This window comes from Pinus tabuliformis, chromosome 3_2 (genome assembly GCF_031772625.1).
Source record: "Pinus tabuliformis cultivar Carrire ecotype Pingquan chromosome 3_2, CPIR1, whole genome shotgun sequence".
Lineage (NCBI taxonomy): Eukaryota > Viridiplantae > Streptophyta > Pinopsida > Pinales > Pinaceae > Pinus > Pinus tabuliformis.
In genome coordinates this window covers 1,034,656,099-1,034,800,277 of record NC_142302.1, presented here as the reverse complement: position 1 = coordinate 1,034,800,277, position 144,179 = coordinate 1,034,656,099, and the positions used below count along the sequence as shown (strand labels likewise).

The following is a 144,179-nucleotide window of genomic DNA, read 5'->3' as shown; positions in this document are numbered from 1 at the left end:
TTGAGCCCTAGCGGACTTGTGCCAGCTGACCAAGTGACAGCTGTGACAAGAGCTAGTACTTGTGCATATAGCACCGTCGCTTCCAAGTTTGTACGAACTACCGGGTTGATAAAATGAGAGACAAGAAGCCCCAGGAGTTGTAGCATTATTGCTACAATACTGGAGCTCACCATCTTTTTGGCACCGTTGCCGGGGAAGCGTCAGAGTATTAATAATTGTTGCTTTTCTTCTACTTTCGTACTCTTACTTCTTCTCAGTAGTTTATTTCATTTCCATTTTGCAAAAGTAGCTTAGCATTTCCTGCTTTCCTAGATTAGCATTTCCTGCTTTCCTAGATTAGCATTTCCTGCTTTCATAGATTAATATCTCTTGCTTTCCTAGAGTAATTTTTCTTGCTTTCCTAGATTAGCTTTCCAATTTTGCAATTTCATTTGAGCAATATAGTTAGTTGTAGATCACTTTGTTTCAGTTTTGCAGGTACCAAAGAAAAAGCAAAAGCACTAAAAAAAAAAAAAAAAAGTCCTTTCCATTTCATGCCTCATAGGAACCGAGATAGATCAGGCAAATTCCTACCAAACACCCCCACCACATCACTGAGTGAAGGGTGACAGTGACCCAGAGGAACCTATAGGTGAACATCCGGAGATATACCAAGACCCTATAGAAGAAGAAGAGTTAGAGACCACTCCATCTGGAGCCATGGCTGATAATAGGAGAGAAGATGAGAGAATAGAAGGAGCTTTCCCCATCCGAGAGACAAATGGAGATATGAAAATGAAAAACATTAGCCCCTCTGCCTTGCCTCACTTCCATGGACTGACCACTGAGGATCCTGATACCTTCTTGTTCGAGTTTGATGTCCTTTGTAGAACCTATGACTATACCGAAGATGAGAAAAAGCTGAAGCTTTTCCCTTCCACTCTTAAGGATGCAGCCCTACGCTGGTTCATGGGATTACCTGGGAATAGCATAGCTACTTGGGCTCAGATGCAGCAAGCCTTCAATACCAAGTATAGGGATTATTGTAGGTCCAAGGAAACCAAGGGGGAGATCTTTTGAATGACCATGGGTAATGATGAGTCTTTAGAGGATTACGAGGAGAGGTTCCAACTTAGCTACAAACGGGCCAGGTGCACACTTGACCCTGAATCCCTCAAGTTGGTTCTACTCCGAGGAGTCCCATAAGATCTCTTAGACACCCTTCACATGTTAGTTGGGGGGGACATTTACCAACTGCCTTATGAGGACATCAAGACTGTGTTTCGAAATCATTCCAGGGCAGCTAGAAAATGAGGTAGAGGAAATCTCCTCTCCACTGGTGTCCCTTTCTCCAAACATGAGTTTACAAACCAATTAGAAGATCTTAAGAGTGAGGTGAGACAGACCATTTCCATGCAGCTGGACACATTCAGGATCCAACAGAAGAAAGAAGAAGCTGAGAGAGCCTTGGCTGTCTTCTATCCTAGGTGCACCAGAAGACACCCTAAGAACGAATGTCCATTGCATTCAGTTGAAGTGTGTTTCGTTTGTGAGGAGGACCACCCAACAAATCAGTGTCCAACCTTAACTGGGTTTAAAGCCATGTACCAAGGAACCGAAGCCCCCACTTAACCTCTCTACTTCATCAACCAAAGGAGGCCTCAAGGATCTAGACCTTATCAGCAGGGGATGCAAGGGGCATCTCAAGCTTATTACAACCCCACCCAGTCAACTCCTATGCCTTCATGGGGTCCCCTTGCTCATCCTTCATGGTCCATGCCTCCTCCATGGTCTTATCCACCTCAGTACCCTACTCAACCTCCTTCTCATCCATATCACTCACATACCCAGTCGCAGCCTCAATGGAGTGCTCCTCAGTCGGGGTGGAGGCCCCAATACAACACTCCTCCTGCCATTTTGCCTCCACCACCAGTTCAACCTCAGCCTTTACCTCCTGCTCCTCCAAGGCAACCTCAGATGCCTGCTCAACCGAACCCGAACCCCAATAATAGACAGGCTCAACAGGTATATACTGGGGAGACCTCATGCCCTACCTATGCTGTGGAGATCTAGGAGATTAATCTTAGATCTGGAAAGACTCTTCCAGATCGCTAACCTCCTCCCCCAGAGGATGAGGAAAACCATCAGGAGAGTGAACCAAAGCCTATTCCACCCTTTCCTGAGAGACTAACAGCCACCACACAACCTAACCCGAAGAAGATGAGCTTTTGGGTGAGCTCAAGCAGTTGTGTGTAAAAATCCCACTTCTCCAAGCCATCAAGGATGTGCCAATATATAACAAGCTGGTTAAGGAGAAGTGTTTCAAACACCCAGGCAGACGGAAGAAAGATGCCTCAACTATCAATGTCATAGGACAGTTGTCTGACCTTATGCTAGGACAAGTCATCTGCCCAAAGTACCTAGATCCTGGAAGTCCTGTAGTAGATGTTCACATCAATGGCACCATTATCCCCCACACCTTGATTGATCTGGGGGCAGCCATCAATGTGATGACCAGGGATACCATGCTTAAACTCAATCTTCAGGGTTCCTTGAGGAAGACCTCGACAGTACTGCAATTAGCAGATCGCTCCACTGTGACACCCGAAGGGATTGTGGAGGATGTCTTGGTCTCTATTGATTCTTGGGAATACCCTGCAGACTTCCTGGTTCTGCAACCAAAGGCCAATCTTACTGGATATCCTCTCATCTTGGGAAGGCCTTGGTTAGCTACTGCAGATGCTTACATAAGTTGTCGGGCAGGAAACATGACCATCAAAAATGGTCCCATGTCCAAGCAGCTAGTCCTATACCCTCCTGCCCAACCTTCTTTAGAGCATGATTTACCACTCTGGTTGGAGGAAGGAGAGGAAGAAGAGGTGTACTCTGCACCTCTGTGCACCTTAGATACCACTAGAAGAGACCCTCCTACCGAGGATGATTTGATTGAGACCCTGATCCAGAATCCACCTTCCAGTGCACTATGTCTAGAGAAGTTGGTGGAGGATGCCCAAGCTAGCACCTTAGTGGACCTTTGTACAACCGGCCCTGTCACTCCCAGAGTCAAAAGTGTGGAGTTTGGCCCTGAGAGAGCATTAAAGATCAGCTCCTCCCTATCTCCTTCCCAGGAGAAGGAGTTGTGTAGCCTATTGGCCAGCCACTTAGATGCTTTTGCTTGGAGCTATAAGGAGATGAAAGGAGTCCATCCCTCATTCTGTACCCATCATATATACATCAAAGAGGATTGTAAACCAGTTAGGCAACCCCAGAGGATAATGAATCCAGCCCTTAAGGACATTGTCAAGGAAGAGTTACAAAAACTGTTGGATGCCGGATTCATCTACCCCATCTCAGATAGTGAATGGGTGTCCCCTCTAGTGTTGGTTCCCAAGAAGAATGGGAAGTGGAGGATCTGTGTAGATTAGCGTGAGCTGAAAAAAGCTACCAAGAAAGACCATTTCCTCCTACCTTTCATAGATCAAGTGTTGGATGGACTGGCAGGAAAGAAGTTCTTCTCTTTCCTGGATGGGTTTAGCGGGTACAATCAAATCCAAATCAGCCTGGAACACCAAGATAAGACCACCTTCACTTGTCCTTGGGGTACCTTTGCCTACCGAGTCCTTCACTTTGGGCTATGCAATGCTCCTGCTACTTTTCAGAGAGCTGTCTTGAGCATCTTCTCGGAGTTGGTCCATGATGCAGTGGAAATATACATGGATGACTTTACTCCTTATGGGGCCAACTTCCAGGAAGCATTGACCAACTTGGGAAAGGTCCTAACCAAGTGCACCGAGATGAACTTGTCCCTTAGTCCTGAAAAATGTGAATTCCTAATGACTGAGGGGACCGTGCTAGGCCATACTATTTCTTCTCAAGGATTGCAGGTGGATCCTAACAAAATTGCTCTCATCAAGAGGGTTCCACCTCCTCAAAAAGTAAGGGATGTCCGGAGTTTCTTGGGATTAGCAGGATACTACCGGAAATTCATTAAGGACTTCAGCAAGTTAGCCTAACCATTGTTTGGTCTGTTGGCAAAAGATGTGGAGTTTAAGTGGACTGACGATTGTCAGAGGAGTTTGAATGAGTTAAAGGACAAGTTGGTGTCAGCACCAATCTTGAGAGGTCCAAACTGGACCCTACCTTTCCACATCCACACTGATGCCTCGAACAAAGCCATAGGTGCAGCCTTAGGACAAGTTGAGCAAAAACTTCCATATGCCATTTACTTCGTTAGCAAAAACTTGTCCAAAGCAGAGCTGAATTACACTGTAACCGAGAAGGAATTCTTAGCTGTGGTCCATGCACTGAACAAGTTCCGACATTATATTACTGGTTACCAGACTTTTGTACATACTGACCATGCTGCTATTAGATACTTGATGAATAAACCAGATGTGAATGCTCGTATTATTAGATGGTTACTTTTATTGCAGCAGTTTGATCTAACAATTGTTGATAAACCAGGGAGAGAAAATGTTGTTGCTGACTTCTTGTCTAGATTGGATTTGTCTGCAGATGAAGATGGGACGGTGGATGACCAGATGCCTGATGAGCATCTGTTTGCTATCTCAGTACTCTCTCCATGGTTTGCTGATATAGCAAACTACCTTGTTTCAGCTCAGTTCCCTCCGCACCTCTCTTCAAAAGAGAAGAGCAAAATCATCAGAAAGAGTGCCTCATTTACATGGATTGGGGGCAATCTGTTCAAGCTTGGCCCCGATCAGATCTTAAGGCATTGTGTAAGGGAAGAGGAAGTCTTTGACATCCTCCTCACCTGTCATGATGGGCCTTGTGGAGGACATTTTGCAGCAAAGAGAACTGCCTTCAAGATCCTGCAGGCAGGCTACTATTGGCCCACACTGCATCAAGATGTCAGAAGATATGTCAGCCAGTGTGACCAATGCCAAAGAATAGGGAAACCGACCGAAAGAGATGAGATGCCTTTCCAACCTCAAGTGACTCTTGAGCCATTTGAGAAGTGGGGCATGGACTTTGTGGGTCCAATCAATCCCTCTTCGAGGTAAAGATCCTACATCATTGTGTGCACTGACTACCTGACGAAGTGGGTAGAGACCAAAGCCATCAAAGCAGCAACAGAAGAAAAAGTGGCCGAGTTCTTGAGAGAGAACATCTTCTATAAGTTTGGCTATCCAAGAGAGCTGGTCACCGATCAAGGGAGCCAGTTCACCTCCCACTTGGTTGAAGATCTCCTAGCTCATCACAAGATCAAGCATAGAACCTCCACTCCCTATCATCCTCAAGCAAATGGGCAGGTGGAGGTCACCAATAGAGCATTAGAAGGGATCTTGACTAAAGTGGTGAGCAGCAGCAGAAAGGACTGGGTAAATCACCTGGTTGAAGCCACATGGGCTTACAACACCACTTGGAAGACCACCACCGGCTTCACACCTTATGAGCTGGTCTATGGGAAGAAAGCTTTGCTGTCCATTGAGTTTGAGTATAACACTTTGAGGATGGCAGCTCAGCTGGACCTAGATCTCAGCCATGCACAACAAGAAAGGTTGTTGCAACTGAATGGACTGGATGAGCACCGCATGCAGGCCCTCCTTCACTCAGAAGTGGTTCAACTTCAGAGGAAGGTGTGGCATGACCAACATCTCCATGACAAGCAATTTCAGCCGGGAGATTGGGCTTTGTTGTATGATTCCAGATACAAAGATTTCAAGGGGAAGTTGAGAACCAGATGGCTAGGACCATATTCCGTGGAGAAGTGTCATGAAAATGGATCTGTCCTCATTCGAACCATTGATGAGGAAGCCATTCCCATGCTTGTTAATGGGCATCGATTGAAGATCTACAGGAAGCCTCCCTCAAGACAAGAGTTCATCAAAACAATGGAGAAGGCAGTATTGGTCATAGAGAAGGGTCCTGCCCCTGCTTTGGGCACACCCTGAAGCATCTAAAAAAAAAAAGGAGAAAAAAGAAAAAATAAATAATAAAGATCCTTGGGTGAAAACCTCTCTGAGGCGCCCAAGGCAGGTGGTAGGGGTGAAAACCTCATTGAGGCGCCCCTGCTATCTTTCAAAAAAAAAAAAAAAAAGAGACAAAAAAAGAGGAAAAAGAAATGAAGATCCTTGAGTGAAAACCTCTCTGAGGCGCTTGAGGCAGGTGGTAGGGGTGAAAACCTCATTGAGGCGCCCCTGCTATCTTTCAAAAAAAAAAAAAAAAAAAAAAACAAAAAGAAAAAAGAAAAAAATCAATAAGTCATTATGTGAAATTTGCATGCAGATTGCAGGTGTTCTAAGGCGGAGAGGAAGCCTCTCAACTCAAAGCCAGAAGTCCTTATCATGCAGCCAGGACACCTCACCAGCACCTCCAGCAAGAATGCCTATGTTCTTCAAGGTATGAGCACTTTTATTATAAACTGAGTCTTCTACAGGAAGACACAAATTTTCTACAGGAAGGTGCGATTTTCTACAGGAAGGTGCGATTTTCTATAGGAAGAGCTGCCTGTCTACAGGAAGCTCTGCACTTCTACAGGAAACTTCCTGTAGAAGCTCAGAACGAGCCAGAATGCATTGCATGAGCAGATCTGATGACTACGGGTTGGTGTGGACGCATGCAAGCCTCTTTTGGGCCCATGCACGACGCTGATACCTTGCTCCACCATCCTCGTCACCATGCAACTAAGATCCCTGCACCAGCAAACCAGATCAATGAGTTCTCGTGGAAAAATCAGTTGTCAGAGAAAAATGAACACCGAGAGCTCATACCATGTCCATGACGAGCATCAGAAGCGTCGGGAGCGCGATCAGCAGGCCATCTCCATTATCAAGTAGCATGCACCCGAGGAGGTGAGACTGTTGCAAGGCCCCCGCGGGAATCCTGTAGCAGTCAAACCTGCAGGAGTGGATGCCATTCATCGCCCAGCCATCTGCAAGCAACACGCGGGCGCATGAAACCAGAGCATCCACCACAACGCCAGCATCCTGTAACCACGAGCGTCTGGGACTGTGTAAGCCACATGCAGCAGGTAGATCCGTCGTCCAAAAATCTGAAAATCATGTGCAGACGCGCGCAGGTAAGTGTTCTAATCCTTCCTTCCATCAAATCGCATGAGTATTACTTTGATTTGTTTGCATGGCGTAGAAATGAATGGTTAAGCGGCCGTAAGGCCAGTTGACTAGCCATGTTGGCTAGTGAAGGGGTAGTCAGATGATGGGGTGGCAGCCACGACAAAGGACACACGCAGCACGCACGTGAAGATCAGTCCCGTCAACCAAAAAACGAGTTTAACTGAAAAGGGCGGCGACAGATCTGTGGGAATGAATGCGGCAGCAAGTGAATGTACAGGCGGATGATGGGCGACGTCACCCAACGGTCCGGCGGGGACAGCTCACCCTCCGCGCCACGAGCTGTGCCGATTCAAAATCTAATCGGCTCGATCGTGCGCGTATATCCATCCACCTCCACTTCAGAACTTGAGTAACTCTTCTGAATACCTCTGCATGTTGATACGCCAAGCTTTCGGCCGACTGAACACCAGCGAAGCGCACCTCAACCGCAGTCCAATTGCAGTCCTCCCCGAAGTTTGCATACTGCTCCTATAGGAACAGTTCCTACAGGAACAGTTTCTACAGGAACGCAGTCCTACAGGACGCAGTCTTCTACAGGAACGCGGCTGTTCACGAAAAAAGGTGGCCGAGTAATGAGGTAACACTGGACCTCTCATGCAAATTGCTCATTTTAGGTGGTAGGATTGTCAGTTACTGTCAGGGTAAAGGAGAAAGTAGATCAATTGCTGTCTGTGTGCCCATACTGCAATTCTACAGGATTGTTGCGTGGTTATACTGTGCTGTAAAATTTTTGTGGGTTATACGCATTGTTCTGCACGCTGTCACCGAAACTAAACTCTCTTCCACCATCACCACCTCCGGTTAAGAAGATTGTGCATCATGCCGGGTGGATTTATCAGGCGAGAACCCATAGTTTCCGCCAAATTAAGGAGAAATCCAGCAGTGGTAGATCTCTTTACCAGGGCACAATGGATGCCTTTTTGTGATAAGCTACAGGGCTACGATGATGAAGTAGCCAAGGAATTCTTGCAGATCTTGAAGCCTAAATCCCTGACATTGGCCACGGTAAGCTTCAGAGGTCTCAGCCTCCAACTCACCCCAGAGCATATAAGTCGAATCACAGAACTGCCCATGGGTCTGCCGTGGGATAAAGAAGAGCGGAAGTGGAGCCAGCAAGCAAAGAAGGAGTTTTTCACACCTGAGGAAGAATTCTCTGAGGATAAAAATGGGGTGAGGAGGACCAGCCTGTCACCACCATGGAACGAAGTCAGTTTGCAAATTATGAAATATATTACTTGTGAAGGCCGGTTCAGTATCGTGTATGCATATCACTTCCGGCTCCTCACTGAGTTAAGGCACGGAATTGACCTTCCTGTAGAGCAAAAACTCAGCATACCTTATTATCTCCTGCAATCCCTAATGGAGTGTGCTACAAAGCTAAAACAGGGCATCCCTGATCAGATAGCCCATCATGGGTTAATAAAATTGCTTGTGGAGGATGCACTGCACTCGTATAAAGTTCCCCTCTCCTGGGAGTCATTTAGGAATCTAACATGAGATGGGGACATTAAAATGTTGATCGAAGATAGTGGCTCCTCCAGCACTGAAGATAAGGAAGCGGTGGCTGAGGAAAAGGAGGCTGAAGAAAAAGCTGACTCCCCCATCCTGTCAGCAAGAGAAATAAGGTCAAAAAGCAGAAGAGACAAAGTTGGGGCAGGCCACGTCAGCCCAATTACCTCTTCAGCACCCACAAGCAAACAAAAGGATCAAACCCCTGCAGCAAAGCAAGTAGATGTAAAGACACCTGCCACTACAGGAAAGAAGACCAAGGCTTCTACAGGAAGCCCAAAAGCAAAGACCAAGGCTTCTACAGGAAGCCCGATAACAGCTTCTACAGGAAGCACAAAAGTGCAAAAACAGGCTTCTACAGGAAGCCATGCAAAACCAAAATCTGAGACGCAGAAGGTGGATGTTTTAGCCCGAGAGGCAGTGGCTGTATTAGCTGGCCTCAGTACGCCACCTAAGCCAAAAGGAAAGAGGAAAAGGGACCCCCCTCTCTACTTCAAAGCACGGAGAAGTGTTCGGATAAAAAGAGGGAAGCCACAGAAGCAGTCCAGCAGCCCAATTGTCATTAAGGACACCCCTGCTTCTCCCAAAGAAAAATCCCCCTCAAAGGTCACAGTTACCTACGAAAAGGGAAGTCCGAAGAAGAGCACATGGCAAGACCGAGTGGACCTGTTGGACGAGAAAACCAGGCTACAGGAAGCTGAAAACGTCCTACAGGATACCTTGGCTCGACTACAGGAAACCGAACAAAGAGAAGAAGGAGGACCCTCATCACCAGGGGCGGATGAGGCAGAACTACCTGAAGAAACAGCAAGAGAACATATACCCGAACCTAGCCCTTCGCCCAATCTGAATTCATATTATACCTTCTTGGAGGCGGGCAAGATCATCCCACAAAAATTTACTGTACCCTTATTCTTTGAATTAGAGAAAGAAAGAGTTCGCTCCCATACATGGATGCAAATTACCAAATCAAAGGGGGTGGGGGACATAGGCCCTCTACAAGATCAGCCCAGGGAAGTCAGGGGCGAGTTCACCATGGCCAAACATGTGGCTAGTTGCCAGCAGACACTTCTACAGGAAGAAAACCAGAAGTTAAGGTTGCAGCTACAAGAACTCAAGGCAGGGGCAGAAACATCCTCCAAGGGCATCACAAATGAACAAGAAGGCAAGAAGGAGCTGACCACCAATCTTGAAGAGCCAAAGACACTTCTACAGGAAGAAGAACAACAGATAAGAATTGAAGTGCAAGCCTTAAAGGAACATCTGCAACAAAAGGAAACACAATTGGCTTGCATGGCCAGTTGGGCCATGGAGGCCCTGCAATGCAGACATCCTGAAAAGTCTTATGGGTTGTACTTAAAGGATCAGTGGCTACAGTTCCAGATAAACACACTAGCACAAAGAGGTATTGAGAAAATCCATAACCCACAGCAATTTGCTGAAATATGCAGTACTAGCTCAGCAGAGGACAAAGCCAAGCTAGCAGAATTCTACATCCACAATCTGGTTTTGCCCAATGAAGTCCCTTGGGATCCCAATATCGCCTTGGGCGATCTACAGTTGATGGCGTTTTCTTCGTGGCTAAATCATGAGGATCAGAGAGCCACTGAAGAAAAATCGGTCATGAGCCGAGAAGTGAGGGAGCCATTGTACATTCGGGCAGAACCAGAGGATCCGGTTGCCCTCATCTCAGCCCGCCAGCAGTTATCCAATGATCCACAGCTTCCATGAAATTCATGGACCAGCAAGCCCAAGCAATAGCCCACTTTGAGGACATGGACAGATTATTGGGGGAAACTGCTGCCCAGGCTTGTGCACGTAGGTGGCATGCCTTGGCACATAGTTTGAAGATCCGGGAGTACCATACCCCGACCAGAATGAGGGAAGCATTGGCAAGAGTGGACCTTTACAAGAGATCCGTGCAAAGACTTCAGGCCAGCTGGATTGGCCTTAAACTCAGCCCTCCATTGCTGCTAGGATTGGTCGAAGGAAGTACAGAAAAGGATGACCAGGCACAATGGGAAAAAGTAGAAAACACAGCAGGGTTTCATATCGACCAAGAAGACATCACCACAGAAGCTTGGGATGTAAGGGGAGCAGTGGAAGCCATGAAGGATGAGGATCTTGACTAAGTTGCTCAAGGATGAGCAAATGGTTCAGCTGGGGGGTGATGATGAGCCCCAATTTTGGTACAATTTGGGCTCATTTTGGCCTATTCTACTTGCTCAAACCATTCATTTTTTATTGCTTATGCATGCATTTCTTAGTTTATTCATGTTGTTTGTAGGAAGAAGGGTAGGCACTCTCTCTACGTGACTAATGCATTATGATTCCAGGTTTTGGCATTAAAAGGGAGCAAAAGACAACGAAAAAGGAGATAAGGAGACAACGAGGTGGCACTGCTGGTTTTTAGGAGAGGATGTCCACGGTTCTAGGGACATCCCTCGTGATTCCCACCAAGAACTCCGAGCTCTAATCCATCTCCCCTCCGAGCTTAAAAGCAGCCAGCTGTTCTACAGGAACAACAGTTATAAACTGCTCTACAGGAACAGCAGTTATGACCGTCCTACAGGATCAGCAGTTAAACTCTAGTTGGACAGCCGAGCTCCTAAAATCAAGGACACTTGTTGGATCATCGTTTTTGTATAAGTATAGAGGCCTTAGCCTTAGATAGGTTGTTGAAACTCTCGTATTTCTATTGTAATTTTGGAGCACAGCTCAGTTTTCGTTCCTTTTTGTAAGCCAATTTGGCATGACATCAGATTATGAATAAAGAAGGCAGATTCTGATCTAGTTCTGAGTTTTTCTTAAGGAGACTATAGCTCTCAGGTTAGGGCCCAACCTGAGAGCCATAGATCCCCTCTGTTGTAGTGTTGTTTCCATTTCATTTCAGCACTTTAAGCTTTTCATTTGCACATGCAATTCGAATTACAGGTTGTTGAGTTGGTCTTTTTCATGAGTTAGATAGGAGTTGCTTATGGTGAATTTGTTTCCACTTTCTTAGTGTAGCAGAGGATAGATATAATCGATTGGAGCTCCAACAAAAAGGTTGTTAAGGCTCACTGCCGTCTCATCTGGGATTGGAGTGAAGTCCATGACTAACCACCAAAAATACGCATTTCTTTATTCCATGATTGCTGAAAACACAGTCACGTTATGTTAGATGCTTCCACATGATTCACACCTGCACCACACTCCCTTACCACAGCTTCATGCACATTCTCCTTCGCGTTTAGATTGTTGCTCATTGAATTTACAAGCATAGGTAGTTTAGGTTGATGCATTTTTGGTTGAGTGACAGTCATAAGCATTTGTTTCACTTACACTGCTCTCTCTCGTTCCATCACTTCGTCCTCCATCTTGATCACGCATGCAGACATATCTTTGACCCCTGCTCCACTCTGTTATCTCCCAAAGTCTTTCACTCCTCACGTACTTCCATTCTCTAGCCCTTTCGTTGACATAACCCTTTACCTTCCAACCTACTCCCTACACTCACTTCCCATCCCATTCTTTCACTTCTAAAGCCATCACCAGCCTCATTCCTACCTTACACACCTCCCTCTACCATTTCATCATCCCTCCATCACTCCCAACACTCACGGTAGGTCATCCTGTAGCCATTTGTAGACATCCTGTAGAAAACAGAGTATCCTGTAGGATCCTCCACAGCCATCCTGTAGGAGGCCACTCTCTCAGTTGCTGGGCATCTGAATGCGAGGAACCTCTGTGGATGGATGCTAAGGATCCCTAGGGACCTCTCCTAGCCTCCCCAACCTATCCCACGCTTTCCTTCCTTCTCCATCCCATCTACACAACCAAACCCTAGTTAGCACAAGATCACCATCATTCCACACTCTTAAAGGAAAAATACAAAAACATAACTTTCATGATGCAAGTAGTTTAGATCCATGCATTTTCGTTTATTAGAGTTAGTAACAGCATTGGTAGAAGTTGCATTTACATTCCTTGCATTGTAGAGGTCAGACTAGTTAAATTAGGGTTTCCTAGGTTTACATGCTTTGATTTGCTTTCAGTTCATTTTTGTCAAGTAAAGTAGCTTTCCTTTGAGATTAGCTTTCGTCCATCAATTAGCAAGCTTCTTCTGAGAGCCTATAGAAGTTGGCTTGAGCCCTAGCGGACTTGTGCCAACTTACCAAGTGACAGCTGCGACAAGAGCTAGTACTTGTGCATATAGCACCGTCGCTTCCAAGTTTGTACGAACTACCGGGTTGATAAAATGAGAGACAAGAAGCCCCAGGAGTTGTAGCATTATTGCTACAATACTGGAGCTCACCAATACTCCACCTTATTTTTGTTCAATTTTTTCTTTACTTATTAATGATGATGATCCTATAAATGTTAAGGAGGCAATAGATTCAAAGGATGGGAAACTGTGGAAAAATGTCATGGTTGAAATGCCACCACTGGACAAGAATGAAGCTTCGGATCTCGTGGATTTGTTGGCTAAAATAAATCCTATTGGAAGAAAATGTAGGTTTGAAATGAAGTTGAATGTGGAAGGAAAAGTGGAGAAATGCAAAGCTTTATTAATAGCAAAAGGTTATTTCCAAGTAGAGGGAGTTGACTTGGTGATATATTTTTTCTTGTTTCCAATTTAACTTCTATTAGATTTCTTTTATATATTGTTATTGCTCTTGATTTTAAAATATAAACAGATGAATGTGAAGAAAATATCCCTAAAAGGGATTTGGAAGAGGAAATATACATGAAGCATTCATAAGGCTTTGTTGTCAAGGGGAAGGAGGAGTTAGTGTGCAAGATAAAAAAGTCTTTGTATGGGTTAATGCAATCACCAATGATGTGGTATTACAATATATATATATATATATATATATATATATATATATATATATATATATATATATATATATATATATATATATATATATATATATATATATATACTTGGCTTCACAATGAGTAAGGAATATCACAGTGTGTTTTTCAAATTAGCTAGAAATCATGTTATTTATTCGTTCATATATGTGGATGATATGATGTTGATTGGAAATGACAAGGAAATCATCCAGGATTTGAAAACTCAATTTTCCTCTAAATTTGAGATGAAGGATATTTGTATTGCAAATTTCATTTTGGGCATGAAAACTAAAAGAAATCTAATAAGAATGAACTCTAGTTAAATTGGAGGAATCATGTCAAGACAATATTACAAAGGTTTAATATGCAAGAATATATACCAACAAAGGTTCCTATTCCTATAGTTGTAAAACTATCTTCAAATTAGTGTCCCAAGTCATAGGAAGAGGAAGACTACATGTTTCGTATGCCAATGCAGTTGGCAGTTTGATGTATGCAATGGTCTATACTAGAGTGGAGAATGAAATTTACTATGAGTATTAAGTATATGTCAAAATCAAGGACGAACCAATGGAAAAACAAAGAGGGTTTTCAGGTATTTGTGTGACACTACTAGTTATGGATCATAATACCAAGGAAGATTATGATTGGAAAACGTGTTAGACATGCATGAATTTTTCAATGTAGATAATATAGAACATAGGATATATACACGTGGATATGTGTTTAAACTATTATGGAGAAGTAATTAATTGGATGAGAAATAGATAACCTATAATGGCACTCTCAACTACAAAATATGACTACATTGCAATGACTCATGCAAGTAAGAATAATATAGCTATAAAAAATGATTTAAGGTGTTATCACAAAATCAAGCACTGAAGGCTGCTAATCAGTAAGACTCTGTGTAACTATTTCAAACCAGACTTTTGACTAAGGCTTAGCCTCCTTAGCCTGAGAGGGCTCTCTCAAAGGGTTATTGATTTTAATTATTGATGAGATGGCTAACTCTTGCAAAGTAAATTTAACACATATGTTGGCTGGACAGACATTACAAAGACTTCCATTGGGCTCATGGAGTTAATCATTACTTCAGCAAACTATAAAACTACTCATTCATAGAAGTCAGGGCATGTAATGCTTAAACACTCAAAATACCTCTCATAGAAACCTCAACTTACAAATACACACAGGAAGTCAGAGCAGCAAAGTGAATTCTGAGTGATTGTGTATCTATACAGCTGTAAAACATAAAGGATAAAACAAAACCACATATATCTTGAGCATTTGAAACACTGTATGAATCCTGAGAAGAAAAAGCAGTCATTTGTATTACTGAAAATAAGTTTTTACACAAGCCAAAATAAACTCTGTTTTCTCAAGTCTCCAACCCCCATTACATCAAAGTTTCCTCTATATATAGAAACATATCCTTAACTACTTTGAGCTTCCTCCTCCAGCATGAGGGGAGCTCGATGACTGCTACTAATTACCCCTATCTGCTATTTAACTGACTCATTAAATACAATAAGTGCTAAACTGGAATTTTAAAGAGTCCTAATTAAACTAAAACTCTAATTCTATCCTCGTCGTAGAATGATTCTTTCTTGCTCCTTGACACCTGTCTCCTTTCAGTTTGGCCGAGATAGATGAGAAGAGGATTCAATGTTCTAGGCTAGCTTTGGATGCTGGATGTGTTGATGGTTCAATAATATTAGGATAAAACCCCTGTTTTTACGGTTCCAGTCTTCCACTACCTCTTCGAAAATGTAGCAGCATGTCTCCAGCTCTTTAATATCCCAAAAATAATGAGCATCACCATATTTCCAAATGTGCTGGAGGCTTCGTTGATGAACAGGTGTGCAAGCCAAAACTCCTCGTATGCAACTCTTTCCAAACCCTAATGACCGATAATAAAGTGCCTTTACAATAAAACTTTAATTTGAGACAAAAACACTTCACTTTACAAAAAAGGTACACCTGTCATCATTTGAATGGTTATGCTAGCTTCATGTGATCTCCTAAATGTCCCTTAGATGTTTCCTTTGAAAATTTTCTGATCCTCCCAACAAACTGTTTGTCTTCATTAAAAAACAACACCTACAGCAGTTTTGTAGCGCGCTACGAAACTGCTGTTTTTGTTTAAACATCTTGTATTTGCTCTGAGGTATTTACTGCTTATACCTCCAATTGCTAAAACTCCTTTATATATGACAGGGGTCTAGATGCCTTCAAAATAAAGAAACTAAGCCAAAATTTGACAAAACTTAGAACAATACCTCTCTTTGAGCAGCAACTTTATTTATCAGCTAATTGATCTAGTTGAGCCTTTAAGTCTTCATCCTTCTTCCACTGACCTAGCTGTGATTCCAAGTCTTCAATCCTCCTCTTCATGGCTTTGTTCTCGGCCTTTAAACACATGTTTATTTTTATGATGAATTGGGCCTGTTTGAGAGCTGGAACTGTCCATGTGTAGACATCAGCTACTGAATCCACCTGGCTTACTAGGTTTTTACTTCCTTTCAACACAACTTTCCGATAATTTGCATATCTGACTGCAAACTCCCTAGTGGCTTTCTTCACCTTATCAATTTCAATCTTTTCTGCCTCCAGCTGGTCCTTTATGGCTATAACATTACCTCCTTGGGAAATAATGACTGTTCTACTGGTGTGCTTTTGCTTGGTTTTCTTTGCCTCCTATGTTCTAGGCAATTTTTCAACTTCCTCTGTTCTAGGCAGTTTAGAGGCTTCCCTTACTTGTTTTCTTGTAACAGGTCTTCTTGGTTTGAGGACAAATTCATCACCTGGTTCATCAAACCTCAGTCTTTTTGAAGCTTTAGATTTCTTAGTGCTTTCTGGTGATGATTGAGTCAAATCAATGTGCATTGGTTCAATATGCACTGGTTCAACCTGCTCAAACTCAATGGCCTCAAGCAAATCACTCAAGCTGGCTTTAGATGTCGGGCTTTCCTCAACAGCCAATGCTTTGCCTTTTTCTTTGCTTACTTGACTCCTTGTCCTAGCTCTAGACACTGTTTCAGATTCACTTGGTCCAGGTACAGCTTTCTTATGCTTAGCCTCTTCTTTTGATGATGGCTGAGGCTACTCTTTAATGGTCAATGGCTTCATTGATTTCTTCAACTGTGACTTGGCCTTCTTTTTATCTTTTGCCTCCTTTCGAAGCTGGGCTATTGTGGGCTCTTCATCAACTGATTTTTCTTTTTCCCTAACTGGCTGTGGAGTAAGACCTGTTTTACTTTGGAAACCAGCCATGAAGATGAAAGAGTTCCAGTCTCTACCAATTTTCTGAAGACCATCCAGCACTAGCAATTTAACCAAACCATGGTGAAATAATGATGTTTCACAGTCATCCTTTCTTAATTGCACTTTGTCACACATTTTGCTGAGACTGCGAAACAAGTAAAATGGAATATCTATGGATGCCTTACCAGTAAAATGCAACAGCAACTTGAAGTGATAGGAGTAGACCTTATTATATCTTCCCTCACAGGTTAAGTACTTTTGAATACAGGTGAGAAGAAGGGCATAGTGCTCCTTAACATAGTTTCTAGGCACTGCCTTTGTTAGATCTTCATTCACATATGCCTCTTTTAGAAATTCTTTGCAGGGGTTCATATCAAATTTAAAGTTCTTAAACCACTCTTGCCCCCCCCTTGGAATCTCAGTTACAGCAGCAATTGCCTCCGGGGACACTTGAACCTCTAACATAACAACTTTAGAATTCAAACCGGTGAAATTTAAAGCAAAATCCTTTGTTACCTGAGCATGGCCACCCTGCAGCTTCTCACAGAAATTCCAACAGCCGGCATCCTTGAAGGCTTTCTTCACGCCTTCATCTCTTAGTGCGAGGTCCAAACCTTCAGGCTCTGTTCTCTGACATTTCCCAGACCTATGCCCTTTCCTCTCCATTTTGCCTTTGAAATTTCCGCACAATCAATTACCAGCAGCTTCAACTAAACTGATGATTCAATTCTTTTTCACTTGGGCTCGCTTGTATCAGGCTCTCTTGAAAAAACTCGGGCTCGCTTGCAATTCAAATATCTCCTCACACAGGCTGGTCACTTATGCATCATTTACGATCATCATAAAGAATCAATGCACGGTAAAACCCATTTGAATTATATTTATGTACATGCTTGCAAATCTATTGGTGGAGTGATGGTTAATGAGTGTTTGGGAGGTACGCCCACTGACATGAACGGACGGAAACGATGACTCAACAACAGACTTGACCCTTTGAGAAATATTCGCTGCAAAACGCAGGAATCCGCGATTTCGCAGCGTGGCTAGTTTTGAATTGTCATAATGTGCTGTGAAACGACTTGATGGTGACACGCTGCGGAATGGCTAAACAATGATTATGCTGCGAAATTGACCAATAAGAAACTGCGCTGCAAAATTACGGAAATACGCTGCGAATCTGACCAATAGAGACTGCGCTGCGAAACTATGGAAAGGATTGGTGATATGAATGAGACAAGACATGACTTATGAAACCATGATGGTGGAGGATGACCAATAAGATTAGAGCACGTTTTTACATCAAACCCCTTTATAACTCCAACCCTAAATAAGAAACATAGAACAAAAACAATTTGACACCAACTTTTGACATTTAACTTGGACAAAAGACTATATATACAAATGTTTATAGTTCTAAGTGATAACAGTGGCTCCACTTGGGATAGTGTGCTCCTGTAGTACACTAAGAACCTGCAGACTCAGTGCTTTTATCCATTCCTTAAAAACACACACACAGAATTGACAAGCATTCCTTTCTAGCTTTATGGGCCTTCTCCTCGGGCTAAAGCTTTTCTGTTCAGCTTGTCACTTATTTTCAACAGGAAACATTCATAAAACGGTTATATACAATGCTCATGAGATACTTGGCAGACTTTCATTGATTATAATGCTTTAGGAACCTGCCATTAACAGGTCCTCCAGCATATGGTGTTCCATCAACCTCCTGCAGAATGTAGGTGTTATTTCCATGGAAAGCAGAAATCTGATATGGCCCTTTCCACAGATTTTCAAATTTACCATGTTTACCTTTCTCTTCAATTCTGGCTTCCCATTTCAGGACCTTATCACGAATCTGGAATGTAACCTCTTTGATCTTCTTGTCAAATGCTCCCTTGACCCTATTCTGGTTTTGTTGATGACTTTCGAACACTTCACTTCTTTTCTCTTGCAAAGCTATTAACTGATTGATCCTTCGCTGTATAGCATTTGGTTCCTCTTCTAATCCTTGAATCAGCTTCATTACTGGTACCCCAAGAGATGTTGGGAATATAGCCTCTACTCCATACACAAGTTCATATGGTGATGTTCCAATGGACCTCTTTGTGCAAATTCGATCAGCCCACAAGGCATACTTCAGCTTCAAATGCCAAGCCTTTTTATTTTCTTGCAGCAGCTTTTTAATAATTCTCACAAGACTCTTGTTTGAACTTTCAGCTAAGCCATTTCCCTGTGGATAATAAGCAGTGGAATGACCAAGGGAAATATGATATTGATGACAAAAACTTATCATTCTTTTGGACTTAAAAGCCTGGGCATTGTCTGTGATAATCTTGATTGGGCAACCAAACCTTGATAAGATGTTATTTTCTAAGAAGGAAATTATTACTGAATCATTTGCTTGCCTGGTAGGTATTGCCTCTATCCACTTTGTGAAATAATCGGTGGCTGTGAGAATCCAGCGATGCTGTCCTGATGAAGGAGGATGAATTTCCCCTATAAAATCTAATCCCCACTGCTGGAAGGGTGCTTCAACATAAATAGGAACCAATGGCATTGGCACGAGCCTTTTCTTTCCTTCAAATACTTGACATTCATGGCATGATGCTATCTTTTTATAAATGTCTCTGAACATAGTTGGCCAAAAATATCCAGCTCTCAAAACTTTGTTTGCAGTGGCTTTCCAATAGTGATGGCCTCCACAATCTCCCTTATGAAATTCATCAATTACCTTATCAGCTTCTTCTTCAATGAGACAATTCAATAATATTCCTCCTGCATCCTTCCAAAATAAATTTTGGTCATATACAAAATACCTGAGAGATTTCAGCTTAGTAAACCGAGCTTTAGATTTTGAAAGGTTATCAGGGGCTCTATTGTGCTGCAAGACAAATGCTACATCCTTATACCATTCTGAGATCAAAATTTTTTCATTGATTTGGACCAATTCTTCTTCATTCTCAGAAATTTCTGAGATTTCTGTGCTAAAATTGATACCAATGCAATCCAGATTTGACTGAGTCAACAACTTTGCTAAGCCTTGACCCTTCACCAACTTGGTGGGCTTGATCTCAATGTCATATTCCAACAGCTTTGCTATCCATTTCCCTCTTTTTCCATCTGGGTCAGCTTGTGTAAGAATATCTTTTATAACAACACTTGGCACATATGCAACAATATGAGAGTGCAACACATAAATTCTGAAATCCTTAATTGCTTTCACCAGTGCATATGCTTGCTTTTCTAAGATATTATATTTCAATTCAGCATTAGCCAATGTCTTGCTAAAGAAAGAAATGGGCTGTTCAATACCTTGGCTTCCTTTTTGCAATAAAACTCCAGCAATTGTATCCTCAGAAGCAAATGTGAAGACCAGAAACTCCTTGGTAAAATCCGGGCTGATAAGGACTGGTGCTTGAGAAAGTGCCCCTTTGATCTCTTCAAATGATTTCTTGGCTTCAGCTGTCCATTTAAAATCTGCTCCTTTCCTTAACATTTTGGTTATATTCTTGACCACTTCAGCAAAGTTAGGGATAAATCTTCTAACAAAATTAACCTTTCCAAGAAAGGATTGAACCTCTTTCTTACTCCTTGGTAAATCTAACCTTTGAATTGCACTAACTCTATTAGGATCAATCCTAATTCCTTCTTCAGAGATAATATGTCCAAGCAATTTACCAGAAGTTAAAGCAAAGATACTTTTGGTTGGGTTTAAAGAAATACCAAACCTCCTACACTTTAGAAGGATCCTTTCAAGGTGCTTTAGGTGGTCTTCTTCCTTCTTTGAAAAAACTGTGATATCATCAAGATATACCACCACTGATCTATCCTTTTCTTCAGCAAAAGCAATGTCCATAGCCCTCTGGAAAGTTGCACCTGCATTCATGAGGCCAAAGGGCATCTTTGCATACATAAATGTGCCCCATGGTGTAGTGAAAGCTGTCTTCTTCTGATCATCTGGATGAACAAGGATCTGATTATACCCTGAGAAACCATCCAGCATAGACATTCTTTGGGAACCAACAATATTTTGCAAAATGAAATCCATTTTGGGAAGAGGATAATTATCCTTCAGTGAAGCTTTGTTTAAGTTCCTAAAGTCTATACAAATTCTAATCTCCCCATTCTTTTTCCTGACTGGTACCAAGTTAGAAAGCCAATTTGAGAATCTGATTGGAACAATAATCTTGGCATCAAAAAGCTTTTTCACTTCTTTTTCAATTAGTGGCATCAAAAGAGGATTAATTCTCCTTAATTTCTGCTTAAAAGGCTTCTCATTTTGCTTAATTGGGATGGTATGTTGTATGATTGAGGAATCATACTGCTTCAAATCAGCATAACTCCATGCAAAAACATCAATAAATTTCTTCATCATTTCAACATATTTGACCTTCATATCAGCTGATAAGAACTTTGAAATTTTAACTAATTTGGGCACAACTGAGTCACCTAAATTACAACTTTCTATTTCCTCTTCATTAGCTTGCAATCTTGGTGCTTTAAACACATCATTTTGATCAAATAATTTTTCAAGTGGAATAAGGCCTTTTGGAATTAGGTTGTTTTGTAGCTGCAACACTTCAGACTTTTCCCTTGTCTCTGTTAACATATTCTGCTGATCTATTTGATTATGCTCAAACTCCTCTTTCAACTCAAGAAAGTTTCTTACCTGCTGATCATCTTCAAAGACTTGCCAGTTTATGATATTATCTGGGATGACTGGCCTATGGCGAACTTTCACTTCATAGCTATCAGAAGAATGTTTGGGAATAATAAAAAGACTGGCTGCAACAGCAAGAGAATCTGCAATAGAATTCTGATCTCTGGTTTTTATAGTGAAGGAGTAAGATTGAAACTTTTCCAACAACTCCAAAACTAAATTTCTGTAAGCTCTCATCCTAGCATCCTTTGTTTGATATGCACCTTCTACTTGCTTAATAATCAATTCAGAATCTCCACAAACAGCAATGTTTTTTGCCTTCAATTCTATCAAGGTTTCCAGGCCTAACACCAGAGATTCGTACTCAGCCATGTTATTGGTACAATCAAAATTTAGTTTGTATGACAAAAACCTGCTTTCTTCAGTTGGACTAGTGATCCAAACACCAGCTCCAGCCCCTTCTTTTCCTGCTGATCCATCAAAGTACAATGACCAACAGCTCATGATATCTTCTCCTTCTCCTTGCTGCTCTTCATGACTCTGATTTTCTGCAGGTTTATCTTCTAATTCTCTTCCAACTGATTCATTGAAGAGAATAGCTGAACCAAGACCAGTATCACATGAGTAAATAGGAAAATTCTGAGGCTTTTCTTTGCTACTCACCATGTATGCCATCCTTGTTTCACGGTACAACCTCCTTTGCTCGCCAAACACTGGAATAGTAGCGTATGTAAGATCCATCTGCATTGTGCCCTTGATTTTGGCTGCCCATGACCTTGAAAGAAGCATTCCAAACTTAGGTGGAATGTCTGCAACAACAATGTCCATGACAGTGGTTTTTGCTGGAATTTGTGTAAGACCCACAACAACATCTTTTATCAACCCAATGCAATGAACTCTCTTGGAATCAAAGGAGAATAAATCCTTATAAGGCCTAGTAATCTCCAACCCCAATCTTTCCATAATTACCTTAGGCATAAGATTATGTGATGCCCCTGAATCTAACATAGCATTATGTAGAGTCATGTCATGGATAGTAATACTTATGTAGAAAGGAGGAAATTCTTCATTTTGTTCATCCTCCAGCCTTGGACCCAAGCATATAATAGGATTATCCTCTTGTACATTTAGGATATCAGCCACTCCTGGTTGTGAATTTAGAATTTCAACAATTTTGCTTCTGTACCTATCCACCTTGAGAATCTCATTAAAAGGGACTGATATTTTAATTTTTGCAATCTCATTCTCAATACTAAAAACAGAGGCAGACTTATCACTTTCTTTTTGTTCTTTGGGAGGAGAAGAAATCTGAATGTCTTTTTTGTCAAGAGGAGGGTCATCTTTACTTTCTCCTACCTTTGCTTTTCCCTTTTTATCATCAGCTATCCTTGAGGTATTTTTCTTAAACTGTGCTTTGTTAGCTGTAATAGGAACCTCTCTATTCCTGAGATTATACTGCTTTTGCATCTCAAAAATAGCATGATGATATCCCTTTAAGAAATCTGAAGGTTCTTCCTCTGACTTCATCATGCTAGATTCATCATGTTCCTCCTTGGTCAAGAAGATTCCTGACCCCTCTTCATCAAAACAATGAATTGATTCTTCAGGAACTTCAAGTTCATCCTCCTCATCTACCAAATTTTTCTGAAAGGGAGGTCTTACTGGAGGATCTGCCTGTTGATCTCGGTTATCTCTTGGCCTTTGCTGATTTTGAGGTCTCCTGAACTGCGGGTTTCTAAACCGAGGCTCTTGCTGTGCCTGAGGAGCAGAAGCATTCCCAAGGGCTAATCTATCCATCAATTTCTCCATGGTTTTCATCATTGTTTCAAACTTGTCTTCTTGAGCAGATGTAGAAGGCTTCTCTTCCTCCTTTAATTTAGATTTTTCCATTTTTGATTTCTTAGCAGCAAGCATATTCACCTCTACTTTAATTGCATCATTTTGCATATCAGCAAGAGAGGCTGATTCCCTTTCTCTGAGTAAAAGAGAAAAATCCGAATCAAATGACTCAGCATATCTCAACTGTGCCAGAGCTCCAGGAGGCTTCAAATGAGCTGGAATAGAATTATAAACTTTGTTGAATCTCTTAGAAAAGCTTTGAACAGTTTCCTCTGGAGCTCTCCTAAGACCGTTATACTCAGTAAGGGCTTGGACAGGGTTAGTTCTGCTTCCCCATTTTCTTAGAAAGTTGTCTTCAAATTCTACCCAACTATGAATGCTTCCAGCTCCAAGGGCTTTATACCATTTTCTGACTTCCCCAATGAAAGTCTGAGCAAACAATCTTAGTTTTACATCTTCATCATCCACTTCTTCCCTATCAACAAAATCATTGAACCTATCCACATGTTCTTCTGCTGTAATATCTTCATCACCTCCCCATGTTGGAATCCTAGCAGCATATTTACTAGGAAGATCATGCAAAACAACAGGGAGAGCTAGAGGAGCATACCTAGCAGGTACAGCCATAATGAAAGGGGGAGCAGGGATAACAGGTACTGTATGACTAGTGGAACCAGAACTAGTATAAGATATTGTCTGAGGACTATTTGGACTAGCGGAGGCAGAAGATAAAGTATGAGTACGAAAAGGGCTATTGGGACTTTGTAAACCACTGACAAAAGAACTCCAATTTGGGAGAGGTAGACCAGTTTTAGATTTAAGCAAAACTTCAAAAGGGTCAAGCTCCTTGAGCTGTTTCAAGTCCTCCTCCTCTAATAACAATTCAGAAGTAACAATTTTCCAAAACTCTTCTTTATCTTTTTGTGACACTAAAGATGAAGTATCAATGCCTTTCTTTTGTAAATCTAAAATGATTCCAATGAGTTCTTCTTCGTTTTCAGACCTCAACAATACTTCTTGAATTTTATCATCAACAATTTTATCTTCAGGGCTTCTAGAAAACTCAGGAAACAAAGATTTTGAAATGTTTGAAGTACCTGGTATATCAGAAAATCTTTGTCTACTCCTTGAGATGATGTTGGGATTATCCACAGGACTAGGTGGGTTTGGGTCAGGATTACTCCTTGTATATCTTCCTCTCGAAGCCACCCTTTAAACTTTAAGATTTAATGGAGTCACCAAGGTAGAATGCAGCCTCGAAAACCTTTTTGAGCCTCTGCTACCTTCAAAGTTCAGTCTTATACTTTCGGGAGTGAGTAATCTTCAGGTCTCCCGACAGACGCACCAAAATGTTATCACAAAATCAAGCACTGAAGGCTGCTAATCAGTAAGACTCTGTGTAACTATTTCAAACCAGACTTTTGACTAAGGCTTAGCCTCCTTAGCCTGAGAGGGCTCTCTCAAAGGGTTATTGATTTTAATTATTGATGAGATGGCTAACTCTTGCAAAGTAAATTTAACACATATGTTGGCTGGACAGACATTACAAAGACTTCCATTGGGCTCATGGAGTTAATCATTACTTCAGCAAACTATAAAACTACGCATTCATAGAAGTCAGGGCATGTAATTCTTAAACACTCAAAATACCTCTCATAGAAACCTCAACTTACAAATACACACAGGAAGTTAGAGCAACAAAGTGAATTCTGAGTGATTGTGTATCTATACAGCTGTAAAACATAAAGGATAAAACAAAACCACATATATCTTGAGCATTTGAAACACAGTATGAATCCTGAGAAGAAAAAGCAGTCATTTGTATTACTGAAAATAAGTTTTTACACAAGCCAAAATAAACTCTGTTTTCTCAAGTCTCCAACCCCCATTACATCAAAGTTTCCTCTATATATAGAAACATATCCTTAACTACTTTGAGCTTCCTCCTCCAGCATGAGGGGAGCTCGATGACTGCTACCAATTACCCCTATCTGCTATTTAACTGACTCATTAAATACAATAAGTGCTAAACTGGAATTTTAAAGAGTCCTAATTAAACTAAAACTCTAATTCTATCCTCGTCGTAGAATGATTATTTCTTGCTCCTTGACACCTGTCTCCTTTCAGTTTGGCCGAGATAGCTGAGAAGAGGATTCAATGTTCCAGGCTAGCTTTGGATGCTGGATGCGTTGATGGTTCAATAATATTAGGATAAAACCCCTGTTTTTCCGGTTCCAGTCTTCCACTACCTCTTCGAAAATGTAGCAGCATGTCTCCAGCTCTTTAATATCCCAAAAATAATGAGCATCACCATATTTCCAAATATGCTGGAGGCTTCGTTGATGAACAGGTGTGGAAGCCAAAACTCCTCGTATGAAACTCTTTCAAAACCCTAATGACCGATAATAAAGTGCCTTTACAATAAAACTTTAATTTGAGACAAAAACACTTCACTTTACAAAAAAGGTACACCTGTCATCATTTGAATGGTTATGCTAGCTTCATGTCATCTCCTAAATGTCCCTTAGATGTTTCCTTTGAAAATTTTCTGATCCTCCCAACAAACTGTTTGTCTTCATTAAAAAACAACACCTACAGCAGTTTCGTAACGTGCTACGAAACTGCTGTTTTTGTTTAAACAGCTTGTATTTGCTCTGAGGTATTTACTGCTTATACCTCCAATTGCTAAAACTCCTTTATATATGACAGGGGTCTGGATGCCTTCAAAATAATGAAACTAAGCCAAAATTTGACAAAACTTAGAACAATACCTCTCTTTGAGCAGCAACTTTATTTATCAGCTAATTGATCTAACTGAGCCTTTAAGTCTTCAACCTTCTTCCACTGCCCTAGCTATGATTCCAAGTCTTCAATCCTCCTCTTCATGGCTTTGTTCTCGGCCTTTAAACACATGTTTATTTTTCTGATGAATTGGGCCTGTTTGAGAGCTGGAACTGTCCATGTGTAGACATCAGCTACTGAATCCACCTGGCTTACTAGGTTTTTACTTCCTTTCAACACAGCTTTCCGATAATTTGCATATCTGACTGCAAACTCCCTAGTGGCTTTCTTCACCTTATCAATTTCAATCTTTTCTGCCTCCAGCTGGTCCTTTATGGCTATAACATTACCTCCTTGGGAAATAATGACTGTTCTACTGGTGTGCTTTTGCTTGGTTTTCTCTGCCTCCTCTGTTCTAGGCAATTTTTCAACTTCCTCTGTTCTAGGCAGTTTAGAGGCTTCCCTTACTTGTTTTCTTGTAACAGGTCTTCTTGGTTTGAGGACAAATTCATCACCTGGTTCATCAAACCTCAGTCTTTTTGAAGCTTTAGATTTCTTAGTGCTTTCTGGTGATGATTGAGTCAAATCAATGTGCATTGGTTCAATATGCACTGGTTCAACCTGCTCAAACTCAATGGCCTCAAGCAAATCACTCAAGCTGGCTTTAGATGTCGGGCTTTCCTCAACAGCCAATGCTTTGCCTTTTTCTTTGCTTACTTGACTCCTTGTCCTAGCTCTAGACACTGTTTCAGATTCACTTGGTCCAGGTACAACTTTCTTATGCTTAGCCTCTTCTTTTGATGATGGCTGAGGCTGCTCTTTAATGGTCAATGGCTTCACTGATTTTTTCAACTGTGACTTGGCCTTCTTTTTATCTTTTGCCTCCTTTCGAAGCTGGGCTATTGTGGGCTCTTCATCAACTGATTTTTCTTTTTCCCTAACTGGCTGTGGAGTAAGACCTGTTTTACTTTGGAAACCAGCCATGAAGATGAAAGAGTTCCAGTCTCTACCAATTTTCTGAAGACCATTCAACACTAGAAATTTAACCAAACCATGGTGAAATAATGATGTTTCACAGTCATCCTTTCTTAATTGCACTTTGTCACACATTTTGCTGAGACTGCGAAACAAGTAAAATGGAATATCTATGGATGCCTTACCAGTAAAATGCAACAGCAACTTGAAGTGATAGGAGTAGACCTTATTATATCTTCCCTCACAGGTTAAGCACTTTTGAATACAGGTGAGAAGAAGGGCATAGTGCTCCTTAACATAGTTTCTGGGCACTGCCTTTGTTAGATCTTCATTCACATACGCCTCTTTTAGAAATTCTTTGCAGGGGTTCATATCAAATTTAAAGTTCTTAAACCACTCTTGCCCCCCCCTTGGAATCTCAGTTACAGCAGCAATTGCCTCCGGGGACACTTGAACCTCTAACATAGCAACTTTAGAATTCAAACCGGTGAAATTTAAAGCAAAATCCTTTGTTACCTGAGCATGGCCACCCTGCAGCTTCTCACAGAAATTCCAACAGCCGGCATCCTTGAAGGCTTTCTTCACGCCTTCATCTCTTAGTGCGAGGTCCAAACCTTCAGGCTCTGTTCTCTGACATTTCCCAGACCTATGCCCTTTCCTCTCCATTTTGCCTTTGAAATTTCCGCACAGTCAATTACCAGCAGCTTCAACTAAACTGATGATTCAATTCTTTTTCACTCGGGCTCGCTTGTAATCAGGCTCTCTTGAAAAAACTCGGGCTCGCTTGCAATTCAAATATCTCCTCACACAGGCTGGTCACTTATGCATCATTTACGATCATCATAAAGAATCTATGCACGGTAAAACCCATTTGAATTATATTTATGTACATGCCTGCAAATCTATTGGTGGAGTGATGGTTAATGAGTGTTTGGGAGGTACGCCCACTGACATGAACGGACGAAAACGATGACTCAACAACAGACTTGACCCTTTGAGAAATATTCGCTGCAAAACGCAGGAATCCGCGATTTCGCAGCGCGGCTAGTTTTGAATTGTCATAATGTGCTGCGAAACAGCTTGATGGTGACACGCTGCGGAATGGCTAAACAATGATTATGCTGCGAAATTGACCAATAAGAAACTGTGCTGCAAAATTACGGAAATATGCTGCGAAACTGACCAATAGGAGACTGCGCTGCGAAACTATGGAAAGGATTGGTGATATGAATGAGACAAGACATGACTTATGAAACCATGATGGTGGAGGATGACCAATAAGATTAGAGCACGTTTTTACATCAAACCCCTTTAAAACTCCAACCCTAAATAAGAAACATAGAACAAAAACAATTTGACACCAACTTTTGACATTTAACTTGGACAAAAGACTATATATACAAATGTTTATAGTTCTAAGTGATAACATAAGGTATTGGGTTGGTACAACATGTGGTAAGGATAGAATGCAATAGTTAGAGTGCAATATTCCTTGGGGAGAATCCAACTTATCATTCTAAGACAAAGCATATTGATGTTGAGTATCACATTGTGAGAGATATAATTGAAGATAAGAAGGTGATATAGGTAAATCCATATAATTTGAAGAACATTGTAGATTCATTAATAAAATATATAAGCATTGAGAAGTTATCTTGGTGAAAAAATAGGCATTACTACCTTGGATTGTTGATCTTGTACTATTATGACCCTCTATATGCAAAGAAAATAAGTGTGAGAATGTTGGATATATGTTATATTCTTTGCATTACTATCCTTACATGTGATTTATTGCACCAGATGCAACAAGAGGTCACATAGGGGTGGGAGCCCCCCAAAATAGGGTTTAAGGGAAGTGCCGTTTGAAATAATTGGGCATTTTTCCCATATATTTGGCAATTTTGTGGCACATGGTGGTTTATCCCATGATTTTGTAATTATGGTTAAGGAACTATGGTTATATTCTAATTCAAGGCTAATTGATGTTGCAAAGTATGCATATTGTATTGTAACATTGTAAAGATATATTATACTAAAAAATATTTTGGTTTTCCTAGTTTTGAGTTTCTTGCGTAAAATCTCTATGTTAATGTGTGCCTTTGTGTGTCATTCCATATTTTATATTTTTGTTAAGAACATATTCGCAACAAATAAATGTATAAGGGTAAAAATAACATTTGCTATCTAAGAAATTTTACTTCAAGGGGGTGTCTTTGTGGCTAAGAGGTTTGTATCAAGCCTGTGAGAAACCTTGTTACAGTGGGAGATCTATGGTATTAATTCATGTGGTGAAAGGAAATGGAAAGTAGGTAAAATATAGATAAAATATAGAGATTGAGACATTCAATGGGTAGATATTTGAGTTGTGAAAACTCAAAATGGGAGATTTTGGTGGAATATCAAGTGGATCTTTTTGGATCCAAGTATTGCAACAGTAGGGATGCCGATAGAAGATTGAACCAAGTTGGATTGTATGGAAAAGAGAAAAATATGGTTGTGTCTCTTAGATTTAGTATTACTAAATGTTTCAGGAGAAGCTGCAATGAAGGCATTGTGAAACAAGTTAGGGGTTGTGTATTAGTCTAGGTTCCCAGTGAACAAATTATAAATTGTTCCTATAGAAGAAGCTGTATAACCTAAGGATGAAGGATGTGTTGATTTTTAGTTATAAAATAAACTAATTTTTCCAATATGATAATTAATTCCAATGGTTTACGCTTAAGTTATTTTTTTATCACTTATATCATCAAGTGATTACACATAGAAATTCTCAAATATAATAGAATAATAACCAAATGATCATAAAGAGACAACCAAATACAATAAGAGGCACAATATTACCTTGATAAAACCAAACCTTAGGAAAAACGTAACCAAATTTTCTTCCAAGGATAGTTCAATATTCAACAAAGTTTACAAAACAATTTGTCTAGAAATGTGTGCCAAATTCCAAGCACAAAATACTAGACAAACCTCATCAAGCAGAGAGAAATTTGACTTTAGTAAAATATAGTCAAAAGGATAATTTTTGGCCCTATTTTCATCCTAGTCAGCTGTAGTCAAGGGGGCTGGCATTTTGGCCCTGCAATTTCTCTGAAATTTCGGTCAAGCAATAACAATTGACTTATGGTCAACTCTAGTCAAACGATACGATCAACATCCAATTTTTGCCTAAAGATTCGGTCAATAGATAGTCGAATATATACAAAATATTTGGCCTTCTATCTAGTCAAAGATTCAATCAACAACAACTCCAAAAGGTCAACGTCAACGCTGGTCAAATATAGAAAAAACTTGGTCAAACTTTGTTGATCAAATTCTTGTTGGAAAATCAGGAGGCTAGTAGTTTAATTAAGATTTCTATTTCATAGTAATTGCTTTTGAAATATGTTAGCTTCTTTAATTAATTTTTATCATGATTATTTCAACAAACAACTAACATAATGTGAAAATGAATATCATGGAAACAAAAGAACACAATATATAGGCTCCAAGCTAGGGAAAAACCCCTCCAAGGGGAAAACCCAAAAAATTCTCTTCTTATAGAATAAGATCAAATGAGATATCCAAGACCCATAATCACAAAAAATTCCACCTCTAGACTCACAAGTCAAACCCTTCCTTCTTTCTGGCAGATTCATCAACAAGATATCAACAACAAGAGATGTACCAAGCCAGATATTCCACAAATTCTAGCTCAAGAAAACATCCTCTTTGTTATACAAAATCTACAACCACGAACAAAAGTATTTTCCCTAGACCTAGTGGCCTAGTATAGAACAACAAAAATTAAAGACAACAAAGTTTTCCTTAGAAGAATTGGAGAATGGAAATATGACTTACTTGTGATCCGTCACAAGCTCTTCTCTACCCTCATCTTGTTAGCTCCAACTGTAGCTCCAAATGCTATAATTAAAACTTGCAAAATAAAACAACACAAGCCATAGATATGAAGCATCTATGTAGCATAATCCAATCATTCTATTCAATGGATCAACATAGCAATGAAACACATGTACATAAACATAACATAACACATGTAGGAAAACAATATACTCTTTGTATTAAAATGGAAGGGAGAGAGTTTACAACCAAAAGTGGAAGTTGATATTGTAAAGAACCTCCCAAGTTGACTTGTCCTTCCTTGCCACAATGTACACCTCAAAGCCACCCTAATGCATGGGAATGTTGTCTCTCTTATGATCAAAGCAACAACATAAGGATATGATTAATCTCCAAAAGCCAACCTCTAGCTTGTGCATGGAAGTAAATATATAGGAGAGGATGGTAGTTTAGGAATTATCACTACAACAAATCCAACAATTTGCACCAGATTTAGCGCCACATTTTAGTGCATTTTTTTTTACAACTGGAATGAGCAACTCTATTGTACAATTTTTAAACCATACTTTTTGGTGCTTGATTTTTCATCATTATTCATGCCATATTTTGCATCCTTTTTTACACCAGATTATGCATCATTGTTTGTGTCAAATTTTGAACCAAGATTTGCATATGATTTTATGACAAGTTTTGCTTATACTTTTGTGCCATTTTTTGCATCTATTTTTCATTGTTTTTTTCTTCCCATTTTGTGTCATTCTTTGATTCAATTTTTGCACCATCTTTTGCATTCAATTTAGCTTCATTTTTGGCATCCATTGTGTGCCAAGTTTTTCATCTAGTCTTACGCCAGGTTTTGCATCTAGTCTTACACTAGTTTTTGCTTCTAATTTTGTACCTAGTTTTGCACTAGCTTTGGTGCCTATCTTTGCACCATGTGTTGAATTTGATTTAGCACCAAAATTTGCATCCATTTTTTTGCATATTTTTCTAGACCAATTTTTACATCCACTTTTACAGTTGATTTGTCTCCCTTTTTCGCATCCCATTTTGCACCATATTTTGCATCATTTTTAACACCATTTCTTGCATCCAATTTCATATCATTTTGAGCATCCAAATTTGCATCTATATTTTCATAATATGTTAAGCCATGTGTTGTGTCCAACTTTGCATCCCATTTTGTGTCTACTATTACATTCAATTTTGAGCCATTTTTTACGTCCACTTTTGTATTTGTTTTTGCACCAAGTTTTGCATCACTTTTTTCATCCAACATTGCATCTCAATTTGTGTCCAATTTTGAGTTAGTTTTATGCCCATTTTTGCACCGTTTTTTGTGTCTACTTATGTGTCCAGTGTTGCACCATGATTTACATCCAATTTTTCATCCAAGTTTGCATCCTTTTTGGTGTCTAATTTTACAACATTTTTGCATCCAAATTTGCATCATTTCTCTGCCTCTTTTTGTGTATAAGTTTGAATCTGAATTTTCTTTTGATTATGCATCATTTTTGACATCCTTATTTTCACCATTTTTTATCCCCATTGTTCATCTTGTTTTATGTCTTTTCTTACATATTTTTTTATTTTTCTTTTTTTTTGTGCCCAAGTTTGCATCTCAAATTTACAACAATGATTTATGATGATGGACCTTTCATGACCCTCACTATTGATGCATATATATGTCGACACTCATTAATCATCACCATTTCATATATAAAAAAATGAATTTTGATGATGGCCCTTTAATGACCCTCAATAGATATAGATATATATATATATATATATATATATATATATATATATATATATATATATATATATATATATGGATGGATAGTGATCATTATCATTCCCCATGAGTATTAGCACATGATGTTATCAAACCACCAACCACATACTTGTAAAGCAGGTGCTCTTCCAATGAGCTAGCACCCTTCAAATAATTAGACCTTGAAACTTTATAAATTCTAAATTCTAAAAATTTAATTAAATTATAAAATAATCAAATCACAAGGGAAACTATAGATACTAAACAACAATTATAAATTTATACGTGATGCAAATTCCAATAGAATCTAATTAAAGTATTTCTGCTAGCACACCATACTCCACGAATATAGCACTAGGATCTCATAAATTGTCAATACAAAACTTATTATCTATGTAAAGCAGTTGATATACCAACTGAACACAATATATCAGAGTTGCAACCAACATCCTGACTGCCCCTCCCAACCCCACACAACCCCCCTCCCCCCGCCCCCGCCCGCAAACTATTGTAGTCATAATTAAGCTTATAATATAAGTTCACATTATTATTCTTCTTTAGCTTCCTCCAACAATTTCATAAAAGGCTCCAGTGACTTCTGAAAGGTTTGCCTGAAATGCCCAAAATCAAATTAGTTCTTATTTTCACCCTAACAAAAAAAACTATAAGAAAAATATTAGCTTTATGAAATCCAAAAAGTTTCTTAATAAAGCATTTCAATTCTCATTTTAATAGAGTTCAAAAATATCTAAATCATACAATTAGATTTGTCTAAACCTAAATTAATTGCATTTCCTCATAAAAAAGGTCAAAACTCCAAAGAATAAAAGAATGTTAGGTTGTTAATACTTGTTCTTTGGGTTGCTTCCTTTGCAAAACCACATTAAAATAGTATCTTCAACAAGAACTTCATCGTCATAGAGAGACCTCATAATTTCAGGAAACAATTTCATGAGTATAGCATCCTCATAACATTGAATTTGAATCTTGTACATTATCTCCAACTGTAGTTTTGTAATTGTACAGAAATTGTCAAGGCGTTTTGCCCATCTCTTAACCTGATAATTCAACAAAGTAGAGAATCATTTTAGTAAAATATGTAAGCTTCATACAGTTTCCAAAAAAACCATGTACAAAACTTCTAATAACTAAACTGTTAAGACTCGAAATAAAATAACTAGAAAACTAATGAATTCCAAATTCCAACCAAAAAACAAAAGATGTTGTCATTTTACATGCAAAAGGAAAATATCCATGTTAGATGGATAACCATCATTAGAAATATTGCACGCAAAATTTGACAAGTACATTATGGTAACCTAGTGGGTTAGCTCAATCGGTTTGAATCGACCAGCTTTAAGGCAGAGAGGTCATGGGTTCAAGTCCCACAAAGTCCCTCTAGGTTAGGAGTACAAAATATACACCAACAACATTTACCATGGTTTCCATTCACAGGAATGTGAGGAATCCCCTCAAGGATTTCCCCAAGGAAATTTTCCATGGGAAAAAAAGTACATGCTCAATGGAAAGCCATGGATACAAACATTGCATGCATAACTAATCCCTACATACTACGTACATACAATGCAATTGCAAGATAATAATTCTCTCAAACCAAAGTAAATAACTCTTGACATTAAATTCATGCTTTCAGTGTTAAGATTGATCCTTGTAGCACTTTTATGGAAAATGAAATTAACATCCAATCTAGCACAAGCATGAACACATTATTGACTTAAGTGAGATAAAATGAAAACGCATTAATGAAACACTTTAAAAAATGTATCATATGTAAGAAAAGCCAGTGTAACCATATTTATGGACAAGAAAAGATACGCACACTCTTTACATTGAATGAAACCTTCATGGAAACATAGGTTGAAAAAATTCAATATTGCATTTGTATACATTATGTAATTTCCAGAAAACATATCTACTAAATTGATAGTTTCATAAATATATTTATATGTACATTAATAAAAAAAACAAACATGTGCAAGAAGCAAAAACATGATATCCAACGCAAGAAACAAAGTATCCACAATTGTATTAGATTTTAACAAATGCTGTCTATGAAATTGAAACATTCTATTTTCTCATGCACATCAATGAAAGGATCAAAGTGTAACAAAACATGATTCTTAAAAGTAGCAAAATTCAAGTTGTGGGGATGACCATTAAAACAATTACCCATGGACACATTTTCCCATTAGATTCTAATATTGACTAAAATTTGTAAACATATTAAACACTTAACAAGAAGAAAATACTTTTCAAAATTCAGTAAAAATCCATAAAATTGTTAATGATATGATGAGGCATAACACATATGGTAAAAAAAAAGATAGTACACGATCAAAAAAGATTAAATACTAACTTCATGCAATGCCAAATTTGAATTTTGTTGTTGGTTTTTTCCAGACCACTACAACATCCATAATAACATCCCATAAGATATACACTACTTCAATATCAGGTAACTTTGACTCTTTATGGCATTGCTTTATAGTTTCAATGACTTCTGAAATATCAACATTCTCTGCAATCAAAGTTGTTAATGCACTCTTCATGTCCTTCAATTTCACATCAAACATTTTATTTTCATTATATTTGACAAGAGAATCCAAAACCTCCTTACTTCCACACAAAAAGTCAAAAAGACATATGTTAGTAACAATCGACAACAAAAACATGTGACTTTAAGTAGACAGTTTGGTTCCAACAAAAAAGTCTTCCCACCTGAAGTGTTTTGCAAAAGCTTTAGTGGTGTGTTTCTGTATTGGGAACAAATCAAGAAGATTATATCTTATCTTCCCTCACTTAAACAATGTTATGAGATCATCAAGAATGTTTTTGACTAGATACTCCTTGAAAAAATCTGTGCTGAATGAAAGCACAATCCCCTTGGAGACAAGGTTGTCTTTGAGAAATAGTTGAAAAACAGTTTCTAGTGAAAGCTTAGATAATTTTTGAGAGAGTGAGTGTAGTAAAAATTTCAAGTTTTTTCCTTTCATTGTCCTCAAAAATCTCAAGGGACTGCAAAAACCTTCGCATAACATTTTCAAGATTCTTGATGAGGAAAGGCCTCCTGTGAAGTATCTTTTGTATATTTAGAACATATGGAAAGATATTCTACCTTGCAGGTTCACAATTCAAAACAACATAAGGATGTTGATCCCCTTCTTCAGGTTTTATGGTACCCAATTGTGTGTAACCTCCAATGAAGACCACCTATCAATGAACATCAACATTAATAGCTTATTATAATTCTACAAAAAAATAACTTGTCGAACAATTAATAGCTAAATTGATGATCAATTATAGTCCAAGACCAAAACTTTCATATTTAGTGCAGGACATCTATATTTCAAATGTAAGCATATAATTCAAGATTGAGGTAAAAATGTCTCAACCTGCCTCTTTTGAGAAAGGAGGGCCAAGGAAGAGGGAAAGCATGACATGCTACAAATCAAAGCCCAAGGAAGAGGGAAAGCATGACATGCCAAAAATCAAAGCCCAAGGAAGAGGGAAAGCATGATATGCCAAAAATCAAAGTCTCTACCTGTCATCAACCAATAGAAAACCCTCCCCATTAAACCTATGTTGTAAATGATCTAGACCCTAGTTTAAGGGCCAAATTTTTAACACCCTATTTTTTTTTATGGAAACAACCGACACAAATTTAACTCTAAATATGAACATGCATAGGAAACTCATACTCTTCTTGGAACAACAAAATAAACACTTTAGGGCACAAAACCTATTCCTTCCATCATTAGAAACAATAGAACCCTTGGTTTCCCTTGCTACAATCATTGGTTTGGGTAAAGTTGATACCTTCAAGTTTCATGCACATAAGAGCAGAAGCACAATGTAGCATTAAAATGTTGAACAAGAACATAAACAAAATATTATGTTTAGCATTCTAGAAAGCAATAACACACCTACAACTTCTTAAAAGCATAGGGAAGAAGAAATATGCTTAACAATGATTCCATCCTTAAAAGAAAAAGTAAGAGTTAATCATTATTCACTCTACCTTACAAGACCATAGGAAAATATCAACACACCATTTATCATTATAACTGGAGTAGAGAAAAACGAGAGTGAATGCAAATATGAGGATGTACCTTGCCCTTTCAAGGTTTTTGAATTCTATCAAAGTAGCGTTGTGTTTTTTCTTTTCTACCTGGAGTTTAGTTTCTAGGTCCTTACATTCTATCACAAGAACACGTTCTTGGCTTTGATTTCTTAATACCAACCTCTTATATCCAACAACTTTGACCACTTTAACTCTTTCAAAATTGCTGCATATTCCCAAAACGTAAGTGTATTTTGTCCAAATTACATCACAAAAAATTGATAAGCTTTCCAACACACACATGCAAGAAGCTGACAATTACAATTATAGTAAAATCTACTATTCATATTCTCTTGAAATTTGACTAGTTAGAACCATTTAAATCACCTCCATGTTTCATAAGTACTAAAGCTAAGTTGCATAGAAACATATACACATGTAGATACTGATACACCAGATTTCTTAAAACTCAAGATCTGGATAAAGGGAAATTGTACACACAATAAACAAATACAACATAATTTTTTTAAAGTTAAGATCTAGATACAAAAAAACGGTATTAGAAACATGTGTCCACACTTATTAAAAACATAGAAAATTCACATTTTCAAATGTGTTTCACTACAAATCTCTATTACAAAATTTAGAAATGAAAATTATATGAAAGGCTCAGATTTTTTTGTTTTAGGATGAGGGAAGGGTTGTTTTATAAGGAAAAATTAGGACTTTAGGTCCCCATACTTGGCCTTTTTTAAATTTTATTTTATATTTTATGTTACATTTTGAAAGTTTTTAAGGATCTGACCATTGGACGTTTTTGGCTAGAAACAGATCCCGAGTGGATCTCCAACACTTCCAAACCTGAAACATATCTTGAGTGGATTCGAACATGCAGAAACACAAATCCCATAACTATGGTCAAAAGATTATCAGATTCTAAGGATTAAATAAGCAAATATATATCCCTACCAGAATAAAATTGAGTTCACTCTAATGCTTGGCAGGTTACAATTAGAGAAAGTAGAAGAATTGGAATGTTCAATTTATCCATCAAAATATCAGATCCTTGCCAATTTTTGTGGAAAATATAATCTGAGATCAAGAATTTCAATCTTATTTAAGAGCTTTTGAATCTTGTATGAATCTTGTATACTTTCAAGCATAAAATTTTGATTCATAGAAGAAATATGGATAAATGTAACCTGTGAAGATAAATAATCTTTTTGATTTTTTTTCGAAAAAATAATTGATGCGAAAAATTGACTAAAACCATTGTAAAAGGTCATGCTAACAGGTAAACGTGAATGTCAAATTTTCAAAACTAACTGAGTAGCTGCAAGTTTAATTCCCCACGATTATTTGTGTGCAAAAAAATAGAGCCCTTAGAATAACCTAGGGGTATTCAAATACCTCTGCTTATGGGATTTCCATGGTTCCTTCCCATGGATAATGCAAACGTATAACTAAACCACAATAAATCATTTGAAGATAACGCTATAATTATTTATGGAAAATAATATTTCATTACTGAACAATAAAGAATCATACATAATTGTGCCAATATATCCTCATTGACCCTGAAGTAAAAAAATTCCAAATATTTGCTTAAAATGATCATTAAAAACATATGTTGCACTAGTTTTAGAGTTGTGGAAATAGTGGGAGAATGTAGGTTTTAACCCCGTACAGAAATTACCTGCATACTAATTCTAAAACACAGAAAATAAACAATGTGAGAGCATAACACATAAAACACATACATACAAAGATTTTCCCCTGGATCCCAAAACCGGGACTACCAGCTTGATTTTTCATTATGTTGCTTTCAATGTTACAATACATATTTATACATGTCGAAGCATCCAAAACCATGCATGAAAGCCATCGCATTCAAAACCATGGACCGAAAACCATCGTGTCCAAAACCATGGACCGAAAACCATCGCATCCAAAACCATGTGCGAAAATCATGCACAAAACCATAGGTAGGTCCGCCCAACCTAATATAGGGTCCAATTTTATTTTTTTTCGGGGCAACGGGCTACCCGCCGCCCTCAAACCCCCCGAACAAGGGTGGCTACTGCCCCCCCTATGACCCCCTCTCGCCCCCACTGCGCAATCGACACAATGAAGGGGGGGCTCTAGCGCCCCCCACCCCCCCCCCTCAAACCCCCTAGTTCACTATGTGGGCTAGTCGTGGAAAGAATAACACAACCCAATAGGGAAGGGCATGCTTCCTTGGGCAGCTAAAACACACTTTAACATTTTTAGAGGACAACATAACAGGCTATATTGTATAGTATTATGCACAACCCTTACATTTGCGAATTCTTAAAAAACTTTGACCCTTTAAAAAAGAGCTGAGTGAAATTCGATTATTGACCCCTAGACATGAGAAAAAGGAAGTTTAGCTTTAGGAAACTTAAGTGTAACTATTTTTAATTTGCAATAAGGTCCATAAAAGGGTTTATGAGACAAAGAACTGCCTCTATAGAATTTTCCCTTCCTCATATTTTTTTGTTTATGGTCATTTTGTTAAAAATTCAAAGGCATTTCTTCCTCAATAGTTGCTGCAGAATTCCCTCCAAATTTGTCATCCAGGGAGAAGAGCAGAATTGTAATGAAGAGTGCCTATTTCACTTGGATTGGGGGAAACCTCTTCAAGATGGGACCAAATCAAATTGCATTATTAAATTGGATACCCATTTATTATTTCTATGTTTTATTGACATTTGGGTATTGGGGAGTTTTGGAATGGCTAGAGAGATCCCCCAATTTTTTTTTTTCCTAATGTTTTAATTGATCTTCAAAATGTGAGGCTTAGACCTTGATTTTGTTGGGGTTCAATATACTTGTTCCATCTCGGTCTGCATATTTCTCACAGAATTGGTGTCCAATAACTGAAATTATTCAATTGAATGCCCATATTGTTAATATATGTGGTTTGTCAAGGTTTGGGTATAGTTTATAGAAAATGCGAGGGAACTTATATACTTAAGTTTTAATTGTGTGCAAAATGTACTAATTTGGAAGCCTCTTCTGTTGTATTTATACAACACAATGTTTGAAGTTTATAACAGGCTCTCAGAAATTGATTTCTATGGAATTGTTGAAGTTTTGGACTTTTTCGTGGACAATTTTTGCAAATTGAAAACATATTCATGGTACTTAAGTCAGTATCTTTCGTCCTGCCATATTTTGGAAATTTTTGAAGTTACATGGCAATTGGTATTTTCTAGGACACAAATGAAAGGAATATGGGATAAAAAGTGGTGTTATACAAAACCCTTAAACTGTTAAAACATGCAGTGGCACTCCCCATTTCCATTGAGGATAGCATGACATCGCCTAAGCACTTGGAAATGTATTGGTACCTCCTCTGAAGACAGTGGTGTTAAGGTCCTATAATTATAGGAAATCTGATGATTCAGATATTATTTTTTGCTCTCATGATGAAGCTTTTGGCTTGCTAACTCGCCTTGCTTCCTCTCCATTTTGCATCATCCTTTACTCAAATTCTTGCTTTATCACCCACTTTCCTTGTTAATTCATCTGAATATTACCCCAGCATAAGCCGAATACCTACTTTCAAATCACTAGAAATAGGTTTGTGTGATAAAAAAGTTATATATTGAAGAGCTTATGATTTTAAAGCCTTGGATTTTATTGAAATTTGCATAAAAAATAAGCCTGAAAGCTTAGCTCCCGCTCCATCTCCATGCGACCTGCACTCGCAATACCTAAGCCTAGCACACCTAACACCAATCATGTGTGGGTAGCCTTGGGCTTATTTTTTCAAAACACAATGTGACTATGGGCTTATATAAACCATCATGAAGAATATTTCCTTGTGAAATCCCATAAAGTAAAAATAAAATAAAATAAATATAAATATATGTATATGTATATGTATATATATATATATATATATATATATATATATATATATATATAAAATCTCTCTTTTTACCCCTTACTTCACAAAACCCTATTAATATAAGGTTTTGGAATTTATATTAATTTCTCCCCGCAAGCCTATACTACCTCTTCCCCGTGCAAAGTCAACCAATGGCCCACCCTGCACTAAGAATTAAACCCCCTTAGTTTTTATTTACCTTGAAATTCGTGTAAATAATTGAACGGTTAGGGCTCAGCTCATCCAACACTTAACATCCCAAAAGCACGAGAGATTAGGTGTTTTCCCCACCCACCTTTTTTCTAGCCCAACATTATATCGCTTCCTCTAAAATAATACCACCTACCACTTTAACGATAAACCATTGATTGTTTTGGTTTTGAATCTTATAAATGTTATGGGAATATAGGGTGGATTAATTTCAAGTGAAATAAATAGATATGAGAATGCGGTAATATTTCAGAGCTACGGGCGAAACCATACTTGAGGTAAAATTATATAGCTATACGCAATATGAGACTAAGGTTGTGGAATGAGATTCAAAGGTAAAATGGTTTTACAGTGACACATGAAATAAAATTCACGGATGCCATGAATGCCATGAATTTATCAGAGAAAATAAAAGGGAAAATTTCACATGAAATTAATGTACAAGAGAGCAAAGAAAGCATTCATGTAAATGCATTTGAGGATAGAAGATTAAGGTGAAATCCATTTATAGGCATGGTGAAATTAATTTACAAGTGTAAAATCATGTTGCAGGTGAAAGTAAAAGAGTAAAGTGAGAATACTCTTCCAACCATACAATTCAGCACATGGTTTTGCAAAAGGAAAATACATACAGATAAAATGAATTTACAGAGGAAGGAGTAATAGGAACAAAACTACACATGGTTTTGTGAATTCATGGAAAGAGAAAACAAAACCACGGATTGGAAAAAACACATAGTTTTGTAGAAATTTAATTATAAATTTCATTTAAAATATTTTGGAAATATTATTCAAATATATATATTATTATATATTTTCCAAAATATTTTGTGACACTAATGAATGATAAAACAATAGGGCAGTCACAGGATCAGCCATCAATGAGGGAAGTCTCACAATATCAAGTGAGAGGATCAGTAAGCAGTTGAGTGAATTACTAAGAAAAAGAGAGATACATCTACATCTTCTAGTTCATATGCCAGTACAGCCACAAATTTGGGTCCACATCCTACCTTCTCCCACTTCCACAGCAACAACATTTGCACAACACATTCCACCAGAGCTTTTAGTTCATCTATAGTCTAAAAATGTCCTGTCTGTTAGAGACAACATTTATTGTAAACAGTTTGTAAATTTTGTATAAATACTTCTGCTTTTGAAGTATTAGAGGTCGATTGTTTGAGATCAGAAATATTAGTGATCTGTTGGAGCATTGTAAGTTTTTTTTAAAGCACTGGAGCATCAATACTAAGCAGACCATTCATAGGATTCTTGTGGCTTAAATACTGGTGATGTTTTTCTTATGTTAAAGTGTTTCACTGTCATCTCTTCATTGTAATCATCTAAGTTCTAATTGCAAAACAGAAATGAATGAATGTGATTTACTTTTGAGTACCTTATTCTGGTTGCTTTTGCAATCTGTATGTTTTCTACTGAAGGCCACACTAAAGAATTCTTGATTGCTTTCTACTGAAGGCCACACTAAAGAATTCTTGATTGCTCTTTAGTTCTGCCTGATTGCTGAGTGCCACACTAAAGAATTCTTAATTTCTCTTTAGTTTTGCTGAAGGTTTTCATTGTTCTTCTATCATCCACTTATTATTCTGAAAGATCCAGTAAATATTCCTAACTTGACCTGAGTTTACTCAATGGGAAATTGATGCAACCATCCAGTTTACCTTTTGACTCCATTACCCAATAGATGCTAATTAAATTAAATACAATCAATCTTCTAAAACCCAAATCAAAACCCCAAACCCAAGTACAATCATAACTAGTCTAATATTTTCAAGCAACAAAGATAAATTTTACAGAGAGAGCCCTCTCTAGGATTGGAAGGGCTAGATTCCCATCCCGAAGTTGGTTTGATGTTACATTCTTGTGATTTGTCCTACAACCTTCAAATTATAGGGTGATAACAAGTGGAACATCTCAAGGATGGAAAATTGTTTATCTCCTACATCCCAGTGATGCCTTGATACATCTTCAGACGTTTCCCCTCCCTGGGGTGGAGGAATGAAGGAAATGTAGAGGACATGTACTTACAAAATATTGATTAATGTAGGTACATGTGGTGGTTATGATACTGCTAATAGTGCATAAATTAAAACAATGGAATGCCTTAAGGTAAATTCTCGTATATAAGTCTTTCACAAAAAGGATAATTTGGAAAGCATTTCTCCCCAAATACGAGAAGCATAGATTGTGCTCGACCTAAATATTTAATAGTCATTGGAAAAAGGACCTGACACTAAATTGATAAGGATGATAGAAAAATAGCATGGCCTTTGCAAGATTTTCAATCATGAATCTCAAAAAGGTCCAGATTTTCCAATCATGAATCTCATAAAGGTCCAAATTATTTTCCAATCATGAATCCCGAAAAGGTCCAATTTTTTTTAGCTAAGGGTGTATTATCAATTTCCATTCTGAATTGGGCATGAGTGGGCGTATTAGAAATTTCCTTTCTAGATTGGGGCATGGGAAGGCTTCCTAGCTGTTATAAAGAAGTTTCACAAAATAATGAGAAACCATGAAGGGTGGTAGCCACACATGTTAGGCCCCTCGCTTTAAAATAAAGGAGGAAATTGGCATGGTTGTTTCGACTTCAATTTTGAATATTGTCTCCATGTTTAAAAATCTCACCCTGAGCTAATATTTGCATAGCTAAGTCCAATTCAAAAGTTGAAATTTCTCCTATCAAGGATATGCCTATCAATATGAGATGGTCTCCAAAAATAACACTTTCCCAAACAGTAAGGGGAAACAATGAGAATATGGTACTCAACAAGTGTTTATACCCTAGAAGCTCTGACAACTTTGAAGTTTTACATAACATGCTAAAGAAGAATTGGGACTTGGGAAAATATCTTTCATGTAATTCTAGTCTTAAGCCCACTTATAAGGAAAACGAAAACACTGCCATTTTTTAAATGTGGAACTCTTACTTGAAGTCATCCTTTGGTGTGGCTTGGATTAAACATTCTTCCAGTTTTTTCTTTGGATGAAACATTTAATACATACAAAATTTTGAATCGGTGAATTTTCTAAAATCATTAGATCATAAGGCTTATGTCCTCTACACAACGTTGAATATTATATGAAGGTAGTGTGATAAAGGTTATTTATCCTATTATGGAAATGTGGAATGTTTAATTCTAAGAATGTGTTATCTTGAAGCTCACCTGTGAGATCTGGGATCATCCCATGGTAGGTTGGTCAAGGCTCTCATATTTTAAGTTGGAGTTGCAAAGTTTAAACTTCTAGAGTGGATTCAATGTTTTAATTTGGAGTTGAAGTTCATAGCTCCTTATAATGAGAAAAATGAGACTTTTTGGCTTCAAAAGAATCTTCCAAACCAATTCGATAAAAGCATGAAAATTTAGTTTGGAGTTTACGTTTAGGCATGTAAAATTTCTTTGAAATTGCAGTGACTAGAATTTAATCTTCTAACTGGTTAGCAGTTTATTACTTTTCCGATTAATAATAAATAAATCACATTGCAATTATTCACAAATAAATCTTGCAGAAGCTTGATAAAATTCTAGAATTGAGAAAATAGATGCACAAACAAAATAAAAGTGTGTTATTTTTCGACAATAGTCCTCGTAAAATCCAAAGGGAAAATCAGTGTAGTAAATGAGGGTTTATTTTATTATTATGCAATAGTAAAAATTTGAGTGCAGAAATTTGGATGCCAAATTGGCTATTGTTCAAAGATAATATAACCAAAGTAATTTTTTGAGAAAATTTGTCTCACTCCACAACTAATCTAGCTCTAGAACTGGCTCAATCTAGGCTACTTGAATTTCCCCTGTATCAGTCTCTATGCAATGCTTTCACAGGCTGTACTCACATTGCCTATGGAGCTGCCTGGAATTTTTCGTTCTACCAGAATCTGCCTTCTAGAAATGATTTTCTTAGCCTCCTGGAATTTTTTTGGGCCTTTAGAACCCTAATCAACTTCCTCTCAATTTGAATCGAACATTCTCTGAGGCTTCTGCACAACCTCACTAAGAAATAATGCATCTTAGCTTTCCTACATTGGAAACTAACTGGCATTCTCCAAAACTCTATTGCTTCTCTTCGCTCAATCACTAATGTTCCCTTTCTATAGCTCTAAATTTTCTTCCTATGTAATATCCACAACTAGATAGCTTGATCTTCCCAAGGAACTCACTCTCCCTATTGCTCGATGTGTTTATCTCCATCCCCATCGATTTTTGTTATAATCTCCTGTTGGAGAACCAACGACCATGATTAAATTGTTATCAATGGCTAAGATCATCTTGGACTCAATCCATGTGAGTCTTTAGAGCTTTCTCGATTTTTCTCAATTAATTGTTGTTAATTAATCAATTTTCCTAAGTTAGACAAAGGCATTTTTAATTATTGATCAATTAACTTAATTGAGTTGTCTCTAGGTGTTTTCTCTTGAAACCTTTTCTGGGTTTTAGAGATCTCATGTTTCTTAGCCTTTCTGACATAAATAAAGACTAGAAAACCTATATGATGCTACCAAAAACTAATAAGGAATTGTCTAATGAGGCCACAATTTCGCCTAGATGATGAATTTTTCGTCGTAATACGACAATTGTTTTAAAGAAATTTAATTGTGGGAGTGTTTAAATTGATATTTTTATAGAGGAAATGGATTCAACACCATCAAGAACCCTTGGGGCACCCAAAATATTGAACCTTAACAACTGTAACACGGGTTTTCAAAAATTTCAGCCAATTTCTCAAATCATGCTAAATTTTTTATTATTTTCCAAGAAAAATTGTGGCCTGTTTAGACTACACTTTGAGGGTAATGACTCCCCATAGTTTGAAAAGGTTTTTACCTATTTAAATAAAAAAACCATACCTGTAGAATTTAGTATTCTAAATTGATGACATTGTTTAGACTTGTTTAATGTATTAGAAAGCTATCATGGTTGTGGAAAAGTAGAGTTTATGTTGGCCCGAGAAGAATCTTCCATACTAATTCCATAAAAGCATGAAAAGTTTCGTTTGGATCTAGCTGGACTCCCATTTTAGCTTTTGACTCTACAATGAGAAAGGAATATATAACATGAAAAGTAAAAGGTTATTTATTATGTGAGACGCGAAACTTTTTTTTAGATCAAACATGGCTTCCTTTTTAGATTTTGAACCTATAAGGTGAAGGAGATATGGTGTGCAAAGTCAAAAAATTAATTGTTGTGTAGCATGAGGAATGCTAAAATCTTGTTCGCATCATGTTTGACTACCATAAATCTGAATTAGTGTTGACTAGACTAGTGGAATTTTGCAGGAGGGTCCACTGTGTGGTTGAGGGAATGAGTTATTGGGCTCTAGGACCTTGATGAAGATCGATCTTGTTCCATGATATAAATTTAGGTTTGGTGTCACTATGTGTATGAGAAAAATAAAATAGTTAGATGTGATACATTTGGGGAAAGTTTTGTCAATACTTTGTGCTCATGTCTAGGTTGTGAGCAATGGGCTCGCCTCATGGCGCTTGCAGTGGAGAGTGTGGTCTCCTTATGTGCATGGATTTAACAATTAGTTGGCTCTATTTGTCACGAGATGATCTTCCCAAATATTCTATTCCTTGAGTGCACCTTTGCACCTTTAGGGGAAATTGCTAGTGTTTATTAACTTAGCTTCATCCTAATTTTATTTACTAACTTAGTTGATTTTTCTTTTTAAGTTTATAACAATATTTAACATTTTTAGGACTTAAACTTTCAATAGAAAATTATGCTCAAAAGTTGCATTATGTTCTACTATTTATACTCAAAATTATGAAACATCACAGTGAGAATAATTTTTTGAAATTTATTATTGCAGCATAGTTCATGAAGCATCAATCTATCTCTCTCCCCTGTCGATGACAATGGTTAAGCCCTATCGATAGTGCTACCATAATATAAGATTTCATAATTTCATTCTCACCGGGTAACACCAATACAAATCAAAGATATCCTACCATTCGCTATCACTCAATTAAACCAATAGCTCGTAATTTCTTATTGCGGATAATAGCTTTTCATGGTCAAATGCCACTAAATTAAATTATTGTGAATAGCTTTTAATATATCTCACGTGGTCGGGACGGACAACTTTCCGCCTCCCGACCCGTGTTTGAACCCTTGATGCACGCTTCCGCTGCTCTGCAGCTATATGTTGATCAATCTTGCTTCTGGTTGCCTGCGCATAATAGATTTGTCTCATGCTGGGTTGTTGTCAAGTGTGATGCAACAGATGTACGGATTCACATGTACAGATGATTGTATATAATGTAATATGTTGCTTCTTCAGCGGGGATGCCCTTCCCCCCCTGAAAATGTTTTGAAGGAATGGTGGTCTATGTAATTCCTACCTACTCATACTTAACATTTGGAGAATTCCCCATATTTCCCTATAGAGTTTGTTTGATCTTAAGTAGGTCCCTCCTAAATTTGATGGAAATAGAGATCTTGGTGGGAAGGAGAGAGAGGGTTGTTGAAGCAAAAAAAATCATCATGATCCTATATTTTGCTAGAGCCTAAGCATAGTGAGTTATGTTTGTGTTGTTGAAGCAACAAAAATCATCCTGATCCTAGATTTTGCTAGAGCATAAGGATAACAAGGTATGTTTTTTATGTTTATGAATAGGTATCATTGTTATTTTACAAGCTACATCTTTGAATTTGTAGGGACATGTTTCGATTATTTTTTGGATTTTTTTTTTAATTATCTTTTATTAATTTTGAAGATGCTAAAGCAGTGAATTAAGGAAAATTGTAGGGTTGAAATTCAGTCATAGTTTAATTTTCTCTTTTTTTTGCTAACTAATATTTATCCATCAATATTTTTTCAAAAAATAAATTGTCCAAATTCTATAAGACAATTATTTTCTTAAAATTGTTTATAAATTACATAAAATGTTTCAAAATTTAAATAATTTTGCAAAAATATCATCAAATATTTTATAGTTAGAATATCAAAATATACTAAAATTCCCCAATTTTTTTACAATTTTGAATAAGTATATATAGTTAAAAATTTCCTTTCAATGAATTATGTCTCATTCTCTCAATTTTCCCATAAACATTAGTAGTATCACAATTTCATGTAGAAATCTATCAGAGACTTTTTAGGATTGACAGTTAGCCCATATTTCCTACACTTCTCAAAAGTTTGCAGCAAGTGTTTCAAATGTTATTCATCATATTTAGAAAAAAATGTAATATCATCCAGATATATAACTACAAACTCACCTCTTGAAGGTTTTTGTCCGTAATGGTTACAATAGGGATCAATGTCATAGAGCCTTCCTTAAAGCTGAAAAATTTCTGAAGGTTAAGAAAGATCCCAAGGACAGGTCCTTTGGGGTACTTTCTTCTGTTTATCCAAGGGATGACGGATAAGATTGCTAAGATTTTGAGGAAGCATAATGTCTCTTCGGCCTTTAGACCCCTAAATACTATTAAGAGCTCCCTGAGGTCAGTGAAGGACCAAGTGGACCCCAAAGATTTGAAAGGTGTTTATCTCATCCCTTGTTCATGTGGTACTCCCTACATTGGTGAGACTGGTAGATCCATAAATCAAAGGATTCATGAACATGCGGCAGACATAAAACATGGGAGGACATGTTCTTCGACTTTCGCTGAACATGCCGTAAAGAATAAACATCATATCTGCATTGAGGATTCCCAAGTCCTTGTAAAAATTGATCATTTCCATCACCTAAGTTCAAGGAAGCTATTGAAATTGAAAAGTTGCATGGGAATTTGAACCGTGATAATTATTGGAAGGTTAGCAGGTGTTGGGTCCCGACCTTTTCCACTTAGTTTTAGTTTCTTTTTAGTTTTTTTAGTTTTTTTTAGTTTTTTTCTCCTTTCTTATTTTTATTCCTATTTTAGTTATTAATTGTTAATATTGTTATATATATGTATGTATATATGTATGTATATATATATATATACACATATATATATACATATATATATATATATATATGTATATATACATATGTATGTATATATATAAATATATATGTATATATATAAATATGTATGTATATATACATATACATATATACATATATATATATATATGTATATATATATACATACATATATACATACATACATATATATATATATATGTATATATATATACATATATATGTATAGATATATATATATATACATACATATATATATATATATATACACATATACATATACATATACATATACATATACATATATATGTTTCTCTCCAAATGAGTGGTTGCAATTTTACACCCTCATTGCTTTTTGAATGGTACCCTCTCCCCATCGATTGGGAGCCTCTCCCTTTTGCACATTAAGATCTTTCCTGGAATGCTTTGAGTGGGAGAATTCCAGCAGAGTTTGGGTAGCTGAAAGTGCTAGGAATACTTGACCTCTCTTCTAATGATGCACTCCACGACTATATTCCAAAGGAATTGTTTAATTGTACACGTCTTCAATGGGTCGACCTTTCCTCTAACCGTTTGACAGGTAGTATACCAACTTCTATTGGCAACTGCGCTTTGCTACAAACGTTGAATATTGGAGACAACTATTTGAGGGGTCCAATCCCACCAGAACTCGTTCGTCTAGTCCACTTGGAATCTCTCTGTTTGTCCCACAATGCTCTAAGTGGAATCATCCCAACTTCTCTGGGCAACTGCACTTCATTCAAGAAATTGTTTATTTACGAAAACAATTTGAGTTGTCCAATACCATCAGAAATCGGTCACCTGGTCAGGTTGGAAGCACTCTGGTTTTCTACAAATAGTATAAATGGAAGCATTCCAGCTTCGATTAGCAACTGCACTTCACTTACAGATTTGGATACTAGCAACAACAATTTGAGTGCTCCAATACTATCAAAATTGGGTCACCTAGTCAGGTTGGAAACACTCTTGTTCGAGAACAATAGTATAAGTGGAAGCATCCCAACTTCTTTTGATCCAAAATGGATCTTGTGTCAAACCTTTAAGTCTAAGTCTTCATATATGTTAACTATCGGAAAACACTATCGCAAAGGAAAACACTAAGAATGGCGGAAAATAGAGCTAAGTGGAACGTAAAGTCTCGTTGCATAGGAGCCGTTGGATCGGACAGATCAACGACCCACATTAAATCGGGATATTGCATCGAGAGAGGCTAGCAGAGTATATCGGAGGCAGCCCTAAGGGAAATGCGACTGCGATCAGTGATACAACGTGAGTCGTTGATCAAGCGCGTAGATCAATGGTGGACATGAACGAAAACATATTGCATCACAATTCTCTAAGAGGAGGACTTAACACAGGTTGCAGGCTTAAGTGATATGTGATGGCCGCATTATCACATCACAAAGAACCAAGGGACAAGGACAGAACCCATAGACTTAAGACTATGCGATGAGTGCTTCATTGATAGCCGTTGGATTCAGAAAGGAATGGACAATTGCGATTGAAATCGGCGATCGAAAATCGAGGATCGAGAACACAATAGAGCAAAGGACCGTTGAAGCAGTGATACTGCTGATGCGCTGATAGCCTTTGAGGCCGATCAGAGCAATCGAGGATCAGAGATTGAGAATCGCAATGCAGAGGGACTAAGCAATATGCGACTTGTGACAACAATAAAAGACAGACCCGAGAGGATTATAGGGCGGACCTTATATCTTTTGAAGTCCAACTTGGTCGGATTTTCCACTGTTTTTAGAGTATTCATTGTGTATTTATCTGTGTAAACAGAGAAGCTATTCTTTGGGATTTTCACCCATGGTGGTCCTTTCCGTTTGGAAACAGGTGGCCACCATACCTTAGAGCATTTTGCATTGATTGTTTAACGCTCAACAGGGATTTGAACAGACAGCGGCCAGAAGCTAGAAAGCCCGAGAACGGAACTGAAAAAACAACGCCGATAGGTTTAAAAATAGACATCCCATGAAAATTGAGGGGGAGGGAGAGACGGTCGGAGAAGTAAATTGAAGACAGACAGTCAGTCAAATTGAGGCAAATTGAATAGAGGAACAGGACAGAGGGAGAGTCTGCACAGTCTTTTAGACTCGAGGTTTTCGAGCAAATCCCTCTTTGATGTCACTGTTGTGTTAAGACTCTGTTTTTGAGCTCACTCTTGTAATAATCTATTCTTGAAGACTTAATATAGATGTCGACACTAAAAGGTGGACCAGGAGACGTAGCCAGGAACTTTGGCGAACTCCTTTATTATTTTGGCTATGTTAATGTGTGATTGTTGTGTTTTCTGACTATTAATTGTCCATATTATTCGCAATATTTTCGATCCATTGCACTAAATAATATAAGCATTCTAGCACATGAGTCTGTAATACCTTTTCTTCTTGATTTAGTATCCATTTTGGGATCAAGTGGTATCAGAGCATTTGGTTTTACTTTTGTTAAGGTTAGACAAGCTTGTGCTGGATTTTGAATGCTAACTAGATTAAAGCTTAGACTAGGAGAAGGAGAACTTGTTGAGGCTAATCCAGAGATTGGAAGAGTCTATTCTCAAAGGAGAATGGCAAAAGAAGCTCCATTGGGATCAGAATCTCAGTTTATAGAAAGCTTTATGACAATCTGAGCTATGGTGGAAGAGATGTATCTGGAGTTTAAGAAGGGTTGAGGTGAAAGCACTTCAACACCCAAACTGGACAAAGGAGTAGAGGAACCTTTTCTAGTTGCCCCTCCAAAAGGCAAAGGGAAAGGCGAAATTCCTCCTCCACCATCTCCTCCATCATCACCTTCGTCATTCTCATCATCTTCTTCGCATAACACTAGCTCTTCTAAGAAGAAGAAGAAAACTTCCTTAATCAAATCAGATGTGAAGTTTGATTTGCCAATTTATGATGGAGAACTCAATGTAGAAAAGCTATATAATAGGATAAGACAAATTTATGTATATTGCAGCGTACAGAACATTGATTCAGAAAGGAAGAAGATTCAACTGGCTAGCCTTCGACTTGGAGGAACTGCACTAGTATGGTGGGAAGGCAAGACACAAGCTGATCTGCAAAAACATGGTAAAATCATTTCTACTTGGAATGAATTTGTTTTTGCTATCAAAAATAAATTCTATCCTTTAGCTTACATGCAACAGGAAATGATGAGTTGGCAAACTCTTCGTCAGTTGAAGGGTCAAAGTGTACAAAGTTATACTCAGGAATTCAGAAAGAGAGCTTTAACTCTAGGTATATCATTAGACTCACCTGAGACTTTATTGAAGTATATAGGTGGTATTCATAGCTATTTAAAGAATACTATTCTCATGTTTAATCCCACTAGCTTAGATGATGTATCAGTTCAAGCCACACATCTAGAAGCTAGAGGTAAGAATGTAAACCCAGAGGTTGGGGGATCATCTAAATATTCTGTAAGCAAGAGCAAGGAAAAGAAGAAACTGAAATGGAAGGAGAGGAAAGCAAACACTGTAAATAAGGATAAACCTTCATGCACTCATTGCAAGAAAGAAGGACATGATGAGGCACACTGCTGGTCTTTGCATCCAGAACGGAAACCTAAGAAGTTCGGTGGAAAGGAGAGAAAGAATGTTGTTGCTATTCAGCAGGACTTGGGATCAGATTCAGGTGATGAAACAACAGTTATAGCCACAGGTATTAAAGGTAAATATTTTGAAGCATCCACAAGTAATTCTACACAATCTGTTGATAATGAAAATAATGAGAGGGAAAGAAATGAGCTTTTTCATATTAGAGTAATTTCCAAGAACAATAAGATTGATACTTTATTTGATAGTGGATCACAAGTAAATTTGATTTCTAAAAAAATTGTAAAGAAGTTGGGATTACAAACAAAACCTCATGAGAAGCCATATCCATTAGGTTGGGTGTGTGATAAAACAAAGCTACAAGTAACGAGACAATGTAAACTTAGGTTTGTTATTGGATCAACATTTGTAGATGAGGTTGAATTAGATATAGTTCCATTGGATATATGTGGTATTGTTTTGGGAAGTCCATACTTGTATGATAGGAAAGCTATTTTATATAGAGCTGAGAATAAGTATCAACTCACTAAAAATGGAATAGAATACATTGTAAGAGCTTGTAAACTCAAAGGTAACTATTCTCTCATAAACTCAGGACAGATGAAAAGAATTGTGAATTCAAGTAAGCAATTTTTACTAATCGTTGTAAAGGAAAAGGATCCTAAAAAATCCAATGCATTTGAAGGTTGTGATTCTAAACAGAAAGTTGATCTAGTTAAATTTGTTTCAGAGTATGATGTTCTATTTCAAGAACCAAAAGATCCGCCACCCAAGTGAGAAATAGTACATGATATTTATTTGTAGCAAGATGCTCCATTACCTAACATTGGAATTTATAGGTTGTCAGATTTAGAGAATGCAAAGATAAAGAAGCAGGTACAGGAGTTGCTTGATAGGGTTTATACGACCAAGCATATCACCATGTGGATCTCCAATTGTGCTGGTGAGAAAGAAAGATGGTTCGTGGAGAATGTGCATTGATTATAGAGCACTAAATAAAATAACGATCAGGAATCGTTAGCCTCTTCCTCGTATTGATGACTTATTAAATCAATTGAAAGAAGCAGTTTACTTTTCTAAGTTAGACTTGCGAAGTGGTTATCATCAGGTCAGAGTTGCAGAACAGGATGCATGGAAGACCACTTTCAAGACAAAGCAAGGACTATATGAACAGTTGGTTATGCAATTTTGGCTTAACTAATGCTCCTGCTACATTTATGAATGATGTACTCAAACCATTTGTTGATGACTTTGTAATTGTTTATTTAGATGAAATTCTTGTTTTTAGTAAGACATGGGAAGACCATGTAAAGGATGTGAAGCAGACTTTAGATGTTTTAAAAAGAGAAAATCTCTATGCAGAACCGTCAAAATGTGAAGTTGGCAAAACATCTTTAAATTATTTGGGTTATATTGTAGGGGGTGGTGAATTGAAGATACATCTCTCTAAGGTTGAAATCATTGTGAACTGGCCTAAACCCAAATTTGCTACAGAGGTTAGGAGTTTCCTAGGGGCAACACAATACTAGAGAAAGTTTATTGCTAACTTTTCTTTGATTGCAACTCCATTACATGCTTTAACAGGATTGAAACAGGTGTTTAAGTGGGGAGGAAAACAACAAAAATCCTTCGACACCTTAAAAGAGAAAATTAGTACAACACCAGTACTAGCACTGCCAGATCTTCAACATCCATTTGAGATTGAGACAGATGCCAGTGACTATGCCATGGGAGCAGTGTTGATGCAACACGGAAAACCCATATGCTATCATTCTGAGACATTTACTTCTGCAGTAGTTAATTATCCCACATATGATAAAGAATTGTATGCATTAGTACAAAGTGTGAAAAAGTGGAAACATTACCTAATGGGTAAAGAAACAATAATACATACAGATCATCAACCACTTCAATATTTGCACTCATAAACTAAATTGCAGCAATCAAGACATTATAGGTGGATGGGTTTTCTACAGCAATTTCATCTTTTCATCAGATATAAGAAGGGCATACACAATAAGGTTGCAGACATGTTATCAAGACCAATCATAAATGCATATACTATACTTAAGCATAACTCAATAATGCATGAAAGTTACATTGAACAATATGCTCAAGATGTAGATTTTAAAGATGTATATGCAACTTTAAGTCATGGAAAGCAAGTAGAAGAATTGGATTATTATGTAAAGGACCAACTCTTATATCATTTGGGAAAGTTATGCATTCCACAAACTGAAAGAGTTAACATAATCCGAGAAGCACATACTTCTCTCATATCAGGTCATTTTGGTGTAAGTAAAATAGTTGCACAATTGCAAAGGTTCCGTTATTGGCCAAGAACGCATGAGACAGTTTCTACATATATCAAAGGGCGTATTATGTGTGCTACAAGAAAGCCCAATAATCGGAAATTAGGCTTGTACACTCCACTTCCAATTCCTTCTCGTCCTTGGGAAAGTGTTTCCATGGATTTTGTTGGGGGATTGCAAAAATCTAGGAAATGTCATGATTATTTGTATGTTGTTGTGGATAGGTTCAGTAAAATGTGTATTTTGATACCATGTAACAAGCAGGTTACAGCTGAACAAATAGCAAAGTTGTTCTTTTAGAATGTATGGGTTCATTTTGGGTTACCCACTTCTATTGTATTTGATCGAGATTCTCGATTTTTTGGGATGTTTTGTTCTAATCTATGGGAGTTTATGGACACCAGGTTGAAGAAGAGCATAACATTTCATCCACAAACAGATGGTCAGACAGAAGTGGTCAACAAGACAGTGATCCAGTTGCTCAGAGGCTATTGTAGCAAGCATCCCAAGCTTTGGGATGAGCATTTGTGTTATGTGCAGCATGCTTACAACTGTGCCAAGCACTCTTCTACTCAGAGATCTCCTTTTGAGACTTGTTTTGGTTTTATACCAAAGTCTCCCTTGGATTTTGTCTTTGGTAAAGACATAGCAGTTGATGGACACAGTGATGTGGACAAAGCAACCAAGTTCATTGAACAAATCCAGGAAATTCACTAGGCAGTACAGGAACAACTGGAAAGAAGTCAAGCCAAGTACAAGGCAAGACATGACAAGCATCGAGCTGAACATAGTTTTCAAGTTGGTGATCAAGTCTGGCTGTACATCAGCAAAGATAGAATGCAAGGTGAAGGTAAGAAGCTAAAACCAATAAGGTATGGGCCTTTCAAGATACTTGATAAAATTGGTGAAAATGATTTTCACCTTAATTTACCAGCTTATATGCAGATCTATTCAGTCGTTAATGCAGAAAAATTGAGATTGTGTGAACCTTCTTTGATTGAAGATCATGAAGAGAAAAGTTAGTTGCCTTCTATTGAGGATCTGTTGCCTGGGTATCTCAATGAGTTACAGGAGGACACAGTTCTGGACAGGAAGGTAAGAACTACGTGTCAAGGGGATGTTGAGTACCTGAGAGTGGGACTCAAGGGTTCAAATCCAAGCAAGGCTCAATGGATAGAAATTGGACAAGTGAAGGAGCAGTATCCTCACTTGATCAATGCCTAAAACCAACTTTTGGTGGTCCAAAATCTTTTCAGTGGGAAGGCATGATCCAAAATGGATCTTGTATCAAACCTCTAAGTCTAAGTCTTCATATATGTTAACTATCGGAAAACATTATCGCAGAGGAAAACACTAAGAATGGTGGAAAACAGAGCTAAGCAGAACGTAGAGTCTCGTTGCACAGGAGCCGTCAAATTGAACAGATCAATGGCCCAGATTAAATCAGGATATCGCATCGGGAGAGGCCAGTAGAGTATATCGGAGGTAGCCCTAAGGGAAATGTGACTGCGATCAGCGATACAACGTGAGTCGTTGATCAAGCACGCAGATCAACGGTGGACATGAACAGAAACATATCACATCGCAATTCTCTAAGAGGAGGACTTAACATAGGTTGCAGGCTTAAGCGATATGCGATGGCCGCATTATCGCATCGCAAAGAACCAAGGGACAAGGACGGAACCCGTAGACTTAAGACTGTGCGATGAGCGCTTCATTGACAGTCGTTGGATCCGGAAAGGAATGGACGGTTGCGATTGAAATTAGCGATCAAAATGATCGGGGTGATCAGAGATCAGGGATCAGGAGCACAACAGAGCAAAGGACCATTGAAGCAGCGATACTGTCGATGCGCCAATAGTCGATGAGGCTAATCGGAGCAATCGGGGATCAGAGATCGGAGAATCGCAATGCAAAGGGACTAAGTGATATGCGACTTGTGACAGTGATAAAAGACGGACCCGAGAGGATTATAGGGTGGACTTTATATCTTTTGAAGTCCGGCTTGGTCAGATTTTCCACTGTTTTTAGAGTATTTCCTGTGTATTTCTCTGTGTAAACAGAGAAGTGATTCTTTGGGATTTTCACCTGCACTGGTATTTTCCTTTTGGAAACAGGTGGCCACCATACCTTAGAGAATTTTGCAATGATTGTTTAACACTCAACAAGGATTTGAACGGACAGTGGTCGGAAGCTAGAAAGCCCAAGAATGGAGCTGAACAGACAACGCCGATAGGTTTAAAAATAACCATTCCATGATAGTTGAGGGGGAGGGAGAGACGGTCAGAGAAGTTAGTTGAAGACAGTCACAGAAGATGGTCAGTCAGTTAGATTGAGGCAGGTTGAATAGAGGAATAGGAAGGAGGGAGAGTCTATGCACTCTTTTAGACTGGAGGTTTTCGAGCAGATCCCTCTTTGATGTCACTATTGTTTTGAGACTCTGTTTTTGAGCTCACTGTTGTAATAATCTATTCTTTAAGACTTAATATAGAGTTCGACATTGAAAGCTGGACCAGGAGACATAGCCAGGAAGTCTGGTGAACTCCTTTATTATTTTGGCTGTGTTAATGTGTGATTGTTGTGTTTTTTGACTGTTAATTGTCTATATTATTCGCAATCTTTTCGATCTGTTGCACTAAATAATATAGGCACTGCTGCACATGAGTCTATAATACCTTTTCTTCTTGATTTAGTATCTATTTTCAGATCATTTGTGGTCAACTACACTTGACTCTATGACTTGAGGGGTAGTGGAAACAAATTGAGTGGTCCAATCCCTTCAGTTATGGGTCTGACTCAAAGCAGATCATATATTGATTTATCTGACAACTCTATCAGTGGCCACATCCCTCCCACCCTATTCAATTGTAATCACCTATATTATTTGAGCTTAGGCACTAACAACCTTAGAGGTAGCATTCCCCTCGGTATTATTACCAATACGGAATTGTTAGCTCTCGACTTATCAAACAACCAGCTAATTGGATCTCTCCTGCGTAACATAGGTCAATTAAGCAATCTTCAATATCTTTTTTTATCAATTTAGTATAAGTCACATAAAGGATTTACAAGTACTATATCTATATAATAATAATATTTTTGGCACTATACCCAATATTATTAGTTTGGATTCCCTTATAATTTTAGATTTATCAAAGAACAATTTAGAAGGATCAATCCCTGAAATTAATGGCAGTTGTACCTCTTTAAATATTTTCTCTGCTCACACTAATAAAATTTCTGGGACTTTGCCAATGTTTTTGGCTAACTGTACTAGTATTCAGTGTTTAGATTTAAGGAAAAATAATTTGAGAGGGAAACTTCCTGACTAGTTGGAATCCTTTCCATTATTGAAAATTTTAAACTTTGGTTATAATAATTTTCATGGTGGCATCCCTGAATGGGTAACAAATTCCACTTATTTGTATGTATTGGATTTATCCAACAATAAATTAAGTGGAAGAATCCCATTACATTTTGAAAGGCTTCAAGGATTTGTAAATTCTTCAAACTATATTCCCTTTGAAGAAGAAATCACACTTCACATGAAAGGATGTGAGTATACTCTGTCATACCTCTCACCTACAAACACAATACTTGATTTTTCCAACAATAATTTTGTAGGAAAAATACCTGCAGGCATAGGAACTTTGACAGACATGCGATTGCTAAATTTATCTAGCAACCAGTTGGAAAGGCTAATACCTGCATCTCTTAGTAACATATCTACTTTGGAGCAGTTAGACTTGAGCAAGAATAATTTGAGTGGACAGATTCATGAAGACCTCTCAAAACTATAAAATTTGGTTGTTTTGGATGTTTCATCTAATAGCCTTTGTGGGCCAATCCCCAGAGGAACGCAATTTTCCACATTCAGTGCAACATCATTTCAAAGGAATAAGTGCTTATATGGCTGTCCTTTAGATTCATGCAGTGAAAAAGAAAACCCTGTGGGAGAAGTTGACAATAATAGTAGCAGTGCCCATATTAAAGTGGGATGGCTTGAGCATCTAGATGAAAAGATGCCATTAATGGCATTGGGGATCGGATTTGGGATTGGAATTTGGGGAGTAGTTGGTGTATTTATCTTTTGCAACAAAGCTAGACATTGGGTGTTGGGTCTACCACCTAACAACCCACAACCCTTCTATGGAATGTATCGATTCCCTACATAAAGAACCAAGTAATGGATGTTGGCTCTACTATGTGGTGAATTAAATTGTCATGTAATCTCCCAATGATATTTTTGGTATACTATCTTCTCACATATAGAATTTTTAGTGTGACCAATGTATGATTGCATTTCCATATAAATCTTAATTTTGTTTATAACTCTTAATCATTTTTTATCGTGTTCAATTAATTTCCAATCAAATAACATAAATATTACATTATATAAATGATATAAGTTGGGAAAAAAATTACAATGATAAATATATTCACAACTTCATTACCATTTTTATTAATATATATTTATTTTGATATAGCAAATTGCTATATATTTCATGTTTCATAATAATAATAATGAAAACTAAAAATACGAATCTTTCACAAACATTAATATATATTAATGGTGTAATCTAACTAATAGACTAAAAAGTTTTTTCCAGGAACTCAACAATGCAATTTCAAGCTAAAATGTGATTTTTTGTTGTTCAAAATACATTTTTGGATACATAGATTCAACACCACCAGACACCTAAATTCTACAGATTAAACAACTTGGGCACTTTAATTATACAGATTAAACAAATTAAACTCGCGTTTTTTTTTAAATCTCTGTTAGATTTTGGTTAAAACTAACCATAAAAATGTCATAATAGAAAAGCTCTTTCATCTACCAATTAAACTATGCTTATTTTAATTAGTAAAATTAATATTGAGAGAATTTTTTTAATTAACATAAGATCAATTCCATATTTTATTATTAAAATCATTACATTACTTCTAATATAAATACAATTAAAAACAAATATTAAAAAAAAACCATAATATTTTAAATAAAATAATTAAAAAATACCATAATATTTTACGTAACATTTTATATTATTTATTTAATGTATATTAAATAATCATAAATAAAAATAATATATCAAAGACCATAAGAGGTATCCCACTGACCTCGTTCACAACGTAAACATATAAATGTGATACTTATATTTGTTTACCCAAATTTCTGATTCATTTATATTTATGGAGTTATGGTTTATATAACATGTGATAGATTATGGACTAAGGTGATATTTTACTTGTTACTGGCAAATTTGGAAGGGAAGTTTTGATATAAATTTTAATAATATTCTTTTTAGGGTTTTTGAATGTTTTTTTATTTATTTCAAAATGATTAAAATATTTAATAAATAAATAAAGTGATGTTATTAAAAAATTTATTGGCAACAATGTTGTTTGGTTGGTATTGATGTCAATTTTTATTTGTGTTTTGGCATGGTTTATTGGTGTATCATGATCATAAGTGTGTTTCTATTATTGTAGATGGCTAGAACTATATATTCTAGTGTGATGATGATGTTTTATTGAGGATATGTTACAGATCTGGGTGAAGATTCTTGAGAAAATCAAACCATGGGCAATTGCAAGGGATTTTCCCATGGTATTTGGTGTGAGGGCTTATTTGATGTGGTCGTCAAGAGAAGTGGTGTGTAATTAATGCTTTATATAGTGTATCTCGATGAGGGAGAAATTAGCATAAATATGATAGTCCATTGTTCGAGTTTAGTTGAGCTATAGCGCATAATGAAGTTGTTTGTATTTTTTAGCAGTGAGCGGCAGTTAGAGAGGTTGAGATTGTGTTGCAAAGGGGGCTGACTTATTTGTGTGTTGTAAAGTTCATTTGTTTGCTTTGGGTTCCAACCTTAAAATGAATGAAAACGTGGCCCTGAGAAATTGAGGAGGATGGGACCTCCGACAAGTGGTGGCATGCCAAGATAGGAGTAGTGACTCCTTGTTGATAGTGGCAAGCAACCAGTGGATAGGGAGTTGGGGCTTCATAGTTGGTGGTGGCCAACAAACTGTTGTAGAGGAGTAATGGCTCTTAGCTAGTTGGGGCTAGCATTTGTAAAACAAATTGATTGATAATAAAAGAAAGAGAATGTTGGGTCCCTATAATACTAGTGATTACCCTATTACTATTTTAGTTGTACCCCTTATTAATATTGTTGTGCCCCTATTATTCCCATATTGTTATTTTTGTGGCTTTATATTATTATTGTTAGGTCGGCTGGGTTATATTGTGACTCCTTAGACTCCTATATATAGAAAGGAGGTTTTGTCATTTGAATCATCGAAGAATTGTTCATTTATGTAATAATGTAAAGGAGGTTTCCCCCTCGAAGAGGCTGAATTCTAACACGTTTATCTATCTTTTCTATCTTTTTCTTGAGCTGGTTTCATAACATTTGGTATTAGAGCTTTGGATTCTAGGGTTTCGCTGCTCCAAACAGGTCATCATGGAATTTTCGCTATAACTTTTTTTCTGTGATGTTTCAGAAGTTGAAAAAAAAACCCATTTGAGAAGAAAGCGCGTTGAACCTCGGGTCTGAATTTCAGAGTTGTTCGCGCTATATTTGCGGAGACATGATCTAAGGAAGTTGGTCTTTTTGCAGACTCCTGAATTACATTCCAAACAAGTGACCTGGGGAAAAGCATCATAACTTTCTCTCTGGGGATCTGATTGCAATTTTGTAAGAAGGTACCAAAAGAGGACTAACTTTAGTTTCTTGTATGCATTTCTTAGATCCAAAGGTCAAAACAGTGACTCGTGGCAAGTCATACAAGTTCGCTCTACTGAACTAGTCTATAATCAAGTCACTGTGGGAGATTTCGCATAACTCTTCCTTGGAGAATCCAATTTGGGTCAGACTTGTGGCATTGGAAAGAGGACACAAAGGGCTACTGCAGGTCACAAATTCAGATCTAGATGATTGGAAAGTACAAAGATACATCAGAGGAAATATTGAGCTCCTACAAAGTGAAAAAAGGTGTGTAGATTTTCTTAAATTTTTGCTTAAGCTTGGTTTGAAAATTTATTTTGAAGGAATTCAAAGGGCATAGTAGAGCATTATTATCGGTAACTAATGCCCCGAGGAAAGAAAATGCAAAAACCTAGTAAGAAACCTGAAAGCTCTAGCATGACTCATGAAGAAGAGGAAGAAATGCAACATGATATATCAAAATTACAAGACCAAGTGCAACAACTGTCCCTTGCACAAAAAGGAAGAGAATCTAAGATGGATGGTTTAAAGAAAGGCGTAGAAGCTAAGATGGATTGTTTAAAGAAAGGTGTAGAAGCTAAGATGAATGATGTGGAAGCTAAGATGGATTATTTGAAGATAGATTTGAAGACAGACATGGAAGAATTGAAGATAAATATGAATAAGTTGCTACAAGAAAGGGTCAGTAATGGTGAAAGGGTAGTAAAGGAAACTCATGATGAGAACAAAAGAAATGTTAATCATGATTCCATAGACTCTAATGTTGGATCAAAGACCCACCATATTCCAAAAATCGATATGAGGAAGTTTGATGGCAAGGATCCCACAACATGGATATTACAGATGGAGCAATTTTTCGATCTCAATAATGTGCAAAACACACAAAAGGTACGTATTGCAACTTTATATTTGGAACCAAATCAGTTTGTATGGTATCAATGGCTTTGGTCTCGTAAACAATTTATCACTTGGGCAATTTTTACGGAAGAATTGATAGCACATTATGAGGATACAAAAAGCAACACTTTTTTTGGCCAATTGATAAGTCTCAAACAAAAGGGTTCAAAAATGGAGCACATTGAGGAATTCCAAAAATTGAAAATAAGGGTAAAAGATATTCCAGAGGAGCATAGGATTGATGTGTTCATAGGGTCTTTAAAGGATAATATCCAACATGATGTTCGCCTTTGGGAACCTAATTCATTAGAGAAGGCATTCAGGTTAGCAAGAAAAATGGAAAGAAAAATTATGGCAACCAGGAAGCATACCACTCACAACTATAAAGACAGAAGTGTTGTTGCCGCTAGTCTTCCACAACCTATAAGGTTGACACTACAACAATTGGAAGAAAAAAGAGAAAAAGGGCTTTGTTACAGTTGTGATAGCAAATACACTAAAGGTCATAAGTGTGCTGAGAAGAAATTATTCTACATAGATTGTGAAGAGGAAGAAGAAAAGGAGCAAGAAAGGTCAAAAGAAGAGGATATACTCCAGGAACAAAGCCTAGATAAAGAAGAAATGAATCCGACCATATCTTGTAATGCATTGGCGGGAATTACCACTCCTCAAACCATCAAGATAGAAGGACAAATCAAGAAGAAAAAGGTAATAGTGTTGATTGATTCAGGAAGTACCCACAATTTTATTCATTGTAAGGTAGCAAGAGAATTGAATTGCTTCTTATATCCAACACCAGAGTGTCAAGTGATAGTTGCAAATGGAGGAACAATAAATTGCTCGGAAAGTGCCATAATATCAAGCTATCCATGGGAGAATATGTATTGACTAGCCCAATGCTTTCCATTCCAATGGGAGGTGCTGATGTTGTACTAGGAGTCCAATGGCTACAATCCTTGGGTACAATATCTTTTAATTTTCAAGAACTTTTCATGAAATTTTCTGTGGAAGGAAAGGAAGTTGAATTAAGGGGTATTGCAGGGAAACCGGGAAAGATAATCAGCTCTAACGGTATGACAAAGCTTCTAAAAAAGGAACAAAGAGGTGTAATTGCACAATTATGTTCACTAGATGTTTCCACAGTGGAATCATCTATTTCTCCAGATCTCCAAAAAGTCTTGGACAATCATTCCAAGGTATTTGAGACTCCCAAAGGTCTCCCACCTATTCGTGATCATGATCATGCTATTCATCTGATTCCAGGAAGTGTTCCTCCAAACATCAGGCCGTACAGATATCCCTATGCCCAAAAGAGTGAAATTGAACGTATGGTTGCAGAAATGCTAGAGGGTGGTATAATTCAACCAAGTCAAAGTTCTTTCTCTGCTCCAGTAGTATTGGTGCACAAGGAGGATGGATCATGGCACATGTGTCCGGATTATAGGGAGCTCAACAAGCTCACTATTAAAGATAAGTTTCCCATTCCTGTCATTGATGAATTACTGGATGAATTGCATGGATCAATTTACTTCACCAAGTTGGATCTTTGTTCAGGATATCATCAAATCAGAATGAAGATTGAAGACATTCTGAAAACAGCATTTAGAACTCATGAGGGTCATTATGAATTTTTGGTCATGCCTTTTGGCCTTACCAATGCACCTTCAACATTTCAAGGTTTGATGAATTCAATTTTCAAACCATTCCTTAGAAAATTTGTGTTAGTATTTTTTGATGATATACTAATCTACAGCAAGTCTTGGAAGGATCATGTTGAACATGTTGACAGGGTGCTACAATTATTGGAGGAGAAACAATTATATGCAAAAAGATCTAAATGTTTCTTTGGAGTACAAGAGGTGGAATATCTGGGTCATATTGTATCTCATGGAGTTAAGGTAGACCCTAGCAAAATTAAAGCCATTAAGGAATGGAAAATTCCCACATCCATAAAGCATCTGTGAGGATTTCTTGGGTTGACAGGGTATTATCACAAGTTTGTTAAGAATTATGGGAGAATAGCAGCACCTCTAACAACATTATTGAAGAAAGATGCATTTTCATGGACTCCAGAAGCAACAAAGGCCTTCGAACATCTTAAAGAGGCAATGTGCCAAGCACTAGTCTTAGCTACACCGGACTTCACAAAAACCTTTATTGTGGAATGTGATGCTTCAGGAAATGGAATTAGTTTTTTTTAATGCAAGATGAAGACCCATTACTTTTGAAAGTCGTCCAATCAAGGGAAAGTTTTTACACAAAGCTATTTATGAAAAGGAAATGTTGGCAATACTCCATGCACTTAAGAAATGGCGACCCTACCTAATGGGAAGACACTTCAAGGTAAAAACAGATCATGATAGCCTTAAATACTTTTTAGAACAAAGATTATCCTCTGAAGAGCAACAAAAGTGGGTCACAAAGATGTTGGGTTATGACTTTGAAATCATCTACAAAAAAGGGAAGCAAAATGTGGTGGCAGATGCACTCTCAAGAAAGGATGAGGATGTGGAAGCATTGTTGTGCGCCATTTCTATTATCCAACCAGATTGGATAAACGAAGCAAGGAAGGAATGGAAGAATGACGAAGAAGTGTGGGCACTTATTTGAAAGTTACAACAAGATTCCAGTATGTCTGATACATTTAGCTGGCAAAATGATTCGTTATGGTACAAAGATCGCTTATACCTCTGTAAGAATTCCCAGCTAAAACAAAAGATTCTTATGGAATTGCACACTTCTCCCTTAGGAGGGCACTCAGGATTTTTAAAAACTTACCACAGGGTTAAGAAGGAATTTTTTTGGGATGGCCTTAAATCAGATATTCAAAAGTTTGTGGCGGAATGTTTGGTTTGCCAACAAAATAAAGTTGAAACAATTAAGACACCGGGTCTATTACAACCTTTATCCATTCCAAGCCAACTTTGGGAGGAGGTTTCAATGGATTTTATCACAGGTTTACCCAAGTCTGAGGGAAAGAGTGTCATCATGGTGGTAGTTGACAGATTTACCAAGTATGCACACTTTTGTGCATTATCACATCCATTTAAAGCCAGTACAGTTTCTACTACATTTATGGAAACAATTCAAAAGCTACATGGAAACCCAAAGATTATTGTAAGTGACAGAGATCCCATTTTCACTGGAAATTTTGGACAGAATTATTTTCTTGTCTTGGTACTCAGTTAGCTCATAGCTCATCTTATCATCCTCAATCTGATGGGCAAACTGAGATAGTAAACAAATGTTTGGAAGGATATCTTCGTTGCTTTGTATCTGATAAATAGACACAATGGGTCAAATGGTTGCCTCTGGCTGAATGGTGGTATAACACTTCCTTCCATACAGCAACAAAAATGACCTCATTTATGGCACTTTATGGGTATCATCCACCATCCATCACATCATATTTAAGAGAAAATTCTAAGGTTCAAGCAGTGGAACATCACATTGAACATCAACAACAAGTCCTCCAACTCTTAAAGGATAACCTCGTGTTGGCACAGAATAGAATGAAACAACAGGCAGATCAACATCGTAGCGAAAGAAGTTTTGATGTAGTTGATTGGGTATTCCTACAGCTACAACCATATAAGAAAATGTCCCTCAAGCAAGCTAAGAAGGATAATAAATTATCACCAAAGTATTATGGTCCATACAAGGTGTTGCAAAAGATTGGTACTATGGCATACAAATTGGAGCTTCCTGCAGCTTCTCGATTGCACCCAGTTTTCCATGTTTCATGTTTAAAGAAGGTTATAGGCGACAAGCTCCCAGTTCAAACAATATTGCCAGAACTTGACGAGGAAGGAAAAATTATATTGGAACCGGAAGCAGTGACAGAAACAAGAACTCAACAGCTACGAAATCGATCAATTTCGGAGTATCTTATCAAGCGGAAGAACTTATCCGCTGAAGATTCCACATGGGAGGATGAGAATTTTATACAGAAGCATCCAGAACTTCTCAAGCGTTGAGGACAACACTTTTTTGAAGGAGAGGGGCATGTTGGGTCCCTATAATACTAGTGATTACCCCATTACTATTGTAGTTGTACCCCTTATTAATATTGTTGTGCCCCTATTATCCCCATATTGTTATTACTGTGTCCCATAGAATCCCTCTATTGTTATTTTTGTTGCTTTATATTATTATTGTTAGGTCGGCTGGGTTATATTGTGACTCCTTAGACTCCTATATATAAAAAGGAGGTTTTTTCATTTGAATCATTGAAGAATTGTTCATTTATGTAATGTAAAGGAGGTTGCCCCCTCGAAGAGGCTGAATTCTAAGGCGTTGATCTATCTTTTCTATCTTTTTCTTGAGCTGGTTTCATAACAGAGAAGTAGCACAATAATAACAAGGTGGTTTTCTCTCTCTTGGGGGTTTCCACCATATATCTTTGTGTCCTGTGTGTATGCTTGATATGATGTCTATGTTGATTGTTTAGTGTGGTTTACATGATAAAAACTATTGATGATATTTTGTGTAATGTTTGACTAATTATTTGACAAAAATATTTTAAATTATTATATTTGTTATCACTACTGATTCACCTCCCCCCCCCCCCCCCACCCCACTCTCAGTAGTGATTTGATTCCAACAATCAATATCAGAGCAGGTGCCCTCTATTGTGGTTTAATCAATGGAAAGTGGATATGGGAAAATCATGGGTTATCAAATTGCGCTTTTGCCTAGTCCTGCAAATTTTCAAGAATGGAGAGAGAAGGTGAAATCCCAAGTATCTGCACTTGGATCTAAAGTATGGAATGCAGTGTTGAATGGTTATGACGAAGAACCCCCTACAAAACAAGTCCAACAATTGAACACCCAAGCTAGGTTTACAATTTATGAAAATCTTCATAATCTGGATCTTGAGAAAGTCATGGATCTCAAGTCTGCAAAGGAGAATTGGGAAAGGTTGCAGGCCCTGCATGAAGGAGAAACGAATAATAATGGTGGAGAAAAGGAAGAAGAAGAAAAAGGCCCCTTAAAAGGAAAGTGATCAACCAAATGACATTTTCTCTCCCAGCATCAAAGTGGTAGATTTTCAAGAAGAGAGATAGGCTAGATATCAAGCTCAACTTAGCTCTGCATTAGCTGAAATAGAAAAGATCTCTGCAAAAATAGAGATCTAAAAAAGCTTCATCAAATACCTGAAGAAAGAGAGTAAGCTTTTAAAGAAGAAATTATTAGTTTGAAAACTCGAATAGAATAAGGAAGGATGATTGAAGAAGGAATGAGAAAATAGTATAAAGAAAAGGAAAATGATTGTGAAATATTACAAGTTGAGGTTGTTTCTATGAGAAACAATTTAGAGAAGAAGAACAATCAGGTGGAAGGAGAATCTAGATCTCTGGCGACATCCAAAAGGACTTTCAAATAAAATGACTCTAGCAAGAAAGGGGACCAACAATTACATCAATATCCAAGAAGAGAGTTAAGAAAATAATTATTAATTAGAAGATCATTCACTTCATCATCAGAGGATATAAAGTGCCTCACTTTCCATAGTTTTTGACATATAGTAGTTGATCATAAACAAAGAATGATCAATTTATATCAGTCGAATAGGCAGTTGAAGTTGGAGCAAAAAAGGAAGCCTTCTCAACCTAGCAATTAAGGAAGATCATCATCAACCATCAAGTATAAAAATTCCTTTTATGGCCACTTATTACTCATGAAATGTTTTTAGGCACAAGGCTGTTGCATGCAGGACTAATGCAAAGAAGAAAAAGAATATAATGCAGATCAAAAAAAGGTTTGAGCCTTTTCCACCATTCCTTGGTCACATAAAATGTTTTACACGAGACAATCTTGGCCATCTAACCAAATATTGCAAGATGCCTAATTTCGTTTTGTGATCCAGTAAAAAAGAGAAGCTTAATCAAAGAAGATTAAAAAGAAAGTATAGAAGCCTAGTCCTTAGAACAAAAAGCAACATATTAGGGTTTGAGAGAGGAAGGAGCGCCAAGAGACCTTAATGAATATTTGAAGCCAATTAGGTCTTAGGGGGAGAATTTAAAATAAAGTTCATGAGTTCAAGGGGCTCCTCAAAGAAAATGAAGTTTTTCTTATCATTTTATTGTCTCAATGTAAATTTTTTGTCTTGGTTTTAATATGTCATTTTATCATGTCCTCAAAAGGTGCTCTAATGGCTCTATTATTGATGTAATCATTATTTTTTATGTGGCTCAAATTGATACTTGAAGTGAAGCCCCAATCTCTATTTGAGTGCTCCTTTATGACCCTATGAGCAAGTGTGAAAAGACATGATCTAATTTAAAAGTGTTTCAATAAATGGATATGGTCCAAATCCTCTAACTAGGTGTAATGAAACTAGATTAATAAGTTGTTGATTTAGTCTGTGTGTTTTGAGCACTTGTGGGATAAAAGATAGGTATATTTCCATGCTAGTATGTTGTACCTGCAATGCAATCAATGTAAGGAATGGTTAGATATTTGAAGAAAAAAAGAACATAGAATGTATATGCATTGAACAAGTCCATGGATTGGTTTTGAATGTTATTGTTGAGAAATTGGTTTAGAAATTTACTATGCCAAGGTTTGGAGGGAGTGGGCATTTAGGTTGGATGCTTGAATGCATTGAATTAGTTCAAATATGTACATAGTTTGTCTTATTCATATCAAACGAACATTTTTTCACCGCATAAAGAATTCACCTGTGGGATGATTCTATTGAGGAACAATTTGGTCATACAAAAAAGATGAAGATGTGATGGCCATTTAACTTAACATTTGTGATGTCTTCATTTCTTATCTGAACTAGAGTGATCAAAGGAAATTGGGAGGGATGCATGTTTGATATATTATTTTCATGTTGTGAAAATCATCCAATGAATAAATTTGATCTTCAAGGGCATGATGGAAAACAATAAAAGTTTGATTTGGTATTTTTGGCACTCGATCTTATTCAAAATGGTGATTAGTTCTTGTTGTCTTGACTAGATCTAGTTTCAATTTGGTGCAACAGTGTAGTGGAGTGCATTATCTATCTAATCTAATCAGAATGTGAACAAATTAATTATCTAGTTGTTATGCCATGAATATTTGGTTTAATTTGGGTGTTATGGTTGAGTTTTCACCAAAAGAGAGTGGATTGCCTTAATATCGATCTATTCATGAGAGTGTTGGTTGTTGGATGTGCATGGATCTAGTTAAAGAGTGAAACACTTTCAATGTTTGATTTAGTCCTTCATATAGTGGATCGATTTGGTTATGTTGATTTAGTCGCGCATTGACCAGATCTGGTCACAAAATCATTATGGATTGAATGAATGCATTAACTATTTGGTAATGGTGGATCTGGTGTGTTAATTAGTCGTTGATGGGGTCCAAATATATCATTTGGGAAAATCAATTTTAAATAATGGTGTTATGTATCGATTAGAGGGTTGGAAATTAAAAACATTACCTATAGAATGAACATGGATAGAGAATGTGTTTTTTGATGTTGTAGAATGAGTGACTAAAGATGGTGTGATGGCAGTGAGATCCTTGCTAGAGGTTATGTGTATGTAAAGTGTGTTTGGATAGTGTATGGTAGAGGTTAGAGCGCACATGACAAAGAATTGTGTTAGCCTAGATCAGTCACTCGATACGTCTACATCGTCGAAGCCAACACTCTTACTATATACACAAGTAGAAAAGCCTTCTAATTAATGAGTCTCGGGTTCTGCGTATATCAACATGGGCTGGTGATTGTATTAGAGTTGTAATAAATCTCTGAAGTTTTGTTAGGGTAAAGTAGTAAAGCATCTTGTCTACTTCACATAGCTTCCACACGAGAAGTCCCAACATACTTAGGGAAGGTTCATGTTTGTTTTTTTTCACGAACATTTTTGTAGGGTTTTGCATCATCTCTAGCAATGGCCTCTACGAATATTAAGTTGGTTTCATAGAATGGCATCAAAAGTACATAGGAAAATTAAAGTAGATAGTTTTGTATTGAGAGTATGTATGTTGTTGTTGTCATAAGGAGAGTATGTGTTGCATGAATGAGAATAGTATGCTTCTGTGTGGTGAGTTTCTTGGTGTGAGAGCTTGATAATATTGTCTTGTTGGGTAGTTGCGAGGGTCAAGAGTGTGAGGATATGTGATTATCATGTGCACATGATTTCTTGTATCTGTTATGACTTTAAAGCCATGTATTGTTGAGAGTGGGAGAGGATGAAGTGTTGTTGAGATGTAATGGTTTCATAAATCCATGTAATGTTCATATGTTGCTACCAATGTTTAGATGCCGCCAAAGTTTTGGATTTCTTGTGTATGGGTCGGATTGGTTTATTGAGTCAGGGTTTATCATTATATTGATGGTGTTGGACCCGCCAACATGTCACTGGATCTCTTTAGTAAGAAGTCCCAACTAGTTTTATAGCACCATTTACCACCCTTGGTAGATTTGATGCTCTATGATATGGCCTAGGGAAACCATTCCCTGCCAAACTTGGTCCATTTTCTAAAAAACAATGTTTTAAATTCCATACATGATTATGACCTATCGAAAGCACATGTACACATGGGTTAGCCTATACCCAACCTGCATATATGTGTTAAAACATTAAAAATATATATAATCTCCCTTAATTCAGGTGGGGTTTATGGGTTTGACTGGATACCCACCTACTATAGCCCATGGGCCAACTGTTTCCCAAATGAAAAAACAAATTTGGAGAAGTATAAATACGTCTCCATAGGAAGGCCTAAAGGAGGAGAAAGGATTAGATATTGATCGTATAGTTGACTACATCCCTGATCAAGTTTGAAGATATCTATGTGCCTTCTGCATTCCCAAGTCATAGGAAACCCCTGTTTCCTTCTTGAGATGTTCATCATCCCTTCATGACATCCTTGTGTATACTTATTGAGGAGGATTGTTGAGGTTTGGCCAGGATGGATGCGGAGGACAATTTCTATTAGAGCGGTGGATGACTCAGGTTGTATTTCTTCCATATTTTCTTTAGCTTACATTAACAAAGAGGCATTGTCCTGTTTGTGATGATTATGGTCTTTATGCATTAATTTATGTCATGATTTGCTTATAAAATCTCACGTTAATGCTTATATGATCTAACCTTGATATCATGAACATGCTTTCTATTATTTTTGGTGTATATGATTTGCCTTGAATGAATTGCAGGTCTTAAAGCATAAGGAAGAAGCAGAGGGTTTGAACCCTATGGGAACGACCTCAAATGTAGGACCTACGGGTAAGACCTTCTGTACCAACCTTAACTATTTAACTATGAGGACTACTTGTTTGTGTGTCTCTTTATGTTGTATGCCCTCCACTATGTTGGGGTTCTCAACCCAAGACCCTAGGGTGATTCTACCCAAAACAAAATTGGCGAATTTACTAGGGAAAACATTCTTGTTTTTCCTAGATTGGGTTGTTTCTTCTTGATCAAGGCCTGTTTGATTGATTTCTTGCTTTTTCAGTGTAGAATTGTGTAGAAATTTTCTACAAATTAGCTAGCTCTGATACCATGTAGAACTTTTTCTACAAATCAGCTAGCTCCGATACCATGTAGAAATTTCCCACCTGTAGATCAACCTGGGAATGCAATGTACTAAAGCAAAAAAATTGATCTACTTCTACAAACAATTTAGCAGAAGCTTAATCAACCAGGAGTAACATCAATATGAACACATATAACTGATAAGAAGGAATCAATCACACATAACAAAGAAGAATTTACCTAGGGAAAGCACCTGCCTTAAACCCCATCTCTGTATTATCATACAAGTGGAAATATAGTCTGGATTACACAAAGCTTTAGCTTGGAAGCTATCCAGCTCTCAGTACAATCCCTCTGCTGCTCATAGACAGTCAAAGGATTCTCACAAACCTTCTCCTCTGCCCTCCAAGCCTCCTATTTCCTTATGCAGTTTCCTTGAGGTCCAGTGCTACCACCTGTGTGAATTGGCCTCTTCACACACTCAGTAACCTCTGATCTAATTGCACAAACTTGAAGGAGATAAATCCTCATCATGGATGAGTTTCCTCTATAAGAAAAATATTCATCCAATTGATAGTACACTGTCCCTTCTCTGATCTTAACTAGGTCTCTATCTGAACTTCCATGCATCAATTATCCATGAGAGAATACTCAGTTATCTGAAAATAACAGTTGTCACATGCATGCAAGCATCAATAAACTGTATCTCATTAATTTAACAACTTGTTAAATTAATCTAACTAAACTTGACTAAGTTAAACTAAGTCAACTGATCCTCTCAATATAGAACTCATCCTTAATTCCTCAATCAGTGGAGCAAATCAAGGACACATTCCCCAATCAGTGGAGAAATTATTGCATGTTCTCACAAAGACTTCAAGTTTGATTTTCCTTAACTAATTAACTCATGGAGAATTAATTAATATTCAAACTACTGGTAAGACCAAATTCGAATTTTACTTCCTATTTTAGACCAGGGACTATCTAAAAATAGGAATCCAACTTGAACTGCTAAAAACAGAACTTCTATTTTTATCACTTACATTTTTCATTCCCTGTTTCCCAATGCAGCACTGATGCCAAAACTGCTATTTTTAGCAGTGTTATTTTTAGCACTTCTATTTTTAGCAATTTCTTGTTGCCAATTTTCAACACTCCCTCTCAACAAGAAAGGCTTCCTCTCGAACCCGATCCTGTACCTCTAGAATGTTCTGCATGCAACACATCTACCAAGTGTGGTTGCTCCAGCAACTCTCGGAACAAAAAAAACTCCCAACTGACCACTCTGTTGGGCTAGAAACATACTCTGATGCTAAAGCTCTACCTGCTGCTAACAAGTGCTCCCTCTCTGACCTCTGTGCTACTGCAACATCTCCATGCATCTCGCACTGTTACACCCTTATCTGTGCTACCCTGCAAAGTGCAACACTCTTGTGCCTCTCACATTGTTGCAGCATGCATGCTCTGCACTGTCCTGAGATTCCCTGCACTGTAGCTCTCTCTGCTGCTCCATCTGCATCTGTCTCTACCCAATCAGTCAGTTCCTGCTACTCCACATTGGGGCTCCCGTAGCAAGGTCTCATCCAAGAGGTTGGGTACCTCAAGGATCCTGCCCCTCCTCCATGGGATGATCACTCCACATCGCCCCACCTCCTACCTGGAGGTATGGCTGCATGTGATCCCTCTGCCACCCTGGCTCGAATTTTCCCCCTACTGGAGGTCTATGCATGAGTAGATGTCTCTACTCGATCTCCTCTCAGCTTCCCCTGTTGTGGCTGCTCCACAACCTCCTGAAGTTGTTGCACCAATCATGGCTCCTCCACAATTGTCTGAGACTTCTTCTGGCGTTGCATGTTGAGAGGTAATGTAATCTCCCTCTCAGTCACCAAGTATATAACCTTTGCCTTGCTCCTCAAGGCTTTGCATGCATCTTGTACCTCAAGTGTATGCAGGTTCTTGGCTACCACACCAATCTATTTCCACTTTCCTGCCGTCACGGAATTTTCTAGGAAAAGAGCTGATTTTAAATCAGCGATATCTCCCTCATCCAAACTCCGATTCAGCCGATTTTTTTTATTTTAGGTATTTTTCTGCAAGGAATCCAAATCTACTATTTATTTCTTAAAATTTTGTACAAAAATTTTCAGATCTACTCTGCAAACTCTCAGCCCAAAACTCAAAACTTTGAAATCTCCTCTCAGTATATTGTTCTCTCCTTGATCACCTGTGCTCTGATACCATGTAGAACTTTTTCTACAAATCAGCTAGCTCTGATACCATGTAGAAATTTCCCACCTGTAGATCAACCAGGTAATGTAATGTACTAAAGCAAAACAATTGAACTACTTCTACAAACAATTTAGCAGAAGCTTAATCAACAATGAGCAACATCAATAATAATACATATAACTGATAAGAAGGAATCAATCACACATAACACAGAAGAATTTACCCGGGGAAAGCACCTGCCTAAAACCCCATCTCTGTATTATCATAGAAGTGGAAATATAGTCCAGATTACACAAAGCCTTAGCTCAGAAGCTATCCAGCTCTCAGTACAATCCCTCTGCTACTCATAGACAGTCAAAGGCTTCTCACAAACCTTCTCCTTTGCCCTCCAAGCCTCCTATTTCCTTGTGCAGTTTCCTTGAGGTCTAGTGCTGCCACCTATGTGAATTGGCCTCTTCACACACTCACTAACCTTTGATCTAACTCCACAAACTTGAAGGAGATAAATCCTCATCATGGATGAACTTCCTTTATAAGAAAAATATTCATCCAACTGATAGTACATTGTCCCTTCTCTGATCTCAACTGGGTCTCTGTCTGAATTGCCATGCATCAGTTATCCATGAGAGAATACTCAGTTATCTGAAAATAACAGTTGTCACATGCATGCAAGCATCAACAAACTATATCTCATTAATTTAACAACTTGTTGAATTAATCTAATTGAACTTGACTAGGTTAAACTAAGTCAACTGATCCTCTCAATATAGAACTCATCCTTAATTCCTCAATCAGTGGAGCAAATCAAGGACACATTCCCCAATCAGTGGAGAAAGTATTGCATGTTCTGACAAAGACTTCAAGTTTGATTTTCCTCAACTAATTAACTCATGGAGAATTATTCAATTAATATTCAAACTGCTGGTAAGACCAAATTTGAATTTTACTTCCTATTTTAGACCAGGGACTGTCTAAAAATAGGAATCCAACTTGAACTGCTAAACATAGAACTTCTATTTTTATCACTTCCATTTTTCATTCCCTGTTTCCCAATCTAGCACTGATGCCCAAACTGCTATTTTCAGCAGTTCTATTTTTAGCACTTCTACTTTTAGCAATTTCTTGTTTCCAATTTTCAACATACAGTGTCTGTGACTTGTTTGATTCCTGGGCATCAAGTCTGATATTTTGGATCAGGCCTAGATTTTTTGTTTTTCTTTATTGAGCTTTATATACACGCTATTCAGAGGATACAGTAGCGTATACACGCCAGTTTCTTCAAAGAAACACGCATATACGCGATTTTCCTTTGTTTCAGTCACATATACATGCTGCTTTGTCTTTGCAAAGTCACGTATACCTTATTTTGAATAAAGTTTTCAAAATATTGGACCCAGTTAAGATTGGTGCTTGGTGTTTTTTTCTATTTTCTGGTCATTCACTCTTAGTAAAGCTCTGCTTTCATGCAAGTTTTCAGTTTCTAATCTTCTCCCTATTGAAAAACCTAGTCAACCTAGGGCTTTATTTTTTAGTAAAGTTTCAGTTTGGGGTTTGGGTTCAAGGCTTCTTGTAGAAGTTCTTAATTGTTCTAACTTTGTGGAACAAGAAATTGTTTGTAGTTTTATTTATAACCCAACTTTCAGATTGCTTTGCTTTCCTTTCCTTTTTTTGGTTGACCTATTTTATTTTTCATGGTCTTTAAGTGCCTCTTTGGCAATCTTAAAAGTCTTTCTTGATGTTCTTTTGGTTTGCTAAAGTCCTTTATACTTTTGTTCAGATCAATCTATGCAAGTCTGTTGTCCTTTTTCATTTCAATTTTTATTATATTAATGATGTGCATAAATTGCGAATTTTGGGACTCTTTTTGCTTGGTTTTTGTCTTGGAATTTTAGTAGTCTTTGTGTTCTCAAAAAAGTTCTTTGGGTTCTTTAAAAAACAAAAAGACAAAAACATCGTTCTTGCATTTCTTTTTCTTTTCAGTTTTTGTTTTTGGTTTCTTCATTTTTTTTTTGAGCAATTGTGAACTTTTTCGATTGGTTTCGAGGGAAGTTTGTCATTGAATTTGTGCACTCCTTATAGCCAAGTTCGCCTATTGATCTTGTGAAGGAACACATTTGCTTACATGAGCATCCATAGAATCTTGCACCATCATTATAGTTTGCATTAATTTAGTTTTCATTGCAGGCATTTTAGTCTTTTTGTTAAATTTTGAGTGTGTGGAGCGTGTTTTCTGAAAAAATAAAAAAATTCGCTTTTACAGGTTTATTCATAGAACCTTATAGAAATCTATTTTCATCGAAGAAAAATAACTGCATTTACATATATCAGAGTTTCTATTGATTTATTTTGCGTCAAAACACAAAAAGTTGCACTCTCATTTTACCCGTGATCTATAGAACAACCTTTTAAAATCAAGCACTTAATTAAAAACAACTAGAATATTTTTTGATTTGTCGTTAATTACATCAACAAATCTAGCTCTTTAGGCCCTTGGAATAGGTGAGTGGAGAGTTAACTCTCCAAGGCCACTCAAACTATTAAACATAGATGTTGAATAATGAGTAAAATCCAGTGTTGTTAGAAAGACCGGGAAAGCTCCGTTACTGGGAGTCAAGCACGAGGGAGAGTGAAGACAAGGAAAGAGAGATACCCCCTCTCCTACTTGTTGGATCTCGCCCTGAGACTGTTCCGCCCAGATTTTGATACAAACTGGTGCCCATAGTTGCTATTCCTAGGGACCACAAAGGTCGTTGTAGAGGGGAATCCCGCGGCACCTCAGGTAGACGTTTCATCATGCTCATTAGTACTCTCGGAGGGTACCCTTGTGAAGCTTGGGTACTTGCACCAACAAAGTATTTTGTCTAGGGTTCAGTGTAACTATTTTTTTCACCTTCACTAGTAGGCTTGGGTCATCATTATCCTAAACTATCTTTGGAAGGTCCTTGATTTCACTTTCTTGTATTTTGGTGTCCAGTCCTCATCACCCGAAATGGAGATACTTGGAAGTTGCTTGATTGGATGTATCTTCTAGGGAATTTGTTAGAGAGTGCTCTTTGCTTCTAGTTGGCCATAGATTTATAAATTTTTTTGAGTCTTTAATTAGTTCTCTTAAATAATTAAAATTGGTTGATCGACCAGTTCTTCGGTCTAGGGGGCTTCGTGTGCTTTCACCTACAAGTGCAGAGCCTTCCTCCAGAAGGCATAGGATAAATTCTTTCGGTGATTTCCTATCTATTGTTTCATAGAATAGACCTAGTGTAAGTCAAGATTTGGAGAGGAACACTCCAGTCCTTTCTAGAGTCCTCTTCCAATCGAAAGATGTTATAGAGGTTGAAGAATTCCCTGAGTCTCCTGAGACTCCTTCTTCTCCTCTCTCTCCCGATTATCTAGACGCTTTATTATAAAACGGGAGCTTGAACCATAGGCCTTCGAGCCCTGGTCTATATCAGTATTTTCCTTCGATGACCACTGTTGGGAGCATGGTTTCAACTATGAGTGCTACTATTATACATACTCCTTTCTCAGTGCAAGGAGGAGGTACAATTTACATACCTTCAATCACTCCTAGTACTGCAATATTTGGCTCTACATCCATTCTATCTTTGAGTGGGGGTACCCAAGATTTTGCCTCCAACACTGGTTCTTTCCCCCTTGGAATGCCTTCCAGTGCAATTCCTTCGATTCCCTTAACTTATCCATTTGTTGCTTCCACGTCTATGACTTCCATGACGAGTGGGTAAGCTTCTTTTCAAGGTTTCCCTTTTGGGAGTGGTCATATACCACATTCTAACCAGTCTCTAGGATCAATACCCTTTCCTTCCAGAGTTCAAGGTTATAATTCTTTCCAAGGATGGACTAATCCAGCTATTAACAACTTGGGAGCCACGAATTAGTTCTCTTTAGGCCAATGGGGGAACATGCCTTACTCCTCCATGAGTTCATTTCACAGTTTTTCTCCCTTTGCTAATGCATGGAACCCTTTTTCACTAGAGGAACTGGATGGGGGAGTGGCTTCGGCCTAGACTTTAGATTCAACTTCTGCTATGGATTTCCTAGACATTGTTTTTCCATCTGAAGAATCAATTCTAGAAGAAATGACGGGTATTGAGAGGTCCTGGGATGATTTGCATCATCGGTCATATTTCCTCCCTGATTTGCGAGAAGTGGAATCAAGCTTTTCCGGTCCTTCATCTACTACTTATGTTCACGTAGTTTTAAATCCTTTGGCTCCAATGCAGTTTTTGGCCGAAGGTAACATGTTTGTCATTTCAAAAACTATTCCAGTGAACATCTCTAGGAATCCCAACGTCATCAAGAATGTCATCATTGGAGCTTATTGTTCCCCTGAATAAATTTGAATCTATACCAATCTCTTTAAAGAGTTTCGAGACGTGCTTGCTTGGTCTTATGAGGAAATGCATGGGATAGATCCATCTATATCCCAACATGATATCACGACATATGAAAATGAAAAACCTATTCGCGAGAAGCTTCGACCGGTAAACCCTAGGAAAGCAATAGCTATCAAAGCTGAGGTTGAATAATTTCTTAAGGCGAGTTTCATATACCTCGTTCCTTTAACTGAGTGGATCTCGAATCTAGTCCTAGTTGACAAGAAGCAAGGAACAATCCATGTGTGCATTTACTTTGGGGACTTGAATAAGGATTGTTCTAAAGATAATTACCCCACACCATTTATTGATCAGATTATCGGTGAGTGTGTAGGTAATGAGATTTTCTCTTTTATGGATGGATTTTACGGTTATAATCAAATCACTATTCTTCCAGAAGATCAACATAAGACAACTTTTATTTGTCCCTGGGGTACATTTTCATATAAGAAGATGCCTTTTCGACTTAAGAATGCTGGAAATACCTTTCAGTGAACCATGTCATATTATTTCCATGATATAAAACATATTATCGAAGCCTACTTGGATGATTTAGTTGCTCGTTCTCGAAAGAGAATTGATCATCCCAAGCATCTTCGATTAATTTTTGAGTTTTGTCATTTCTACAAAATCAGGTTGAATCCAAATAAGTGTGTTCTCACTGTCACGTCTAGTCGGTTGAAGGGATTCATTGTTTCTACTGAAGGGATTCGTGTAGTATCCCTTCAAAGTTGAGGCAATACCTTAGTTGTCTCCCATGTCCACTATTCATCAACTTCAAAGTCTTCAAGGAAAATCCAATTTCTTAAGGATATTTATTACTAATTATGTCAATATTACTAAAGGATTTATGAGACTACTCAAGAAAGGGGTCCCATTTCTATGGGATGATTTTGCACAATGCTCATTTGAAGCTTTGAAAAAAGCATTAACCTCTGCTCCTTTATTGAGTCCACTTGATTATAGCATAGACTTCCTTTGATATCTCATTGTAGCTGAATTAACTATTGGTATGGTTCTGGTTCAAGAAGATGATGCTTTCACTGAGCACATAATCTATTATTTGAGCCGAGGCTTAGTGGGCCCTGAACTACGATATTCTCCCATTGAGAAATTAGCTTTGGAAGATTTCCATGCTATCCATCGACTTAGAAAATATACTCTTCTTAGAAAAACTTTCATCTTAGTAGCTATCAATCTATTTCAATTTATTCTCAGCAGGCGAGTGATTGGGAGAAAATACAATAGATGGATTGTCATTTTACAAGAGTTCGGTCTCGAATTCATGTTAGCCAAGTCTAAGAAATCGTTAGTATTTGTAGAATTGATCTCAGAGTTTCCTTGTGAGGAAGGAATAGTTTATGAGGAATATTTTCCTAATGAACATGTTTTCCTTATTTCCTTGCAAGATCCTTGGTATGGAGATATCATTATATATCTCCAGACTTTGAAGTTTCCTCTCACTTTTTCGAAGGATGAACGTAGAAAGTTACGTCACTTGGCTAAAAGCTATATTATTATAGGTGACACTTTATATTGTCGTGGGGTTGATTCAATTCTTAGGCATTGTTTAACCTTAGAAGAAGCTGAGTCTATGCTAAATGATTTCCATAGTGGAGCTTGTGGTGGTCATCTATCTGGGCTTGCAACAACCTAAAAAAAATTGCATGCAAGCTACTTTTGGCCCTCGATCTTCAAGGTTTGTTTTGAAGAAGTTAAGAGATGCCACCCTTGAAAAGTTTATACATGAAAAATGTGCGTGCATCCAGCTCCGCTCTTTCTTGTGATTACCATCGGTCCATTCACGAAGTGGGGTATTGATTTTACTACTTGCAATCCCCCTTCGACGGGAAATCATAAGTATATCGTCATAGTTGTCAACTACTTTATTAAGTGGGATGAGGCTATGCCCACTTTCAAGAACGATGGTGAAATAGATGCCATGTTTCTCTTCAACCAAGTCATTTCCCGGTTTGGTATTCCCAAAGAGATTTTCACCGACAATGGCAGTCATTTCCAGAACCAGACAATGTATGAATTAGCTCTTAAGTTGGGTTTCCAACAAGAGCATTCATCTCTTCATTATCCTCAGGCTATTGGGCAAGTTGAAGCCATGAAGAATTCCCTAAAAATCATCCTGCAAAGGACAATTAGCAAAGCTCGATATAATTGGCACATTATGTTATATCCGGAGCTTTGGGCATACCGAATGTCAGTCAAGACTGATACAGGTTTTACTCCTTTTCAACTAGTTTATGGGTTGGAATCAATTTTTCCTGCCGAATGTGAAATTCCTTCCCTTAAATTAACTGTTGAACTTCTTCGAGATACTTCTAGTATTGAAGAACACCTCGTTCATTTGGAACATCTCGTTCATTTGGAACATATTGATGAGCAGCGTCGAGATGCAGCCATAATCAATGAAGCTCATAAAAAGAGAGTAAAAGCTCAATATGATAAGGTTGTCCGTCCTAGGGTTTTATCTGAAGGTGACCTTGTCTTGGTTTATGACCAAGACAAAGACACCTTAGGGGCAGGCAAGTTCAAATCTATGTGGTACAGTACCTTCTTTGTTAAAAAGGTCTTGAAAAAGGGAGCTTATGACTTGGTTGATTTTGAGGGAAACGAATTGGCGAAGCCCAGAAATGGGCTCTATCTTAAAAAGTATTTTGTGTAGGCTTTAGCTTAGCATTTTCTTGGTTGTAAATGTTGTATATTTGTGCATATCTATCAATCGGTTTTGTAGTGATGTCGATAGTTTTGATTTTCTTTGGAAGGTATTGATGGACGATTTGATATATCTAAGGTTCGCTGATGGTGATAGTAGACACACCTGGAACCTTGCTTTCGTGGCTTGGGTGATTTATTATCCATTCGACCAATTGTTGGTTTCAAGAGGCGTATGTATCAGTCGTGCTTCAAAAAATGTTTCCAAATATACTATTGTCATTAATTTACTATCAGAGGAAATATCTCTTGGTGTTGATTCATTAGTAGTATACTTGGATTCGCAACTGGTGGTATCTCAAATAAACATCTATTGTGTGAGAGATCCTTATTTATATTGCAATTTTCTGAGAGTGCATTTATTACAAAGATCATTTATTTATATCACATTTATTCATATTCCATGATCAAAAAATTCATTTGCAGATTCTATCACTAATCGAGCATTAGATTGGCACATAAATCATTCATCACATTAAAAATAAAAAATAATCGAAGAGTCATCTATATATATATATATATATATATATATATATATATATATATATGATCATCATAGTGAAACTACGGTACATAGATAGAAGTTTTATGTTCAAAATAATATACAAAATTGGGACAAAATCGTCCTACAAAATTAGGGCTTATGCCCATAATCATGTCTAATCAAAAGATCTGATCATCCATAAGTTTATATCTATGGGTCCTTCTCAGGGTGAGCATCACGGAAGAAGATGATGGAATTTGCCACCCATTGGAACAGTCGCACCCAATCACGTGGCACTCCTACCATGCACCTTTGCATCTCTTCCGGAAGGTCTTCTATGGCTGCCATAGGTACCTAGTGAGTCAGTCTCACCAAGTTTCTTTGTACAACATGAAGGGTCCTTTCAGTCTTAGCTGTAGCCCCCTCTGCATCTCTTCCATGACGCCTGTGCCTAGGTAGACCCATAGGTCTTACTATTCCAATATCTGTGTCATGATCAAAATAATTTTGTAAGTATTTGTCTCATCAAAAATATTTCCAGTTTATTTATACTTAAAATCTAATTTTTTTAAAACATTCCAAAAATCAAAAACATTTTTACCTATGGCTCCCCACGTTGCATCTGGTGGCAACACCAGATTTGGGTCTCCTCTGAAATCCATGCTAGTGTAGGGGTAGTCCTCAACAGCTATGACTTGTTGTTCCCACTAGGAGAAGAACTCATCATCAAAAGTGTTTCTAGGGACCTCACCACCCCCTAGTCTCTTCATCAGATCAGCCCATCTGCCCATTCGAGGATCCCTTGGGCTGCTAATGGTGGAAAATACCTTGGGTCGAAGCCCTGGTACTCTCTCGAAGAAAAAGGAGCACAAAATGGTTCCATATCCGAAGTTTTTTGTTTGACCTTTTCTGATGGATGTAAGTTTCTTTTTCATGTTAGTCAAGAGGGGTGTACACCAATCAAAAACTATTGTAAGACACTCTATTGCTAGACTCATCGAAACTCGAGAAGCTTGGTGTAGAGAGGCTGACCCATTCACTCTAGAAATGGTAAAGAGAAGGATTATCAAGGCTAATCTCTCTACATGTTTAATTGGAATTTGAGTTCCAATCTTCTCTGTATTCCTTGGGCAGTAGATGTGTACATAATCCTCTACACTAAGGCTCCCTCTTGTTCTTCCCATCGAATTGACCTTCTCTCCTCTTTGGGAAAGACTAGTGATGAAATAGACATCCTCTATTTCTATTCTTAGAGGCATTTGGTCAATGATGAAAGCATCTTCTTCCGGATCCCAATAATGGATCAACATTTGTAGTAATCTGGTGTTTGCCTTCATGTTTCACATCTTGAAATTCTTTAATAAACCACATCCTTTTAAGTCATCTAATGCCATTTGATCATCCATCACTTCATTATCAATTGCACTATGTTCCTTTTCTCTCCATGTGATAAACATCCTACAAATCAAATGTTTTTGGATCATTAGAAATCGTGCTTTAAATTTTCAAACTGCACACACACAAGTTCGCCATATACACAGTCACGTATAGGGTCATTTTACACCCGAGTTTGCCGTGTCCAACCCACATGCGCACAGGGAACAATTTTGTAAACTATTTTTCTACGGTGAAATTTTCGAAAAAGACATTTTAAAAGCAATAAAATTTATCTAAGAATCATTTAGAAGATTACATGGATAGTTGAAGGCTGAACTGACAGATGAATCAGATGGATTGAGGTTGCTTAAGTTTTTTCTCCAGAGCTCCTTCACTCACTTTTTCACACTACAAATGAAAAAATTGTAAGTCAAAAGGTCTTTATATAGGTTGACATGTAAAAATCAATTTTTTCAAAAGTTCATTTTTTCTTTGCAAAAATTTATGAGCTTTGTGACCTTTATGGCTTGGAGTGTTGGGATGGGTAATTTATCAAGACACTTTGGAGATTTTGAGAGACTGCTTTGATTCCATGACCATAGGCCTGTATTGGCAGGTATCATTTTTTCACATGAATATAGGTTAGGGGATATCATTTTCCATTGCATTTTGCATACTAGCCTCCATACTGTGATATCTTGGCCGTAGGTTCGACCCCATGTTGTGTTTTTGCTTAAACCATTTTCACTTTCCAACTTATAAAATCATGGCGTAATGGTAGAGGCAACCTTTACATGGGAATCTTAGTTAGATTCTCACTAGCATATGTTGCTCATGCTGCTATACTGCGTAGCCTCGAGAGTCCTCTTTAGTCCTGCCATGACTTGTGCGTTGAAGCTTCATTCTCTTAGTTCTTCACTATTTTTCTAGCTTTATACCCTAGAGGCTCCTTTGTGTTGAGTTGTACCACTGCATTGCATGTCGACTATTTGTACCTTTTGGACTTAAGTCGGCTTCACTTGGACTCGTGTATAAGCCACTTTTTGACCATGCCTTTATGCAAAATCAACCTTGAAATCACTTAGCCTCTGCAACTTGACACCTTATACCTGTGGAAAGAACATTCCTTTGAGTGTCATTGACAAGTTTCGTCACCTTGCATTGAGCATAGGCATGTTCCACTCCCAGGAACTAGAAAAATTTGTACTTCGACACTCGTTCTTTTCCACTGTATTATAGGCATTCTTTTATTCCTTTTTCAGGGTTTCTAAATATGAAAAAGACAAAAAGTTAAATATTCTAAAAAGAGCGGGAACGGGACATTACTTCCATGATTGATGGCAAGTAGAGTCAGTTGTGTCACCCTTAAAAAAAGCACTCAAAATTAAGTCTTTCCTCCATTGGGATGGGCTTTAGTTTGACTTAGGAGAGCCTTAACCTTATTATTGAGTCAGTACTCCTCCTATTGGTTATCTCTTCCAATCATATGGAGAGTTTTTCTGTGCCTCTTGCATGACAAACTTATACAAAGTTATCATATGCTACCATATTGTCACATTTAAGTCATGCTTTTGTTCAAGGGAAGTAAACTTGAGTCGGCCTTTCTGCAATGTCTCTTGACTTATTTTCAGTTAACCATCCCTGGTTTTTAGATTCATGTTCACTATCACATCAGCTATTTGGTCCTTTTCTCATGCTAGTTTGAGAAGGTCTCCATTTCTTGCTGGCAGGTCTTGCTCTTATCAACTACGACAAATTTCTCTAAGAGTAAACCTAGAGTTGCACCTTGAACTTATTTCCATCATTGATAGGTGACCTTGTGTTCAGCATCAATCAGTATCATGGGTATTTGACTGAGTGGTTTCCCTTGTGTTCGAAATTAGCTTTCAGTATCACACATTGGGATTCATGTAGTACCTTGGTTTCCATTTGAGCCCATTGGTGGATTCCTCGCCTCTGCGTTAGCTTTCATTATTGGTTGGTACAAATGGTTTCTGTTGTGTGATAGCTACATCTTGTGTACACTGAATAAATTCTTTGGTTTGGTTACTACATCTATCTTCATCCGATTCCTTCCACATTATTGGCCTATGGGTTACACTCGCACTGGATTGATGAAGGATGCCTTAATGCCTTCCTTCCAGTAGATCTTTTCCCATCGACTTCAACTCATTTCTCTGGGAACAAGGTCTAGAGTCCATTTGGCAGTACCTTAGGGTTTGCATTCATCAGTGGTAAATTTCTTCGCTATCAACAGTGGGAATACATCATTGTTTCTTGATTGATATATTCTTCCAAGTGTTCGACTTCAGATCATTTATTCGCACTTGTTAGATTGTACTAGGTATGTTGGCTCTCATCATCATTATCGGTGAGTAGTCTCACGTTTGTTAACGGTATACATCAATGAACGATAATCAAACGATTTCTCACATGGTCGACTTCAGATTATTTATTCCCATTATGTATAAATATACCACAACGGTTGGTGAAGACCTCGGGTTTGCATCAACATTTTTTGGTTCACTTTCCAGCTCCTCCTTTTTTTTCTAGTGACACCATCTACTTTATATATTGCAGTTCATCACAACGACATCCTATATGATCGCACCAAAGTTGCATACAATACCATTGTTCCACTATTTAAGTTGGTACTTTTTCGACCAGCTTTATGACTTCAGTGATCAACTTTCTACTTCAGCATCATTGATTAGTTCTTTATATGTGAGATTGTGACATGTACTTCTATTGATATGATCAGATGATCCACTATGTATTTTCAATTATTTTATACTTGTATACATATTGGGTCCGCTTTTGTATTTTATATGTGACATGCTTTATTATCTATAAGCATGGGTATGCCCACCTCAGTAAACAACTTTCTTTCACATCTCTTCCACTGGCTTGGTAGGCTGAAATCTGGTGAACTCCTCTTAGGTCCTCGCATGATTATTCATATACACTTAATATATTTTGGCCATCATGTACCCCTTCTGACCTCATATATTAGGGGGAATCTATTATAGCACCATCTACCGCCCTTGGTAGATTTTATATTCTATGATATGGCCTAGGGCGACCCTTTGCTACTAGACTTGGTCCATTTTCTAAAAAACAATGTTTTAAATCCCATACGCGATTATGCCCTATCGAAAGTGCACATACAGCGGGTCAGCCTATACCCAACTCGCGTATATGTGTTAAAACATTAAAAAATATATAATCTCCCTTAATTCGGGTGGGGTTTATGCATTTTACTGGATACCTACCTACTATAGCCTGTGGCCCAACTATTTCCCAACTGGAAAAAAAAACTAATTTGGAGAAGTATAAATAAATCTCCATGGGAAGGCATAAATGAGGAGAAAGGATTAAATATTGATATTATAGTTGATTACATCCATGATCAAGTTTGAATATATCCTTGTGCCTTTTGCACTCCCAAGTCATAGGAAACCCCTGTTTCCTTCTTGAGATGTTCATCATCCTTTCATGACATCCTTGTGTATACTTATGGAGGAGGATTGTTGAGGCCTAGGCAGGATGGATCCGGAGGACTATTTCTCTTGGAGCCGGCGAACGACTCAGGTTTTAGTTCTTCCGTATTTTCTTTAGCTTACATCAATAAAGAGGCAATGTCTTGTTCTTAATGATTATGGTCTTTATGCATTAATTTATGTCATGATTTGCTTATAAAATCTCACATTAATGTTTATTTTCTTACATACTTATATGATCTAACCTAGATATCATGAACACACTTTCAATTATTTTTGGTGTATATTCTTTGCCTTGAATGAATTGCATGTCTTAAAGCGCAAGGAAGAAGTAGAGGGTTTGAAGCCTACTGGAACGACCTCAAACATAGGACCTACAGGTAAGACCTTCTATACCAACTTTAACTATTTAAGTATTAGGACTGCTTGTTTGTGTTTCTCTTTATGTTGTATGCCCTCTTCTTTGTTTGGGTTCTCAACCAAAGACCCTAGGGTGATTCTACCCAAAACAACTAGACCTCAAACCATTTGGAGAAGGAGTCCCCACAGTGGGTAGTAAAGATATGTCTTGAATATGATAGCGTGTAGAGGTAAACAACATATCCTTGTCAGAAGCAAGTGTGTGACCTTGCAACGAGTCAAGAGAGATGCATGGGGAGGTTCTAACACACAAAGGGGGAAAGAAGTGTGTCTCTTAGAAGTATGTAATAGTACACAGCCTGAAAGGAACACACGAGATGAATGACATCACAAGCTAGAAAGCAGAATAGTCGACAATCCAAAGTTATGAGTTAAACCAACAATATGCTTCAATAAGATACATACAATCACATATGGAATAGTCCATACACAAATGCGTAAGTTAAAACTACATACATTGCTAAAGTAACCAGAATAGTCAAACTACAATAACAACATATGCATGAAATGTGTTGGCTATGTTATATTATATAAAGTGAAAGTTCCATCCATACATACAACCATGATAGCCACTAGCCCCAATAGTGGAACGTTATAGTCAACATTGCTTGCTCCTACAAAGAGATGCACTCGCTCTACACTGTGGAGAAACCAAGGCTCATCAAATTACTCTCCAAGCCCTCTCTAAGCAATGCCTAGCAAAATCTTGGTTCCCAAAAGCCTCTTCTATGAATTATGAGGTTCTATTTATAAAAAAGGGTGGGGTGACCCATGACATTCCCATTTGTGACTTTTGGACTACCCTCATGACTCTTCAACTTCATTACATAATTCTTTACATTACATATGACTATTTGTATTCCACTAATGACACTTGGAATTTCACTTTACTTCATGTTTACAAAAATGATACATTTTCCACATATACCCATGTGGGACAAAATTGGCTTGAGTCAGCCAAATAGGACAACACTAAGACTCGGATGGTTGTGGAAATACCATCTCATCAACCTCCTCTTCATGATCCTCGGTGACGAACTAATGCCATTCTTGGTAGTGCGCAATGGTGTCTACGTACTCTTTGATGATGTCCTTCTGGAAACAAACTCTTGCCTCCATTGCTTCTGGATATATTGATTTGGAACCTCTGTCCAAATCATCCTGTAACATGTGCATTTTAGTCTTGAGCAAGGTCGGACCAACAATGTACATCTGCGTGTTATCTGCGCTGACTTGCAAATCTATGTTGGTGGTCATGAGCATCAAACGATCAAAGTATGCATCAAGCGCTAGTATGACTTGGTTCTTCTCTTTGGCCTCGGTGAGTGTACCAATCGATGGGGTGCCATAATTTCTCACTATGAGATCCAAACTCCTATATAACCATGCATACAAAGCCTCAATACTAGTGATGAGCGGCGAGAGTTCCTCATATTTTCGGATCAGACTCTGAATGCATGCTTTGTACAACTCTACCTGTGACTTCGTCATCTTGTGCAAGTGAAGTGGGTCTCCCTTGTACCTCATTGTCCATGTCTGTACATGACCAACTGCGACATCTATATATGTGAGTGTTCAAGCTATCTTGGTGCAGCGCTGCTAATGACCATGTAGATCAAAAACTTCCTTGTGCACAGCGATGAACCTGTCATACAGTCTCCGCGTGAATGTCTTAAGAGCCGATACTTCAGCAAGTATGTCTTTCTTCATCTTTGCTTTGGTGGATCCTTTCGATTGTTCCTCTCTTTGCCTGGCTGCTTGCAACTCCTTAGCCATGCACTCATTTTCTGCTAACAAGAACTTAACACTCAAGCACGTGGCTTTGGCATAAACCTTTGTAGCATCGGCCAAGGAATCTGGATGTCTTCGTACATCTGACATAATCACCCATTCTTCAAAGTGCGCAAGTGATGCATGCTCATCCAGGGTGTGCGCTCTACGTGCTTGTATAACTCTGTGTTGTGGCTCATCAAAGGCTATGTTTTACACCTCTATTCCCAAATTGTCCTCAAGGATAATTGTATCCCCTTGTTCACTCGGGACTTGCTATGTTGTTGGAGCTAGTGAATGATCCAGGTGGCTCTAGACATAGGCAGAAATCCCAGAGGACTCAGGAAGGGTCAAAACTCAAAGTGTTTGGATTGTGCTCGAATTAGGTTCATGTTGAGGATCTCATCGCTGTGATCGTGGTGATGTGAATGGTTCGTCAAGCTGAACTTGTATGCGAAAGTTAGAGGCAGACAAAGTTCAGGGTTGACCGGTGACTTAGCAAGCTTAAGGAAGGCACAATGTCATAGAAATCTGGCCACTGGATTCTGGACAACTTCCAGGCGAAATTGTCACCTCATTAAATTGACTCCTTCGGTCAATGTTCGAGAAATTTCAAATTTTCATTTCCTATAGAAACAAAATATATATATATATATATATATATATATATATATAGGAGGTGGTGGGCCACCACCCCCACCACCCCACACCTAACCATCCCTATACCATACGTATTAAATGAGGAGGTTGGCAGGTATCGAGCCTGCACCAGCCACGTGGGCTGGCCCGCCACCTTGCGGCGGCCCCATGTACAACCCATGAACCATCATACCAACTCAAACCTCCGTGCACCATTAATAAACCAAAAACAATGCGCCCTCAAATGTTTAATGCGCCAACAGTTTAATACAAGGTGTTGCAGGGAGTTACGGGGCGGGCCACCCAATGTGGACTCGATGCCCACAAAAAAAATATAATGCGGGTTTTTTAAAACTGATTATATTTTAATATGGAGGGGTCGAGGTTTGACCGCCCAACCTCCTCCTTACCAATCCGCCTACAACCGAATCATTGGTTAATTCGCTCGCAAACACTGATATAAACCCATCATTTCATTAGTGTGGGCAGACATGGAGGAGCAGAGGAGTGCACACGGAAACCCGAGGCAATTTTTAATTAATTTATTTGCAGGTGGAACCATGATGGAGCGAAATTTCCAGGAGGGTGAAATTTTTACAATGTCCAAATTGGACAAATTTTATGTCGATCTTACACCTCTCGGTGACACGAACCCAATGGCGCAGTGAGCTTCCTTATCTAAGCAGCATATTTGGAGAGGACCCGGAGTAGGGAACCTTTGAGGAATCTAGGGGGAATCTAAAAGATTCTTTAAGCCCCATATTTCCACTTTCTCAAAATTCAGAAATTTGACAGTCGATTTTGCACTATTCGATGCCACAAATCTGATGGTGTGTACATATTTTCCATTTTCTCATTCAATTTTTTGGCCACTTTCCTAAGTGGAGTGCAGGTGTCAGCATTCATGTGTGAGCAGCTGTTCCATGAGATTCGATGCCGCGAGATTGATGATACGACCATCTTCAATAGTTTGACATCCTTTTCTTCAGATGGCCCTGGATGTGAGGTATATGAAGTGTGTTAATGTACTTCATTTTGCTATGCATTGTGCTGCATAGATCCTTGTTTGATGTTTGATGTGGGATCTTGTTTATTACTTGTTTTCATGATTCCTGCTTGATGTGATGATGAATCATTTGTGAGATGTACTTGTTGTCATGAGTCATCATGTTTTGTTTGAGATCCTTTTGTCATTATGTTGATTGGATACTCATGTGTCGCTATGTATGTTTGCATTGAGATCCTTTTTATGCCATGTTGGCGGGATGCTCATTATCATCATGCATGAGTTTTATGTCATACTGATAGGAGTCCTTTTTTACTGAGAGTTCCTGTAGCAGAACATCTCTTGGAGCCACTCCTGCGTGAGGGCATTTTCCTTGTATGATAGCGACATCACCTCTTATGTACATCATCACTATTGACAACACTTAATGCAGTGACCTACACCATCTTGACACTGGGGCCCAGAGATGTAGTCCCTCCTGGATGAACTCCATTATCAACGACTTATGTTTTCATGTGTTGATGAATGTCATGTTCCTCTTCTTTACAACATGCAGATGTATTCATTTATGTTATTTTAAAAATGCAATTTAACACATCATGAAAGTAAAAGGTCTTGGAAGGGTCCTTTGTCCCACCCGAACCCAGATCAAGTGATATCAGAGCGGTATTTGCGTGGATTTGAATTGTAAGCGTGAACAATGGAACGTGCAGCAACAGAGGATGAAAAAACAATGTACAAGACCATGCTCAAAATTTCCAAAACGGTGGAAATAATGTATGAAACTCTACAGAAAGAGACAGAGGAAAAGGAGTGATTGCATCTTCAGTTGCGAGCCATGGAAGAGGCCCTGGAAGAACTGAAGCACAACAACCAGAATCTTCAAACAGAGAACATTGAATTGAAGATGCTTCTACATGAAGAGAAAGAGGAAAAACAGAGTTTGCTACAACAATTACAAGCTAAGGACGAGGCCTTGGAAAAGTTGCAGCGTGACCCATGTGAGGTAAAAAGTAATTCTCCAAATTCATGTATGTTTCCTAATGATGATTTTTCTATTTTTGAAATCATACCATAGCGACTGGCTCCAAACTGTTGAAGAAAATGGGGTATAAAGGAAAAGGCTTGGGCATTAAAGGACAAGGCATTGTCAACCCCATCAAATTAGAAGAATTACCCCATCAGGCAGGACTTGGGTATGTCAGGAAATAAGTTGAGGAATGTGCCGAGACAACAAGTGAACCACCAACAAAAGATGGAGAGAAGCCCTCATCAGTTATTTCCAAATTGACAGAGGAGGTAAAAGATGTTGATTTCCTTTCGGTTTCCTCTTCACATAGTATGCTTTCTGTTGAAAATTTGGAGATCCCAATTACAGGGACAAACATGAGGCTCCTTACCAGGATTAGTTACGAGGAGTAAAAAGAACTTGGTGTTAATAACCAAGACATGACTCAACCATTGGAGTTTGTGAAGAGACCTCAATTTTCAGGCTTGAGATACACCGAGGGAGAATGCTCAAGACATCATCAAAATCATCGAGGAAATAGAATGATGGGAACACCTCCTCATCATCCCATGGCAGTGCCAATTGCAGGGAAAGAGTTGAGGCAAGCTCTCATTGCCATACTTACACCAGAGACAATAAGGAAAGGTATAACCACTCTCGACATTCGAATGTTCATTTCGATTACAATCATGTTGTTAATGATGAGCGTAAAACATGGCATCAAAAAACATGTATCTTTTGTGGATTAAATAGTCATACATTTTCTAAGTGTTGGAAAAGAATACCAACACAAACAAAGAATAGGCGTGAAAGACCCTCTCAACAACAGGTAAAGAAACATGTTAAGCAGATCTGGAGGAAGAAGATGTATTGCAGTCATTGCAATAGAAGTGGCCATCAAAGAGCCACTTGTTGGAGGCTCCATCTAGAGCAGCGCCTTAAAGACAAAGTGTCGATGCATAAACCAGATGAAACGGTTGTTCGACAAGAAAAACCACCACAAGGAGGTGACCCATTCACATTGATAAGTGAAAAATGGTTTCTAGATATGTTAGCTTGTCATGGTGGTGCTTTTGTAAATCATTTGTTGCATTTTAAAATGTAAAAGTGATGACGTGTTTCCATCACTTGTTCAACAACAATGATGTCTGGTCTTATTATGTGTTGCATTTTACCCTCTGAAAGTGATGTTTTGTTTTCATCACTTGTCAAAGCAGAATATCAATTGGCCTTATTTTTTTAAATCATGTGTTGCAGTGATGATGAGTTTTCCATCACTTGTTGAAGCATAAATGATATGTTTGCCTTGTTTTCGTAGCTTGGGTATTGTATCCATCTTGAGGTAAACTTGACTACTGAGTATGTGTTATAGACTCGTGGCAAGTATGGGATGCTTGGGTCATTAGTTGGTCATGAAAGTCAAGCATGTAATTTGCAAAACAATGTACTACAGGTTGCAAGTGTCAGCCCATCACTTAAGGCTCTAAAGAACAAAGGTGAAGGAGATGGAAGAAAGACTTTTTAGGACGTTGGTGATGTAGACAAGGTACATAGAAGTTACAGATTATTTCTCATGCTTTTATAGGACCAAAAGCTCCTCAGTGGGGATGATTGATCCATGTGGCTCTAGACACAGGCAAAAGTCCTATAGGACTCACGAAGGGTCAAAAATCAAAGTGTTTAGATTATGCTCGAATTAGGTTCATGTTGAAGATCTCGTCGTTTTGATCTTGGTGGTGTGAACGTTTCATCAAACCAAGCTTGTATGTGAATGTTAGAGGTAGTCAAAGTTCAGGGTTGATCGATGACTTGGCAAGCTTAAGGAATGCACAATTTCACAAAAAACCGGCCACCAGGTTCCGGCCAACTCTCGGGAGAAATTGTGGCCTCATTAAATTGACTCCTTCAATCAATGTTTGATAATTTTCAAAATTTCATTTGTTATATATAAAAACAAATATATATATATATATATAGATATATATATATATATAGATATATATATATATAGGAGGTGGTGGGCCACCACCCCACACCTCACCATATATATACGATATGTATTAAATGAGGAGGCCAGTGGGTATCACACCCGCGCCAGCCACGTGGGCTGGCCCGCCACTATGCGATGACCCCATGTACAACCCATGAACCATTGTACCAACTCAAACCTCTGTGCACCATTAATAAACCAAAAACAATGCACCCTCAAATATTTAATGTGCCAACAATTTAATACAAGGTGTTGTAGGGAGTTATGAGGTGAGCCGCCCAATGTGGACTCGACCCCCATAAAAAAATATAATGCAGCTTTTTTAAAACCGATTATGTTTTAATATGGAGGGGTTGGGATTTGACCACCCGACCTCCTCCTTGTAACTTGGACTTCATACCAATCTGCCTACAACTGAATAATTCGTTAATTCACCCGCAAACATTGATATAAACCTATCATTTCATCAGTGCGGGCAGACATGTAGGAGTAGAGGAGCGCGCACGGAAACTGAGGCAATTTTTAATTAATTTTATTTGCAGGTGGAACCATGATTGAGCGAAATTTCCAGGAGGGTGAAATTTTTGCAGTGTCCAAATTGGACAAATTTTATGTCGATCTTACACCTCTCGGTGACACGAACCCAATGACACAGTCTATTTCCTAATCTGAGCAGCAGATTTGTAGAGGACCCGGAGGAGGGAATCTTTGAGGAATCTAGGGTGAATCTAAAAGATTCCTTAAGCCCCAGATTTCCACTTTCTCATAATTCAGAAATTTGACAGTCAATTTTTCACTATTTGACGCCACAAATCTGATGGTGTGTTCAGATTTTCCATTTACTGATTCTGTTTTTCAGCCACTTTTCTAAGTGGAGTGGAGGTGTCAACATTCATGTGTGAGCATCCATTCCATGAGATTCGACACTACGAGATTGATGGTACGACCAGCTTCAAAAGTTTGACATCCTTTTCTCTAGATAGCCCTAGATGTGAGGTATATGCAGTGTTTTAATGTACTTCTTTTTTCTATGCATTGTGTTGCACAGATCCCTATTTGATGTTTGTTGTGGGATCTTGTTTATTACTTGTTTTCATGATTCCTGCTTGATGTGATGCAGAATCATTTGTGAGATGTACTTGTTGTCATGAGTCATCATGTTTTTTTTTAGATCCCTTTGTCATTATGTTGATGGGATACTCATGTGTCACCATGTATGTTTGCATTGAGATCCCTTTTATGTCATGTCGGCGGGATGTTCATTATCATTATGCATGAGTTTTATGTCATACTGATAGGAGTCCTTTTTTATTGAGAGTTCCTGTAGCGAAACTTCTCTTGGAGCCACTCCTGCATGAAGGCATTTTCCTTGTATGATAGCGACATCACCTCTTATGTACATCATCACTATTGACAGCACTTAATGAAGTGGCCTATACCATATTAACACCGTGGCTCGGAGACGTAGTCCCTCCTGGACGAACTCCGTTATCAACGGCTTATGTTTTCATGTGTTGATGAATGTCATGTTCCTCTTCTTTACAACATGTAGATGTATTCATTTCTTTTCTTTTAAAAATGCAATTTAACACATCACGAAAGTAAAAGGTCTTGGAAGGGTCCTTTGTCCCACCCACAACCATATCAAGTGGTATCAAAGCGGTCTTTGCGTGGATGTGAATTGCAAACATGAACAATGGAACGTGCAGCAACAGAGGATGAAAAAGAAATGTACAAGACCATGCTCAAAATTTCCAAAAGGGTGGAAATAAGGTATAAAACTCTACAGAAAGTGACAGAGGAAAAGGAGTGGTTACAGCTTCAGTTGCGAGCCACGGAAGAGGCCTTGGAAGAACTGAAGAACAACAACCAGAATCTTGAAATAGAGAGCTTTGAAATGAATATGCTTCTACATGAAGAAAAAGAGGAAAAACGTAGTTTGCTACAATAGCTACAAGCTAAGGAAGAGGCCTTGGAAAAGTTGCAGTGTGACCCATGTGAGGGAAAAAGTAATTCTCTAAATTCATGTATGTTTCTTGATGATGATTTCGTTTTTTTTGAAAATCATACCACAAGGATTGGCTCCAAACTGTTGAAGAAAATGGGGTATGAAGGAAAAGGCTTGTGCATTAAAGGTCAAGGCATTGTCAACCCCATCAAAGTAGAAGAATTACCCCATTAGGACAGACTTGAGTATGTCAAGAAAGAAGTTGAGGAATGCGTCAAGACAGCAAGTGAACCACCAACAATAGATGATGAGAAGCTCTCATCAGATATTTCCAGATCGACAGGGGAGGTAAAAGATGTTGATTTCCGTTCGGTTTCCTCTACACATAGTATGCTTTCTATTGGAAATTTGGAGGTCCCAATTATAGGGACAAACATGAGGCTCCTTACCAAGACGAGGCACGAGGAGGAAAAATAACTTGGTGTTAATAACCATGACATGACTCAACCATTGTAGGTTGTGCAGAGACCTCAATTTGTAGGCTTGAGATACACCGAGGGAGAATGCTCGAGACATCATCGAAATCGTCGAGGAAAGAAAATGATGGGAACACATCCCCATCATCCCATGGTAGTGCCCATTGCAGGGAAAGAGCTGAGGAAAGCTCTCATTGCCATACTTACACAAGAGAAAACAAGGAAAGGTATAACCACTCTTGACATTCGAATGTTCATTTCGATTATAATCATGTTGTTAATGATGAGCGTAAAACATGGCATCGAAAAACATGTACCTTTTGTGGATTACATAACCATACATTTTCTAAGTGTTGGAAAAGAATAGCAGCACAAACAAAGAAGAGGCGTGAAAGACCCTCTCAACAACAGGTAAAGAAACATGTTAATCAAATCTGGAGGAAGAAGATGTATTGCAGTCATTGCGACAGAAGTGGCCATCAAAGAGCCACTTGTTGGAGGCTCCATCCAGAGTAGCGCCTTAAAGACAAAGTGTCGATGCATAAACCAGATGAAACGGTTGTTCGACAAGAAAAACCACCACAAGGAGGTGACCCATTTACATTGATAAGTGAAAAATGGTTTCTAGATATGTTAGCTTGTCATGGTGGTGCTTTTGTAAATCATTTGTTACATTTTAAAATGTAAAAGTGATTATGTTTTTCCATCACTTGTTCAACAGCAATGATGTCTGGTATTATTATGTGTTGCATTTTACCCTCTAAAAGTGATGTTGTGTTTGCATCACTTCTCAAAGTAGAATATTGTTTAGCCTTATTTTTGTAAATCATGTGTTGCAATGATGATGAGTTTTCCATCACTTGTTGAAGCAACAATGATATGTTGGCCTTGTTTTCGTAGTTGGGGTATTGTATCCATCTTGATGTAAACTTGACCACCGAGTATGTGTTATAAACTCATGGCAAGTATGGGATGTGTTAGAGCCTAGATTGACCTCAGGCTGAAGGGAGGTAATCCTAGGATAACCACAAACCAAGCTTAACCTAGTAGCTAGCCCTACCAGGTCGGGAGAGGGCTCTCTCCTTGTGAATCTCAATCAAGATGACTGGATCAGATATGGATTTTAGGCTAGGTATAGTAGCTCTAGGTTTTTTTGGTTGATTTTGATGGTTTTGTTGTTGGATCAAATGGAGCAGACAGCTTTGGGTCCGGGAAATCAAGTCGAGAATGCAGGGTGTTCTATGGGGTGAGGTAGGTAGGTGTTTTAGCACTTGAAATTGAGTGAGATGGTAGGTCTAATACTGGTGAGGATCTGAGGAGTTCATGCAAAGATCATGAGTCCTCTTCAAACAGTAGAAAACATCAAAAACTAAATGGATTCCCAAGGCAGAGCACTGTAACCAATGTATTCTACCTATCTATCTTGATTCATTTAGTTAGAAGAATGAATAATATTGTGGCACACATAACACATGAGAAAAACTAATAACAAAAGAAGAAACTATGCAAAAACACTTTACCACAAGTATCCCACAAAAATAGCTGCAAATCCTATTTTATTTTCTTGCCAAATTGCTGTAAAGATGTACAATGTAGCTCAAAGCATCCAAGAGAGTCCAACCTTTGCTAATGACTGAAAAAAAGACATAATATAGACATCAAACCACCTATTCTAGTTGTTATCGGGAAAACTAGTGTCTATGCAGAGCTGCTAGTCCCACTAAGGCTAGTAGCTACCTTAGAAACAAACAAACTAAAACTACTTTCATTTTCCTTTATGAGAAATAGATAAGAGGGGAATAAAGGAGACCAACCTTTGTCTTGCGCTTGGTTCCTTGCTTGATTCCTCTCTCTTCTGATAGATCTCTGCCACTCGATTCCTTGTCTCCCAGCTTCAAAGAGCACCTGTAGAATCAAAGCAGCATAACACTATCCAAGAACACAGATCTATTATCATAAACAATATAGGACCAGATATATATTGACCACACAAATGCATATATCATCAATCATACAAAAATGTGGAGGAAAACTTGAATAGCTTTATTGATAATAAAGAAAGAGCAAGGAGGATTACAACCAATTGTTCTGATCCAGCATCATCCTCTCAGCAAGAAAGCCCTTCTTCACCTCATGAAAATCTTAGATCACCCAACACTCTGATGTTGTACCAAGAAACCAGCAGCACTTCCTTACAAGATACAAAATTCCAGCCTCTGGATCTCTGGGATGAGGGATCCATATATAGATGTTTGCAAGGGGGGTGAGTCAGCTTTTGAGATTTGATTAGTGTCCTCTCTCTGATAGTTCTTGAATCCACTTGGAGATTGATGATCTCTTACTCATCCCTGGGGGAATGCAGAGAGGCAAGTGTCATAGGAGAAGTTTCTAGAAGATTCCTTGCACCTCCACCTTGCAGATTGACCCTGCCATTTGTCCACTCTCGCCCATCGCACCCCATAGAAGGGATTTTCAACATGCATCGCACCTACTGTGTGTATTTAGGTGGGATGCAGCGCACTTTGACCATGGAACAGGTGAAATGGTCCAGTTTTGACCAATTCTAAGTAGTTTTTCATGGAGAACTTTTGGGAGAAGATGTAATCAGTTGACCTTGTCCTTTTAGGGGTCAGAACAAAACTTTTAGGGACTTAAGATCCCTTGGTTTATGGACATTTATGATTGGGGTTGCAGTACCCAAAAATGTCTATAACAGTTGCCCCCTAAAGCATGAGGTCGTTAATTTGTTGATGTTGGGTGAAATGCTTTATTATGAGGATTTGAAGTTCTTTCAAGCTGGAAGGTGACCTGTAATAAGATACAATACAATACATTATCTTCATAATATTTTCATGATCTAGCTGAGGCGGGCATTTCCCATGCTCAGCTTTATAAATTCATTTTCATGTACATAAGACAGACAATCGTCTGAGTGTAGACTGATGATTCTGGTAGAGCCATCATCCCTTAGATTGGATGATTATCTGTGCAGTAATGATGTACATTCGATGTCTTTATTTTCTTGAATATATATCGCAGCCCGGATGGATGAAACTAGATTCAGGGTCTTCAATCTCGTTCGATCTTCACTCAAAGTACAAGTCAATCCATGTGAGAGATGTTCTGGAGTCGAACATGGAAAGACATCGCCTGATTACCAACCAATGATGTAAGTTGTTAACAGGCGCGAGAGGAATCACCGATAAAAATGATGACCCTCAAGGTACTACAGTACAATTCACGTGGTGTGAATAAGGGACTTGGCGTCGAACACCATGCAAAATCTTTCGGTCGAAGGCCATTGATGTAAACCTATCGCCGGAAGTGAGAAACTTGCCATTGAGGCATGCAAGCTTCAAAGTGCTGAAAGGGTTGTTCCTAGATCGACTTCTTGGATAATGAGATGACGTCAACAAAAAGCGATCCGTCATAGGAGGGCCTTAGGGAATCCCACACCAATGACACGGAATGGAGAAAATGATTTTAATGGAGGTGAAAACGATCTGGTGATATAAGGTTCAGGGTGGCGGTCATGAAAGAATGGAGCGTGAATGTATTGCAGTGGGTGAGACACAGGTGAATTCTCTGAGCGACTTCTCTTGAACATATCAGCGACATTGACATGATGGATTGGTAGCATTAACCCCAGATATGGATGGTGTGATGGAACCATGGTGATATGACCAATGAATGGAACAACACAACCCAACTCGGATGCAGAGTGAAAGTGTCATGTTCAAGAGCGACTTGCTACCAATAAAGTTTCTTCAAGTTTTCTTCCCAATTTTTCCCTAGTCATTGCTTACTAGTACCTCTTTATTTTTATCAAGCTTGAGGAGGATAACATATGCTTGTTCTATAATTTTCCCTTCGGGCAAACCCATCGCTATGTTTTAACGAGCCTAGCGATAGTGAAACTCGTTCTTGTCTGTTATGGACAAGTTTGTCGCTATTCGGTTTTAACGAGTTTAACGACAAGGATAACTCGGTCCTTTTCAATTTTAGAGAGTCTAAAAAAGGGACATAAAGAAAACTCCAATGATCCTTTTTCGTCACATAATCCCTTGAGTCCGAAAAAGTATAAAACAATACAAAAGGGATGAATTTTCGGTACTTTTAACAAGCCGAAAAAAACAAGCGCTCAATCTTTTTGTGTAATAATCCCTCAAGTCCAAAAAAGATTAAAATCTAAAGGAGGGATAGCACTTCCAGTCCCTTTAACGAGCTGGAGAGGCCAATCGCTCGGCAATCTTTTCATATTTTACGATTCAGTTGAAAAGAGCTTAAAGGAGACTCGTTTTTTTAGGAACGAGTGATAAATTCAGGTAGCAGCTGATTCCAGGTAAGGTTTGGAATTTTCCAATCACAGCAGTGTCACAAGGACGGCTAACAGGATCACTCTTCGCAGTTGTTCCTCAAAAAGGGTAAACAATCAAATGGAGGTGAATGATCGGCCAATACATAGTGGAGGTGATGATGAGAACACAACCAAGGCTTCAAAGGTTGATGATAATACATTCACAATGGTTATTTACCGGAAATTGGTTCATTTTTTAGTGAGCTTAAACTCTGGAGGAACATTTGCTCATTGCTTATGTTTATTTTTTAACGAGCTTGAATTCCGCGTTAAAACTGCTCGATAATCCAGTCAATAAGGATGTCTCATATAAAAACGACATTTTTTCAAAGCTTTGCCCTGCATCCTTTCTTTATGCAAGTTAGGAAACGACCAATCCTACGAGTTTAAAGGGTTAGAGGACCTATAAATTTAAAAAATAAATGGTCGCTCTTCGCTTGCATGCCAAAAGGTTTGCATGCCCCCAGGTATAGCGAAGTAGAGTTTCTAGGTTACCCCTCAATTTGCAGATAAAGCATTTGTTTTATCGGGAAAGGCCTACCTTTTCCAGGTTACCCCTCAATTTGCAGACAAAACATTTGTTCTATCAGGAAAGGCCTACCTTAACAAAGGTATCTTATTTCATTCTAATCCCATATTTCATTCTAATCCCATTTTCCAAAATGGACGGGTGTGTCAACCAGTCATATATCCTCTGCGGAAACCTACCCTATACCCAAGGTTTTCCTGTCGAAACAGGTCAGGGTGCACGCCCCGTGGGTTTCAGTCATATCCTCCGAATCACTCGCGCTCATCAGGAGGACGGACTGGGGATTGATGAGACATTCCTTGCATGAAAAGACCATTCAGGGTTGGTGTATGACTATTTGCTATGTGTGAACCAGGGAATGAAAGCTGGTCTACGAGCTTGACCACTCTTCCTTCATGCAGAAAACACATTACTCTAAAGAGTGAGGAGACAATGGCTCCCATGCAATAAATATAGTCTCGTCCAAGGAGTAGATTATAATCTAGGGGTCCTTGGACTACCATTACGTTCATGTGAACGGTTTTCCTTCTCAATGTTATCGGCACATTGGGAAGGATACCTAACGGTCGACTAGTTCCTTTGTCAAAGCCTGTTAGATTTCTCATCTCAGGCAAAAGCGATGGCGAACCAAGCGCTTTCCAAGCAGTTTGAGGAAAGGATACTCATAGAAGCCCCTTCATCTATGATGGTACCGGCCATCACCATTCTATATATTTGAGCAATGATTTGAAATGGTACACTAGCCGGTAAACGGGATTTGCCTAGTAGATTCCAATCAAAGGAAACCACCAGGTTGCTTGGAGGTGGGACCGAATAGACGGCCGGATACGACTCTGACGAACTTCCTTCCTGCAGTAAAGGAACGGGTAGACTTCCCCCATGTTCATTGGAGTCTGTGCTTACGAAGAGAATTTGAACGGTGTCGTTCTTGTTCTCTTCGGTGACTATATCATCTGAAGATGGATCCTCTGAAGGCAAGACCGGGTCAACTGCCGCCTCGACCTTTTGACTTTCGTCTGGTGTGGATTCAGATGGTTTATCTTCAATGATAGACACTTCAGCTGACCACAAGGGCGTGTCAGCCAGATTTTCAACTAGTGACGAACTCGGCAAGAGCTTCTTATATCCAGGAGGAAGCCGTAACGGTGAAACCAGACGGTCATCCAAAACTCTTTTAGCCTCATCTAAGAAGGGACAATAGTGGACGGCGTGATCGCCTTCACACAGTTTACAAGGAAATTTACATTTTCCTTTTTGTCCAGGGGCTTCACTTTCACTAGTTGACGGTGTACTTTCAACATGATCATCAGAGGTTGACGACACCGGATTGTGCAAACGAGGAGACCAGTCCCTTAAGATCCAAGGGATGCAAGGACAATCTTGATGATAGTGGTCTCCTTTCCAAATGACACATGGCGATTTAGGCCTGGATGGTGCAGTGTGTGGATTTTCGTTAGATGATGCTTGGTTGCCCCTTTTCGCCTTTGGCTCCTTCTTCTTCTTCTCTTTCTTCTTCTTCTCCTTCTTCTTCTCGGTTACTTGATTTTTGGCTTTACCAGCTTCATCAAGCGAAGAGGAGGGAGGAGAGGAAGAATTGGACGAAGTAGAGGGTTGGGGGGTAACTCTGGTATCGTTTAGTTGCTGACTAGATTGTTCAAGAATCACGGTGTTCTGAACGACAAAGGTTGAGAAGAGCCATACGGGCAAGCTGATTGTCAATCCTGGAAGCGACAATGTGGCCATATGGGGCGCATCAACATCTCCCCAAGAGGAGAAGGGACTAGGATTTCCTCCAAGGGGAACTCCCTGGTTGGTGGGCTCCATTTTTCTCAACCTAAGACCAACGTAGGAAAGGTGATATTTATTCCGATTAAAATAAATTTTGGACACTTTGACACAACTTGTTTTTTCAATTTTTAAGAGTCGAGAAAAAACAAAAGATGACTCTAGTTGCCTTCGATTTTTAATGAGCCTGAAGTGACAAGTTCTTAGATGGACCTTTTCCATTAAGGAGTCTGAAAAGGAATGAAAGGGACTGCTCTGGAAATCTAGACAGAGGGATTACCAAACCAATCGCAAAACTGCAGAATACTTTTTATGATATGGCAGTCAATCTTCCTGAATGTTGTGTTCAGTGCATTGCGATCGATAGGGTGGCAGACACGGCTTCCTATGGATAAAGGATAAAGCCTATTGTGGTCTCCTAATATATGCTCGATGGTACGTGGGAGCACAAGTCCGTACTGGCACTTATCGTCTCAAAGTGGAGGAATCACCCAACCAGCAATGAAAACAACAGTTACCAAGCTTTACGACGCTGGAATACGTCTCTAGCCTAGACTTCTAGATGTTGTGCATTAGGTTCCAAAGCATTTTTAGATTCATCAAATTTATTTTATAGTTGATCTTGCTTAAGAAATTTTCCTTTCAGGTTCACCGCATGATGTAGATGTACAATTCCTAAAATGCAATCTAAGATGATAAACAGTCGTTTAATCTTCTTTTTGCAATGAAAATCCTAGCTACTAAGGAAAGAGAGATGGCGTTCTTTCAACAAAGAGCAGAGAGCACACACTATATGCATTGCCCTAAATCAAACCAACAAACAGTCTAAATGCAAATGCATATGCATGTATTTGTTTTCAGCCTTCTTAATGTGTGAATGATAAAAAGAAAGCTAAGCGCAAATCTGAATTATTTTTCAAAGCAACATTACTAACAAGTTTCTTTTCAAGACAAAATGAAGACAATGACAACACTTTGCGATTTGGAATTGAAAACTTGCTTTCGACACTTGAAAACCTACTAATTCAAATCAAATACAAGAGTAACAGTGTAATCGACTATCAAGAACAATCGGATTCTCTTCTACGACTGAAAACGACACTTGCGACACTTTCAAATCAAGAAACGACAGTACAATTACGCTACTTCTTTGTAAAAGAGAACTGAAAATGACTCAAAATACATAAAAACATTTACAGCTCTTTGCACAATGGAGGCGGAATAATGGCAAGGAAGGGGGTTTCAACAGAGGTGTACTGACTATAGGCAGCAAAACTCTTGAATAGAACTAAAACGAGTGAACACAGGAACTAAAATTCAGGAGCAAGGCCTTGTCTGATCAGCACACCTGTAACATAGTGAAACAAAGATGCAACACACCTACTACACTCGGGAAGTGCGATGCATCTAGAGATCACAGAACAAACAGTGCGTTGGACCAGGGACGAGACTTTAGATGGGTTCCAGGTCACAGTTTGCAGTTCAGTTATGGGATTTATTCCGAGCAAGTGGTAATCAGTAAATCAATCATAGGGGTAGATCTAAAGAGGTTACTAGAGCCACCACAAGGGCAATTAGAGAGCTTGTAAATCAATTGTTCAGTTCATAAACAAAACCTAGAGATAGACTGAAGCAGCATTGATCTACTTTGCACTTGCATAGCAAATGCAGTTCGAAGGCTAGCTGGCTTGACTTCAGGCTCCATCTGTAAGTTTATAAAGTAAACAAATGTAGATAAACAAACAATCTATTCGCTCCCCAGTGGAGTCGCCATTTTGTTATCGGGAAAACTAGTGTCTATGCAGAGCTGCTAGTCCCACTAAGGCTGGTAGCTACCTTAGAAACAAACAAACTAAAACTACTTTCGTTTTCCTTTATGAGAAATAGATAAGAGGGGAATAAAGGAGACCAACCTTTGTCTTGCGCTTGGTTCCTTGCTTGATTCCTCTCTCTTCTGATAGATCTCTGCCACTCGCTTCCTTGTCTCCCAGCTTCAAAGAGCACCTGTAGAATCAAAGCAGCATAACACTATCCAAGAACATAGATCTATTATCATAAACAATATAGGACCAGATATATATTGACCACACAAATGCATATATCATCAATCATACAAAAATGTGGAGGAAAACTTGAATAGCTTTATTGATAATCAAGAAAGAGCAAAGAGGATTACAACCAATTGTTCTGACCCAGCATCATCCTCTCAGCAAGAAATCCCTTCTTCACCTCATGAAAAGCTTAGATCACCCAACACTCTGATGTTGCACCAAGAAACCAGCAGCACTTCCTTACAAGATACAAAATTCCAGCCTCTGGATCTCTGGGATGAGGGATCCATATATAGATGTTTGCAAGGGGGGTGAGTCAGCTTTTGAGATTTGATTAGTGTCCTCTCTCTGATAGTTCTTGAATCCACTTGGAGATTGATGATCTCTTACTCATCCCTGGGTGAATGCAGAGAGGCAAGTGTCATAGGAGAAGTTTCTAGAAGATTCCTTGCTCCTCCACCTTGCAGATTGACCCTGCCATTTGTCCACTCTCACCCATCACACCCCATAGAAGGGCTTTTCAACATGCATCGCACCTACTGTGTGTATTTAGGTGGGATGCAGCGCACTTTGACCATGGAGCAGGTGAAATGGTCCAGTTTTGACCAGTTCTGAGCAGTTTTTCATGGAGAACTTTTGGGAGAAGATGTAATCAGTTGACCTTGTTCTTTTAGGGGTCGGAACAACACTTTTAGGGACTTAAGAGCCCTTGGTTTATGGACATTTATGATTGGGGTTGTAGTGCCCAAAAATGTCTATAAAAATAGCCATCAAGGATCGAATCCAAGAGATAAGGAACTGTTACAACCATTTCCAAACAAGGAACGGGAATATAGGCAGTGGAATAGCTTGCCTATAAAAGCATGGACACTGATTCATTGACCCCCAAACCACCTCAAAATGATGAATCTAAGCTCTAAGATCATTTCACAATTACATTTACATAGCATAGCATTAATTACAATCATAAATTCATCCATGAAGAGAGAAAAAGTCAATTTGCAGAGAAACTAGGCGAAAACTAGATTTTTGGGCAAACTGGCTCTATGTGTAGCGCCACTGGCCAGGTGCGTAGCGCCGCTTCATAGCCACTTTTGGAGGCCTTCCCCTTAACCAAATTGAGCCCAAGATAGCTCATTGGAAAGGTATTCCTATATAGTTTTTGGAACATCTTGAATTTTTGCATTTGGATGTCATCTGCCCTCAAAAGTGAAATCTCCCAAGGCTGCTTCTGTGTGTCCAAAAAGAGGCAGAGAGGTCATTTTTTGATAGTTTTTTGACCTTTTGGTGACCAAGTTTTGCTCCAAAATTGCTGAGATTTTCTGGGTTTGATGTTCTCATCATGCTGAATCTAGATATGTAAGCCATTTCTTCAAAAAGTCCTCCAGTGAAAAGCGTAGCGCTAGTGGCGCTACGCACCTAGGGAAATTTTCTGTGTTGGAAAATTTCAAAATTTCAAAATGACAAAAACTTATCAAAACTTGCCCAGATTTGGCACAAGGCACCACCATTAGTTGCTTTGATGGGCTAGTGAGGCTTCAGCCAAGATTTTCAACTTGTCTTGCTCCTTTTTGCTCCTTAAGGCCTTCCTCAACCTAGCCTTAAGCTTCCTCATTCTTATATTGTAGATCTTGTTACAAGTCATGTAGTGGTAGGCCATGTGGCAAAGCATCTTCTTGTCTCTATTGGCCTTCTCAATCAGCCCCTCAAGGTGTATATTAACCCTCTCAAGCCAAGTTTCCCGATCATTCTTGATCTCTTGTTCAATTGAAGTCAACTTGACCTTGGCCTTCTTAGCCTTTTGCCTGTTCTCCTTGATCATTTGCAGCTCCATGAGGACTTGATTATCACTCAATTGTTTATTCTCTTGCTCTAAATATTTAATGACCCACTTAGCCCTCTCTAAGTTGTCTGACAAGGCTTGTATCTCAGCATCTTGTTCCTTTATGATCTTGTCTTTGACAGTCTTTGGATCCTGAGTTTCCAAATCAATAATGTCAACTCCATGATGAATGAACTGTTGCTGTGACTCCTCATGATCAATAAGAGTGAAATCTCTTTCCTGCCCATCACTAAGATCCTTCTTATGCACCTTTTTCTTGCCTTTACCTTTTCCCTTGTATTGTTGCTCAACCTGTACCTGTTTAGTTGAAGAAGAAGGAAAAGCCCCTTCCACTCCTTGTGGAGATAACATTTTCCTGTAGCCTAATGATGAAGGCGAGACCCCTTCCACACCTTGTGGAGATAATACTCACCTGGCAGCTACAAAAAGTTTCCTAGTGTCTCTCCCATATGTCACAAACACTGGCACTCCAACAGTTTCAGTCTCTTTGACCTTTTCATGTCCTGAAGGTCCACCTTCTTCATGAGGAACTGATGAAAAGATTTGAGGGCCTTTGAAAATCTCATGAGAAATGAAAGACTCCCATGGCATGTTAAGAAGGTTCAGCTGATGTAAAACAATGATTTTAATCAAAGAGAAGTGGTAAATTCTAGTCAACTATTGGGGATATGGTTTCTTTCTTACAAAAAGTGCCATCTTCTCAATGTTTCTGAACATGAAGTAAGGGATATTCATCATCCTTACTCTAGTAAAATGCATCAGCAGTCTAATGTGATAAGCATACAATCAGGAGAACCTACCTTCAAAAGTAAAGTACTTGATGATGATCTTCATCAATGGAGCAAACCTGTCTTCCAAAAACTTGAAGGGGAATACTCTCTTGAGTTTCTCTTTGTACCTAGCCTTGATTTAAGGCTCATAGTACTCCCTGTCAATATCTTGACCTTTGTTCCACTTTTACCCACATCTGGAATACCTATAGCCTATGAAATAACAGCTGGTGACAAAGTGAATGTAACTCCAGCAAGGTTTACTTCATTGTTGTCCAAATGTGTCACAAAAGACCTTGCTAATTCATGATGAAATTTAACCCTTTCTACCATTTCAAAAAAACCAAAACATGAGTGGTGCTTAAAACAAGAAATGGCAAGTGGGCAGGCTTGCAACTCTCTCAAACTGCTGGGCTCCTCTCTAATATATCTTCCTCCTTTATGAGGCTTCTTGTGCCGTATGTTTCTCTCCCTGTAACCGTCACTATGGGTGTCTTCTTCAAGCTCATATTCACTGTCTCTTTCCATTTTTTTTATAGTTGTGTTCACTTGTGGTGAATGAAGAGATAGGGTGAATGAATGAAAGATGAGTATGAAGAGATTTTATGGATAAGTAGGTGAGAGTGAATGGGAGTGTGAATGGGATTTAGAGAGTGGGTAGGGTTTAGGGATGTATGTAGGATAAAGTGTGTAGGGTTTTGGGGAGAATGTATAGGGTTTGGGAAATTTGTATGTGAGAGTGGGATTTAGGGAGAATATATGAGGGAATGGTGTTTAGGAAATAGTATCAAATGGATGAGATAGGAAAGCAATAAATGAGTGAGCCTTTGAGATAGTTTGGTGAACACTATGGTTTGGCTTTATGAGTGAAAAAATCACTAAAGCTGGATATATAAACCCTTTTCAACAAGAAATATTTGATTTACTTACTTCCAAAGAGGTAATTTGAGAGATTTGAAGCAAATTGAGAGATTTTGGAGCGTTCTGGGTCTTGGCTACTAGGTGCGCAGTGCCTCACCTAGGTGCATAGCGCCAGTTAGGTGCGTAGTGCCTGTTCACTTTTACACTAAGGAAATCTGCCAAGTGCGTAGCGCCGGCCTCTAGTGTGTAGCGTCGGTCTGAACTTATCCAAAAACACAGCACTTGCACACTTTTGCTCAATGACACTTCAAAATCGCCTTTTAGCTCTTGATTTTCAACTCAAACAATGAAATGATCAATAGAGGGATGATCTTTATATAATTTTCCACTTTTTGATTTTTGATGTACAAAACCCACTTTGTAATGTCTATTTGCCTTTTTCAAATACTCTGTTTTTCTGATATTTGACTTTTTGCTTGGATAGGTGAACTAATGCTCAATTTCTTTGACTTTTGCAGTGGCATGTACCTTGTAATATTACCAAGTGACCAGGAGCAGCATGGAACCATTTATTACATATAGGATCAATAAAATTACATGAAATTTACAAATAATATACCAATGCTGTGTTTTCACCTCAAAACTAGTTTTGAGGTGAGAACTTTATTAAGCTTAAAAATTAAGAAATTAGTACATTTCTGATGATTATTGTCATCCTCATGTGTCTACTGGCCATTATTAATCAATAGTCCTTGAAATTTAATCATGGTAAAACCCTAATACCTAATGAGACTGAAACCCTAAGACCTAAGACCTATTTGATGAAATGAACTGAAAATAAACGTGAATCATTGACTGAAAAAGGAGGTCAGCAGATATATGTCATGATGGAAAAACTGAAATGAACCCTACCATCAGTTGAATTGTTAGCCTCCTGTTGCAACAGGTTTCATATTTCATGATTGACAGTGGAACTGCCAAAAATGTTCATCTTTTTCATGCTGCAAAAGTTCCATTTTTGAAGATTTCTCAGTTAAAGGAAAGCCAAACAGTCTAAGGTTGGTTTCCCTAGGTTTAAATTGCTTACTTTAGAATATAGAGAATGTATCTATCCAAACAGCTTAAGCTTGGCAGAGCAGTAGCTAGGTAGAGAATGAAAGAGCCCAACAGCTTAATCTAGGCCCTTGGAAGAAATAAGGCTAGTTTTCAGATAGGAAGGCAGTTTAAAAGAAAAAAAAATTAGGGTTTGCAAGTCTAAGTGCACCATTCCTAAAGTATAAAAAAATGCTAGGTGTATTAGGCTGGGTAGGTAGCCTGGGGTTGCAGAAACAAGATCATCTTCAGTTTTGGTTTTGACAAGGAAATCTCAGCTCATCAGTGGCAAAGGTGGCAAAGCAGTGTTTGATGGCAGAATGCTCAAAGCATGTCTAACTCTCTTTCACTCCCCCTAAAAATATCTTACTAACATCCCCCTTAAAGGATCTTGGGATCTGCCCAACAAGTCCTAGTCTTACTTCATTTTGTGAAACATCAAGGTAAATGTTGGCTTTCTTAAATGAAAAGAAGCCACATTTCTTGTCTAAAATCACTTTTCACTTTCATTTGCCCCTATATCTAAGTTTTACTGTTGAAACTTAGCCTTCTGCTCTTCTTTCACCTCATAAAGTCATATTAACTTCTAATTGTACTATATAGCTCCCTAACTATTCCCCACCCCCATTTACTACAAAAATTACATAAAATCCCAAAAAAATAATGAATATCCCCCCCCTTGGCACTATAGCCATATGTTCTAGAATCTAGGAAAATTTCAAATCCATCTGGGACTTGCATTTAACCCTCTTCTTATTTTCCCCTTGGAATCATTCAACCCCTGGTTGAACTGATAACCATTTTTGTTTCCCCCTGCAGCCACCATTCCAAAGTTTAAATGTTTAAATGTTATATTAAAACATTAAACTATTCATTTAACCCACGCCGCGTAAACCCAAAACCCCACTTTACTAATGTATAACCCCCCCCGCCATATTAATAAACAAATGAATTAATGTTGCAGGCCCCGTCATTAACGATCCGCCGTATTATTAATCCCGCCAGCCGTTAGATTTGGCCCGCCCAAGATCTACGGTGGGCGGGTCTTTTCACGTGCCAACTGCCCGAGGGTTAGCGTCCGGAACTTCGGCCGTTTTTCCGTCGTACTCCCGCCACAAGTCACCCTCTGGGCTGTGGCGGAGCCCCCTCCTCCCAAACCGCCCAGGCGCCAAAGCGGTGCGCCCAAAACCACTTACCGCCCTCCCCCCTATGACGTCAGCTGCCACGTCTGCCCTATGACGTCACCCTCCTTGCCTCTGCCGCTGTGCCATGTCGCCGCCACCTCATCTCTTGTGTGCCCGTGCCCTGCCGCCGTGTCACTGCTATTTCACTGCCTCGTCAGCTGCCACATCATCCATCCATACCCCGGGACACGCCGATGACGTCACGCTGACCTCATCCCGAAAAAGCGCCCAAACGTCAATTTTTTCTTAAAAAGAGTGCGGACGACCCTTATATTTTACTTCTATTGGCTTGTTTCAAAGGTTCTGGTTCCCTGTTTCATTCATTTTCTCGTTTCCAAAGCTAAAACGTCCAGTTGAGCTGCCGCGACCTGCAAATTCGGCTCCATAGCCTGCCTTCGCACTAGCTCGTCCACTCTCGGCGCTATTTGTACCAGGTATTTGTCACGTCTTGCCCTTTTTCGCTCCTATTCTTTCGTTTTGTCCACTGCACATATTGTAAGACTGCACTTTTCCCCAATTGGCAGCTCTGCCTCACTTAAACCTTCACGCAAAACCTCTGCAAGCCCTTTACTTCAGAAAAAGCCTTAGAAGCATCGTGCCCATTTACATTTTCACTGGCTAGTCCCGTTTAGAGTTCGACCCCTAGGAAAAATCCCGCAGCAGCTCTGCATTGCCCTATTTTACCCGATTCTGCTGTTTAAACCCATCCACTGAAGCTATAATTGTCCTCGGCCCCTTTGCATTGTCCCTCACAGTCTCTAGCTCCAAAGAATTCACTAAGAGAGGGAAGTTTTAGCTCAATCATTCAAAAGTTGCATAATTGCCACTCCATCTGCTCTGAACGTCACTCCCATAAATCCACCAAGTAAGGAACTTGAAACAATGCCCTTGGCTGATACAGACTAACTTATTCAAGACTTGGTTGGAAACATAAATCATTTGCATACATACTGCCAGCTGAGAAACAGTTTCATAAAAAATTCTGACATGTATGGCATATGGGAGTCCAATTTGCCACAATATTTCCTCCCTTCTGTCAATATTTTTCCTGAGTTTATTCACCTCTGTGCTGCAAATTATGAGCCAAATCAGAGAGATGTTAAGTCTCCATCTGGGAGCATACTCTTCTACGTCACTGCTAACTCCATCAACCAGATGTTGAACTTCAAGAAGGCTCAGATACTGTTGCCCTTCTCCATGAACAACTTGTTGGAAGAAGCCTCTTGGCTCCTTGGCACCAGGTTTGAAAAAATTGTTAAGACATTTATGAGGGCAGATTGCCAACCTAAGGAGCCACCTCCATTGCCATATGACCATTTTAATGAGGTGGGCCAGTTACTTATAGACATGATATCTTATGTGTTGGTTTCACAACAAGTGAGCATGTGGATGAGACAGTGCTAGTTATATTGTCTTCATTTAGCCAAGGACAGCCTCCTGTTGTCAAGTATGATTATGCCAGGTTCATAGCAAATAAAATCCATGACTAGTTCCTTAACCTAGATAGGCAGGGAGTTTTCAAATATTCTTCATACATTTATCATCTGCTCATGTATTATCAATTTGAAATCTTCTAGTGTCCCATCAAAAAGTTAGATTCAAAGGGAGAAAGAAGATTTGTTGTCTTCTGGTCAGCTATTTTCCATCAAGTCCAGCATTCCCCTTACTCGTACTGTGAGTTCATTGAGCAGTTTGTGTATCCAGTCTCCTGCTTGTTAATGAAAACTCCCCCTCCCAGAATAACCTATGAGATGCAAAAGTTATTACATCTTTCTAAGAGCTACAAAGTAGGTGATTGGTATCTATATCAGGACCACACCGTGATTAGAATCTCTGGCTGTGAGCTTTGTCCTTACAGGCTCCCGAGAGATGTGCCAATGAGGCTGTTTGCCTTGGAGTACTACAGGCAGCTTATAAATTCAGATTTAACTCATTTCCACAGCACTAAGAAGAAGGCTCAGCTAAAATTTAAAGACCACCTAGGCCCCTTCATCATGAACAAGAAGGATTGTTTGCAAGACGCTGACCTAATTTTGAAGGATCAACTTAAGTTGAAGAGGAGCTTCTGGTGGGTCCCTTATGACCCGCTTGGTTTTATTAATGCCAGAAGGGTTAAATATAGATTGACACCCTATGACCATTTCAAATACCCACACATTGAACAATATGTCAATCAAGATGCATGGGCACATGGGACTTTAGTTGAAGAATTTACTCAAGAGGAACTTTTGGAGCAAACTGCTAAGGATCTTGAAAAGACTCTTGACTTGGATTCTGCTGACCAGGTAAATTTCAAGCTACCTTACCAAATCGAAGAGGGCACATCTACAGTTGCACCTTCACAAGCTGCCCAAGGAGCATCTACATCAGCAACAGGTACAACCAAAGGGAAAGAGCCAATGGAGACAGAGCAAACAATCACTGAACAGTCGGTCACCTCAATGGAAGAAACTCAAATTCAAGCCCCTCCACAGAAAACAAAGACAGCCCAAGTGTCACCTCTACAAACTCCGGTCAATGAATAAAGAGGCAGGAAACGAGACCGGGAAGACTCCACACCTGCTAGTGGGTCTACACAGCAGCCTGAGTCAAAGAGGCAAAGAGGGGACTCTCCAATTGAGGAGGAGGTCAGTGAAGAAGTCATAGAAAGCCCGAGAAGGGAAGCAAGCCAGCATACACCCACAAGCTCTTTTCAGCAAGAGCAAGACAGACAACACGGCATGGAGGTCTCTTCCTCCACGCAACAAGGCAAGAAACCAGCTAGTGTCAAGGCCAGCTTCAAAGAAATCAAAGCTCAAAATGAGCTGCTAAGAGTGAAAATTTATGATCAATTCCTAAAATCAACACCCGCCAAGCAAGAAAGGTTGATGGCAGCATTTGATATCAAACCAGAAAAGATGATTCTCAGCCACTTCAAGCCCAAGGTTCAGCAGCCTCAGTCAGCTGCAGATTTTGTTAAGACAAGGCTAGAGGTCTTGGCCAAGGACATTCACCCCATGGACCAAATAGATCTACATAAGCAGACAGTGGAAATGCTCTATGCTACCCTTGCAGAGAAAGCCACATTGGCCCATGAGTTGAAGGAATCATTGAAGAATACTAACACTCAGCTGGATTTCGAAAGACTATCCTCCACAGCCAAAGACAATAGAATTAAAACATTGGAGGAGATTATTGTGGACTTAGGACATGATCCTAAGGATCCTAAGGGCGTGAGGACCCTTATGAAGAAGAAGGATGGTGACATTGTTGCATTAAAGAAGAGATTGAGGTTGCTTCCTACTGAGCATCCTCAAACAGGAGAACTGCAGAAAGAGAAAGAAGCTGAGGATCAATTGGATTTGATGATGAAATTAAACCAAAGAGTAATTGATTTGGAAGGGGAATTGGAGAAAGCACTGCAAGGAAAGCAGGGAGAGTCGACCTCCCAGCCACCTCAAACAAACCCAACTGTTGTTGTTCCTCCATCACAAGCAGTAGTGACCCCTCCAATTATTCCAGCCACAACAACAGCTACAGAAGCTACAGCGGCAACAACAATAGTTCCTGAGTCTGGCACGAGTGTGGATGAATTGACAAGAGCTGTCAATGAGCTAAAGCTACAAGCAATAGAAATAAAAGAGGCCAAAGAAAAGCTGGCCAAATTGGAAGAAAAATATGACAAGTCCAAAATGACAGTAGTTGAGCAATCAAGGGAAATTAAGGCCCTGAAGGACAAAGTTAAAACATTGGAGAAAGAGCTGTCATTGGACAAGACGCTGGCTGAAATAAAGAAAATCTTGTGGGCCAAAATTAATCAATCAATTACCAGCCAATGGAGGTCAATCCAGGCAATGTATGAACAGGTAGAACTACTTGGCCATGCTCAATTTGAAACTCAGAGAGCCAAGGCAGCATTGGGAAACATGCCCAAGCAGGCCAATAGAATGATCAATTTTCTAAATCATCAAACCAAGGAAGAGCTGGCAGCGCTGCATATCATGAACCGAACAGAGGCCATATTAACAGTAAAGAGGGTGCTCACATTGAGAAGCTTTGTGCAAACCTTAGAAGCAAGATGTCGGGAAATACAAAGGGATGTAGACAATTTTGAATTAAAACTCGCAGCACTACAGACTAGGGGATTGCCCAGCCTACTCACCAGCGCTGGAAAATTGTTGACACGTGACCAATATCCAACTAGAATCAATAATTACGTCATAAATCAGCTCACTGTTGCATCAAGTTCTATAACAGAAGCAGGGCCGCCTGCAGGACAGACTCTTTATGATAAGCTGGAAAGTTTATTTTACATAGAGCATGAAGTCAACCACTTGTTTGAAATGCCGCCCAACTATTACAAGTATATGGAGGCCGATGAGACACTTATCAAAATACAACAGCATCAGTTACCTCCCCAGGACTGGTGGCAGGCAATGTTGGCCGTTCTGCCCAGGTGATTTCAATTTCTGCCTCTTTTTGTTTATTTTAAAATCTCAGTCAGCTACAGGTCAGCAGCAAGCACAGTAAAAGGCATGGAAGCACGGGTCAAAACAGTTAAAGAAAGCACAAAACAAGTGAAAGCAATGACAAAGCAAAAGAACTGAGACGTCAAGCCCAAGAGCGCGGATTTTGAGAACGCAACCCAGCCGATTCAAAACAACTCAAAAGTCAACATTTACTGACAGAAAGCGCAGTTGTTACATTTGTCTTTATTTCAGCATTTACTTTCTCATCAACCGCTCCTTAGGAGTTGATAAAGAAGTTATGAGCTATTAACTTCTCATCTAGATGTTTTTGTATCATCTTTCTGTATAAATACAACCCTCTGCATTGTAAAAAGTGTTGGTCGGCTAATGTATCCAGGAGAGACTCGCACTGTATTTCTGATATTTTTCTATAATCAAAGACTGCATACAAGCTTGGAGAATGGAATGTTGATGTGTTGTTAATGTTTCTGAAGAGTTAAATGAGTAATTCTTGTGCTGCAATATGATACAATAAGTGTTCCCTACCTCTGTTATTTCATTTTCATATATGCTCAAGTCACATAACAAAGGATTGGTATAGAATTTGCTTTGTTGCACTCTATGCCCAGGTTCTGTGGCTTCTTAATGTTTTTCTTCTTGATCTAGACATAAATATGAATTCTGTTATGGCTCATGTTTGATCTATTTCACATATGAATGACTGTCATCTAGGAATTCTTAGCTGCTCCCAGATAGAGTTTATTCATCTTCTTTCTGCTAACCTGTTTGAGAGATTCTTTGCTGCCTCTCATTCCTTAGCCCTTTTTCATCCTTTTAAGCTCAAAAGTTGTTTCATGAGCAGCTACCTTGCTCCTCATCTTTCTTGTGACCAAGAAAACACACCAGCAGTCTTACTCCATGACTCCATGCCCAATGGTTTGAAATTTACCACAATATGCCTTGCCTCTCTACTTGAAGCATCATCCTTCCCACCAAACTTACACAAAACCCCTGAACTCAATAGCTAGCCTAAAATCATCATCAACAAAGCTAAATCACAAAGAGAGAGCCCTCTCTGACTGTAGGTGGGCTAGAACCTGCAGTCCAAAGTTGGTTTGTGGTTACCTCGGCCGTATCCTTTCCGGAGCTTAAGGACAACCTGAGTGATAACATAATGGCGACTCCGCTGGGGATCATCCTCAGATAACTTCATAAATCAAGTTGGAAAGCTCCACTTTGAAACTTTTTTCTAGTTTCTGGAGAAGGTCATCTTTTCCTTCAGAACCACGTTTACAAAGTTTAGTTCTGATCTGTGATGGTGGACAGAGATCAGACACTCCAAAGTTGAATCATCCATCTGGCGACTCCACATCATCTTCACAATCAAGACTCCACTGGAGGAGCGAACCTGAAAGAAAAATTTTCAAAGTTTTGAGCAGTTTTACAGCCAAGTAATCCCATTTCACAGTGTTAATAGTCAGATAGGATGACCGGGTGTGGGGGAGATGAGGTTGAACAAGCTGTAAATCAATTCAGGAAGTTGTAATCAGAATATGAACTTGATGAAAAAAAATTTAGACTGTTGTTGATTAAGATTAATGCAATAAATCAGCCTCAAATCAAAATGTGTCTTCTTGATTTAGTTGTGGAAGAACATGAAAATGAGATTGAACTTTTGCATTCTCAAATCCAATCATATAATTTTCAAGATCCTAAAAAAAATTTCCAAGAACTTCCTTCTCCAAGTCATGGGGAAATTGTACTACTTTCTGACTTACAGATTGAGGATAATCATGCTTTCAAGAGAAAGACTGAAGTTTTGGTTGTAGAATTTGTTACAGCGGATAAAGTTGTTCCATCAAACCAAGAAAGCTCAGATAGAACCATCCCACATGATGCTTTTGTTGATCTTGTAGCAGATTATATGGAGACCTTTATAAACTCAAAATTTGTAACATGTTTTCTCTATGAGGACCAAGTATTCCAGCAGTGGCCTTTATATGTCACAATTTTGACCATGGGGGCACATGACCCAACAATGTTTTTCATTTCACCAACTGTCAGTCAAACAATTAGTTTCTTTTTACAAGTGCTTAAATGGTTGCACTGGTTGTTTCATTTTACCTAACCAGCAAACAAGTGTTGATTAGGGTAGGTAGGTAGGATTTCAGTTTCTGTTTGGATAGCAGCTCGTTGTAGTTGAATCCCGAAGTGAAGGCCCTAAGCTCCTCAAGTATGCTGTCATGTTCATAAATAAAGCAGCCATTAAAGGGAAAGTTTTTAGAGTACAGCAACCACAGAAGATCAAGGCAGTCTGACCTGCTGTTCTTGGCTTTTCACAAGGAAAAGTCATCCCCAAGTGGAGCCACTGTTAGCCTCCTGTTGCAACAGGTTTCATATTTCATGATTGACAGTGGAAGTGCCAAAAATGTTCATCTTTTTCATGCTGCAAAAGTTCCATTTTTGAAGATTTCTCAGTTAAAGGAAAGCCAAACAGTCTAAGCTTGGTTTCCCTAGGTTTAAATTGCTTACTTTAGAATATAGAGAATGTATCTGTCCAAACAGCTTAAGCTTGGCAGAGCAGTAGCTAGGTAGAGAATGAAAGAGCCCAACAGCTTAATCTGGGCCCTTGGAAGAAATAAGGCTAGTTTTCAGATAGGAAGGCAGTTTAAAAGAAAAATAAATCAGGGTTTGCAAGTCTAAGTGCACCCTTCCGGAAGTAACAAAAAATGCTAGGTGTATTAGGCTGGGTAGGTAGCCTGGGGTTGCAGAAACAAGATCATCTTCAGTTTTGGTTTTGACAAGGAAAGCTCAGCTCATCAGTGGCAAAGGTGGCAAAGCAGTGTTTGATGGTAGAATGCTCAAAGCATGTCTAACTCTCTTTCACTCCCCCTAAAAATATCTTACTAACATCCCCTTAAAGGATCTTGGGATCTGCCCAACAAGTCCTAGTCTTACTTCATTTTGTGAAACATCAAGGTAAATGTTGGCTTTCTTAAATGAAAAGAAGCCACATTTCTTGTCTAAAATCACTTTTCACTTTCATTTGCCCTTATATCTAAGTTTTACTGTTGAAACTTAGCCTTCTGCTCTTCTTTCACCTCATAAAGTCATATTAACTTCTAATTGTACTATATAGCTCCCTAACTATTCCCCACCCCCATTTACTACAAAAATTACATAAAATCCCAAAAAAATAATGAATAAACCCCCCCCCCTTTGGCACTATAGCCATATGTTCTAGAATCTGGGAAAATGTCAAATCCATCTGGGACTTGCATTTAACCCTCTTCTTATTTTCCCCTTGGAATCAGTCAACCCCCAGTTGAACTGATAACCATTTTTGTTTCCCCTCGCAGTCACCGTTCCAAAGTTTAAATGTTTAAATGTTATATTAAAACATTAAACTATTCATTTAACCCGCGCTGCGTAAACCCAAAAACCCACTTTACTAATGTATAAACCCCCCCCCCCCCCCCCCCCGCCATATGAATAAACAAATGAATTAATGCCGTGGGCCCCGTCATTAACGATCCGCCGTATTATTAATCCCACCAGCCGTTAGATTTGGCCCGCCCAAGATCTACGGTGGGCGGGTCTTTTCACCCGCCAACTGCCCGAGGGTTAGCGTCCGGAACTTCGACGGTTTTGCCGTCGTACTCCCGCCACGCATCGCCCTCCGGGCTGTGGCAGAGCCCCCTCCTCCCAAACTGCCCAGGTGCCAAAGCAATGCACCCGAAACCACTTACCGCCCTCCCCCTTGTGACGTCAGCTGCCACGTCTGCCCTATGACATCACCCTCCTTGCCTCCGTCGTTGTGCCACGTCGCCGCCACCTCATCTCTTGTGTGCCCGCGCCCTGCCACCGTGTCACTGCTATGTCACTGCCTCGTCAGCTACCACATCATCCATCCGTACCCTGGGACCCGCCAATGACGTCAAGCTGACGTCATCCTGAAAAAGCGCCAAAAGCGCCCAAACGCCAATTTTTGCTTAAAAAGAGCGCGGACGACCGTTAAATTTTACTTCTATTGGCTTGTTTGAAAGGATTTGGTTCCCTATTTCATTCATTTCCTCGTTTCCAAAGCTAAAACGTCGAGTTGATCTGCCGCAGCCTGCAAATTCGGCTCCATAGCCTACCTTCGCACTAGCTCGTCCACTCTCGGCGCTGTTTGTACCCGGTATTTATCACGTCTTGCCCTTTTTCGCTCCTATTCTTTCGTTTTGTCCACTGCACATATTGTAAGCCTGCACTTTCCCCCAATTGGCAGCTCTGCCTCACTTAAACCTTCATGCAAAACCTCTGCAAGCCCTTTACTTCAGAAAAAGCCTTAGAAGCCTCGTGCCCATTTACATTTTCACTGGCTAGTCCCGTTCAGAGTTCGACCCCCAGGAAAAATCTCGCAGCAGCTCTGCATTGCCCTGTTTTACCCGATTCTGTTGTTTAAACCTGTCCAATGAAGCTATAATTGTCCTCGGCCCCTTTGCATCATCCCTCACAGTCTCTAGCTCCAGAGAATTCACTAAGAGAGGGAAGTTTCAGCTCAATCATTCAAAAGTTGCATAATGGCCACTCCATCTGCTCTTAACGTCACTCCCATAAATCCACCAAGTAAGGAACTTGAAACAATGCCCTTGGCTGATACAGACTACCTTATTCAAGACTTGGTTGGAAAAAGAAATCATTTGCATACATACTGCCAGCTGAGAAACAGTTTCATAAACAAATCTGACATGTATGGCATATGGGAGTCCAATTTGCCACAATATTTCCTCCCTTCTGTCAATATTTTTCCTGAGGTTATTCACCTCTGTGCTGCAAATTATGAGCCAAATCAGAGAGTTGTTAAGTCTCCATCTGGGAGCATACTCTTCTACGTCACTGCTAACTCCATCAACCAGATTTTGGAATTCAAGAAGGCTCAGATACTGTTGCCCTTCTCCATGAACAACTTGCTGGAAGAAGCCTCTTGGCTCCCTGGCCCCAGGTTTGAAAAAATTGTTAAGACATTTATGAGGGCAGATTGCCAACCTAAGGAGCCACCTCCATTGCCATACGACCATTTTAATGAGGTGGGCCAGTTACTTATAGACATGATATCTTATGTGTTGGGTTTCACAACAAGTGAGCATGTGGATGAGACAGTGTTGGTTATATTGTCTTCATTTAGCAAAGGACAGCCTCCTGCTGTCAAGTATGATTATGCCAGGTTCATAGCAAATAAAATCCATGACCAGCTCCTTAACCTAGATAGGCAGGGAGTTTTCAAATATTCTTCATACATTTATCATCTGCTCATGTATTATCAATCTGAAATCATCCAGTGTCCCATCAAAAAGTTAGATTCAAAGGGAGAAAGAAGATCTGTTGTCTTCTGGTCAGCTGTTTTCCATCAAGTCCAGCATTCCCCTTACTCATACTGTGAGTTCATTGACCAGTTTGTGTATCCAGTCTCCTGCCTGTTAATGAAAACTCCCCCTCCCAAAATAACCTATGAGATGCAAAAGTTATTACAGCTTTCTAAGAGCTACAAAGTAGGTGATTGGTATCTATATCAGGACCACACCGTGATTAGAATCTATGGCTGTGAGCTTTGTCCTTACAAGCTCCCGAGATATGTGCCAATGAGGTTGTTTGCCTTGGAGTACTACAGGAAACTTATAAATTCAGATTTAACTCATTTCCACAGCACTAAGAAGAAGGCTCAGCTAAAATTTAAAGACCACCTAGGCCCCTTCATCATGAACAAGAAGGATGGTTGGCAAGATGCTGACCTAATATTGAAGGATCAACTTAAGTTGAAGAGGAGCTTCTGGTTGGTCCCTTATGACCCGCTTCGTTTTATTAATGCCAGAAGGGTCAAATATAGATTGACACCCTATGACCATTTCAAATACCCACACATTGAACAATATGCCAATCAAGATGCATGGGCACATGGGACTTTAGTTGAAGAATTTACTCAAGAGGAAATTTTGGAGCAAACTGCTAAGGATCTTGAAAAGACTCTTGACTTGGATTCTGCTGACCAGGTAAATTTCAAGCTACCTTACCAAATTGAAGAGGGCACATCTACAACTGCACCTTCACAAGCTGCCCAAGGAGCATCTACATCAGCAACAGGTACAACCAAAGGGAAAGAGCCAATGGAGACAGAGCAAACAGTCACTGAACAACCGGTCACCTCAATGGAAGAAACTCAAATGCAAGACCCTCCATAGAAAACAGAGACAGCCCAAGTGCCACCTCTGCAAACTCCGGTCAATGAAGAAAGAGGCAGGAAATGAGACCGGGAAGACTCCACACTTGCTAGTGGGTCTACACAGCAGCCTGAGTCAAACAGGCAAAGAGGGGACTCTCCAATTGAGGAGGAGGTCAGTGAAGAGGTCATAGAAAGCCCGAGAAGGGAAGCAAGCCAGCATACACCCACAAGCTCTTTTTAGCAAGAGCAAGACAGACAACACGGCATGGAGGTCTCTTCCTCCACACAACAAGGCAAGAAACCAGCTAGCGTCAAGGCCAGCTTCAAAGAAATCAAAGCTCAAAATGAGCTGCTAAGAGTGCAATTTTATGATCAATTCCTAAAAGCAACACCTGCCAAGCAAGAAAGGTTGATGGCAGCATTTGATATCAAACAAGAAAAGATGATTCTCAGCCACTTCAAGCCCAAGATTCAGCAGCCTCAGTCAGCTGCAGATTTTGTTAAGACAAGGCTAGAGGTCCTGGCCAAGGACATTCACCCCATGGACCAAATAGAGCTACATAAGCAGACAGCAGAAATGCTCTATGCTACCCTTGCAGAGAAAGCCACATTGGCCCATGAGTTGAAGGAATCATTGAAGAATACTAACACTCAGCTGGATTTCGAAAGACTGTCCTCCACAGCCAAAGACAATAGAATTAAAACATTGGAGGAGATTATTGTGGACTTAGGACATGATCCTAAGGATCCTAAGGGCATGAGGACCCTTATGAAGAAGAAGGATGATGACATTGTTGCATTAAAGAAGAGATTGAGGTTGCTTCCTACTGAGCATCCTCAAACAGGAGAACTGCAGAAAGAGAAAGAAGTTGAGGATCAATTGGATTTGATGATGAAATTAAACCAAAGAGTAATTGATTTGTAAGGGGAATTTGAGAAAGCACTGCAAGGAAAGCAGGGAGAGTCGACCTCCCAGCCACCTCAAACAAACCCAACTGTTGTTGTTCCTCCATCACAAGCAGCAGTGACCCCTCCAATTATTCCAGCCACAGCAATAGCTACAGAAGCTACAGCGACAACAACAACAGTTCCTGAGTCTGGCACGAGTGTGGATGAATTGACAAGAGCTGTCAATGAGCTAAAGCTACAAGCAACAGAAATAAAAGAGGCCAAAGAAAATCTGGCCAAATTGGAAGAAAAATATGACAAGTCCAAAATGAAAATAGCTGAGCAATCAAGGGAAATTAAGGCCCTGAAGGACAAAGTTAAAACATTGGAGAAAGAGTTGTCATTGGACAAGACCCTGGCTGAAATAAAGAAAATCCTGTGGGCCAAAATTAATCAATCAATTACCAGCCAATGGAGGTCAATCCAGGCAATGTATGAACAGGTAGAACTACTTGGCCGTGCTCAATTTGAAACTCAGAGAGCCAAGGCAGCATTGGGAAACATGCCCGAGCAGGCCAATAGAATGATCAATTTTCTAAATCATCAGACCAAGGAAGAGCTGGCAGCGCTGCATATCATGAACCGAACAGAGGCCATATTAACAGTAAAGAGGGTGCTCACATTGAGAAGCTTTGTGCAAACCTTAGAGGCAAGATGTCGGGAAATACAAAGGGATGTAGACAATTTTGAATTAAAACTCGCAGCACTACAGACTAGGGGATTGCCCAGCCTACTCACCAGCGCTGGAAAATTGTTGACACGTGACCAATATACAACCAGAATCAATAATTACGTCACAAATCAGCTCACTGCTGCATCAAGTTCTACAACAGAAGCAGGGCCGCCTGCAGGACAGACTCTTTATGATAAGCTGGAAAGTTTATTTTACATAGAGCATGAAGTCAACCACTTGTTTGAAATGTCGCCCAACTATTACAAGTATACGGAGGCCGATGAGACACCTATCAAAATACAACAGCATCAGTTACCTCCCCAGGACTGGTGGCAGGCAATGCTGGCCGCTCTGCCCAGGTGATTTCAATTTCTGCCTCTTTTTGTTTATTTTAAAATCTCAGTCAGCTACAGGTCAGCAACAAGCACAGTAAAAGGCATGGAAGCACGGGTCAAAACAGTTAAAGAAAGCACAGAACAGGTGAAAGCAATGACAAAGCAAAAGAACTGAGACGTCAAGCCCAAGGGCGCGGATTTTGAGAACGCAACCCAGCCGACTCAAAACAACTCAAAAGTCAACTTTTACTGACAGAAAGAGTAGCTGTTACATTTGTCTTTATTTCAGCATTTACTTTCTCATCAACCGCTCCTTAGGAGTTGGTAAAGAAGTTATGAGCTATTAACTTCTCATTTAGATATTTTTTGTATCATCTTTCTGTATAAATACAACCCTCTGCATTGTAAAAAGGGTTGGTCGGCTAATGTATCCAGGAGAGACTCACACTATATTTCTGATATTTTTCTATAATCAAAGACTGCATACAAGCTTGGAGAATGGATTGTTGATGTGTTGTTAATGTTTCTGAAGAGTTAAATGAGGAATACTTCTGCTGCAATATGATACATTAAGTGTTCCCTACCTCTGTTATTTCATTTTCATATATGCTCAAGTCACATAACAAAGGATTGGTATAGAATTTGCTTTGCTGCACTCTATGCCCAGGTTCTGTGGCTTCTTAATGTTTTTCTTCTTGATCTAAACATAAATATGAATTCTGTTATGGCTCATGTTTGATCTATTTCACATATGAATGACTGTCATCTAGGAATTCTTAGTTTCTCCCAGATAGAGTTTATTCATCTTCTTTCTGCTAACATGTTTGAGAGATTCTTTGCTGCCTCTCATTCCTTAGCCCTGTTTCATCCTTTTAAGCTCAAAAGTTGTTTCATGAGCAACTACCTTGTTCCTCATCTTTCTTGTGAAAAAGAAAACGCACCAGCAGTCTTACTCCATGACTCCATGCCCAATGGTTTGAAATTTACCACAATATGCCTTGCCTCTCTACTTGAAGCATCATCCTTCCCACCAAACTTACACAAAACCCCTGAACTCAATAGCTAACCCAAAATCATCATCAACAAAGCTAAATCACAAAGTGAGAGCCCTCTCTGACTGCAGGTGGGCTAGAACCTGCAGTCCAAATTTGGTTTGTGGTTACCTCGGCCATATCCTTTCCGGAGCTTAAGGACAACCTGAGTGATAACAGGATCCATGACCTAATGGAATGCAACTCATCAGAATGGGACACCTAGTATGAAATGCAAAAGAGTAATTTTGATCACTGATGGCAGTGTGAAGACACTGACACTAATAGGATGCTTGGGTCATCAGTTGGTCATGAAAGTCAAGCATGTAATTTGCAAAACAATGTACTACCGGTTGCAGGTGTCGACCTGTCACTTAAGGATCTGAAGAACAAAGGTGAAGGAGATGGAAGCAAGACTTTTGAGGACGTTTGTGATGCAGACAAGGTACAAAGAAGTTACAGATTATTTTTCATGCTTTTGGAGGACCAAAAGCTCCTCGGTTGGGATGATTGATCCAGGTGGCTCCAAACACAGGCAGAAGTCCCAGAGGACTCAGGAAGGGTCAAAAATCAAAGTGTTTGGATTGTGCTCAAATTAGGTTCATGTTGATGATCTCGTCATTGTGATCGTGGTGGTGTGAACGGTTCGTCAAACTGAGCTTGTATTCAAAAGTTAGAGGCAGTCAAAGTTCAGGTTGACGGGTGACTTAGCAAGCTTAAGGAAGGCACAATTTCGCAGAAATCCGGCCACTGGATTCCAACCATCTTCTAGGTAAAATTGTGGCCTCATTAAATTGACTCCTTCAGTCAATGTTCGAGAATTTTCAAAATTTCACTTGTTATATATAAAAACAAATATATATATATATAGGAGGTGGTGGGCCACCACCCCCACCACCCCACACCTCACCATATATATATGTATTAAATGAGGAGGCCAGTGGGTATCAAGCCCGAGCCAGCCATGTGGGCTGGCCCGCCACCATGCAGCGGCCCCATGTACAACCTATGAACCATCATACCAACTCAAACCTCCATGCACCATTAATAAACCAAAAACAATGCGCCCTCAAATATTTAATGTGCCAAAAATTTAATACAAGGTGTTGCGGGGAGTTACATGGTGGACTACCCAATGTGGACCCGACCCCCACAAAAAATGTAATGCGGGTTTTTTAAAACTGATTATGTTTTAATATGGAGGGGTCGGGGTTTGACCCCCTGACCTCCTCCTTATAACTTGGACTTCATACCAATCCGCCTACAACAAATTCATTGGTTAATTCACCCAAAAAACATTGATATAAACCTGTCATTTCATCAGTGCAGGTAGACATGGAGGAGAAGAGGAGATCGCACGGAAACCGAGGCAATTTGTAATTAATTTATTTGCAAGTGGAACCATGATTTAGCGAAATTTCCAAGAGGGTGAAATTTTTGCAGTGTCCAAATTGGACAAATTTTATGTCGATCTTACACCTCTCAGTGACACGAACCTGATGGCACAGTTAGTTTCCTGATCTGAGCAGCATATTTGCAAAGGACCCGGAGGAGGGAATCTTTGAGGAATCTAGGGGGAATATAAAAGATTCCTTAAGCCCCATATTTCCACTTTCTCAGAATTCAGAAATTTCATAGTTGATTTTGCACTATTCGATGCCAAAAATCTGATGGTGTGTTCATATTTTCCATTTTCTCATTCTATTTTTGGCCACTTTTCTAAGTGTAGTGTAGATGTTAGCGTTCATGTGCGAGCAACCATTCCATGAGATTCGACGCCGCAAGATTGATGGTACAACCAGCGTCAGCAGTTTGACATCCTTTTCTTCAGATGGCCCTGGATGTGAGGTATATGAAGTGTGTTAATGTACTTATTTTTGCTATCCATTGTGCTACACAGATCCCTGTTTGATGTTTGATGTGGGATCTTGTTTATTACTTGTTTTCATGATTCCTGCTTGATGTGATGCGGAATCATTTGTGATATGTACTTGTTTTCATGAGTCATCATGCTTTGTTTGAGATCCCTTTGTCATTATGTTGATGGGATACTCAAGTGTCTCCATGTATGTTTGCATTGAGATCCCTTTTATGCCATGTTGGCAGGATGCTCATTATTATCATGCATGAGTTTTATGTCATACTGATAGGAGTCCTTTTTTACTGAGAGTTCCTATAGAGAAACATCTCTTGGAGCCACTCCTACCTGAGGGCATTTTCCTTGTATGACAGTGACATCACCTCTTATTTACATCATCACTATTGACAGCACTTAATGCAGCGGCCTACACCATCTTGACAACAGGGCTTGGGGGCGTAGTTCCTCCTGGACGAACTCCATTATCAACGGCTTATGTTTTCATATGTTGATGAATGTCATGTTCCTCTTCTTTACAACATGCAAATGTATTCATTTATGTTTTTTTTAAAATGAAATTTAACACATCACGAAAGTAAAAGGTCTTAGAAGGGTCCTTTGTCCCACCCGGACCCAGATCAGTGAAGCTTGTGGAGTGACCTCGGTTTCCTTTGGCATGAGGTTGGTATCCTGATCCTATTCTGGCTACTCCATCTCCATGTCCATCTATTCTACTATCGGTTCATCCTACGGAGCAAGTTCTTATTCCTGTGGTTTCTCACCTTGTTCCTCATCTACAGATAGTTTAGAGTCTTCAACCTGTATCGGCACAGTTTGCACTGTCTGTGTGCCTTGCAATTCCTCCTATTCTTGTTTTTGTTCATGTTCTTGTTCCTGTTCCTGTTCATTCTCACGTTGTACTTCCTTCTCTCGTCTATGCAAATCTTTTTCTTATTTGAGCTTCTGGTAAACTTCCTGCAACTTCCTTTCTGCATCTTCTAGCCTTTGGTTCTCCCTCTTTCTTTGTGCTATCCTCCTATCACATTTTCGCCTCTTTGCATCTATCTCCAAAGCTACTTTTTCCACAAGTGGGTCTTCCTTAAACTTGTAGCTTTGCTCCATCTCTGTGATTTTGACAATCTTCCTCTTGCCTTTGTCTTGCACAAGTTTGCTTCTTGTTGCTACTATTGTTGCTGCTCCCTATGGTGCTACTGCCATGAGTGTTTCTAGCCACTCTACTGCCATGCTAACTAATTCATTGAGCCTATAGGAGTTATAACAATATCTCCATGACTCTTCCTCTGGCCAATGACATGCCCTGTGGATCCAAGAATAGTACACTCTCGCACAATGGTCCTTACATAAACCATGTGGATCATATGGATTGAAAATCTTGGTGTCGAACTTAAACTTCTTGAAGTCTTCGACCTTGGCACCCACTTCTTTCAAACTCTAGATTGCGTACAACCCAATTCGCAAGGGAGCTTTGGCCATGGTGCCTTCTTCTTCCTATGCAATCCAGCTGATAAGCCTATCGAGATGTGGTTTTCAACCTCCTACATGACTAGCTTTCCCATGGAAAACCTTGGAAACACATGTAGATCTTTCTTCGAAAATTTCATCTTGATGAAGGTTCCCTTGGGTGAGGCATAGCAATCTGCAATGTTCAACAACGCCTCCATTGCTTCCTAGGACATGCAAGGTGGATCTTGTTCAAAGATCATCGTGTATTGAGGGGCGATGAAATGGTAAGATATTCTAGCCATGACTCTTAGGTAGCTGGAGTCTGAGAGAAGCTTGCAATATATGTTCACATCACTCTCTGAAATTGTCCATGCCCAACCCATGCCAGGAAACTATTGCCTTCTGATCCAACATAGAAACACAATTTTACGGGAAGGTCTCTTTACTCCCTTGTCCATACAAGCGGCATGCAAAAATGACCAAGAATTGGTATGCCTTCCTGAGTTTCTTCCCTCTGTATATCTGGTTAGATGTTGTCTTGAAATTCAATGGCTCCCTTAGCCAACGCTTCAAGATGTCTCTTGTATTCTTGCTGATGTTGGGAGTGTAGAATGATGCATCCATCCTTCTCACCGATAGTGGAAACTGATACATTTATTGATAATCTTCCATCCTGAAAGAAGCAATCTTTTCTCCACTGACATTGCTCAGTATCATTGTCTTAGTATCATTGTCTCAGTATCAGTGTGTGAGACAATATAGTGGATCACATCTATGCATGGTAACACGGGAAAATTGCATGCAACCTTGTACAATCCTGACATATGAATATTGACATAGACTTGTCAGTCCTGCAGATTCTCCTCAAAGCTACCTGAGAAAATAGTGTTGATGTCTTGGCATGTGATATTGATATCCTTCTCAATGAACAGGTGCATGTTTGTGTACACGGGAAATCTCATAGACCCCTTTAAAACCACATCCCCAATACTGTGTTCAATTGTCTTTTGATCTAGCTCTCTTAGAGGCCATGATACTTGTACTACTGAGAAGTTGCTCAGAATCATGTGGTACCTGGAGACAGAGAAGACACGCACAGTGAGACAATGTCAACTAAAAACATCAAGCAACTCGAGAAACATTTGGGAAATAAATTGGTGACTACCAGGAAAGATTGTGCAACATTGACTCTGGGAAGCTAGGAGACTATCAGCTAGAACTGCGCATTAGTCTCAGTTGCCAGTGAGGCTCACTACTGACTGGATCTGCGCAATGTCCAATCCACTAAGGCTAATTGTTGACTGAAACTGCGCAATGTGCAGAACATTCACGTTGGGTTTCTGGCTAAAACTGCGCATTACTCAATTCTAGTGGGAAAGACTGGGCATTGCCTTTGAGGATTGCACGGAGCACATCTGGGAGCCAGTGTGGGCAGAATTTGTGAAATTGCTAGAGGCAAGGCGGTGCCTTGAATACCAAGAATGCATAGAGCATGCTAGGATACATAAGATCGGGGCGAAAGACAGCCCAGATCTGCCCAATGGAAACCTGAAAACATGAAGGACTGAGTGTGTGCATGAAGTTGGTGCAGATCTGAGTGAAATAGACATGCATGAAATTCAGGTCAGTGAAGAAATCAGTTAAATGGAAAAACCAAGAAGCTCAAGAAGCGAGTCGTCGCTGTTGTAACATTATTTGGTTTTGATAAGTTAGTATATTAGCCAAAAATAATTTTAAAATGTTAATTTAGGATATGGATGCAAAATAAAGAAAATTTAAAATGTTAGGCCAAATTTAATGTTTTTATAGACATCCATATCAATAAAATGATAGGTGTTAGCTGCCCTAAACAAAGAAGGCAAAAGAAAAAAAAAACATTAGGGAAGCAAAAAAGAAAAGAATGGCTTCATTTCATATTTTTATAAATGCACAAGCTGCTAGTCAAAATGCGCCACATTGGGAAATGTCAAATTATGTTAATATATAATTAGTTCCTTAATTGGGATTAATTCTTTAATTTAAAAACTTTGGCATTTCAATTATATAGTAACGTGCAAGTCTGATTTGACGTCCCCACCGAGAAACTTGTCACCTCACATTAACACTCTTCCACCTCTCACCTCATGTGTGCCCATCTCCCAAGATCCAACGGCCCACACAGCATTTTGGCTCCCCCTCACCATCTAAAATTTACAGTCGGGAGGGGGGGGTTTCCGAAATGGGCGGTATTCAAAACCGCACCTGCCCCTACGTGTCAACACTCCAGCATTTCAGACCCCCCTCGGGAGAAACCGTTAACCACCTCCCCCCTCCGAAAAGCAGTTTCTCCACCTCCTGATACCACTCTTCTACCCGTTGCGCTCCCGCCACTCACCTTTCGCCACGTCATTTTCCCGTTGATTCCACCAATCACATCTGCTCCCTCCAAAACTAAGACGTTAAATAATTAAATGGTTTAACCGTTAATCCAATGGACCTGCGCCACCTTCAATGGAAAAACCAAGTTGTTATATAATCCTCCCTTCCACTCATTAATTGGTTATTGAATTCATACACTGCCACTGTTATTGCTCTGTTATAGGTTTGCTGGACCAAACTCCGACATTTTCACCCACTAGCGACAATATCTGTTTACTCATTTTCAGCCTATTACCTCTATTCTTGTCCTCAAATCCTAAGTCCCCTCTGTGTATTGAAGCCTATAATCCAGTTTTCACTACTATCCTTAGCCTTATCCGAAGATGCCTCCAAAGGACAAGGGACCAGAAGAACCTATCAATCCTCTGATCTATCCTCCCATTGATTTTTACCACATCCCTTTGGCTGACAAAGACCATAAAATCCATGAAACTCTCTACGAATTTGACCTCTTTGAGATGTATTGTTGGCTCGAGGAAAAATACATAGACAAATCCGATGACATTCAACTCGGTGGGAACCCAATTTACCCCACTATATTTTTCCTCGTACCCAGAATGCCCTAGAATTTGTGAGGAAGTGTCATGCTTGTTATCTGCCAACCCAAAGAGCCATCATTGCCCCCACTGGAGAAATCCTATTCACTATCACTCCTCAAGTCATAGACTAGATGATGCAAACCCCTATAGTAGAGAACGCCACCCCCTTTTCCTACGAAGCACTTATTGAATTATACCAGAAATTGGACTTTGCCAAGAGAGCCAAAACCCTCGAACTTTTCTTGACAGAAGATGCCCCATTTCCAAAGAAAAAACCTCCCTATCCCTCCTCTATTTTCCTTGAGAGAGCCAAGCAAATTATCACAGTCATCTCTTACCTCCTTGGCTACTACTCAGATCAGTGGGTAGATGAGGCCATCATAGGATTTCTGTCCATTTTCTCTGTTGATTCTAAGCCCTCCATCATGTTTAATTTTAGCCAATTTCTTGCAGATTCAATTAATGAGTAGTTTATCAAATTCTAGACTATGGAGGTGTTCAAGTATGCCTTCGTGTTAGTTTATATGTTCTTATATTTTCAGGGAGGCAACATCAAGCTTGCTTTACAAAAGATGGATGAAGAAGGAAACCAGCAGTCAGTCATCTTTTGGACTACTCTGGTGATGAAGGAATAAAAGGAATACACATACAAACAGTTCATAGAGATGTTTTTGCATCCAACAATCAGTCTCTTAGGAAACAGAACAGAACCAAGGATCAGTGAGGAAATTAGAAAGGTGTTGCAGCTATTAGACCAAGTTTAGATAGGGGATTGGTACCTCTATCAAAACTATACAAAATTGAGAATATTTGGGTGTGAGCTTAAACCTTACAAGATGCCTAAATCCCTCCCAATGAGTATTTTTTCTCTAGAGTACATAAGGCAGATGCTTAATATGGATGAGATCCACTGTGTAGCTGCCAAGAAGAAGTCTGAGTTCAAAATTAAAACAAAAATTGGGCCTTTCATTTGCAGCAGCAGGGCAGTAGGGGAAGAAGTTGATAAGATACTAAAAGAAATGTAGTTCAGCTTTAGCTTCACCTAGTCATATGATCCACTGGGGATCATTTCTAAACTAAGAGTAGAAACCAAATATACTGCGTATTTTCACACAGCCAGACCAGAGATAGAGAAGTACAAAAACCAGCTAGAATGGGTTGAGAATACCCTACAAGAGGTAGAAGAGCAGATGGTATCATCCTCTACAGTATAGACTCCTACCATGCAGGAGAAAATAGCTAAGAGAAGCAAAGAAGAAGAGTCCCCTTCAGGGACTGAAATTTTCAGTGAAGGATTCAAAATTATGTATAGAAAGAAGGCCAAGCTTAGTTCCAAACTAAGCCTCAACAAGGATTCAGAGCAGGAGAACATTATCACCACTAATGAGCCACTTGTTTCCTCATTAGTGGGTGATCAGACCACACTGTCTCCCACTACCTCCATGGATTCACAAGATCAGTAGCAAATGCAGATCATCAGATCTACTACAAGGGAGACAGAGAAAAGTATAATGTACATTTTTAAGGAGATAAAAGTAACGAATGAGGCCTTGAAGATTAACACCTACAATCAGCTCTGGAATCAAACTTCTAGTTCTCAAAGCAGGCTGTTGTCAGCCTTTAATTCAGAGAAAGGTAAAATGAAAATGGAATTCCTCCAGGCACAGGTTCCCCAACCCAAGGAAACATCAGACTACAAGAAGATAGCATTTGAGTTTGATGTAAAATATATACATCCCACTGACCAAGTGGAGATGCACAAGCAGACAGGGAAATAATTTTTTCAATTGTCACTAATACTGATATGAGTTTGTCTAAACTGCAAGTTACATTAGCCAATGTTTAATCACAACTGAAGATGGAGAAGGTATCTGCACTTGCCAAAGACACCAAGATCAAAACTCTGGAGGACTTGGTGATCAAAGTGGGTTATGACCCTACAAACATCAATGTTGCAGAAGAGCTTGTAAAGAAAAAGAATTTAGACATATCAACATTAAGGAAATAGTTGAAATATCCAGCTACAGAAGATCCTCTGGCCAAGGATATTGAAGAAATAGAGACGCAAAAGGAAGATATGATGAAACTCTTCATGGAGAAGAGTGCATAGTTGAAGCAAATGGAGACAGAAAATGGAAAAGATGATTAAAGAAAAGGAGAAAAATACCAAAATGGTTGTTCTCCCTTTGGAAGCACTCCCTATCACAGCCATTCCTACATCCATATCTTTTACAACAAGTATAGGGGATGTTGCAGATCAGCTGGCAAATGTAGTACAAAAAAAGTCTCTCTAGACTGAATAGATCAAAAGGTTGTAGGCTCAAGTCAAACTTCTACAGGATCATCAGACAAATACTGAAACTTTTCACACAACAAAGCTACATAGAGCTCTAAATTAGATAGAGGTATGGAAGAAGTTAGTAGCTAAGTCCTCTATTGGCTACACACTGGCCTATGTTAAAGAATCATATGGAACAATATCATTGAAGAAATAGATGACATATGTCCATGTATCTAGATTATATTCGAGCAGAAGGAATTGATGGAGAAATATAAGAAAACCATTTCCACTATCAATGTTGAAATGGGAGAAATGCCTACTACATCCAACAGCATCATAAAGTTCCTCAATTCCAAAAACAGATATGAGCTAGATGATCTAGGAGTAGATGACAGAACAGAAACCATCTTGGAAGTAAAGAAAGTTCTAATAAAGAAGAACTTGGTTGTACAACTGATAGAGAAATGTCACACTCTGGAGGTAGCAGTTAACAGGTTTTTCACTAGAGTAAATGGATCGAACAAGAAAGGTTTGCCTTCTCTATTTGTGATCAACGACAAATTGATGACTAGAGAATATTACAATAAGAAGCTTCAAGACATTGTAAAGGATACAACTAAGTCTTCCCACATCAAAGGTACTATGATAGGTAGAGCTTTTTATGAGGCTATCAGCAACATACGTTTTATCCAACATGAGATAAAACACATTTTTGCAGTAAAACCCACTTTTTCTCGGTATACTGAGCTAGATGAGATTGACCGCAAGGTAACAAATATTTCTATTCTAGATGAAGAGCAGTGGGATAAGTTGTGTGAATTCAAGGATTAAAAAGACAGGTCAGCTTCACCAGCGCAACACCCAAATAGTGGTCACTCAGCAACTGTTCTCCTCCAAAGTAGGTCCAGATGTCCACATCACTTCACCAGATTCATTCATTATGATCACATTATTTCTTTTCTGTTAGTTCAAAGTCAATAATAGAATGCCGTGTCAATGAGGCATTAATTGTAATCTTTTTGTAAATTTTGTTTAAATACTTCATTCTGTCGAAGTATTAAGGGTTGAACCCTTAAACATGTTATCAAGCATATTTGTACTAAGCTGGAGCATTTTTGAAATAATAAAAGATTCTGGATTTGCCTCATATGGTTTGTCTCTCAGTGAGTTGTTTTCATCTTGTTTATTCATTATGTCTTCTTCATATAAATTAAGTCTTTTGCAGTTATCCGATTTAAAATTTAATTGAATTTTAGTTTCATTTTGGATCCTCTATGAAGTTGTAATTTAAATAAGAGATAAATTTACAGAACTATTTGTTATTGTAAATTCCTCTTTGAGTATAAATTGCAATAGATCTCTGTGATAGTCTGATTATATTTTGTTGATTAAGAAAACATTGTTTTCTTAATTTATGCTTATAAATGGTTAAATACTCAGTTTTATTATTAAATCAATTATACCTCTTCATATTATACTTCTCCATCCCACTAAAATCAAAATAACCATGTGCATTTAAAGAACAACCTTTTATTTTATTAAGAATCTATCTAAGTTTAAAGCACATGTTTATAAATATTTCATTGGTCATCCAATCATTTAAAACAACAAAACATTATAGATTCTTTGGCATAACTAATTGACCTTAGGTTATCTCAAAGGACAACATCATATTGGCGTTGTTGCTAGGGAGCAAAGGACTGAAAGCTAAGTTTTCCCTGGGGAGACGATTCTCCCTCTCCTTTAAGGTGAATAAAGGATAAGGATATAGGTCAAAATCTTTCATCTGGAAACTCCGCTGGTCCAAGTTGGCTCTTTTTAATCATACTAGACCACGTTATGATTCTTAGATTGTTAACCCTCTACCAGATCCAAAAAGACTTATTAGGGGAGCCTGTTTAAGGAGAATACTTAGAAACCCTTCTTCTTCTTCAACTTTACACCCTGAAGACATCTGATATGTAGATCCATTTTCATTTGTGCCATCCCATCCTTATTGGATTGAATTACCTCTTAGGGTTTCTGAACTCCATTCCAGAGGAGTAGATCTTCCATCAGCCTTTTTAATGCAATCACTTGAGTCATATCAAGTCCCATCCATTCGTATCAAATCACCTTCATATGAGGAAGAATTGGGTTTACATTTACCTGAATTCAAACCTACAGACTTCATTTCTCCAACTCCTTATTCTATTCCATCAACCTCTACTAATCTTGAAGAGACATTTTCTGTCTATTCAAATCCTTTGTTTGATAATAAGGAAGACTTTCCACCAGGAGTTCAGAAGTTGGTTATTAAAACCCCTTTGAAATCCTCAAAGATGTCTCCTCCCTCTTTCTCTCCTCCACATACTAATAGCCCTACCAATTCATCTTCATCCCCTTCATCTTCACCATCTTCCTCTTCCTCCTCATCATCCACTCACTCACCCCAGACTCCTGCTATTATGGATTTTTGACCCATTGTGCAAGCAAGGTATGTTGCTCTAGTTCTCCCTACAAACTTGGAAAATTTTCCTGATGGATATCTAAAACATCTACCAAGATTTAATGGAGAAACAGGTCCCTCAGTAGAGGATCATGTATCAACTTTCCTAGATTTTGCTGACAATATGAACATAGAATAGGAAGATGTCTATATGAGATTATTTGTACAATCTTTAGAAGGAAATGTTAGGGTCTGATTTAGGCAACTTAGAGCTGACTCTATTAGAAAATGGAATGAGCTCATAAATATCTTTAAAAACCAATGGGGGGTAAAGAAAGATCTTGTTTACTTTCTAATTGAATTTGAAGAATTGAAGAGAAATCTTGGTAAACCAGTTGTTGAATTCATCAAAAGATTTAAAAAACTCTATCATAAAATGCCTGATGATTGTAAACCACCAGTAGCAGCTACAAAGGTCATATTTTCCAAATCATTTGAAGATGACTTTGCAGTCATGCTAAGGGAAATGGTTTCTAATACATTAGAAGACATGCAGACAAATGCTATAGAGGTAGAAGCTAATAGGTCAGCTTTTGGAAAACTTAAAGCTAAAGTAGAGAAAGAAGAAAGAAAACTAAAAGCTAGGGTTGATGATTCATCTTCTTCCAAATCTAAACTTGAAGATCATAAAATTGATGAAATTACATCTTTACTTAGAAACCTTTCTAATAGGATTTCTAAAATTGAAACACAACCTAGAACTGCTCAGCAAACTGCTGTCAGACCTCAAGCTCAAACTCAATTCTGAAGAACTCCTCAAATGCAAATTCTTCAAAGACGAGGTTCTGATCAAAACGTTCAACCACCTATTGATGATCAACAGCCATAGGATACAGGCCCTTTAATCACTGAAGATATCAATAATATTGATTCTTCAACAGTACAAATGGCAATAGTTCCTTCATCTTCACCTCAGTCTTTTGAACAAGAACAAGGAGATGCTCAAATTTCAAAATACCAAGCATTCTCTAAATTTCTGATTACAAAATTGAATAAGAGGTATGATCTAAGACCAAGATCAGGTCCAGGTAGACCTTCAAAATCTACCACTATAATTGAACCAGCAATAAAATCCATTCAAACACAAAATCCAACACCTCAGACTACAAAGTCATCCCCTGAAACCTTTTCATCTGATAAGACCATGTTGACAACCTTTAATATTGAAAAGGAATTGGAAAGGGTCAAGATTTCTATACCTTTAGCTGAACTTTCCAAAAACCTTGGTTATAAAAATAAAGTGTCTAAATGGATATAGCCCTCTAGTGTAGACACTGAGGGAGATGTTATTAGTTTGCAAGATGAAAAGCCCTCAGTACTGTTTGCACCTAGTTCTTATATGATTTATGAAATTGTTCCACCATTTTATGTAACTTTAACGCCTCATGACTTTATTTTGTAAAATTGCATGATGGATTCTAGAGCTTCACATAACCTTATGCCAAAGGTAATTATGGACCAGCTTCAGTTACAGGTTACTCATTCTTATCATGATATTTACATCTTTGATTCAAAGAAAGTACCATGCCTAGGATTAACCAAAGACCTAGTTGTGACCTTAGCTCAAATACCTATCAAGAGTATAGTTTTAGACATAGTTGTCACTGATATTCCTGCCAATTTTGGCATGCTCCTATCTAGATCATGTTGTGCTAAACTTGGAGGATCACTTCATATGGACATGTATTGGTGAACATTTAAGGTTATATAGGGAAGTTAGATTCCTTCATAATATTTGTAGGTTTGATAAAGTGAAAAACCACCCTATCTATGCAGTAGATCAGGATTTTGGTTGCTTTCAGTTATCTTTACCAAATTCATCAAACACTCAACTTTCCATTGAGAATATAGTTTCAAACCTAAAATTGTAGAATCAGATACCTGGAAACTTTATTTTGATGGATCTTGCTCAAAAGAAGGAGAAAGAGAAGGAATTGTTTTAGTTTCACCAAATAAAGAAAACATAACTCAATCATGTAAAATTGAATTTGAGGTCACCAATAATGTGGCTGAGTATGAGGCTTTTCTTCTTCATCTTGAGCTACCTAAGAGCTTAAAGGTTCAGAACTTGAGTGTCTTTTCTAATTCTGAGCTTATAGTGAAGCATGTTAGAAATCTGTGTCAAACAAAACACCCAAGGCTTAGGTCCTATAGAAATGAAGCTTGGGACAAAATTGAAAATTTATTCCAAGGATTTAACATAACTTCTATTCCCAGAGATGAAAATATGCATGCTGACTCACTAGCTGTCTCAGCAAGCTCTTTCAAAATCCCTGAGCCAGTATTGTTAGAGTACCAAATTCAAGTCAAGTATAGACCATCAATTCCTAATAACCTCATGCTTTGTATACAATCCCTATAAATTGGTATCTGGAGACGGAGCTCTGCCATGGCACCGCAGAGTGGGATATATTAAGGGAACGATTCTTAATGACCTTCAGTTTTGAAGATGTGTTTGAATGCATTGGTGAAGCTCTGTAGGAGATTAAGGCAGCAATCTTCAAAATTCCGCAAGATCCTTTAGAGTTGGTTAAGCCAAATTGGAGCACCTAGTTGTGCCACGCACTGGAATGATATAATGTGACCGCTAAGGGGGAGGATGAAGATCCAAGAAATATCATTATTCCAAAGGCAGAAGGCCATTGCGAGGTCGAAGGTCTACAATTAGAAATCTCGGAAATCACCGCTCCATTGAAAACCAAGCAAGTAAAAATTGGTACTGAAGCAGAGCCAAAATTTGCAAAGATCAGGGACTACTGGGATGATGCCACAGTGGATAAAGTTGTTGAGTTACTTCGCAAGTACCAGGATCTTTTTCCTACCAAGTTTTCAGACCTAAAGGGCATCATAGGTGACTTGGGTGTGATGAAAATCACTTTGAAACCAGACGCGAAGCCCATTAAGCAGAGGCCGTATTGCCTTAATCCCAAATACAAGGAAAAGATCCGCTTGGCACTGATAAGATGTTAGAAGAAGGCATCATCGAACCTATAGAGGAATCTGATTGTGTGAGTCTGATGGTGGTTCAAGAGAAGAAATAGAAGGGGGAAATAAGGATTTTCATAGATCTAAGGAAACTTAGTGATTCCTAGATCCATGATCCTTTTCTGACACTATTTACTGATGAGGTATTGGATAACGTTGAAGGGAAGGAGGCCTACTCATTCACTGATGGGTTTTTGGGGTACCATCATATCAAGATTGCACCAGAGGATAGGAGAAAAACAACCTTCGCAACTGAATGAGGTTGTTTTCAATATATTGTCATGTCATTTGGACTCAAGCATGCACCTGCGATATTCTCTCACGTAGTTATAGCGGTGTTTAATGAGTTCATCCATAAGTTCTTGGAGGTATATTTTGATGACTGGACAGTATTCGGTCTGGTAAAGCACCATGTAGCAAGTCTGCACCTAATGTTGGATACATGCCCCAAATACTAGATCATGTTGAATCTGAAGAAGTGTCTATTTTGTGTCCCCTTTGGGATCTTACTGGGTCATGTGGTGTGCAAGCAAGGATTGATGGTGGACCCTACCAAGATTGTGGTGATAGTAAATTTGGAGGCCCCAAGAAGTGTCAAACAGTTGCGTGCAATGCTCAGGCATACAGGATATTATAGGAAGTTCATCAAGGCTTATGCTCAGATTATTGCGCCCATGGAGAAACTATTGAAGAAGGATGCTACATTCTATTGGGATGAATATTGTCAATGCAATTTGGATGTATTGAAGGAGAAGATGGTCACCGCGCCAATTTTGGTCTTCCCAGATTAGAAAAAGGAATTCCATATACATGTTGATGCCTCTTGCATTGCGTTGGGAGTAGTACTAACATAGACCGGTGAAGGAGAGATGGACCACCCTATAGCCTTCGCGAGCAAGAAATTATCGAAGGCCAAGAAGAATTACTCAATGACAGAGTGCGAAGGATTGGCTATGGTGTATGCACTACAAAAGTTCAGGCACTACCTATTGGGAGGACATTTCAAAATGTACACAGATCATTCTGCCTTGAAATACCTGGTCAATAAGCCTGTGTTGGGGGGGAAGATCTGCCAATGGTTGCTGCTATTCTAGGAGTATGAATTCGAGGTGATTGTGAAGCCAGGAAGGTTGAATGTAGGACCTGACCATCTGTTGTGGATCGAGATAGGAGAAAATCCTACTAATTTGGAGGAAGGGTTGCCTGATGCGTAGCTCTTCATGGTGTGTGTAGCAGATAACCACTTTGCAGATATTGTTCACTTTCTGACTACAAGGACAACAACAGAAGGATACACCAGTCATAAACAGAAGGAGTTAGTAGTGCGCACGATGGATTTCTCAGTAATTGCAGGACATTTATATAATATGGGTGCAAACGAGATATTGTGACGATATGTGCCATATTTTGAACGGAATAACATCCTCGCTGAAGCTCATGGAGGGGTTGTGGGAGGATATTATGCAGGAAAGGCGACAACGTAGAAGATTTTCCACGCAGGGTTGTGGTGGCCTACGCTGCATAAAGATTCTAAAGCATATTGTAGGGAATGCAATTCATTTCAACAAACAGGAAAACCATCACAGAGGGATGACTTTCCACTGAATCCTCAAGTATCGTTATAGCCATTTGAAAAAAGGGCAACTAATTTTGTTGGTCCAATTCAGCCCCCAAGAAAGAAGACAGGTGTCTGCTATATCATCACCGTGACGAAGTATCTAACCATATGGGTGGAGGCACAGCTAGTGAAGGATTGTACAGGTTCTACAGCAGCAAATTTCTTATTTGAGTATGTGTTAACTATATTTGGCTGGCAAAAAGTGTTGATGAGTAATTAGGGTACGCACTTCCTAAATGAAATGATCAGCGCACTGATTGAAGAGTTCCAAGTTTATCATTAGAAGAGCACACCATATCATGCTGAGGCTAATGGAATAGTTGAGGCCTTTAATAATATCTTGGAGAACGTGTTGACAAAGATTTGCAACACACAACGGAATGACTGGAATGTGCATGTACCTACAGTGCTATGGGCGTACAGGACTACTTGAAAAAATATGACAGGACATGCACATTTTATATTGGTTTATGGCATGGAAGTTGTGATTCCTATGGAATATATCGTACCTAGTCTACACATAGCATCTTTCACAGGTATTGAAGATCAAGAAGCCTTGGAAGAACGGTTCGCACAACTGATGGAGCTTGAAGAAGATAGATTCTTGGTTGGATTCCATCAACAAGTACAGAAGAAACGTGAAAACGCATGGCATGATTGACACATCAAGGTGTGCACATTCAAGGTAAATTATTTGGTATTGTTGTCCGATAGAAAGTTAACTAAGTTTCAAGGGAAATTTTAGATGCACTGGCTTTGGCCATATGTTATCAAAGAGATTATAGATGGAGGCACAGTTCCTCTCGCGAAGCTGAATGGAGAACCTTTTCCGAGAAGAGTGAATGGAAGCCGATTAAAGCCATATACAGGGGATCTGGCTCAATAACTATATGACGATAGGATAGTCTTAGTGCTCCAAGCAGTTGTAAGGGAACCCAGGGCTATAAACTACAGTGCCAAGATTGGAGGACTCTGCGGCAGGTGGGCTATGCAGAAAATGGTGAAGTTACAGTATAAGAAGTTGCGCGAAGGGAGTTGCGCTACAAAGGGAGGTGCCGCGCAACACAACATGAAAGTGACCGTTGGAGTCACTTTTCATGATTTGACAACCAGAAGATAGTTAAGAGGAGTGGGTTGGTGGAATTTAAGGCCAAAATCTTTGAAGATCTGCCACCAAAACAACATTAATGATCAAATTTTGGGGGGAACAGTCGGATTTGAATTTAAAAGCCCCTATAAATTACGCATGCCAATCCAACATAGAACACTTTTCACACTTAGAGTTTTTGAGTTATGTTGTCTGTTTCTTATGAACCACTCATTCTTTGAGGATTTAGTCGTGAGCCCTGCATTTGCCAATTTACCAGAGTTGAACCAGAAGTTTATCCTTGACACCATGTCAAGTCCAAGCCCTGCTGAGACTATGAGCACTGGAGGAGATATCGCGTCTGAAGGAGCTACTCTGGAGGTAGTGAGTATGGAGGCTCTTGCTCCAATGCCTAAAATGCCGAGGTCACCTAGGCAAAATTTTACCCCTATTAGAGAAACCCAAAAGCTGAAGAAGGATAAGCAGAAGAAGTCGATGCCAATCCGCAAATCACCTAGAAAAAATTCTACAACCCAAAAGCAGCAAAAAGATAAGCAGCCCCATAAGGTTGTTTATTTGGAGGCCGAGGAAGGATAGGGCACCAAGGATAGAGATGTTGAGGGAATGGAGGCCTTATCAAAGTTGTCTGACTATATTCCTCCACACAAGGGGGAAGGCAAAGGTCACCAAGGACCCAGACTCTGATAAATTTGTTATTTCTATGCCCCTGCTGCCAGAGCAGGTCCCCTTCGAAGGTTTGTGCCTTGCGCGGATCCCCCTATTGAAGATGGAATATTGGGACCTGACAGACCATGAGCAGTTCCCTCACCTCGCGACAACAAATTATATGAAGCGTGTCTATTACTCGGACTCAGGTGTCACCAAGCTAGAAACGATGGAATGGATCCACGGAGTGGAGAATTCTGGGTTGTTGAACCTGTTGTGGGTGCCCCACTATCACCGCACCACTATCAACATGACCTGTGTGTGTCAGTTTCTTACTCTAGTGCACGATGGGTGCTTATGGCTAGGAGGGCCTATACCCATCACAGACATGCTCATCCATTGGATCACACAGCTGCCATATGAGGGCTTAAATCTGGCTAGGGGTTTTGGCGGAAAGGAAGGAGAAAAAGATTTGGCGGACAAGAAGAAGGAGTTTTCACTCATAAAAAAGTAGCGCGGATATTCAATAACTTCTATCAATGACCCCACGGTGAATATTTCCACACAAATCCTGGCAGGAAAAGTAATGAGGAAGTGTTGCACGGACGAAGTTCAGATGCCTGTGGTATCATTAGCTGCATAATGTGCGAAGGGTGTGCAGTTTAAATGGTCAAGGTACCTATGCAGCAAATTTCCGCGAGGTCCAGGATGAGACCAAGCCATTCCACTATGCATGGTTGTTGCTCTCCATCATGTTCGTCGCATGGGAGATGTCGGAGGACAGTCAATTTCCTCGATTGAAGGAAGGATTGCGGGAGTCCGCACTGTTCGCCTCCTTATGGTCCACGAAGGACCCCGCGCGGGTCACCGAAACTAAGATATTTTGGGTTCTAATGGAATCCAACCTCCACATGGCCATCAACCAGTGCCCAAGGTTGTCTCCAACCTTGTACAAGCAGTTGTCAGCGTATGCCGCGTTCAAATTTGACTTCCACCACGTCTACATTCAAGCACGAAAGGACCCACAATAGAAATGGTATGATTTACCATACTTAGTCATCGATCATGACATACAGGAGGTAATCAAGCGTTGTCCAACAAAGTGGCACAGCCCGTCAAATTTGGATGTCGGAACCAATAAGGGCGCAAGCAACTCGGCTAAAAAGAAAAGGAAGGATGCAACAAAGCAGGTTGCATAAAATTTGGCCGCACAGCGGAAGAAGGATTCCACAGAGAAGGATCAGATGGAAAAGGAGTGCACTCCTAAGGAGCGTGAGCATCACAAATCACAAAGAAGTGGTAAATCCCCTTTTCCCGTGATCGAGGAGGAGGAACAGTCTGAACAAGGCGGCGAGGAGATGAGGGGCAGAGCACCCACTTTCGATCGAAAAAGCATGGACAGGAACAGCGGGAAGTTCCCCACAAAAATAAAACATCAAATAGCGCAGAGTGATCCCATGGTCTTAATGGAGGACGATCTCGACGAGATCACCGAAAAAAGTCGGGACACTACCACTGAAGTACTGTAGCAGTTTGACCAACAATACATGCAGATGTTGGGGAGCATCTAGGAGGATCTGCATGAGCTGCAAATCCAGGCCAAAAGGATATATGTGGGCGCAGGTCAAGTGAGTGCCGCACAAGAGAGCCTCGCACCGAGGACATGTCAGGTTGAAAGACCCTGGACCTTTGCATGGTTACTCTACCGGAAGGGTCCCTATGCGCAGAATTGGACGATGACCGAATCATCTTAAGTACCCTTAAGGACATCGCGTTGAACATTGTTGTGCTCCCCAATGATTTTCTTCATTTGTTACAAGCATGGGTAATGGAGGAATTGAGAACTCGGGAGCAACGCGCTCACAATTTGATAAGAGAATATAGGGTGAAGAATGAACATATGTTTGTTGAGAAAACACAGGCCTTGAAGGATAAAGATACAATACAGGCATAGAGTTCTAGGCTAGAGTTTGCGATAGCAGAGGCATGTAGAACAGTGCCGGAGTTGCACATCCCAAAGGATGCATAGCCAAAAGCCAAGATCCGGAAATTAGCTGCAGGAGTGCGCGAGGTGAAGGCGGAAGTTGGGCAAGTTCAGTTCGAACTCAATATGAAGATCACGGAGCTATAACTCAAAGTACATCCTAGGACTCTGCCCAAAGTCAGGGAGCAGCGTGGAGCCATCATTAAGGAAGCAATGGCCACTTTGGATGCCACAGTCGCTGACTACATGACCTTGTTTGAATAGGCGAGGGAGTTAGTAACGACTCTATAGGAAGATCGAAACCTATAGATCTTGAATACAAAGATTCAATAGCTCTAGAAGTAGTATGACGAGGTCAGGGCAACAACACTCTCAATTGCTACAGCACAACACCTCGCCAAGTTGTAGGAGGGGAAGCATATCCTCACACAGGTAGAAGCAGCCTAGAAGACAGAGTCCATGCTTAAGCCAAGTTGGGACCTTGGTTAGAAGAAGCTTACCAAGTATCAACCACCATTGCAAAGAAGTTGAAGGGCTTGTAGTAAACACAAAAACTGGCTTGCAGCAAACACAACAAAAGATGAAGCTAGTCACGGAAGGACCAGCCATAGAGAAGCTCATAGAAGAGGTCAAGCAGGCAGCTATGCAAAGCACTGCCGAGGTTGTATTTGTGCAGGTGGAGCTGGGGGATCTTTGCAGAAATATCGCAGTGCCCGCTGAGTGACTCGAGGGCGAGTCACGACCTTTGTGTTGGGGGCTTGTTGAGATGGGGTCCCCTAGGTCAATTTTGGGGTTAAAAACCCAAGTTTTGATGTAAATTTTGGTAAAAAGATGTAAAATCTCCATAATTTGTGGATGCAAAGCGCGTAGATAATTAGAAGTCAAAAGGGGTTTTAGCCCCTTTTCTATGTAAAGTTGAGTTAGTTTTGAGATCTACCCATGTTCTACGGACCATGGGATTGTATGTAAAAGTTATAAATAGGTGTGTCTTAGAGAGTCTAAGGCAGAGAT

At 39.0% G+C, this 144,179-nt stretch overlaps 1 pseudogene; it reads right to left on the bottom strand.

The window, feature by feature from the left end:
* Positions 1–33,110: 33,110 nt before the first annotated feature.
* On the bottom strand, positions 33,111–88,324 carry LOC149184126 (uncharacterized; annotated as a pseudogene).
* Positions 88,325–144,179: the final 55,855 nt, after the last annotated feature.